The sequence below is a fragment of the Anoplopoma fimbria genome, chromosome 12 (assembly GCF_027596085.1).
Source record: "Anoplopoma fimbria isolate UVic2021 breed Golden Eagle Sablefish chromosome 12, Afim_UVic_2022, whole genome shotgun sequence".
In the NCBI taxonomy this organism is placed as follows: Eukaryota; Metazoa; Chordata; class Actinopteri; order Perciformes; family Anoplopomatidae; genus Anoplopoma; species Anoplopoma fimbria.
The window spans coordinates 10211162-10348274 of NC_072460.1; the positions used below are offsets into that span (position 1 = coordinate 10211162).

General features: G+C 39.4%; 3 protein-coding genes across 6 annotated transcripts; 1 reads left to right on the forward strand and 2 right to left on the reverse strand.

Annotated features, from left to right (window-relative positions):
* Nucleotides 1–2931: 2931 nt before the first annotated feature.
* LOC129099915 (TOX high mobility group box family member 2-like) lies at nucleotides 2932–78752 on the reverse strand. Of its 3 annotated transcripts, none has more exons than XM_054609357.1 (9): nucleotides 78151–78752; nucleotides 50864–50956; nucleotides 42901–42960; nucleotides 26398–26652; nucleotides 11132–11362; nucleotides 8600–8680; nucleotides 6302–6700; nucleotides 5523–5662; nucleotides 2932–4588 (listed from the first exon to the last, which is right to left on the reverse strand). In XM_054609357.1, exons 1-9 carry the CDS (start codon nucleotides 78253–78255, stop codon nucleotides 4549–4551), a joined length of 1404 nt encoding a protein of 467 aa, XP_054465332.1. In that variant the 5' UTR covers nucleotides 78256–78752; the 3' UTR covers nucleotides 2932–4548. The 3 variants fall into 3 exon arrangements, with proteins under 3 accessions (XP_054465332.1, XP_054465331.1, XP_054465333.1); XM_054609356.1 differs by having other exon boundaries at nucleotides 2932–4591; XM_054609358.1 differs by lacking the exon at nucleotides 50864–50956 and having other exon boundaries at nucleotides 2932–4591.
* Nucleotides 78753–112315: 33563 nt separating this feature from the next.
* wfdc2 (WAP four-disulfide core domain 2) lies at nucleotides 112316–113866 on the forward strand. 2 transcript variants are annotated; one of them, XM_054609608.1, is made up of 4 exons: nucleotides 112316–112525; nucleotides 112710–112853; nucleotides 113017–113154; nucleotides 113231–113866. In XM_054609608.1, exons 1-4 carry the CDS (start codon nucleotides 112381–112383, stop codon nucleotides 113362–113364), a joined length of 561 nt encoding a protein of 186 aa, XP_054465583.1. In that variant the 5' UTR covers nucleotides 112316–112380; the 3' UTR covers nucleotides 113365–113866. The 2 variants fall into 2 exon arrangements, with proteins under 2 accessions (XP_054465583.1, XP_054465582.1); XM_054609607.1 differs by lacking the exon at nucleotides 112710–112853 and having other exon boundaries at nucleotides 112325–112525.
* A 700-nt stretch (nucleotides 113867–114566) lies between these two features.
* pigt (phosphatidylinositol glycan anchor biosynthesis, class T) lies at nucleotides 114567–121051 on the reverse strand. The gene is made up of 11 exons (XM_054609120.1): nucleotides 120592–121051; nucleotides 119982–120159; nucleotides 119719–119846; nucleotides 119373–119473; nucleotides 118984–119164; nucleotides 118758–118855; nucleotides 118276–118432; nucleotides 117469–117669; nucleotides 116411–116576; nucleotides 116184–116267; nucleotides 114567–116059 (listed from the first exon to the last, which is right to left on the reverse strand). The coding sequence occupies exons 1-11, from the start codon at nucleotides 121019–121021 to the stop codon at nucleotides 115810–115812; spliced, it is 1974 nt and encodes a 657-aa protein (XP_054465095.1). The 5' UTR covers nucleotides 121022–121051; the 3' UTR covers nucleotides 114567–115809.
* Between the last annotated feature and the right edge of the window lie 16062 nt (nucleotides 121052–137113).

The window sequence follows — 137113 nt, forward strand, 5'->3', positions numbered from 1 at the left end:
CATATACTGAATCATGTAAAAACATCACATAAAAATGCAGGTTTTACTGATACAATAAGAAGTTATTTGCCTTATTGGGTTATTTGTGTATATCATCACATCACCACTGGAGAAAAATAAATGAGTGGGCTTTACTTATTCAACAGCCAGATAGATACAAGCACAACAATAAACAGCACATTAGTGAAAGAAAGAATTCTGATTACATTTAAACACAGGGTGTCTAAAAACACACATTTTATCATTGATTGTTTAAACCGCATCATATATTTCATGTTATGCATAACATACTGTATCTCTGTGAACAAAGTGCTACTGTGTGTATGAATTGATAAGGTATTTTGCTTTATAAAAGTGTTATGGAGAAAACAATATATAATATATGATATAGTATTTTTAATTTAAAAAATTGAAGGTACCTGTGTCAATTATTGTAACTGTTGTATTTCGGTGAACATGGAGGGTACATGTAACAATAAACATATTTTTGTTTAAAGTTGGCCTGGTTGTTTGTGTTTTGTAAAGCACACAAAAGAAGTGTTCCTCAGTGGGTGTAAATCTGATTCCTCACTGCTGCATAAATGCAGCGTCCTAATATACTTGCATCAGTTAACAAAAGGCCAACCCAAGCCTCTCTGCAGATAACAGCCTCTAATAGAACAAGCAATCCCAAAACACAAGATAGCTTCTATTCAAATGAGGATGTTTCCCCAGCGCGGTTTTCTCAAAATGTCGACCAATGGTGGTATCATATCAGCCATCAAGTGTTTAGGTAGTGATCTGTATGAAATGCTCTGTCCTCTCTTGTTTGTCTTGTCTTGTTTGTTGGCTGTCAGACAATGGTGCTGCCGATGCCTCTGATGTCAGGAGAGTTCATATCCGTTTGAAGAGGAAATGAGAGGGTCTAATGGCTACTGAAGGAACCAGTATCAGAGCTGCTGGAGACAATATTAGTGATGGGAGATTGGACAGGCAAGGAGCCAATATTGCACAAGTGACGTGTAGACTATTCTGATACCTTCTGCAATCAGGGACTTGATCAGTTCATTTGATTTGTAAAACAGGTACATAGGGAATTGTTAAGTCCAGCAGTGGAGTGAAATCTAATATTTTAAAGGTCTCCAGGAACTTTGTTATTCACATAGAAAGTAAAATCTATGGGATTAAATATACCTAAATTTGTTTATTATTAGCAATCTTTAACATGAATGAAATGCTTTCATTATTTGTTATTAAAGTTTAAAATGTATGTTGTTATGTTTCCTGGCCAGTTATCTGTGTTGTTAAATAACCCCTGGGCAAAAACTAAATCTGCATCAATTCAATAATGTATATAACTAGCTGAGATGAGATCGACTCAACTTCACAGCAGACATTCATCACCAACATCAATCTTTATACATAATTTAGTTGTTTGTATTGAGCCTTCAAGATCTATTTTTCATAAAATAAGAAACATTTTGTCAGTGAAATAAATCCAATTTGTCCCCTGAGCATGGTGACTTGTTTCACGAATGGTGTTATATTAAAACAATAAATATAAAGCCAAAATAAAATGACTAAAAGGTTTTTGAGCAACATTTAAAAATCTTATATCATGGTTACATTTTTGGGCTTTGTTCACTACAAACTTATTATTAAAGTGGAGGTCTTAGACAAAATCATTTTTTGCACTATTGAGCAGCCATATAATGAAAATAAAAGTTAGGATCCTACAGATTGGGATATTCTTCATGACATGTTGGGAATAGGTTTAATAGTTTTTGATGTTGGAACCAGAGACTGTAAACCGACTGTAAACACTAGATGTTGCCAGCAGATGGCGATAGAGGAGCATTAATCAGAGATGGTAAAACAGGGTAAAATTCAGTCCAACACCATCTTGCCATCACGCAGTTGTAACAAGGTATACCTGTATTTATATATATAACATCTGCTTTTAAAGCTTTATGAAGTGTGAAATCTTTAATTTTTTCCTCCTTTGTTGGCATCCAAAGTATATTCTGCTCTCATCTACTCACAACTGTAACTTCTTTTTGTACTTTTGCTGAGTGCAATGCCTTCTTTTTTTTTACATGTCAGGCTCACACAGTTACACACATTCACATCTGGAAGCTGCCCAGTAAAACCACAGTTGTGGGATAAAGGTAATGATGGTTGGGTTAAGGTCTTCCTTCATTTTCATTAAATTTCACCAACAGTTGAGCTAAAGCCATTCAGCTGTAATAAACTGATTCTTGAAAATGAAGTGAAAAGAAATATGGTAAGTTTTATGAATCAGCTCTAGGGGGCACTGCGTCATCATCATCATCATCATCAACAGTGAGCAAGACATAGAGAAAGACTGTGAAAGAGAGAGAGAGCACGAAAGAAGGACAGAGAGGGGCAAAGAGAGAGAGAGAGAGAGAGAGAGAGAGAGATGATAGATTCCATTTCTATTCTACCTTTAATCCAACTGTGAAATTCATAAGTAAAAGGCAGTCCTATTTTTCTTCTCAGGTAGTTCTCTGAAAGACCGTGTACTGCTGCATCAGCTCTAAGTTTTCATCATCACATCATTATCACACCCAGAAAACGCGACCAGCGGGCAGAAAAATGCTTTATATACTATATTGATCATGTCTGGTTTTATGAAAAAAAAAAAGAGCGGAAAGGTTAAAATTTTGTAAAGGGACATGGTGGTGCCTCAACTCCTCACTTAATGAGCCACGTGACAGCAGTCACATCAACTTTCCTACAACATCAAAGATTATTCTCCTTATTAACCTCAGACACATGCAGGCGAAAGCAAAGGTATGTTCACACGGTGCCGCAGGTATCAGGTGCTTCTCATCAAATTACTAATGAATGTGTTGAGACTCAGAAATGTAAACCAAATGATAAAATAAGTAGAGACATGAACATCAATCCACTTTAAACATTTTATTACAGACAAAAGAAAACAAAAGAAGCATTTGTGACACAAAATGAATCTAATGCTGGTACACTGGTATTGCACCAACAACAATTTCTGAAAAAATATTTAATATTCTAATAATAATGTTGTTTGATCAATAATAATAATAATAATAATGATAATAATAATAATAATAATAATAATAATAATGCACCCTGATGAATATAAGCCAAAATGTTACTTCATATCATTCATAAATAGATGTGAAACCTGCAACCAAATTAAATAGAATGACCATATCGTAAAACATATGATATTCAACAAAACTAAATGGGTTCTCTCATCACTGGCTTTACAAATTAAAGAGGTACATTTGGCAGGTTTATACACAAACTTAAAATATTTACCCCCATGACTCTTCCTCCAAAACGCAAAAAATATCCTGCTACAGTGAAAAAACAAAATATCTTTAGAATTTTTTTTCTTCACAAAAAATGATAAAGATGAGTTCAACACAATTCTAAAACACCTAATAAAACTAGTCAAAAACTTTAAAACCCACTGTTATGTTTTTTTTTTCTTTAGTAACATTTCACATTTAGCAACTTTTTTTTAATTCACCTGTACAAGTGGTGTCAGGACTAAGGAAAGGTGAGCGGGGTTACAGGTGGGGGCGGTCCTTATTGACCAAAAGGAGGAGGAGCTAAAAGGAGAGGTATCAACCTTTGACCTCTACAGTTCTGTAACGTCCTGAGGCCATGTAAAGAGAGTGACACTCTCTATCAGAGCTCTGCCAGTTAAGGAGGAGCATTTTACAGTCTTTGCATTTCTCTCTCACTTGGAGAGAAACAAGACCAGTGAACACAGTTTCAACACAGCTTTTAGTGTGTGTATACCCTCACTGAATCCGCCAGCATGAAAATCACATAACCAAACAAAAAAATGTTTAAAAAAAAAAGAAGAAGAAAGTAAGGGACTGCAGCTAAATACACACATAAGAGGGATCCATTGTGGTGATATTTACAATCACTCTGTGAGAAAGAAAAGGAGAAGAGGGAGTCCTTTACTAGGGGCGAGGATGATTTACAAACGTCTAAAGTGTATGTGACTATCGTCTTTATAATTTCACTTTGCTTTTACTCAGTTGGGGTGTTCCAGTATGTCCTGAAGTACATCCACCCTGCTGAGGTGACTATATTCTAGTTTCCTGCATTAGTTTTCCTACCCATGACCCCTACACTTTGAGTATGCTTAGAGCATTTCTTCTACCCGATGAGGGCAATCCATGGCAAACACAGAATAATGGAGTGAAGAGGAGAGGGAGCATCTTCAAAAAATTAAAAAAAGAATAAGAAGACTTTTTTTGGGGTCCTCATTTCCAGTATGTTGGCACGAGCTTAAAGCTCACTGCCCCCACAGAAAAGTGAAAAGTTCACTGATAAAGAAAAAAGCAAGAGAAGTGCCTTGGGCTTCTGGCCGATCTAAGTGCTTGGCAAATAGGTGAAGTAACTGTAGCAGTCTTTGGGATTTTGGGAATCCGTCACAAAAAATAAAACAAAAACAAACCTAATGGTGTAGAAGCAGATACATCGATGACGTTGTTGTTATGGTGGAAAGCTCCCTGGAGTCTGACATTTGGAGGTCTTTCAACTTCAAGTGAGGTAGAGAGGCTTGTCCCGAGCTCCCATGCCACTGCTGAGGAAGAATAGGCTGTATTACACTAATGTAAGTCTGGATACATGTGAATACAATAACTGACTACATGTATTTCTGTTTATCCTATATTTCACCAGGAAATCCCAGCGAGATGATAAAATCTATTTCAAGTAAGACCTGGCTAAGATAGCAGCTCTGAAACATAAAAGCTGCTGAAAAACAACAGACATCAATCAGTTTAAATAAAAAGTCAGAATTTGCAGATCACTTGGTACTCGAAACGTCAAATACAAAGTCTGTTCTCCAGTTCTCTTTACTGACACACTGGAAATTATTTAGCATGCTCCAAAACTCCAAACTACCATGATCTGACACTGAGGGAAAAGGTTTACGCAGAGACTCAATGTACTTCAAAGAGCATCAAACATGATTCGACCCAAGCGTGATCCCATTTGACATAAAGATGAATCAGCTCTAAATACAGGAGATACTGACTTCCAGCTCTGCTGCCTCTCGGAATAGCAACACCAAGTTTCAGGTGTGAGACAACACAGCATTCCTCTTGTACCTGCTTGAATAGCTTGATTGAATAAGGTAATGTGTGCTGAGCGAAACACAGGGAAACTTAATTGGATGTCACGCTTCTTCCAAGCTCGGTAATAGCGTTGTTCTACTGCTGCATTACTCATTTCAATTTCAAGGAGATACTTTGCTTTAGAAAAGGAATCGCAATTTATGATTAATACTGTCTGAGTCTCTGAGTGTGAAAGTGAAGTGGTTTAGAGCAACTCATTTAGAAAATGAGTAACTGCCAGACAAATACTTTTCTCAGCAATCAAATGTCCTGGATTGGATCTAAAGAGGCAAAGACATTTTTTTATTCTGGACCTTCTTTTCCTGGCTAACTCTGTGATTACTTCTTGTTAACCATTATTCACTACTACCATAACAAAATGTGTGACGAGCTCACCTGCAGTGGTTAGGTCCGCAGTCCCTGTTGCAGTACTCGCCGTCCCAGTCAGGGTTCTGGCCATGCACTGGGTTAGGGGCCCCTGGAGACTGTGAGCCCCCGACACTGTTCTGGTAATCAGCCTGAATATGGGAGAATCCCTGTGGATCGGAGAGGAGGGAGAGGAGATGGGTTATATCTTTGTAGCTTTGCAATGGCCAGCCAAAAGAGTTTGCTGAGCCATGATACTTTATGAAGCCAAATGCTGTCAGTGGTCTTGAGCACTTTTTATTCTCTCTTATTTCATTGCTTGGTTAAATTGGGTTTTAAAATCACACTTCTTACACCACCATGAAAAACCCCTGCTGGATTGGAGAAATGTAACTTTAGGAAAGTAAATTCGCAGCTAAATTTGGGAAATTTTAAACATATTTTTGCAGCCTGTGTTTTGTTCTTCTTGATATATATGCTAAAATGCGACTGAGGCTTGTTAAACAATACAATGAGATTGAATAGAGAGTAGTCCCATTTTTATCAGCAACTGATATAATCATTGGATATTATTTGAATTTGAATCATAGGCAGAAAAGGCATTACAGACCCTTGGTTCTGTAATGCTCAAACAATGCTTTGAAGTGTTATATATCAGTATTTTTCAATAGTTAGAAATTGTAAAAGGTGATAAAAAATAAGAAATAATGAGACATTTTATAAGGTGATTATATGAGGAGATTTACCAGATGTACATGTTTCATCATATTCATGATTCATTTTTTAATCTCAATAATGGCCGGACCAACCTGTTGGCTGAGAGGGGGGGAATGCAGAGGCGCCTGGAGCCCCATTTGGTGTGAGATGATTGGCTGCGACTGCTGCATGCGGATTGGCTGGTTGAGCAGGGAGCTCTGATGCAGGGAGAGTTGGGCGTGGGGGTGCAGGGGTGGGCTGATCTGGAAGGGAGCTGGGGGAGAGGCACTCATGCTGGGCGGCAGCATCTGGGATTGGCTAAGGGTCTGGGCCAGGGTGTGGCGGGTCGGCCCTGCGTAGCTCTGGAGGTCTGAGAGGGGGAAGGAGCCAGGTGGGCCCAGGTAGGGTGAGGAGGGCTGGGGGGGCACGCTGTACAGGGGCTGCTTCGGGGGCAGCATGTGAGAGGACTGGCTGGTCTGCTGGGCACTTTTTGGTTCAGGGTCATTGTATGTCTGTGGATGAATAAAACTGAAATTTAATGACATAACTTACTTTCAATTAATTACATGTAAATCATCCTTCATCAATCATCTCTTTTTCAATGGCAGCATCCATTACTCTTAAAAAAACCCTGCAGAATTGACCTTTATCTTAAAGGGAAATCCCGGTACTTGTCAACCTGGTTCTTATTATACTGATGTATGTCAGGCAAGTTGAATAGGAAGTGTAGTTTGCTACAACAGCTGCAAGGATTTCTAAGGGACTACTTTCTGTCCTTACTTTTTGTTGGACTGGTTTAAAGGAATAGTCAGGGAAATAAATGATTCGCTTTCTAGCTCACAGTTAGATTACAAGACAGACATGAGGTGTTATTTTACTCTTGCCTAGAAAGTTAATTACCCACAATGTTCAACTATTCTTTTAAGATTATGTTACATTTACACTTGGGTGATGAATGAAAAGTTATTATGGCAAATACCCTTTATAGAAAAATATATGTCAATAACACCCTGGTGGCAAAATACCAGAATTTCCCTTTAAACATTTCCCTACTGCTTTCTTCAGTTCTAACAGAATGAACGTGTGTGTCTTGCTTGCATGATGCAGCTGTTCAATACAGTTTTAGGAGAGTTGACACTCAAACACCCAACAGCAAATCTTTTTCAGCATATTGACGCTCACTGTGTAACAAGACTGTATGTATTTAAATTTCAGTCGATCTTCGGCCTGACAGCTTTCACTTAACGCACACATGTAGACAAACTGACAGATGGGGAAACAAGGAAAACACAAAAATTACCCAAAGTTGAACTTTCTCATTTTTGGTATTATCTGACCAGGTGCACCACCAACAAAATGCCCCCACCTCCACCCTGCCCCACCCTCCCCAGGCCCCTATGATAAGATGTCAGATTGCTCATCTCCAACCATCAGTGTTGATTAGAAGGTAATGGAGCCCATTTGTATGAATAGAGCAAGGGCCGGGGTAATGATCAATAGACACCTTGACAGATAGATGGGAAAACACACACACACACACACACACACACACACACACACACACACACACACACACACACACACACACACACACACACACACACACACACACACACACACACACACACACACACACACACACACACACACACACACACACACACACACACACACACATATATATGCAGGAGCCCGGGCAGAGAAATGAGGCCGTGTTTGCCTGCAGAACAAATGGAATGACAAAAGAAATCTTCTCCACACTACATTGTGTGTTGTTAATACAAGACGGCACTAAACAATGCAAACCACAGCCCTCCTCCTTGCCTTTCTTTATTCCCAGTGCTACTATGCTGGTGCATACAAGACGGCATCATTCACTTGGCAAAAAGGATGTCATAGATTTAAATTAGCAGGAAGGTGTCAGAGGTGGAAAAGCAACAGAAAAGCCCATGATTGCTTCTGTTGATTAGGATGTACTTCCTGTTGTAAACGATGAGATGGTGGAAATCGATGAGCTAATGCATGGCACAGGTGTCTATTGGGGTAAGATACATTAGGGTTTGTATTTTCTAGTGATACATATAAAACATTAACCTGATTGTATGTATAGCACATGAGGTAGCAATCATTTTCTCTCCTCCATCCCTCATAGATGTTTTGGCCATATGCTTGTGCTGACCCCTCCCCCAACTATATCACCATACCAACTACAATCCCCAACCCCCAACATCTGCACCCTATGGAAATCAGGTATTGTTCCTAATACGGACTGCTCTTTTGCATCAGACACACCCGCCCTCCCCACCACCACACCACCTCATCCCAAGGAAGCCCCACCCAGCCCATTAACAGGGATTTTCCATCCAATCAATCATCAGTCTTAGCCAGGGCCTGTGTGTCATAAGCGTTACCTTGGAAACCAGACTGGCTCGGTACGCGGCCAAGGCTTTCAGGTACTCTTTCTTAGCCGCCTCGGTTTTCCTCTTGTACGCCTGTGAAGAGAGAGAAAAAAAATAAAAACGAGAAACTTCGGAGAGATTGACAAGCTCATAAATGTGATGACACACATGTCTGTCTTTAAATACACACACACACAGACACACACACACACACAAATACTTTTTATCTAACACTTTCTTAAACACATCATTCACACACACATATACACACACACATATACACACACACACACACACACACACACACACACACACACACACACACACACACACACACACACACACACACACACACACACACCTCCTTAATGTTTCTTTCCATCAGAACCAATGGTACAGAACACCTCTATTTCCTCATCACAGCACTAAAACTCCCACATCTCAATGTGTCTCCATCTATCGTAGCAACACATCATTTCCATTCCAATCCACCTAGAGAAATGAACTGGAACTTCTCTCTCTCTCTCTCTCTCTCCTTTTAGCTCCACAATAACACTCCTATCAGCATACCAACTGACATTAGTGATTCACCAGAATGGTTGTTGTCATTTAGCACATTAGGATGCGATCCCTGCCTGTATATGAGTTTTGTTTGAAACGGTCTTCCATATTGTTAGTGTGATATACAAACCTCTGTTAGTATACAACTAACTGCTGCTGCAGTGTTTGAATGATCTTAGTGTGTTTCCATAAAGAATGTGGGCTTATGTGGATGTGTTTTTGCATGTAGGTAATTTTTCCAGGCATCGTCTGTGTGGGATGTAGATAGTGTGAAATGGGGCTATTAGCTATAAGAGCTATAGGCAAAATTATGTCTATTATGCAAAACAAAAAGGAGAAAGAAGTATGTTTTTTCAGAAAAAATCCAAAGTTTGCATGCATTGTACTTTTTATGCAGTGCTAGATAGTAACTTATTTTATAGTTGTGCTAATGCATGCACTGGTGCTGATACCAAAATAATTTAATTGATCGATACCTTACCTTTGGAATAAACATTTTTTTCTACAAACCCCTTTTTTACATTTTGCAAAGACAGCAAAGCTTCTCAAATGTTAAATGTTGTCCAAACACAACCAGCTGTTCAAGAACTTTGCCTTATCAAAATACTGTAAAATTGGCAAAATGTTCATTTAAATCAGTGAATATCTAATCAACAAAATAAATTACTAATTTGATCATGCCAGCCTTTGTTTCTTAACAATGTTCCACACTTGGTGCTACAGATACATTTGGTCTTTCCTAAAAGCACTTGAATATTGCCTTCACAAAGTAACCTTTCTGAAAAGAAAACCTTCCTCATCCCAAGAGAATTGCTAATTGCAAAAGAAGCTAACAAATGTAGTTTCTCTTGGAGTTGATTACCCATAACACAAAACACCATGACCCCCTATAACTCTGTCATCATTAGCATATTACTGTTGCGTTGAAGTTTACGTTAAACAGCTACAAAAACAATAGACCACTCATCCTGGATAGCCAAGATGCCCTTGAGCTAAATCCAAGGACAGGGGGGGTTTACTAATTCTGTATTCTAGGCAGGATCAAAATAGCAAGCGAGAGATATAAATAAGGAGAGTGGAAATGAGAAGTTCACATATCCCTGCTTGTCAGGCGGCCAATGAAGATGCATGAAGCGGAGGTATCAGCTATGGAGACTGGAGGGACACAGGAAGTGTGGACTGTACCTAGGCCTGGAGCTTTGTGTGAGTTTTGTTTTGGCAAAGAAGATGAATTTCACTTTGTCTACTATATTTTTGTAAAATCCTTTTTAGCTACACGGCTGAGAAAAACTCAGAAGAAACCTTTGCATAATGAAATTTGGAAGTGAATCTACCCACTGCATAAAAAAACATTACTAGACTCATGAAATCTCCCCAGGTGCGTTTCTATTAGCCCATATTTACCCTTTTTTGCGTGTAAAACGCCCAACTTTGTTAGTCTCAGACTGTTTTACAGCTGCTGTTGCACAGACTACTCCCCAAACCGTCTCCTCCTTCCCTTTGCTTGAATTAAATTTAGAAAGAAAATCATTGTTATGAGAGTCAGGGGACCAGGGATAAACGGATGGATTATCTTTAGAAAGAGAAGAACTAGCTCATTAAGGTGAGTTGTATCTCACAGCAATGTTCTGGTAATTACAACAGCACATAATGCCAAGGAAAGGCTGCCAGCCTGCTGCAGCACACATGCCATCTACTGGTTAAACCAGAATGTGTGCATGGGACTGTATATGTGCGAGTGTATGTGCATGCATGTATATGTGCACTTGTTCCTTTTGATCGTAAAAAACGTTCTGTGCAAGCATAGAAAATGTATGTACATTTTTTCATTCAGTACTAAATTTGTGTACATGTGGAGGTGATAGTTGTTCCTTCCGGCTAAAACTTATTTTTTCTAGTCTATAACGTGTATGTTGACTGTGTTTGCAATAATTTTCACCCCACTTTATTGTTTCAGATATTCCAGGTCTGCATGTTTTGTACCTGCTTCTGTTCCTCTCCTAGGCTGTCCCACATGGAGGCCACAATCTTGGAGACGTCCCCGAAGGTGGCATTGGGGTTTTGTCCCTTGATGGCTGCCTGGGTGTCTCTGAAGAAGAGAGCATAGGCAGACACAGGTTTCTGCGGCTCGTTGGGGTCTTTCTTCTTCTTCTTCTTTTGAGGTTTGGGTTTGGGCTTCATCATTTCTGCGGAGGCCCGCTTCTCACTGCTTATCTGGAGTCAGAAAGAGGGATGGAAAGGGAGGGAGATGAGATAAAAAAAGACAAAGACATTGCTGGTCATAAATCAGTCTTTTCAGTGTATTTATGGGCACGGAGCATTGACTGGATAAGATACTCTTGATTTTTGCAAAGTTAATATATACTTAAAAAAAACATCAACATTAAGTAATGACGCCAATCATCGTTGAAAATAGCCGACTAGAAAATTAAATTAACGCTGAAAAGAGGGTAAAAACAGCAGAGTTCTGCGAAGGGCAGCTGCAGCTTGTTCTGAGAAGAGAAAACAGATCAATTTACGGACATGGGTGAATGAAGACTAACAGGACGTCAGTGAGACAGGTTAGCCTCTGGGGTGTTTGAGGGGGGTAGGGAGGTGGGGTTAAGGAGAAACTGGCCAAACATGGGATAGGTGGAAGATGGTTCAGGGCAAATTCAATTATTGGTATCAATTGCTGATTTTATGGGTATTTTCAGATTTGATCTAAATCTATATTTTTATTTTTTCATGTAGATCACAAACAATTCAACTTTCTGAGAAAACCATAAAGAAAAAAAATATTAAATCTATATTTTCATAGGTTGTACCCAGTTGGTTTGTCAACAATAACATACTGCAATCTCACTACATTTTCAGGAGGCAAAAACGGCTCACATCTGTGTGATGTACTCGATCAAATACACATGAATACATTTTCATTTTCTGTGCAGGGTTTTGACGGGGAGTCAAATCCAGGTCACCTGATCTTGGTTGTGATTCTATATGGAAATTTCCTTCTTTGCTGAGGAGAGAACACATCAAGCACGGGAGAAGGAGGGAGAAAGAGGGAGAGGAAGGGCAGGGGGAGTGAGAGAGAAGGTGCAGCTGAGTGAGGATGGCGAGGAAGAAGTGACGGCTTGATGTTGCCATTAGTATCAGTGGAACATCAGCTAAATTTCTTGGTAGCTATAAACGCAGGAAATAACAATCCAATTTCCTCCCATATAATAGAAGATATAATGACATACTGAATATATAATGATAAACATTGGTATTATATCAAATGAAGGATGTTTATGTGCACTATTTAGGGGTGAGGGGTTATTGAGAGTTATTCAAATATTGCTTTGACTGAAGTGAGAGTGAACTCCCATATCCAAGGCCAAGTTCCTATTTCATCAGGTTGCATTTTAGAAATTTTAAACAGCTTTGAACATTCTCTTTTATAATCCGCTGATCCTGGGTTTCGGTGTTAAAACTCAGCAGGGAGGGAGAACAAACCATAAAAAAGATTTGTCCCTGCGCACGTATCAAACAGCAACTTGAGGACATTTAAAGACGTTCACATCCATCTAATGCATACTTATCACAGGATTAAGCAACAGCCATGTTTTCTCCTTAACTGTCAATTGGAAAGCAGGAAACGACTGCCTTTGAAAATTGCATTGTTTCAGTAAAGCATTTGCAGCCAAACAACACACTGTATTCTACACAGCATGAAATTAACTAATCAAAATTCAAGGTCCAGGAGCACATTTGGCAGCTAAAGAAAAACTTCAAAATGGCTTTTGTGATGTGTGGAAATGAATGGATGTTCTCATTCAGGGTGATGCGAAAGTATTGCTTGTCTATTTCACAGCTTACAGGTAATATTCATTTTTTTGTGTGACTACGCCTGGTTTCATTAAAAAATAATCATCCGTCACTTTTAGGCAATGAGGCAGAAGACAGGCATTTGAAACGACATCTGTTACACTCAAGCCTTTGAAGTAGAAAATAGAATAAACTGAAGGTAGAGCTAATGGAATGACAAAATAGAAAAAAAGACGGCTAAATCATCTGCAGGAAAATTCACATGTACTCATACAGAGGAAAGAGCAAAGGCACACAACATCTTGCAGCTACATGCAATCAACCAGGAGGGCAAGGAGCATATTATTCCATTTCTTTATTTTCCTCTCTTATTGTGTCTCTCATTGTTCATGTTTGTGAACTTATAGGAGGACAGAAGAAATTTCAATAAACCCTGAAAGACTAAATAAAACAGATGGCTATACATACGGTGCATCTGAAAAGAGTACAATAAACAGAAACTCCACTCCCTTTGGTATTACAGTTACAGGACAAATCCAGCCTTAAACACTGTTAGATACATAATCAATCTGGGATTTTCAATTTACTTTCAATTTCTGTCAGCCTGTCTAATCAACATTTACTCAGTGGTTTCCTACATTTCCCAGAAGACCTTCAGAACCCCCCACTCCAAGGGTGGGTTGTGAATTTCTCAGCATAAAAGGCCAATGGAAAAAAATCTAAGAAAATCTTGATTTTACTTAGTAAAATATGCAATCTACCTTTGGACTAGAGCTGACTAAATACAAGAGTGAAAAATGAATTGCCTAACTGTCACGCTTGAATCCCAAACATCTATGTTTCCGTGATATTCCCCAACCTCTGATTAGAGGCTATTAACTTTTTTTTTCAAATATAAATGTAATGACATAGATTGGCCTGGTAAGGTTCAGGGATGATTTAAAACAGTGGATGCCGTTTTGAGCCATTTCCAAGCCATGCAATTCTGATATTTAACAATTTGGAAAGAAATCTTATAGTTAACACATGCATTGTTGTGTTTCATCACAATACCGTCATATAATTTAGTTTACAACTCAAAATACTGAGCTAACGTTACCATGGAGCTCACACTATAACTAACTGGACACCCTGAAAAATATTGTCAAACTTTTTGAAAAGCGAAGAGAGAATCTTAAGCCTACAGATCGAATGAACCATCACATAACCTGGCGATCGAAAGAGATTATGAAAAGATTATGAAATTAAGGAACAACACTGTTTGTTAAAATGACCTATATATTGGAACCATTGGTTATTTTACTATCTACTGTTTTAATCACAAACATATTCATAAGAGTGGTCTTTACAAATTATTGCTAGTGAATAAACAAGTACCCAGCAAATATCCACTAAATCAAGCTAATTTTCTTTGATTTTCTCATGCCTGTGTAGAGAACTATAATGATTATGACAGCTGTTGTTGTCATTTGAGAAAAAAAGAGATTCACATCTCATATTCACAACGCAACATTTTGTGGCAGCACTGCATTCTGGTCTACTGTCTGATCTGTCAGTGGAGAGATTGTTTATCTGGTCCTCTTCGACGATGGAATTCTACCTGTGTGACTGTTGATGCAAAATGATGAGTCTGTAAAGTAGCTTTTTGATTTTGATGTTCTGACACTGGATCCTGACGTCTACCATTTGTAATCTGGACTTTTGGACATTTATCTCCTGTCCTGCATCAGTGTAGTTGTGCTGGAGATATCATCATGTGACATGATGTCACATTTCATTTCAGTAACATAAACTGCAGCAAACATGTGCCGAAGTCTGCTTTAGGTCATTGTCTTCTTCTGCTTCTCTTGCTCTCCTTTGACTGTTTTTTTTTATTTTCAGATGAAAAAACAAACAAAATTTCGTTTGCAAAAGGGGAATTCAGAAAAAAAAAAAAAAGTGAACGTGAACAGACAAAAGGCCCATTTACAGACCATGTACTCAATACCTTTCTTCCAAAAAATTTATTTTAAAAAAGATGCCAGAATGTTAAATCTAACAAAAGCAGTCAACAAGAACTCTGTGAAAATTAGCAAAACTTTCATTTAAAGAGGCATATCTCTATTATCCAATGATAAATTTAACAATATTGTGAATCTCAGCAACATATTAAATGCCAGCTTTTAGCACATTGCAGTATACAAAACGTAGTGCTTTGTACACATTATGGTCCGTGCAATGACACAGGAATATATTTAGTTAATTTTTTCTTGATGGCCAAAAACAGCACACCATTGTTGCTAGGTAAGACCACCATGTCCTGTACAGAGCAGTACGATCTAAATTTATTTTGTAAACATGTTACTAATTTACTAGCAAAAGACTGAACTATAGAGTAAGCCTTAGCTAGCTCATCCTATCAGCGTTTCTGTTGTCTGAAGGGTGGTGGATGTGGGGAGACAGATAGGGAGGAGGAGGGTAGCAGTAATTCTGAATGGACAGCACTGCACTGGCAAGACAAGATTAGAATTGACAGCCTGATAACCGCGTCACTATCAAAACAGCAGAGAGAGAGATGGAGAGAGAGAGGGTGGAAGAATAAGGAAGTGAGAGAGGAGTGTGAGATGCAAAGGAAAAGAGAGAGAGGCTTGATTTAGAGAGAGCAGATAAAAGGAGGAGGGGAGGTGGAGTGATGTAGAGAGGGTTGATAACAAAAAGAAGGACGGGCTCAGACGCAGAGACTGACAGAGTTTAAGATACATTAAATTATACAATAAAATAAGGTAATAGTATGGGAGAATATAAAAGTGTTTGTCCAATCACAGCCTTCTGAATATATGCATCATCATCATCATCATCATCATCTTCATATACACTGAGCAGCAAAGTGGAGAGTGCTGCATTGTGCATCGATTTCAAAAGGCCATAAAAACAAACAGGAACTACTCAGAGGTGATGAACGGATACACTTTCTCTTTTCTAGTGATGGTCATTACGTCAACGCATGATGCAGAGCACATCTCTAAGTCAAATTTGAATTCCATCCACTACAAAAGTCTATAACCCTTCTGTGGATTTCAAGCCAAACATCTGTGTTATACAGTTTGTGGTACAGAGTAAGTGTGCAAGCATCAACAAAGAAAACAAAATAAACCCATTTTTACATGCTATTTTTTTCAGGGAAATGTTGTTTGAATGTGCACAGGCCTGAACAATGAGACAATGTACAAGAACTACTCAGCAGCCAAATGTGATACGGAAAAGGCTCTTTAAAACAGCAGTTCAAGAACATCCATCAAAGATTGGCAGTGTAATAATCTTTGATCAAAGACCAAGCCAGTAAAAGTAGTTTAAACTAGGGGACTTTCTCCGAAATGGAAGGCACATATTGCATTGCCGTGTTCAGTATTTAGCTTCCTAAATGTTAAATCTTTTAAAGTATGCTTTTTAAGAGGCATGAAAGAGGCTTATGCCATGCAGTATGTTGTGAATTAAAATTTTCACTTCGCTTTGGTTAAAGGTGTTAATATTAAAATTTATAGAGAAAGAAAATGAATGTCCTTGGTATGTACATTCATTTCTGCAAACAAGCCTGTCACCTGTCAGTGATAACACAAGATGATGGTTCATGAAAAAGCTCACTATAGTATAAAAAGCTGATTATAATTAGTATTATTAAACAGGGAGGAGGCAACGATTGATCGATGGACTGATTGCAGACACATAGTTTTTTGCTAAACAGTGACAGCTGTGGTCAAAAGGGGCAATTACAGATTTATAGCAGCTTGCTTTCAGTAACGCCAATTTGGTCATACCAGACCATGAGGAACTGGCAGCGAAACCCTGTTTCAGTGTATTGAAATTAACAAGCATGATTTTTATTGGTCATCCCTAAACCTGCAATAACTGATTTTATTTTACCACTGTTTTTGTCCACCTGATAAATCTAAATTCCAATATTCACACTCCTTTTATTGAGAGGGAATTTTTACATTTGTAAAAAATTGTATGCGTGGCACATTGTAATAAATCCCAGTAGAAGCACGGACCTTTCCCCACCCACATACTGAAGAGAAGCACAGCTTAGTGCAGCTGTTACAGACTCTAAGCCTTTGTGGGTTTATAAATAGATAAATGGCCGTGGTTAGAGAAGCAGCAGTGAGAATAATGCAATTTTAAGATGCCATATATACTTTTTTTGCAATTTCCACCACAAGTATAACTCGCAGCCTTAAAGAATAAGTGGGTTCCTGAAGGTTGTGTAGTGCAACAAAAACATCAGGGCATGAAGTTATTGTAGCACACGTCTTTCATACAAAGTCAGCAGGTTTAAAAATGTAAAAGCACGTTTGCCACCTGAAACATCCATCCAGTTGTTAGCTGCAGCTTGTGAGGATGCAGGCAGTACAGGAATGTATGATAAATGATGAATACAATACAACGTTTTTCCAACATCATGTATTTAAAATGAATTACAACATCAAGTCTTCTCTACTTGACTGCATGATCTGATGATTTGGAGCGGAAGAGAATAAATGTTGGAATGGATTTTGAGAAGGAGTTAGTAAGTCTTTGTTGAGTTTCCCTAATAAGGGTAGGGGATCATGTGGGCTTACATTTTTGTTTTGATTACATGCATTTCTTTGAATTTAGATATCGGTTTCACCTCACATTTCAAAGTGCCCCTGTGTGTAATGCTGTCAAGAATGTGGCCTTACAACATGTTGGCAGGCAAGATGAGAATGTAAACAAAGCTGTTTGAGATCTGAATGATTCAACTTTCTCTACACTAAGACTGCCTGTAAACGTCATGGTTGGAATCCCAAAAACAGGATGCTTGTTAAAATTGTTTAAATATAACACAATGTGTGATCGTCAACTTAAACAGCATGTTCCTATTTTATATTCATATCTTATACTACCTGTCAATTATTTTACAGTCACTCTGTTAGTTTAGTCTTTGTGTATTCCCAACATCTAGTTCACCACCGCATGATAGATTAGAATATGTCTTAAAATATATACTCATCTGGTAGCGATTACAGCTCCATGTCAGACTGCCCATCTGTAAGCAATGAGCAGGACTGCATGTCAAAGCCGCTGCACAGATCTCTGAGTAGAACCAGGCACTTGTCCAGAGAGCAGCACTCATCAAATAAAAACACAGCCCGGCCCAAACAATAATGAACCGGAAGTGCAGATTCATGATCGTGATCTAAAAGACATCAAAGGACATCCGTGGGCATCGTATAGACCTGATCTATAAAGAGCCCATTATGGAATTTGTATCCAGTTCTGGTACCATGCCATTACAAATAAACAAGGTCTTTATGATGTGGAGTATTTCATTAGTGTTTTCAAACATGTGGGCTTGAACTACAGAGCAGGCAATGTGGATTTTGATTTCCACCAATACTCCAATATTGCAGATATTTTAATTCAAACTCAAGCCCAAAGCCACTGCTGAACTAAGCTGCATGATTTATCCGACTCTGGAAAATGACTGGCAGCTCTGAGGAGCTCCTTCCTACCAGCTCTGCCTAAGAGCTCTGGACCTACTTAATCAGCCTAAAATTGCAAAGTCAAGGCCCTTAGTATTTGGTAATGTGGTGAAAACAGTGGCAAGTGAGAGCTAATTAGATTAACGGTAGTTTACGAGCTGTTGGAGGGGCCCCCGCAGATTGGATTTTAATAAATAGTGGCAAAAGCATCTGCTATGCACTTCCTGGCTCTGCTGGCATCCTAATTGGCCCCAGTGGGTTGCTGTAGCTCAGCACTGCACTACACAGTGCAAATTAGTAGGGGGAAAAAGCAAAATGCTTGTCCTCAGTCCAGGTAAATGGTCTTTATGATTGTATGGCCTCACAGGCATTGCTTTATTAACATTAATACAACACTAATACAATTTCTAAGACTTTTATCACCACAGAACATCCACAAAATGTCCACACAGCAGGAGGAGAGAATATTTCAAAGTCCAAATAAAACTGATTACGACATATTCATCCTTTTCTATTGCTTGTTTTCAAGTTGAAATGCTCCCATGATGAGGTCTTTGTAGAGGCAACAGCACAGAAAAACAATTAATCAAACATGAATGAGCGACCATAGCAGGGTTATTTCCATAGCAACAGCCCGAGGGGACAACTTGAACCCTTTAATGTGAGCTGGTGATGTCTCTTTGTAAACATCTGCGCAGCGGGGGGAGAAAGCCAATGAGAGAGCCTGGCAACAGAGGCATCACAGGGCACCAACCTCTTGGTAACAATCGAAGTTTCCATTATCTAGTGTTGAAAGGACCTAAAAGTGCTCTGAAATATCGTATGCGGGAGCATTTGGAGTTGATAAGCATCTTTGTACTACTACTGTTAAGTGTCCAAAAACATTGAGGTAGTTTACAGTGAAGCCTGCAGCTGCTTAAAACAATATGCAAATGGTCATGGAAGAGGGATGTTTGAAAAAAGAAGTTCATTGTTGGAGACACAATGTTTTTTGCTGCTTGAAGAATCACTGAAGAACTGACATCAAAGCCATTTATACAAATGCTATTTCTTGACGTTATGCCTCTTACATCAGGAAACAAATCACAGTCATAATCTCTCTCATACTCATGTCTTATGCAACCTGCAACCAGTAGGCTCGTTCAGCTTCCAGCTGTGACCAACAGAAAGCAGTACGCAAGTGCACAAACAGTACAAACAGCTATTACCAAGGTCGCTTGTTGGTGGCCATAAAGGCTCTAGACTAATTGTCATTTCGCAAGTATCGAATAGGGGAGAAATGCTGTCAAAGCAATTTGTTTTCTTTGTCTACTGATGTGATTGAAATAGATTAGTCAATCTCCTCAAATCTAGGATTTAAGAGTTACAAGAGTAATGTATGAGCTGAGTAGAAAGCCAGAGAGCTCAGGAAGTAACATCACTGCAGTCTAAAAATGACTGGAGTAGCATGTAGTATGCAATATAGAGTAAGTATACAGTAGTAGAATAGTAGTTCAGCACACCACAATGGTCTCAGCATGTAAAAGAGAACAGCCTATAGCTTAAGTCTACAATCCCTCTTATTAACTTTCAATCTGTTCTCAATGAAGTGCACACAAACAAAAAATTCATAATTACAGAAACAAAACTAGTCTTTAAAATCTAAAAAAGGAGAAGAAATAAACCAGGACTTTTTAGCTTTTTAGCACCACCATGACTGGCAGTAAATGGAGCCTGGCAGCCCCAACGCTGGCAGGAGCAGGTATCCGTAAAACCTTCTTACAAACACTTTTGTCCCATACCTCAGTGGTTCCTTGGGCGAGAGTAATGGCTTCTTTGCACTGGGCCGCACCATGCTATTGTAAAATCACAGAGCGGTTAATTGAAACAAATGACTCTAATAATGGGACATTATCCCCACAGGCTGGCTTTGCGGTGGGCCTAATTAGCGTTGCGGTGGTGGCGAGGAGGACGAGTCCCCACGCTGATCTCTCAAAGGAAGCAGCAGAGGCCCCCTTTTAAGAGGGCAGTGCAGGATTCTCCTATTTGCAGCGCTTAAGGATATCGGGCTTTTTTCAAAACCAGCGTGGTAAATGTAAACATATCTAATCAGCCCCGGGTCACCCGACTCCGAGGGTGAGTCCCGCTCTGTTCGGCGCTGTAGCTTGCTGTAGCTTGCTGTAGCTTGCTGTAGCTTCCTGACTGTGCCAGCTTAGAAGGTTTGAGGACAGTACAGATTGACTCACCAGGTTTTAACAAAATTTCATTAGGGCTGCAATTTAAGATTACATTATTTATTGATGCGACAGTGGACTCTTCTTTTCAATTTATCAATTATTGATGTTATCTTCAAAATAATGACAAATGCACATCACAGTAACCCAAAGTTACAGTTTTAAATTGCTTGTTTTGACCGATCAGGTGTTTAAATCTGAAAGGTATTCCATTTAAAATCATATAAAACAGAGAAAGAGCAGCACATTCTTACATTTCAGTTGCTGGAACCAGTTGATATTTAACATTTTTGCTTTACAAATGATTAATATTTCAAAATAGCTTTCAAATAATATTCCGTTGACTGACTTATTGGTTAATCAACTAATAGTTATGATTATTGCCAACTCTTCACCTCATTGTCCTCTCGCATGTCATCACGTCCCCCTTTGGAGCGGCAATGGCCCGTAACTAATGTGACAACATGAGATATTGTTTTTCAGTTGTATTTTGATCATCACTGAAATCTGTTTTTGCCATCCTAATTGTTTACCCTTGTACAAGATGATCGCCGAAAGTCAGCTGTAACGCAATGTTCAAATCTCTGTGACCAAGCTGTTTTAAATATTCATTATTCGTAACAGTCGCCTAAGGTTATTTGAATTAGTGGCATGAATATTCATGAGCAGCAATGAATGTGCATTTGTTTTTAATGCTCAATCTGTTAATACTCCTCTTCATTACTCCACTCCAAAGCCTGCATAATAAGCTGCACAAAACAAAGATTTACTTTTTTAAAGCACAACTCTCTCGGAAGCCTATTTGTTTCGGTTTAAATGAAACGGGAGTGCCCTACCAATTATCTTGTTGTCATTTCTCTTGACAGATACAAGAAACATTGTTCACCCCTGTTCTGGATTGTAGCACTGAAGGGCATCTGTCTTTTTGTGAAATGAAAAGCCAGAAACAGAAAACATTTCTTCTGTTACAAAAAGTGATTTATCTGGGAACGTCACCGAGATGTCATTTCTATCCCTGTAAAAGGCAGTAGAGCAAGCGGGTCATATGAGATATGTCTAAAAACCTACATTGGAAAAAAAGATTGCTGTTTCAATTTAAAAAATAAAATAAACACAAGAAATCCAGCTGCACTGAGCATGTGAAATCAAGTCAAACTGCTATTTTTTTTCTTTCTTCTTTTCTTTTTAGATTAAGTTTATTTTAAGGCAGTCCTTCTCATTAGATAGATGGATAGTAGGCCACTGGATTTCACTGTGTGTATTGTATACACTGTGTACGCTTTCGGTGCATTTTCATTTCTTTATATTATATCAATATTTTCATCTGCATATGACAGGTTTGTGACCAATGTTGATAGGCTTACTCTCAACATTGGATCTTTTTAATGGCTAGATTTCAAACACAGCTGTCAATATCGTTTTTATGTTGCTTCATTAAAATAGTTATGGGCTTTTTTCCCCCAGTCTATGTCCTAAATGCCAAGTGATGCAAAATAAATTTCCTTTCACATATCAAATGAAGTCAAGCTCATATAACCTTGTAGCAATCAGTGACTCTGACAAAGACTGATCCTGGAAATAAAGCACACACATACACACACCGTACTTATGCACTGTGCACTACTGCACAGACATGCACTATTGCACTCAGTGTTTCTGCGTCATACATGTGGAAGGTGCTAAATACGGATCAGTTTTGACCTGAGGGGGAACTGGAGGGGGGGTGCTACGTTTATGCAACGATGCCGACAAAGCCTCTTTAGGCTAATGTTTTGGTTTTACATCTTGATAATGTTTTATCTGGTAAAGTCTAAAACTGTTGTAAACCTGGTTTCCAGCAGCAGTAAAATTCCGAAATCAATCCAAATGTGTCGTACAAGCTCAGCACCAAATGGTAAAAAAACTAATTTAGCAACTTCCCAACTACTAAGTTTAACATTGAGCAGCTAAAGATCAATATATTTTCTTCAGGGCTTAGTTGTAATTTAACTAGATCTAAAAGGAGATAAAATACTACACATATAGTCTAAATGAATGTTGCTCCAATAACAACTTTATAATGTGCTCACATGTCAGGGGAGTGTGTCTGCCATCTTTCTGTGAATTTCTTCTGCCCACAGGTGAACCAAAAATCAACAACAAAAACCCCAACAATCATGTTAATGCAGCCTTAAAATTGAATAACCAAAGTAAATTCAACTGCCAATAGTTCCATGATATCAAAACTATTGGTTGTCACAACTTTGAAAAATCGACTGCCGATGGCTTGTCACACATCACGCATTTTGCCAAAAATATTAATATAGCACCACATGTACTAAACTGAATAAACTCCCCTCCAGGAGTCATCTGACTGAATGTGTGACATAAACTTGTAAAACTGGCAGCTGCTTTTTTGACAGCAGGGGCTTTCCCCCTCCGCTACCAGCCTCATTACGCTGTTAATGAGATAGGGGCTGGTGCTCTGTTTCAATATTTAAACGTGCTGGCACCCCTCAAGGCTCCATGTTGGGGCAGTTCTGCAAACTCCTCACTGACCCCTCATTACCATCTGCTGGTGAGTGTCCCTCCTCCTTATGTTTTCAAAGCGCTAGATCTTGCTCGCATCTCCCCCTGGCTGTAGCCTCAACCAGACCTGAACGATCAGGGGGCTTGTTGAACATGAGACCCCTGGGTGCCACCTTTTCCCCAAGCGCCGGGGTGGCAGAAACGCTGACAGCTAAGGATGAGACACGGAATCTCCCATTGCAATGAGCACTCACATGAAGATGCGTTACATTTCTGCAGTATCCAGCCATCCAAGACTTGGCCCTTTCTTCCTTGAGCTGACAGAGTAGGTCACCGTTGCAGGGAGGAGTTAGAGAATGTAAAAGCATTTCTGATTGTCAGCTCTTTCTTTTATAACGCCAATGATCCTGCTTGTTGGAGTCCTTGTAAATGGTGCAATTTCAAGTCTGAGAAATGGTACAAAACTGGCAGTTAAGACTGTTATGAACAACATGCAACTGCAGCAGGAAGGATCAAACCCTACACCTGAACAAAGTGCCGTTTCTGCCAGTTGAATTTTCTTTGTTGAAAAAAACAAACCTAAATGTACATCAAATGTTCAAGCTCTGGTATTTGCCTAATACTCAAGGCAAGTCTTTGAAAACTATTTTTTTCCACCTGCCATGCTTTTGATTCACCAGTTAATATTTCTGCTGTCGGTGGAGTCATAATTAGATGGAAAAGAGGAGGTTGTCAGGCATAATAAATTTAGCTTAAAAAAAACAGGGCTCTTGTAGAGACATATGCTGTTCTGCTTGCCAGAAATCATTAGATTATTAAATAGTCAGCTATAAATGAGCAGAATTTACAGACTTAAAAACTACCAGGACGATCTGATGCAAATTTGAGTGTGTACAGTATGCAGAATGAAAATGATGGTCAATCCGCTGCTCTCACTGCTGTAATGATTTAACTGTGTTTGCTGCAGGATCGATGTGCGCTGAAAAAGAGAATCCCAAAGCAGGGAGAAGTTTACAGAGCGTTAGCCTCGGGCTAAATGTTGTACAAAAACCAGCAACAACATCCCTTGAGATGAAGTGTATCTGTTGCTCCAGCTGAGCTTATACTTGTAGGAGGTTTACATGTGCTCTGAAGGATAGCTTTTATTAAAGAGGAGTGTATCCTTAAGGTAACGCTGTTGACTTTTCATTTGCTTCTTTAGCAACGGTGAAAGAAGACGGTTGAATGATTAGCGTTTTGGTTTTCCAGCTATCTCCTCCAATTCTGTGGGTTTACTGAAAGGCTTGTGTTAATACAATACAGCAAAGGTAAATGCTTGTATCTCTATTTCCTACCCTGTTTTCACAGAGAGCCTATTTCCACTTCCCTTATTATTCTTTAAACATTCGGCAGGCATAAATTCAATTTTCCTTATTATACCTTTATCAGTATGAAATTAAGGTTGATTGACTTTGTTGGGGCAACATCAAATGAAACATCCCTAATGGAACCAAAATGAAAATAACGTCATCTTCAATTGCTTTAAAATATTTTTCAATATACAGCCTACTTTTCTATTCCGCAGCCTCAGAAATAAGCTCCTCTTGTCCCAGGAGATAATAAATGAATTGAATCCCCCCCCCCCCACACACACACACACACTCCAACCTCCACCAACCCCCTCCTTCTTCCTTATCGGTCATCTATTTTTCCAGAGTAAGCTATTACTTGCGGGGGTTGCTAGGCAACAAGAAATATTAATAGCAGCTATTATTAGCCAGGCTCTGCTAGAGTAGTACTAAAATGTGGAAGTGGGAAACATGAATGTGTTACATAAATCTCTGGACCTTTCACAGTGTGTAAGTCTCTGTTTGTGCAGTGATTTATTGCAATGACGGTTCATTTATGAGAAAAGGGGGTGTGAAATAAGAAAATGGAACATTACCCTGAAGGGCTATTTGAAAATAAATAATTGCAAAGGTGAAACAAAAGCTGTTTAAGAAGCAGGCCCTCCCTCTCCGCTTCCTTACTGAATGCTATTGGCAAGAATGTGCTGCTTTGTAACATACACTGGTACATGGACATAACATTAGTATCAACGTTATACATAAATACGGCATACATGCATCCAGTTTGTATGTTATTTACCTCTTAAATCAAATCATCCAAATTATTGTATAGGATTTGCAAAACCAGCCAACGAAAATGTTCCAGTCAACAAGATATTTCTCCTGCACCAAGCATATTCAGCACAGTAGCCAATGGATTGTGACCTAATCCTGAAGACTGGCTTTAATGGAGGCCTTAGCTACCACCCATGGAAAAAAACATGGAGCTTGCAACTTATGCAGTTTGATTCTGAAAATCACATAAGACCTGATTAACGGAGGATAAATGCCACGGATGCCCACATTAAAGCATAAATATTCATGATGGAGGGCAGAGTGAAGAAAAGTAATATTTATGTCAGATGAAAGTATATAACGTTGAATAATTCACCACACAGGCCATCTATAATTCATCTGGTTCGATCCTATGATTAAAGCATTTGAATCTGTTCGCCAGGGGTGTTTACATGTTCAGTCTGAAGCATGTTTAACACAAGAAAAAAGTCCCTTTACTGGAGGGGGGAGCCGGGGTCCTCAGCATCCTTTTGAAAAGAAAAATCAGCTGACAAGGGATATCCCCCTCTCCTCGTCAAGATTTTCGGTTCAAAATATTGCACCCCTTCATCCCTCCCCGTTCCTTTTTTGCTTTGCCGATCATAACAAATGAAAATATGCAGCGACGAGTTTCTTTTTCCCTTTTTTGGCTTACTTTGAGGCAATGAAATCTTTGAGTTGTGCAGCTGAATAGATATTAAAGAACCATGTTGCAAACGTCTAATATTTATAAATGTTGCATGTATTACACACTCTGGCCAAACTCAGACTGAACAGTGTCAGCTCCCTTGGTCTCTAACTGGGCTAATTATTGCTCTAATAGAAGAACGCTTTGCTATTAAAAGAGAGCGGCACACAGAAGAATTCGTTATTTTACTGTTTTTATATGTCTATAGCTTCAATGGAGTTCCATAACATCAATAACTTTTGGAAACATTTTAAAAAGACAGATTTTTCCATCACACAAACCTCCAGAGAAAATGTTCTCTGCACTGACTCGCTGGCTGACTTCCAGCCCTCTGACCACGGAGACTAATAGCCCACCACAGTGCTTGACTTGCACGATTACAAAGGGCTGCAGCTAAAAGGAGACAGACAAAAAAAGGTGTACTCACCGAGTGCATAGGCCCAGAGAGGAGGTGGGTGTCCTGACCCAGCATGTTGGACATCATGAGGGCGGGCAGCTCGGGGTAGGAGTAGGTGTTGAGCAGGCCGTTGTGGGGCAGGGAGTGGAAAGGGTAACCTGATTCGTGCTCCATGAGGTGCAGCAGAGAAGGGTCGGCGTGGTTGGGGGGTGTGATGGGGGGGATCTCGTAGTCTTCATCCCCTGCTCCTCCGCCACTGCTGCTTCTGCCGTGACTGGAGTAGCTCTGCAAATGCAGAATAAGGATTTTTTTAGAAGAGAATGAAACTGTGATAACAGCAGCCTTTACTTGTATACTTATATTTTTCAGGGTCGCAGGAAGCAAAGTTTTACTAATAAAACAAAGGAAAATGCCAGTGCAGGTCACAGATAGACTTCCATAAGTATTGACAAATTAGAGTCTATAACCCACCGACAGTAATTTGCACATCTTTGAAACGTGGAAGGAAGCACACAGAAGAAAATCCATATGAATAGAACACGACAACATAAGAATGTTGTACCCGTGTCTTAAAACAGTGCAACATTTAGTTACAGCATAAATAAAATAGGGGGCTGGTTTCATCACGCGAATCTTAAAAATAACATGCCCACCAGACAACCGTACGGCTTCACAAAATTTTAATGGCAAGCTGAAGTTCAGTAGCAACGCAGGAGTGGAACTGCTACGAAACAATAGATGTTCCAGAGTAATTAAAAAGCTTCATAATTGGCTTTTAAAATGCACCTGTTGCACTCTGTTGTTCACATTTGTTTTTGCAGCAGACACTAAACTGCATCAGTCTATTCCGACTGTTTTGCTGAAAATAAAAATAATTAGAAATGCAAACTGTTATGCTTACAAAAGTGTAAATAATTAATTCAACACAAACATACACAGCAAATTAATTAGAGTTAGACAACAACAACAGCTGTACAGAATAATTTGCTTTAGAAATCTTGACAGCTTTAAAGCGACAAAACTGTCAGCGTGGACGCCTTTAAAACACAGTTAATCAAATTCATTATGTGGAAAAACATCATTGACACTCAGTGGCTATTTTATAATCTCATTATTAGGACGTCAATCATATTTTTTGGAAACAAAGAATTGGACTAATCAAACCTTGCATTTGTCATTATAAAATGTATCCAGTAAGTCAAAATAACCCCCAGCAGGTAAAAGAGCACCGATTTTATGGTACTAATAAGGTGATACATGAGCGGATCCTGCCCTTGTCTTTTCCAGGGCCTATCTTGACATAATACTACGTGGAGAAATATGGTTTTGTGCTCTCAAAAAACATACTGAGGGTATTCACCAGGGAATGAAAAGCAATTTTGTCAGAGGCAATCTGATGCCAACTTCCCTTTATAATGACTGAAGAAAATTAATCATCACAAATAATATTCCAGTGTCAGCCATTCAAGAGCTTTTTAATAGAATTTTTATTATTCATGTCTCGTGGTACACATCAACTAGGCCGTTCTGCAACATTTCAGAAATCAATTCAATATCATCTTCGTGTAGGCTGTCATCTCGCCTGCCAGTGCAGCAATTCATCTTGCAAACAAATACTTTTAGCAAACAAATGGCAAGAAACGTCTATGAACAGCTACAATGTCCCCAGTAGCAGAATGTGTGCTTGAAGATAGGATAAAAGTCTCATAATGTGCACTATCATTAGGGAGAAAATACTAATAATAAAAAGGGAGTAGTTTACTATCAGGGGGTGGTGTGCCGTTTTCTCTTCCCATAACAGTCCCTCTTTGTGCTTGCTCAGAAATATTATCACTGACAATTCCTTTTCCCACGATAAAGGTTTGGCAAATGTGTCTTTCTTGTTGTTTATTATTATTATTGTTAACAAGCATACGTGCTAGGTTTCATTCAATAAACAAATAAAAACAAATCTCACTTGTTTGTGGATCTGTAGCAAATCTGCTAGTTCCAGCTTCTCAAAAAAAGGATTTCTCTGCTTTTCTTAGTCATCTATGATAATTAACTGAATATCTTTGTGTTTTTAAACAAAACAAATATTCGAAGATGTCACCTTGGACTCTGAGAAAGGGGGATAGTGAGTTATTTAAATTCTATTTTATAAGATAAGAGACTTATCAATTTATTGAGGAAATAATGAGCGGATTAATAGTTAATGACATTTTTTGTCCTCAAGTCTAAAATACAAAATACGTGATTTTCCAGTACCTTTCATAATGTCATTTTCTGATCTTGCACATCATTAAAAATACAATTTGACTGTTTTCTCATCTTCCAGCAGAACCGTGTTAAAGTTTTGGTTAGGCTTCGGAAAAAAAAAAATGCTTGGTTAAGGTAAGGGGATGAACACTATTTGAACAAACAACTAATGAAGCTGTTTTTCTCAGAAAGGTTTACCTTTGCAGGACTCTGAAAACTCTCAAATTTCAACAATCTGATTAGGGGACATGAGTCTTTAGATGAACTGCTCACACCTCATTGACATAGGCATGGTTTCTCTATAAAGCGAGGAAGGGGGGTCAACCCTTTGCAATCGCTATAAAGAGGAAATGAAAGAGAAGGAGAGCGTTAACACGTTGACGTATATACCAAGATTTAAATGCTGTCAGAGGTTATTTTACGACCGTGCCTTTCATCGCTTTGGTGAATTCTTATTTTCTTTACAGCTTCTTATGATGCCCTTGAAGATAAGACACAGGACAAGGACATCACAAGTTTAATATTTTCAAAAATAGATAAATAATTCATAAATATACTGTCTTTCAGGACATGGAGGAGAGTGGATAAAAGAGAGAGGGGTCAGGAAGAGACGCCAAATGTTGATTCAGCCTTCTCGGTCTAACCTTCCCCCTCTCCCTTCTAGAGGTGAAATTTAAGCAAATCTGTCAAGGACGTTCCTTTGGACCTTTGAAGAATCTACAAATCAATTCTTTCCTTATTTTCTTTCTGTAACTTCAACACAATAACACCAAGCTTCTTTTTTTACATCAGTTGTGATAAGTCATCAAAACACCATATTGCTTTAACTTAGGTTATAAATGTGAGATGTTGCTCTGAGGCATATTGACAATCATACAGAAAGCAGACCCTGGTTCTCTGGGAAAAATAGGACGGCGATAATTCCCCCCAGTGTTACGGTTCATGGAGGATCCAGACTGACAAAACGTTCAAAACTTCTGATGTTCTGCAAACGAAAAATCTGAAACAAACTTGTAACTTAACTTGCTGTTTGCCTTGAACCTACAATGACTTACAAATGTTTCTTCAATACATCACGTTGTATTGGGGAAAAGTTGACACTAGCGACAGATACCATCAACTTATGTTTACAGTGTTTACTGAGGTAATAAATCAAGTGAGAAGTAGGGTCATTTTCTCATAGACTTCTGTACAATCTGACACTGTACAGCCGCCCCTGCTGGCATTAGAAATAATTGCACTATCGCATTGGCCTAACCTTACGGAAATGGAGGTTGCAGCCCGAGTTGTACATCTACTTGCTTTAAAGAACAATAGCTGAAAATCTCACTCTTGCTGACCTTGACTTGTTTAACTTCTTACCTTACTGCAGTGGTGTACAAGTCTACACCAGGGTGTGTCAGTGCACAGTGACAAGATAGATAGATAGACGTAGATGACATAGATAGATAGACGAGATTTGGGAAGTTCTGTTAATAAGGGCGCCGAAATCTTCAGACAATTTCAAGGATGGCATGACCAAATAATGAACCGGCTACGTACTGCTATGTAATCCGCGCCATGTCCTGCCACCTCCATGCTCTACCCAGCCTCCATCCTTCACCTGAACCAAACGTATATCCAGTAGGTGAGAACGTGTCTGACACAGACAAATGTCGTGTGCTACATGTGTGAAGGGGAAACTCCAGACATTTTTAGGAGTTTATATCAGAGAACAGCTCATAGTTTCTAGTTCCTTTCTCGTAATCTTTTCCTGGTTTGTCACTATCTTTTGCTTGGTTTGTGGAAACAGCACAAACATGTTAACATCCTCATGGCATTTTTAAATTCACAAAAGATTGGGGTACATGCCTTTTTAGGAAGGCAAAGCTACAGCTGAAATTTCACCTTGACATGTAAGCTTTAAGGATGAAAAGTCTCTTTAACCAAACAGTTCCACCTTGTCAAGTTATCTTAAGTAATTAAGGCAATTTAAGTGTAAACAAATCAATCAGCTCAGCTAAAAGTTTTCTTGACACAAATGGCTGAGAAGATGAGATGAAGTCATTAGCTTGGTGATTGGAGTCATTCGTGTCCTATGAGGTGTTTAGTCGAAGACAGCTCATCTGGGAACAATGATGTGTTCGTCAAAGGGAGCAGAATGAAAATGTTGCACAGTACAGCAGAGAGCCTGTCATGGCTGATGGGGGGCTGGGGGGATTGTCCAAAGACAAGAGCTGTCTGTCTTTGATAGACTTTTTTATTACAGCTTCAGTGACTGACACACATTTAAAGTGTTTCCTGTAATACGAAACACTGAAACGCTTGAAAATAATTAATCAGAAAAAAAACAGCTCTTTTTGTGTCATAAAACTGTAAAACTTTGAATGAGCATACAGTGTCCTATGGAAAGTCATCCAGCCATATGCTACTTTGTGATAAAAAAAAAATGACAGCAGCATGATTTTGGCGACAAACAACAGCTGGCCATGCATACATAAAGGTCTTCATGTCCACTCTGTGTATTTCAGATAGACGAATGGCAACAGTAAATCATTAAAAAATCTTATGGGGAATTTCAAAATTCACCTTCAAAGATCAACCTTGCAGAGCCGAGAAAGGTTAGAAATCAAACTAAAGTGTGCGGCACAAGTGACCATTACAGCGACGGTCTGCAGGGTCTACAAAGGCTATCTGACCTGGCTTTGAAACGACAAGGAACTCCATTTGGGTGATGTATCAAGGGAAGCAGACAGAGTACTACAATAGAAGGAGAATGGAATAGCAGACCCACCGGTCTGACTGACAGCAAGACAGAACTGGGATATGTGAAGTGTGCAAGGAGGGGGATTTGGGGGCGTTTCACCATGACTGATAGTAGCTCAGGGTCATTCGCAGCATACGTTGCTAAAGGTGGGCTGTGGTGCGCTTCAACCAATAGCAAAGGAGTGAGCTAACCTCTTCCATGCTACCCCATGCACTGGTAATTCTCTCAAATGTCACATCAAAATGGATCTCATTTAGGTGGGTAAAAAGAACCTGACTCTCCATTGCAGATGTGGGTGGACCTGTGCTGAATTGTACCTGAACTCTAAAAAACACGGCCGCAAAGGAAGTGTTTTGAAAAGGTGTGGAAAAAGGGCCAAGTGCTGCACATTTAAGTGTGTTCAATTTAAAAATAAAATAAAAAAATAACTCACAGTTATAGTTCAAAGATGAAGGGTGAAAAAATATCGCTGATCCTTTAACCGGAACAGAGAGAAATAAAAAATTCTTTAATGTTTGAACCAAAGGCTGCATTTTCTTTCTTTTTTTTTGGAATGGGGAGCAATACTGTGGTCTCACACATCTCCTATTCTTATTCATTAGAGAGAATCATATAAATAAATAAAATATGTTGTCTCGTAGTCACTCATCCCCCCCAAGGGAACATGGAAGCCCCAGTAATCACATATGGCACAATAGCTCGCCTATAATCCCCTTTATTTTTATTTTCATGATGTCACTCTCTTTAAGCCCCTTGCTTTATGAGTCGCAAACGGAGTGGAGAGGGGAGGAGAGGAGGAGCAGAGAGGAGAGGGAAAAGCAAGGGAGGGGTGAAAACAAATGATGTGGATCCCTCATTGTTCTTTCTCTATGCCCTCATTCCAGTCAGGGTAATAAGAGAACATTGTGATTTACTGTCAGTGAAGCGCAAGAGTGCATCAGAGAGAATCCACTGCGGCAGGGGCCATTAAAATAGATTTAACTTCCCACAGTATTAGGCCAGATGTCTACACTTCTATTATATTTCAATCAGCCATGACCTTGGTCTCCATATGATGAGAAAGATCACTGGGAGAAAGGGAAAGAGAGAGTGAAAATACACAGAGAAAACCAATAGAAATATCAAACTACTTAGTCCCACTAAATCCATCTGCTCCACTGTGCAGCAAATACAGAGAGAGGCTGGGACAGAAATAGAGCCAAGGTTTTGAGTTCTCTTAAAAGAGTGTATGAATCATTGAGTGCACTCTCCCTGATAAGTTGCTGTTTTTTTTGGGGGGGAGTGCTGCTTTTCTGCGGGGTATGCATTTGAGGAGGGACCGAGGGAGTACGCCAACAAGAGTGGGACAGTGGGTTGTTTTGATGTTCTTCAAAACCTCATTGTGAAAGAAAAATCTGTTCATATTCCTCGAACAAGGGAAAATGTTGACATCTCACATTACCATGGATCCCTAATGTTGAACCTCTTAAACTCCTCTTAAACTCTAAACTCTCTCAATCTCAATGAAAACATTGTGTGTACATTTTTAAATAAAATCCTTACTCCGCGGCAATGAAAGCAGAGCAGCGGTCATAGCATGATCTAGTTCAGAGGCTGATGGTAATTGGACTTATTGGCTGACATGGACTGACCTACATAAAGAACTACCAATCCTTGGTTACAACTGTAACTTACAATCCCTCCTAGCATGGGAGTGTGGGTTTTGGTGATGTTTTCTGATGTCCCTCCAGCATTGTTTTCAGATATTGTGCCCCAGTGCTGGTTTAGAGTTGAAAACCTATTTCAGCCTGAATTCATGCTACTGAAATTGTATGCTCTCTTGAAATCTAAATAGACACCGTACAATATGAATCTCTTCTTCATTCTTGCAACCTTGCCAGCGGCTCCGTACGGCTTCAAAGAGGGAGTGAGATGTGTGTTGGTGTTTTTCAGACCCTCAATTTAAAAATGTTCATCCTTTGTTTCAAATGTCCCCATAACTTTTTCTCGCAGGAAAACGATGCACTGAAGTTGGGGGGTTGTGAAGTGAGGAGAGTTTTGCAGTTGTAGTGGTGGGGTATAATGGTGCACTGTGAGTCACTGTTAAGTAACGGTGTCTTTTCACATCAGCATCGCCCACATTAGGTGTGCGGAGCCAGGGTGTACTGAGGTACAGAGAGAGAGAGAGAGAGAGAGAGAGAGAGAGAGAGAGAGAGAGAGAGAGAGAGAGAGAGAGAGAGAGAGAGAGAGAGAGAGAGAGAGAGAGGCCCTCCCCTGATAATGGTGGCTGGGGGGACATCAGATGGTTGTACAAGCCAACCAACATCTGGATTTCTATAAATGGCTAATTGACACCATCAACAGAATTATCCATCTGTATTTCATTTGATTGATATGTAAATAGTTAGACATTTTGGGAATAAATAATTAAAATATCAAAGATTTATACCACCTTCATATCTGTACGCTTAATATTAGATTAATTAGAGCGGTATCAATCCTCTCATCTAGAGAAAGTGAATTACTGCATTTCACTCAGCTTATTAGCATACTTCCCAACATGCATTGTATTTCAGATAAAATTTCAGAGTCTGCATTTTTTGTGATTTGAAGGAAGTTGCTTATTGTTGTTAAATGTATTTTTACAGATAGGTCACATGGTCTTCTCTCTAATCAAAATGAACATGCCCAATGCAACCACTTCTCATACTCTGTGTTTGTAAGTACATCCAACAAAAAATGTGAGATCCATTGATCAGCAGCACAGATCCTCAATGTGAATGTGGTTTCAGCAGAACAGAAAAAGCTGCCATGAATAATATGTACATATATTTTGTCACTACCAATACAAATCAGACATGCTGTTTATAAACTATATAGATATCTACATACATGCACAAACTGTACATAATCCTCCAGTTCATGTATTTTCAGTATTTATCTATTTGCACTATTTATGTTATTTGTTTAAAGCTGTCAGAACAACTTAACATTGTTCATTGTTGCTTTTCAAATGTACAAGTATGTAATGTACACATACTTGTGTACAGTAGATAATAGTCCTGTCTATTTTTTACTTCTATAAGTCCAGCTTTGTTGTCCTTGTTCCTAGATGTTAAGTATTTTTCTCTCAGTCAACACTGAGAGCAATGCAAAAAAAGTTGTTAGCTGAACTTAAATTCATATGTTGACTATGGGAGTTTTGTCAACAACTATTAAACAAATTGGACAAATTAGTCACCATACCTTTGTGGTGTGTATATTTGTGTATACATTTTCAGGTGTAAGAAGTCAGCTGGGTAAACAAGGGTGAAAAACCAGATACAGTGGGTACGGAAAGTATTCAGACCCCTTTAAAATTTTCACTCTTTGTTTCATTGCAGCCATTTGCTAAAATCGAAAAAGTTCATTTTTTTTCGCATTAATGTACACTCAGCAACCCATCTTGACAGAAAAAAACAGAAATGTAGAAATTTTTGCAAATTTATTAAAAAAGAAAAACTGAAATATCACATGGTCATAAGTATTCAGACCCTTTGCTGTGACACTCACATGCTGTCCATTTCTTCTGATCCTCCTTGAGATGGTTCTACTCCTTCATTGGAGTCCAGCTGTGTTTAATTAAACTGATTGGACTTGATTAGGAAAGGCACACACCTGTCTATATAAGACCTTACAGCTCACAGTGCATGTCAGAACAAATGAGAATCATGAGGTCGAAGGAACTGCCCAAGGAGCTCAGAGACAGAATTGTGGCAAGGCACAGATCTGGCCAAGGTTACAAAAGAATTTCTGCAGCACTCAAGGTTCCTAAGAGCACAGTGGCCTCCATAATCCTTAAATGGAAGAAGTATGGGATGACCAGAACTCTTCCTAGACCTGGCCGTCCAGCCAAACTGAGCAATCGTGGGAGAAGAGCCTTGGTGAGAGAGGTAAAGAAGAACCCAAAGATCACTGTGGCTGAGCTCCAGAGATGCAGTAGGGAGATGGGAGAAAGTTCCACAAAGTCAACTATCACTGCAGCCCTCCACCAGTCGGGGCTTTATGGCAGAGTGGCCCGACGGAAGCCTCTCCTCAGTGCAAGACATATGAAAGCCTGCATAGAGTTTGCCAAAAAACACATGGAGGACTCCCAAACTATGAGAAATAAGATTCTCTGGTCTGATGAGACCAAGATTGAACTTTTGGCGTTAATTCTAAGCGGTATGTGTGGAGAAAACCAGGCACTGCTCATCACCTGCCCAATACAATCCCAACAGTGAAACATGGTGGTGGCAGCATCATGCTATGGGGGTGTTTTTCAGCTGCAGGGACAGGACGACTGGTTGCAATTGAAGGAAAGATGAATGCGGCCAAGTACAGAGATATCCTGGAAGAAAACCTCCTCCAGAGTGCTCAGGACCTCAGACTGGGCCGAAGGTTCACCTTCCAACAAGACAATGACCCGAAGCACACAGCTAAAATAACAAAGGAGTGGCTTCGGAACAAGTCTGTGACCATTCTTGACTGGCCCAGCCAGAGCCCTGACCTAAACCCAATTGAGCATCTCTGGAGAGACCTGAAAATGGCTGTCCACCAACGTTCACCATCCAACCTGACAGAACTGGAGAGGATCTGCAAGGAAGAATGGCAGAGGATCCCCAAATCCAGGTGTGAGAAACTTGTTGCATCATTCCCAAGAAGACTCATGGCTGTACTAGCTCAAAAGGGTGCTTCTACTCAATACTGAGCAAAGGGTCTGAATACTTATGACCATGTGATATTTCAGTTTTTCTTTTTTAATAAATTTGCAAAAAATTCTACATTTCTGTTTTTTTCTGTCAAGATGGGTTGCTGAGTGTACATTAATGCGAAAAAAAATGAACTTTTCGATTTTAGCAAATGGCTGCAATGAAACAGAGTGAAAAATTTAAAGGGGTCTGAATACTTTCCGTACCCACTGTAAACAAAGAGAAAGAAAGATTATGAGAGAAAGTAAGGGCGTGTCAGACTAAAGAAATGCACAAAAATAAACAGGCACAGAGAGAAAGAGAGTGAGAGAGAGACTATATCCAACAATTGAGGTTTCTATTCTAATCTCAACCATCAGCTACTGTTCTCTTGCAGCTGGCCAAATCAATAGAGACGCACGGCTCAGCAAGACTACTGGAACAGAAAACACACAGGCACAAACAGGCTGAAACCTGTGGTTTCTCTGAAGACCAGTGGCCCCTGAGTTTCCTCTCCTGCACAGGAACACAATGCAACAAGTTAAACACACGAGTTGAAGAGACGCTCAAAATGACTATTCCTCTTCCTGCCACTGGCTTGTTTTTTCTATCTCAAAATTCCCTAACCAGCTATTTCTCTAAATCTGCCCCTTTTTTGTCTCTAATTTTCCCTATTCTATCGTATGCACGTATATACACATGGACATGCTTCCACATAGACTGATTATAGGGTGAGAAGCCAGCCAAAACACACAGAAATATACATGGAGGAACAAGTCTGCACAATCACTCAAACAGATCAGGCCAGATATGAATCTTAATGAAGAAAGCCAATTGTCCTTTATTCAAAATTATAATATGTGTGGCCGTGGTTGAAGGCAGCCATTTTGGTTTGGCTGTGATCGTTCTCATGCAGCTATTTTAGTGCTGCAAAAATACTACCTGCAGTCGCATTATTTTGCATGCCTGTACGTGATTACCTAATAATTAGAATCAATTGACATTTTCCCCTTGTTATTCAGTCTGATGTCATGTTCAAGTTTTGTGTTTGGGAAGGGTTATTTTGCCCTCATTAGCAACAAATTTGTCTGCAATGCTATTAGAACACTTTATTTTACATTTTTTGGAAGACATTCTAACACAAACACATAACGTCTCCATTTTTAATAGAAAGCTCTGATTGGCTCGGTTGTTTTCATAATCGGGGAATCGGCTTCTGGAGCAAGACTATGTGAGTTATTCATACTCTGTATGGCTCACAAGAACCTTCTCAGTCAATCAGGATAATGGAGAGATTTAATAATCTTTAATTCAACAAACTATCCCATTTGTAGCTCTATGTGTGGGTAGATATAAAAAAAAAAAATGCTGGCTAATCAATGAAATAATACGCCCACACTTTTGCATATAGGCTCAAACCTTTATTATTATTATTATTAATTATTAAACCTCAACAGATGAACCGAATGAAAAACATCAATATCAAAACGTTGGGGAGCTCCATATGTGCAGCATATCTTGTACAGAAACTGTAGAGTATTCAAAGCCTTGAAAACATCTTGTTTGAATGGACAGATTGTGTCCAAGCATACAGTAAACGGACCCTTTAAAGCTGTTTCTGATTAGCGGTTTTCTCTTTTTAAAAGCCCAGAGATGTTATGTGTAATGCAATCTCCTGGCTGTGTCAAACTGCTACCTCAGTGCGTACGCTGTGGAAGACCCCAGACATGCAAACAAAGGAGTCTCTGTTCTGGCTTCATGCACCTTATTCACAGGCACACATCATGTAAAGGCTCGGGTGGGCATCTCGACGTAGTGTTAAAACGTGTATTAAGAAATACAGGCTCCTTCTTTCACAATATGTTTGACCATAGTGAAGATACTGTATGTGAGTAAAAGTCTTGCTGCAGTGCTGGTTACACACAATAAACAGAGGAGAAATAGTGAGAATGCTACTACCTTGCATCTTAGTATGTTTGTAGCATTTACAAACATAGCTAATCTTAATAAAAATGACAAAGGCATACACATAATAATAAACAAACAGACCAGAATGTAGGCATTTATTCAGCATATTCATTAGACATCACAATTTCAAATGGATGCAGAAAATTATTCCATATTTGCAACTTGAAATTTGTCTGATTTAACTTCAAAAGCAAGCTATATGTGACATACCACTGCACAGCTAATGCATACAATTAAGCATCAGTTAAGAAATGATTGACTTACATGTACAGCGAGGAGTCACAGTGATGCATTTTGTATGACACATGAATAAAATGGAGACATTTGGATGTAGTTGCTTAGAAGATATTTAGGTTAATCATTGCAAATACATGGCTCGTACCCAAGTACTGCTGAAATCTACAGAAATGATTAATTCTAGTCCAGATCCCAACACCAGAGGACATGCTAAATTACAAGGAAATATGCCTAAACTTATGCAGAAGACAACTAGACTGTAATGATTTGGCAAGCTCGAACAATAAAGGGGGATTTAGGGTGTCTAGGTGGTCAAAATCGGCTTCCAAACAGTGAACTCTGTGTTTGGAGGGCTATTCAGAACCTTCTGGGTAAGCCTCTATTTGACGGCACTGACAGAGCATCAACTGCAACTGGCATGTTTTGAAAAGCCCAAATTGCCTTAACCACTAAGAAGGTATTTGTTGACACAACACTGCAAACCTGGAATGGGTGTCTATGATTGACACATGACCACTGCAGCAGAGAAACTACAAAGCTGGACATTTATCCCAATTAGCTCACACCCATGTATGCACGCAAAGTGACATAATTAGGGCAAACAAGGAAATGTGGCCAACAACGATGGACCTCATAGTCTGTGATATGTGCTTTAAGCAGACAATAAGCTCCTAAAGCTTCCACTCGACCCCTCATTATAGTCAGTCAATCCCAACATCAAAGGAAAGACAACCTTTTGGCTATAGGATGACGTGTGTGTGTGTGTGTGTGTGTGTGTGTGTGTGTGTGTGTGTGTGTGTGTGTGTGTGTGTGTGTGTGTGTGTGTGTGTGTGTGTGTGTGTGTGTGTGTGAGAGAGAGAGAGAGAGAGAGAGTTTATTACAGAATGTGCGTGTGTATGGGTTTATGAGAGCGTATATGTGGGTGGTGTTTACGTGCACATCCATGCGTTCTTGTTCCTCAATCTTTGCACGGACCAATTTAAGTTTTACACCCTGAGAGTAAGCACATTTTTGGAAAGTGAGAACCTTTTGGTTGGTCTTTGCATCTTCAAAGGGCTGTTTAAGAGTTTACTAGATGAATTTAGGGCTAATGTTATAATTATAATTTTAAAAGTTCAGTTAATATAAATACAAAAAAGTAGAAAGTAGCTCCAATAAAAACAGTTTAGGGCAAGGTTTGTGAATTATCCCAAGTAAGCAGAAAAGTGTTTCTGGAGAAGGAAGTGGCTGTTGATTTTCTTTAGACATCATTTTTTATGCTTAGGGGACAACATATAAATTATCAAATTGAACTCATTCCCATTGTATTGGGTTGGTAGCAGGAATTTCTGATGCAGTGACTCAAACTCTCAACTAGAGGTTGTTCAGTTTGGCCGATTAATCAGCAACGATATCTGAGGGGGGGGTTGCACATTAGTCTTCAAGTTATGTTTTGAATATTTATTATTTAGATAGTTTGAGAATTTTTTCATAAAGCAATTCTTCACTCTTCACACACAGCAGATTTTGCTGATTCAATTGGCTATCTGCTTTTTCCTGCTCCAAACTATTGTTATTTTATTGGCCTGTATCCACTGTCAACCTTTACTCCCGACACCAAAGATATATGAATGGCACTTAGATAAGTAAATTTGGTCAAGTGACTCTTCAGGGATTGGGGATAGGTATTGGTGATGGTTACATTTAAGGCTATGGACAAGGGAATGAATTATGTCAATGTGGGTCCTATGAAGAAGTATGAACATACTGTATGTGTGTGTGCGCAGTTTGTACAGTATGCGAGTGAAACAACATCAAATTGAGGATGTCTTCATGCGCATATGCTTATGACTAATGAATAACTTTGTGTCAGAGAATGTGTCACTTCCTATTACAGTATGTGTGTGTTTTTGTGTGATAGTGTGTTTGTGTGTGTGCCCCGGCGTCCTTTTGCCTTGTCCCGTGGCTCGATGACAGTTTATGGTGAGGCGCTAATTGACAAGGAGCCTCCACCTCGTCTCGTTTGTCAGAACATGAAGGCCTCGCTGCTGGATCAACAAATCCTGGAGCTGCAAAATTCTGCCATATGTCCGGCCATGTGTTCCCATCCACCAGCATGGAGCACTCAGTGCTGCGCTTGTCTAACTCGCTGACTGTGTGACTGGGACTGTGCAGCTCCTGACTGGGTAACACAATTCTGACACCAATACGTCAAAAAAAGAACTTGTTCGGGGATCCTAACATTTAAACAATGACGCTCTTCGTACCCCTTTAGCGCTAGTTTTGCACGTGTCAGTGACAACGTGTGATTATATACAGTGGGTAAAATAAGTATTGAACACGTCACCTTTTTTCACAGTAAATATATTTCTAAAGGTGTTATTGACATGACATGTTCACCAGATGATGGTAACAACCCAAGTAATCCATACATAAAAAGAAAACCAAACAAATAAGTTCAGAAATTAAGTTATGTGTAATAAAATGGAATGACACAGGGAAAAAGTATTGAACACATGAAGAAAGGGAGGTGCAAAAAGGCATGGAAAGCCAAGACACCAGCTGAAATCTATCAGTAATTAGAAAGCAATCCTGCCCCTTGTCAGTGCAAATTAATATCAGCTGGTTCAGTCCCAACTGATGGCCTATAAAAAGGTGTCTCATTACCAAGGTGTCACACAAGAAGCATCTCATGATGGGTAAAAGCAAAGAGCTCTCTTAAGACCTTTGCAACCTTATTGTTGCAAAACATACTGATGGCATTGGTTACAGAAGGATTTCTAAACTTCTGAATGTTCCAGTGAGCACTGTTGGGGCCATAATCCGGAAGTGGAAAGAACATCATTTCACCATAAACCAGCCATGATCAGGTGCTCCTCGCAAGATTTCTGACAGAGGAGTGAAAAGAATTATCAGAAGAGTTGTCCAAGAGCCAAGGACCACTTGTGGAGAGCTTCAGAAAGACCTGGAATTAGCAGGTACAATTGTTTTAAAGAAAACAATAAGTAATGCACTCAACCGCCGTGGCCTGTATGCACGCTCACCACGCAAGACTCCATTGCTGAAGAAAAAGCATGTTGAAGCTCGTTTAAAGTTTGCTGCACAACATTTAGACAAGCCTGTGAAATACTGGGAGAATATAGTCTGGTCAGATGAGACCAAAATTGAACTCTTTGGACGCCATAATACACACCATGTTTGGAGGTCAAATGGCACTGCACATCACCCCAAAAACACCATACCAACAGTGAAGTTTGGAGGTAGGAACATCATGTGTGGGACTGTTTTTCAGCATACGGCACTGGCAAACTTCATATAATTGAAGGAAGGATGAATGGAAAAATGTACCGAGACATTCTTGTTAAAAATCTGCTGCCATCTACCAGGATGATGAAGATGAAACGAGGGTGGACATTTCAGCAAGACAATGATCCCAAACACATAGCCAAGGAAACTCTCAATAATGCTGCTAAAAATGGCCCAGCCAATCACCTGACTTGAATCCAATAGAAAATCTATGGAAAGAACTAGAGTTCATAGAAGAGGCCCACAGAACCTTCAAGATTTGAAGACTGTTTGTGTGGATGAATGGGCCAAAATCACACCTGAGCAATGCATGCGACTAGTTTCTCCACAGGAGGCGTCTTGAAGCTGTCATTACCAACAAAGGCTTTTGTACCAAGTATTAAATAAATTTCAGTAAGCGTGCTCAATACTTTTTCCCTGTGTCATTCCATTTTATTACACATAACTTAATTTCTGAACTTATTTGTTTTGTTTTATTTGTATGTATGGATTACTTGGGTTGTTACCGACATCTGGTGAAAATGTCATGTCAATAGCACCTTTAGAAATCTATTTACAGAGAAAAATGGTGAATTGTTCAATACTTATTTTACCCGCTGTACTTATTACATGCATAATGTATTTTCAAAATAAACTTCTGTTTTTACAGGACATTTAGATTTAGTCACATCAGAGACAACTGAGCAAGCTGTATTACTTGACGCGTTGGAAGTGTAAACGGGTTGGACTGAAACAAGACCTTCAATTAATGGTGACATATTAGAGCTGGTGACTGTTAGCGTCTGTCACTGTTGTAGTTTAATCCCTGTGATGTTATAGATTTATGTTAAAGTGCTTTGGATAAAATCGTCTATCAACCTGCACATATTTTTGTGGACTTAAAGGGATACTTTGGCTCACTTTGGAGGAATTAAGTGTTTTTCCTACTTAGCAAGAGAGAGTCAAAATCAAGGAAGTCTTTTTTTAGAGTGATGCTCTGATTTCAAAGCTTAATAATGTTGAATCAAATGAGAACTTGAGAGATCAAATTATCTGACAAACTGCGACTTTTTAATACATTTCAGACACCTGGTAAAACTTCCAACCATGAGGCCAGATTACAGTTGATATTTTAACTGAGTTCATCTGTAGACTGTGTGATTGTGTTTTTTCCACGGTCTCAATTTAAAACCAACCTCTTCTTCAGTTAATGAGCTCCTTAACTGGAGAACTTTTATTATTTTCCAACACTTACCAAAACATAGAATTCTATCAACTCTTCTTGTTAAATGCTGACAGCTGCAAAAGGGAAGCTAGTAACACGACAGCTTCTGCAGATATTTATTTATACAAGGCTGTTGGGTTGATAGAAGAACATGTGGGCTGTCTTACCTGGTTTGGTGACCGAAACTCTTGGTTATTGTCATTCATGTACATGTTGTCACCATCAAACTGTGGAAAGAAGCAGAAAGGAGAAATGAACATGGTATGCAAGAGGAGGTTTGAGGAAAAAAAAAATTAGGGGCTGCGGAGTTGGTGCGAAGAGGGAAAAAAAGCTCTTTACGGGTGGCCTGAAGTGTGAGACTAATGACTTTGTCACTTTGGTTAAACCTCGTGGTGGCATGGCAGCGTGGGTAATTACTGCTCGTCAGCGGGCCGGTAATTAGGCTACATGAGCACAGTGACGGGAGATGGGCTTTTCCCTGTGGGCTCTGCTGTGTGTCAGAGAGAGAATGAGTGTGAATGAAACTGTGAGTCCATACTGTAGTAAAGTGTGTGTGTGTCTCTGAGAATGTGGACCCAGTGTTAATGTGTGTGCGTGTGTGTGTCGCTCAGTGGGAACATGCTGTGTCTTCAAGATCGAGCTAACAAGGCATTGAAAGATCACTTGCTGCAGGTGCCAAAACACAATTTGACACAACAAATGACCCTTGACCCCCAAGGGTGCTGTGAAACAACACCAGGTCACCCGATGAGTGCTACTGATATATAGTGTGCTGGTAAGCTAAAGGCCTGAAGAATTCACTGCTGAAATCACCTTTGAGTAAGCTATAAATGAAGGCAAGAAACAACAGATTCTGTTTTTAGCTACAGAGAAAATTAGATTCTGCCACACAAATGGCTCAGCTACTGAACCTGAGCAGTTTCAAGGTGACAGAGAAACTGCTACCATGTTTAGAAGAGCTGTATTGTGAAATGCCCTTGGTTTTCAAAGACATCAAGCTTTTTCATACCACGCTAGCAGCAAATGGAAGAAACCTTGACTGGACTGGCTAATAACGTTCATGAACACAAACACACACAGAAAGCCTACTTTTTGTTAGTTGGCTGAGGTCATTCTTTGTGATATCAATGCAAGGACTCAGGAAAAGACAGCAGAAACAACATGATCAAACTAGACTGCATTCCACGTTCCTCAGATGTGAAGATAAGGGGAGTGGGGGGGCTTTTTGGTTTGGGGTGATCCACTTTGTGCCTATGGAGTAAGGGACCGAAGGCTTGAAAGATAAACACACACGCTAGATATGAGTGACCATAAATGGATCATGAGATATATACCTGCTCAAAACAATAGCTATGTAGACTAATGGACATAAATGGGCAGAATTCCTGGGGGTGATATCTAATATCTACACTGGTAGACAGGAAAAAGTCGAAGTAGCTAAATGAGCATGAGAGTGGTGAGAAAGAGAAATTACTGTACATTATTGCAGGAGAACGGCCGGGGAAATGAGTTCCTGCCTCAGGGCAATGGTTGGTTAACGATGCATATTATGGAAGCCCTTGTGAGGATTCACTTGGTTATTCTAATGATTACATTTACATTCAACCACAAACGCAAACACGAAGCTGAGACTAAGCACAGCATTTAAATCTCATTCTCACTTCTCATGACTAATCCAAAAGCAGGAAACTAGAAGGAAAAACTACATTATATTTTAAGTGAATCTGAATGCTGCAGACTAATTGTTCAATGCATCCTGAAGTTACAGATGCTAATTTGCTTAATGAAGCATGGCGCCATCTATCAAAACTGCAGTAAAAAAGTACTATTAGCTCACTAAGAGGGCCAAAGTGATGTTGACCTTGATGACATCTGCAATAAACTCTTCGCTCTTCACATGAAAGCCTCTTGTCCTCGCCTTACTGAGCAATTTCATTCCATTGAAATCCAATTTGATATCACTGGTGACGTGAAGCCATTTTGAGAACATCTTTAGGATAAGATTCTCTCGGGTGAAAAGAGCACAGTCGCTGAATAAAGTCATTTTTTAACCACAAAACGCTGCCTGATCTTGTTTTTTAGCTTATTTTTCAAACTGAATTCTCCCACAAAGCCTTATTGCTGTTTCCTTCATCTCTAACGGAAGCAATGAAGTCAGACTGCTCATTTCCACCAATTACATTTGTAATATAATATCCTCCAAAAAAGGCAAAAGACAGCCTGGAAAGGTCTGCCATTTTGTGCTTCAACATGGCTGCCCATATATTGCAATGTAAAGCTATTTTCCCCTGCTCCTCTCTCAATAGATCTCCTTTGCACAGCCTCGCTCTCCCACTTAAAATGCCAATTTATCCTCGGCTCAATGCTATCAGCTCTGCCATTACTCAACATTTACTGCAGAAATCATCTTCTCTTTCTTTGTTGTTCCCTTTCTCTCTCATTTTCTCCCTCTTGCTCATTTTCTCTCCATCTTTCTCTTTCCACTCTGTGTTACAACCTCCTTCTACTTCTCCATCTCCCTCCCTACCTCCCCCCCTCCTCTGTTTCTTCAGTGGGCCTTGGCATCGCTTTCTCATCGGCAGTCTAATTGGGCATTCTGCCTGAGACAAGGGCCTCATTAAGCAGTAATTACACACATGTTGTTTTCGGCAAACATCTCTATTTGGATTGCTTTGCATGGTAATTGTTCAGCAGGGACCACTGCTCGCGATGTTTCCCTCCGTGACACACGTGGTGCTGGGAGAGAGGAATAAAAACATGGTGAAGAAGGATAGAGCGGCAGAGAGGGCTATGTGAGAATAGAGAAAAATAATAATAGGTTGTGGAAGGGAGACAAATTGAGAAATAAAGAATGCATACATGAGAGAGAGGGACGATGAGAGTCACAGAGAGACAGAAAAGAGACAGACTACAAGGAAGAAAGCACTGCTGAGGCAGTAAATGGAGAAAGACAATGAATAAATGACAAAGAAAGAGGTAGACAGATTCAGTGTGAGAAGAAAATGAGGTGGAGCGGTAGAGAGAGAATGAAAAAGGCATAGAGAAGGAGTAAATGATGAAGAAGACAGAGAGAAAGAGAGAAAGAGATAGAGAGAGAGAGAAAGAGAGAGATTCCCAGAACTAGGTCATGCCTTGCATCATCGACAAAGCTGAGCATTTCAAAAATAATGAAGCCACAAGGTGGAAGTAATGCTAACTAGCATATCCAGGGAAAACATGTAATATTTACACAGTGCTAATGGTGCGATGCAAAGCTGGGATCTTTTCATCTTGGAATGCACTGGTGAGACAGTTGATGGCAGTATTGGAGGCCAAATTACAGACTGCTCTGAAGATTGTTGTTGATTGATGGACAATTCAAATAAGCTCCTCATAAAGCTTTCTAGGCAACATCTGTTTGTGAAGGGGGGTTGGGTGGCGATGAACCGCTTGTATGCCTGTGTAATGCCACGAATGTCCGGTCATTAGAGAGAAAAATGATCTCGCAATGATGAAAAAAAAATCTTTCATTTTGATATCGAGGAAGCAAAGTAGAAATAATATTTGCCATAACTTACATAACTGGACCTAATGTATTGAAATATATCAATACCACAGTAACCTAAAAAGGCTTTTTGATTAATGGAAAGTATGTTGAAAGTATGATGTCACATGTGCTCTAGTACTGTGTTTAAGTAAGGGTTTGAGGCGTCAATTGAGTATTTCCATTTCATGCTGCTTACTTCTTCTTTTCCCTAATAGTTACTACTTACTTTTAATCGCTTGTAAAATACGATGCGTTATTAAAGATATATCAATTTAAAAATATATATTCAGTTTATATTCTACTTCGGCAAGTCAATGCTGCTTACAAGTTACTGCATTAACATTAATAATCCAATTATATAAATAATACACACTCTTAAAGAGGCAAATTATCTTACTTAAGACATTTTCTTTACATTGTGACTGTACTACTGTTACTTAAGTAACATGTTACAGGAAATGAGAGTAGAGGAATTTTACTTTTACACAATCAACATTCAAGTAGACCATCGCAACATCTGTAAAAGTGCAACAAATAAAAAACATACAGCAACACACTAAAGAACAACCACAACAAACTTTTAGAACTTTTCAAAATATAAAAGGGAATCTATAAGCAGAATGTGTAATACTTGTGACTTTAAAAGCCTTTGCCAGTGCACCAAGTCTCTAAAAATAATTCTCTCACCGAGCGGAATTAATAAGCCCAGAACAGTACACAGCCATTCTGTGAAGAAAGGGGTGTGGTGGTGGTGGTGGGGGGCTCATGCAATATGTATGCCTGTTTGAGCACCCTTCTTCATCATCTTCCCCCTCTTCTCTTTATTTCTCTTTTTACATCTCTCTCTCTCTCTCTCTCTCTCGCTAGTCCTCTGTTCAATTAAGCAGTAGGAAAGACCTAACAAACCTCAACCTGAGACAATGTGCCACTGAATTTTGATGATGCCCAACTTGTCACTGAGGGTTCAAAGCCAGACGAGAGACAGATCGACAGACAGACACAGTTGTGTGCACGCAAACATGTATACACACACACACACACACACACACACGTACACACACTTAAAAACAGAGGAAGAGTGAAAGACAAAGAGGTGGAGAGGCAAAAAGAGACAGAATGGAAAGACAGAAGGAAAAGAAAGAATGGAAAGAAAGAATGAGCAAAAAATAAATAAAGGAAGAAATTACTAAAGAAAGAAAAAATGAAATAAAGAAAGCAAGCAAGAAAGAAAAGCAAGCTATGGTAGATATATTTTAGAGTTGCCTGGCAAAAGGAGAGAGAAAGAGGGAGAGAGGAGAGACTATAGTAACAGTTCTGGTGTTGCACCACGCCCCAAGCAAACAATGAACATGGGCAAACAATGAACATAGCACACACGCACACACATACACAATCACACACACACAAAGCCCATAAAAAGCGCAGCCTGTGGCCATGGCGACACATGCTCTGTTGTCGTTAGATAAGGGAAACAGGGGCCTCTTCCTGGGTGTGAGAGTTTGATCCTGCACACACACATACACACATACACACAAACTAGTTGTGCACTCTTTGCAGCAGCACTGGGGTCACATCCACCAAAACCTAGCATCCTACGTACTCTCACCTCTATCTGCTCCATAGTTCATTTTCATATGCAAAACCCCGGCAATGTTTATCTGGAAACACTGAGCTCCGGTCAGCAGCATGATCAGATACCGACAAGATACACGGAGCAGCTCCTTGTTTGTCTCAGAGGGATTTCGATAGAATTCTGTTTGGAATTTCCTGGCCTTGTGCCATCCAAGAAAATACTTAGTTAGAGGAATTGGAAACATGAAACGGCGTTGTGTTGCATTTCCATTATTTCAGACTATCTGCTTGACCTCTCCAGCTGATTATGCTGTAGAAATATTTTGTTTTATTTTCAGTGATGGTGCAATCGGTTCACAACTAATGAGCATCAACTCTGTTTGTTATGATAAGGTCTTTAAAGCATTCCAGACACACACAAACACACAGTGCCAGAAACGGCTTGGAAAAAACTAAAAGAAAAAAAAAAACGTTTTCACAAAAGACATGATACAGGTTCCAACCGCTTCCGGCTCCACCTATACCTTGTGATGTGTAAAAATAAAACAGCAGGCTGAAGCGCTCATTCATCCACTTTCTGTTGCACTGGAGCAACCACAAAACAGAAGTAACAGTCAACAGCAGAGATGGAAGGAGAGATTGAGGAGAAAGGCTGTGTGTGTGTGTGTGTGTGTGTGTGTGTGTGTGTGTGTGTGTGTGTGTGTGTGTGTGTGTGTGTGTGTGTGTGTGAGTGTGTGGGTATATGTATGTGTGTGTGTGCGTGTGTGTGTGTGTGTGTGTGTGTGTGTGTGTGTGTGTGTGTGTGTGTGTGTGTGTGTGTGTGTGTGTGTGTGTGAGAGTGTATATGTATGTGTGTGTGTGTGTGTGCTGTGTGTGTGTGTGTGTGTGTGTGTGTGTGTGTGTGTGTGTGTAGAGCGAGAGGCCAGGTGGGGTGGTGCTATATAAGGTTTGTTTCCACATCAAGACAAAACTCTAATTTGATGATGCTATCTCACACTCTGTCAAGAGCAATCACAGTTCAATGGCTTAAAAATGTTTTTTATTTAAATCTCTTTTTCTGATTTAACTTTTGAATTATTTAAATAATATATATATATATATTTTTTTTTTTGTTAAATGAAACATATAATATTCATAAAGAAATAATTTCAAATAATGGTATGAATTATGTTACAGCAAAAACAAACAAAAAACAATAATAATACAGTTTTCATCTCAGGATGGTGTGTGAAACTTACAATAAGTAACTTTTTTGTGTGGTCAGAATAGTGCAGATCTCAACTAAGCCTGTCTTCAATGACAAAAACAGAGCTAAACGGAGAATATTAGACTTAACATTCATCAGGTGTCCAGAAACACAAAAAAATATTTATACGTGCCACATACGAGTGTACAAAGGTATAACAGAAAAAATATGTCAGACCAAAGTGCTACCCACACTGCCTCCCTCATCCTGCCTCAGTGAACTTCAACGGCCGGCCTGCTAAACAGTGCTGGGAAACGCCTTATTAGCATGTAGCACAGCGGCATCACATGCAATAAGCAACTAGCCCCAGCAGGTGCAGTATAGTACCAAACTTAAATTTGGATGCTAGGAAGAAAGTGGTTATCCCACCAGTCTACGTGACACTCACACTGTCTGAAGTGAAAACGTGCAGGTTTGTGTGTCTGTTTACAATATGTGTGTCCGTACAGTAAGAGAAAGTCTCTACGTGAGTCTATGTCGGTGAGGTTTCACTGGCAGCAGGAGCGGATGCAGAGCACAAGCCACTTTTAACTGACTGGGGTAAACAGCTATGAGAGAAGATAAAGGGCTGAGTGAATGTCACATTACCCCAGCCTTTTGCCTCTGTACACCGCAGCATCAGATAACTGCAGCAGGAAAAAAAAAAGTCTGGTTTCCTCTAACATATAATTGGTTATCTTATTGCAATCTACCGCTCTCTTGCCTCTGCACAGAATAGTATGAAAGTGCAATGGCAGAAGAAGAGGAGAAAAGGCTGAAGTTTGACTGTTATGGCAGTAACTAAAATAAATCATAATGAGCATAGGAAACACATCAGTCTATTGCTATAGGTGTCCTTGTTCTATGTGTTGGACTGGGTCTCCTACAAACAGCAACACGGCATGGACTTTAACATGCAGCATAGAACATACAGCTATAAAAGGTGGGAAGGAAGTGTTGTAATTGTACTGTTAATGACAATCAGGTTGTGGTGTGTTCACTTTGAAACACAAACTAATTATAGAACCTGTAATACATGAATTAATATAAACACACTCAACAGTTTTACAATTTACTGAACAGGGAAGTTTGCTATATTATTACCAACAATATCAGACAATAGATTATCAGTGTATTTTTAACAAATTATTTGAAATTCACAGGAAGTAACAAGCAACATATTATTCTGATAGATCTTCCTTCAGGAAGACTGCTATTTGTTAACTTTGAAGCACTACTTACAACTTCTCTGTCAAATAATTCAATTCTGTATTACAGTAATTTCCTAATCATTAAATAAAAGCTGTTAAAGATTAACTCTAAAGATGTCAATGCTGCACTTAGTTTCAGACTCAATTGGTTTCTATGGAGGCACACACCCAACTGTGACTATAACAACTACAGGGGCGTATTTTGCACCTTTGCATGTTTTCACACTTATGTTGCTGCATTAAGAAACATAACTCCTGACATCATCTGTCAATTCCTGTAAGTGTGCTTGTTTTTGAATGCAAATATATGCAATATTTGCGTTGTTTTGGTAGAGAATATAAAATAATGAGTTTTTTGTTTTTTGTTCACTCATGTATGTGGACAATATGGACAGCATGGGTGTGTTCTAATAAGGATTTTAATTAGTATAAGTAAATATTGAGCGATTTCATCATAACTCTAGTTATCTTCTCAGTTTGAGGTCTCCAAAATACCACCGAGCCCTGGTCGGTAGCTTGAGGTAGACCTTTCCAAATTAATTGGCTGACAAACAGAAGAGGTTTCAGAAATTGGGTGATTGGCTACTGTATCTCACCACAGCAGTGGGCAGTCTTTTCCTAGCTGGATTGATGCCTGGAGGGTGGGCAGTGTGGAGCCTAACCCCTCGTTCACCCACAGTGTACCGGGCCTGTGGTTAGAGAGAGAGAGACGGCAGGGAGAGAAAGAGAAGAGACAGAGAAGACAAAAGTGGGGAAGGAAACGAGATGGCGGGGCTTTAGTTTGCAAGATACAAGCAGGGCATTTGTAAAGGAACATGTCAAGACCCCCCCCCCCCTTCCCTCCTTCTCCCTTTCTCCAGTTGCTCTGCTCTTCCCAACATGCCCAGGACACGCGCACAGGGGGAGGAGAAATGACATGAGACCTACACTGTGACTCTACGCAGCGCCGTGCAAGTGGAAGAATGGAGGTTAATGAGCTGACAACCCCTCCACCCCGAACACGCCTCCTCCCCATGCCCACCTCCCTGCTCTTTTGAACACACTGACAAGCATATACACAAACCCCCTACAAAACAGTGAGGCTGAACGCTGGCACTGAGCCATGGATTTGGAGAGTTTAGGAGTATCATGAAGCAACGAGTGGATTTACACTGCATCCACATTAATAATTGGTAATCTAATACAACCTACATTATAAATATGACCTGCAAACATCAGCTCATATTATCTAAAGCACATAACAGACAAAACGAGCAACAAAAGCATTAGCAACAAAATTGTTGGTTTGAAAAGAGGGTGGGATAGAAAGTGCGTGGCGCCAAATGGTTATCCTATTGAAAAGGATTCATTCTGTGAACACTACCGTTTCTGGACTATTTTATCCGACTGAAATTTCCTCATTTGGTGTCAATTTAAGTCGAACTTTTGACCTGCTGGCACGGATGATAAGTGAGGCTAAAACCAACGTCATTAGGATTCATCCTCTGGGGAAGAAGAAAGTCTGTCACAAATACATTCAACATTTCACTTTAAAAAAGACGAATGGAGTCAGATGGATGGACCACCTAACACTCTCCCCCTAGAGTCACACCGCAAGTGCCAGCATCTTACAAAACATCAGGCAACTATACACAACAGTTGTCCTGTTGAGAACAAACTAATCTTGCACCTAGACCACAAACCGGGCTAAACATATAATGACATTATGCTGCATGCAGTGCTGTGAATAACCAATCAGACCCTCAGATGCGCCCCCATTTCTTGGTTGTCACGTGGTGGTGTGTGGGTGTGCAAGATGTTAAATAAAACCTCAGTGGCCTTTAAGTTTCATCACCGGAAAACCGACAAGTAAAGGTGACAATTTTCAACTGAGCTGAAGCATGCACAGACGCAAATAAAAAGTCACAGAGAAGTAAAACAACATTATGGTTCAATGGAAAGCTTTATAAAACCATTTAGTAGATAAAAACTAGAAAAAAAGTTGTAATGTAATGTAAAGAAATGACATTTGAATAAAGCTATTTGAGGTTGAATAAACAGATGCAGGTGCACTCAACACTGAGATTGCTGGTTTTTAATCTATGTTTAATACAAGCCCTTATTCATATGGCTCCATACTGGCCTGCTGCCCGCCTGGTTGAGAGCTCCATCACAATCTCGACAACCTGCCTTGAGCCTCTAAGCTACAAGCTTTAAAAAAGTTGGAGATATTTCATTTATTTTTAATAAAATGGATATCCTACTGTAATAGCTGTTGTGCCTTAATTGTCTCAAACAAAACGAATAAAAAATGTAAAAACCATGAGGAAAAAATATCATCCTTCATCACATAAGAGAACATTACCAAAAGTAGAAATAGAATTGATAATGGTGCAGCAAAGCACTTTTACAGAGCTTGAAAACAATGGAAGATGGATGATTAGTCATTAGCCCCCATTGTGAATCTTTCCAGTGAGTAATTTGTGGGAAGGCTTGTGCATTTTTAATATTCTTTAACTGAAGAGCCCTAAGAACACAAACTCCATAAAATAATAACAGGCATTTCACCTTAGCACTATCCGAGCCTCTCAATTATTCACTACTAATGAATTGCCTAGGGCAATATTCTTCCTAAGTACAATATCAACCATCCCAGAGAGGCTGAATCAGCTCGCTCAAATACTTAAATACATTTACTCAATTATGCTCACTGTCCCCAATATGAAAGAGACAAGGATGTACAAGCTTTCTTCTCTGTACTGCTTCATACACTCTGTTTCAGCCTTGATATTTCAAGAAAATCCTCACATACACAACTCTTATAATGATTAATTGATACAACGTTTTCATATTAAAAGCAATAACGAGGTTCCTGTATTTTCCTCTGTTTTTGCATCTGTGGCGCGGGAGGATACAATAAAAGGATGTTTGCTGTTGTTGTTGTGTCTTGCCTCAGTAATATAACAGTACTGCAGGCCAGATGCCAGGCATCCACCAGGTTTTGCACTTTGCAGCCAAACTTGCCACCTTGAATATCTTGTTGCTGCCACATCAATGATAAGCCTTCAGGGGCATGAGACCAGCTCCTAACAGGTAGGAAAAGGATGGGCGTGAGAAGTAAAAGTATATAAAAGGTTCACAATATCAGTGTGGCCTAATTGTGCCAATGATCAAGCCATCAAACACAAACAGTGTGAGTGCACCCTGCAGTCGCCTACAGTTTATATTTCAGAACAAAATCTCTGCTAAGTGCAGGAAAGTGTAGAATAACCTTCAGTATATAAACGCATCATCTAAGTGAATGTAAATAGATTTTGCCATCTGTTAGCTTCTTCTATAGGGGACATCTTCATACTGGGGAAAAGTGTGTGTATCTCTATGCTTGTGTGCTTTCCACTGCTTATTATACTCCTATTCATCCCTTCCAAAAGCAAAAAACACATACTCAGACAAACTCTTGTTCTCTGTACTCCATCTTTTAACCTTTTCCTCTCCAAGAAAAAATAAAATATGTGAATTTATCACGTGTGAACCCCTCAGTATTTCACATGGGAAAATTCTAAATATCGAATTTCATTATAACATTGCATGCGGCAACAATTTATAGAATTAGAAATGTGATTTCTTTTGACATTTCACATTTTGCATGTGATGTTGCATGACAAAAAACTGGTTAGTTGAGAGAATGATTTGGACATTCATTATTGTTTAGACACATTAAAAACAATAGATAAACTATAGATATTTGTCCTGTGATTTTGTGCCTCATTTTTTATCAAGCGTGCTTGCACATTTGAAAGTGTTTATAAATGAAGCATATTTCATATCTGGTAGTCCACTCTAAGAGGCAAACTGAGCATTCTGCTCTGTTTCTATGATCGACACTGTTATCACTTTTCAATCAGAAAAAAATCCCCAACCATGATCTTCCAATGCGTAACAGAGCAGTTCAGGCCTGAATAACATTTGTCAATTCCATGCTATCCGGCTTTAATCATCAGTCTTTGGCTGTAACTACACCAGAGAGAAATTTAAGCGCAAAGGTTCCCGTTCCTAGACAGCTGGTGGTTGTAAATTCCTATCAGGGAATAAAAAAACAGGGAGGGAGGGAGAGAGTTTGAAAGAAAACATATACTATTTTCATTTCAACTGCTTTAGGGATTAAGGCTCAGGGCTCTAGAAAAAACTGCATTAAAATAATCCACCATTTGCATGTTTTATCTCACAAAGGAGGCTCACATAGACACACATACACACCATCCCCCACTCTCCCTCCCTCCCCCTCCCATCTTCTCCTGCGTCCCATCCCCCATTCTGGGTGACACACACACACACACACACACACACACACACACACACACACACACACACACACACACACACACGCTCATACGCACGTCACACATATACACACACTGTCATCATAAAACACACAACACACACACACACACACACACACACACACACACACACACACACACACACACACACACACACACACACACACACACACACACATTGAGATCAACCTGCTGCCATCTGCTCTACGCGCTCTGTACAATCCTCACAGAATACATTATTCACTACAATACATCACATCACATTCCCTCAATGTCACAGCCTTGTGCTGGAGAAGAGTGAGAGAGAGAATAGAGGAGAGAAGAGAGCAAAACAGCTATTGTACTCTGAAGAGAGAGAGAGAGAGAGAGAGAGAGAGAGAGAGTGAGAGAATGGGGACATTTCGCCTGTTACATGGTACAGTGGTAGAGAAAATTAAAGACAGTTTGATTTGGCTTTTAGTTGAAACAAGGTTGTCAGCGATACTTGTTCCAGTTACAGCTAACAGGCTCGATTAAAAATCCAAAGGTGGTCAATGTTTGAAATTGAGAGAGAGAGAGAGAGAGAGAGAGAGAGAGAGAGAGAGAGAGAGAGAGAGAGAGAGAGAGAACTGGTAGGACTATTTATGTTAGTTTTTTGTTTTCAAGTTAGAGTATTAGAGGATAAGTCTGATATATTTCAATGAAATGACCAAAACCAACAATGTGAGGGCAACACAGAGCTAAAAGGAAAGTGATTGTTGGGGTTACAATTGCCAGGTGGACAGAATCACAACTTCAAAAGAATGTTAATGCTGCTCCATGTCTTCTGAAGGTGAACATGTGCAACGGTTTACTTGAAAGAAACAAACAAATGTATATATTTTGGGTTTACCATTACTCTAACAGGAGATAAGTGATTTTTTTGGGGACTATTTTCAGCTGTGGATTAATACAAATTTGGTGTGTTGGTGAGTTATAACAGTAAGAACTTTTTCCTTATAATTGAATGTTATCAGTTGGCAATGTACTGTAGATAGTTTTTAATGCATCATTTCAACTACTATTTGCTTTATTCTGTTTATATATTCATAGACATATGCAGCCTGTGTCAGGCAGACATATCTATATATTTAGGGGTTACAAACCAAAACGTTTGAGAAAACTGGCATGCAAACACTTCTAGATTCCTGTGATGGTTAGTAACTTATTGTGTACTGAACTCCTGGTTTTGTGTGAACAAAGACCAATAAAGTCTCTTAAATAAGAGAAATACATAAAAAACAATTGTTTTCTCCTTGTTTACATGTTTAACTCTGTCCCTGTAATTTCTTGTTTGCAAAGCATGATGCACACATGATCTCTGTCTGTGTGTGTGTGTGTGTGTGTGTGTGTGTGTGTGTGTGTGTGTGTGTGTGTGTGTGTGTGTGTGTGTGTGTGTGTGTGTGTGTGTGTGTCACTGTGCGGTGGCAGAGCAGAGCAGAGGGAGTGAACAGCTGGCAGGCCCACACTTGACTACGTATTGACCTGCTTTGCATTCACCTGTTATTCAGCCGAACCTAATGTTTCCACTTGCCTCTACTGCAGCTGAGCTGCAATTAACCTCACTGTGTGAGCAACGTAAGCAAGCCTTAAGTAATTTGTCAAAGTAGTTTGTTGAACTTTGCTAAATGTCATTCTACCTAATCCCGTAAACTTAATAGCTTTTCACTTTAATTATCAAACTTTGACAAAACTAAGAAGATGCTTTCTAACCCTGCTCACACATTACATTAGCTGTAAATACAGTCTACATTCAATACATTGCTAACATACTGCTTTTTTACACTCTTAAGGTTCTCGACTGGGTACATGTGATCTCCTGACTGCAGATAATTAGCCTTTCAAAGTGTCATATTCCTGTCTAAACACCATATGAATGACAGAAAACGTTGCAGCGTCACACGCTTCCCTTCTCTCTACTCCTCCTCTTCGCCTCCTCTCGTTTTTTTCCCACCCTCCATCCCCCCTCCCTCCTCTTTTTTGCAGATGCTCTCTCGCCTCTTGTCTGTGTTTGGGCTGCAACTGCGAGGGGTCACCGCCTGCCTTGTTCTCACACGTGGAGCACTGAGCGAGCGTGTGTGTTTGTACATGTGTGTGAAAGGGAGAGCGAAACAGCAGACACTCATCTATGAATGATTATATGAATGAGTGTGTGCGTGAGCAAGAACATCCCCCCCAGAAAAAGGAGGTGTGTGAGTGTGTGAATTTATCCCAATGTCTGCACAGTTGAGCCTGAGTGCCTTTCCCACTGTGTGTGTTTCAAAGTGTTTGAGTGCGTATCTTACTCTTTGTGTGTGTGTGTGTGTGTGTGTGTGTGTGTGTGTGTGTGTGTGTGTGTGTGTGTGTGTGTGTGTGTGTGTGTGTGTGTGTGTGTGTGTGTGCCTTGCAAGCTCAGTGCCAGGTCTCTCTAATGAGTCTGTCAGGCGCTGTTAGCGACGGCGTGCTCCCCTGGCTCAGCGCACTCCTACAGACACACTGTGATTAGCCGGGCCAACGGCACGCCACCGGGCCAGATTAAACACTCACCACGCCGCCAGGGAACACACACACACACACACACACACACACACACACACACACACACACACACACACACACACACAAACTCAGCACAGCACACATTAGAGCATTACACTAGCCCCTGCGAAAGCACCACAGACGTACTTAAACACACATGGCTTCTTCATCATCGTGCCCATTAGCCTGCTCTGATACTTGCCCTCCAGAGCCAGGTGTTGACGGAAATAAAATTGAAAATGAAAGTGAAATATAAACAATATACAAGCCACCTATGGCATCCGCAAAATGCTAATATTTCATTAATCTGTCTGTGTTTATTGAATTCCTGTCTGCCGCTAATCTTGAACATCACTCAGAATTAAGGCCAGCCCTTCTGGCTCCAACAGCTTTCAACATCTTCATTAAAGCGACATGAATCACTAATTACAGGTAATTACCCTTTAATGAGCGGCCCAGATGAATGAGCAGATATGCAGAGGAGGGGCAGGCGTTGAGGACGAATCGTTTTTCATTCCTCAAGGGCCAAAAGCGAACTCTAACTGGGTGTTATAGCTTGACCGTTAGCTGAGACATGGTGGTCTGGTTAGAAAAAGGCTGGCTTGACTGTCGCTTACACACGTGTCGGACATGAACCTGGTGTATGACACGAGACACTGAATATTAGCTATTTTACCTTTTAAACCACATGATGGGTTGTCTCTGTTCACACAAATCCAGTAGTTCAGTACACTATATGCTAATTGCAATCACAGGAATATCGAAGTGTTTGCATGCCAGTTTTCTCAAACATTTAGTTTTTTTAAACCCGAAATTTAAAGCAATGTCTGCCTGACACAGGCTCCATCCGTCTATGAATTATGAGCACTACAACTTTACGTTTGTACGTTCTTGCACAGAACGAGGACTGTCGATTTTGTCCGGCATCATACCGTTAGCACATTAGGAAAGGAATCTCTTTATGTCCCGTATGAAAAAGAGGAATATTTATAGGAAACAAAACCAGTTTCAATGCTCATATGGGTTCATGACTGTTAACCTAAAAACACACATGAACAAAAATGTGAACCTATCATTTAATATGCGAGAAAAAAGAAAAAGTCTTGTTTGTATACCATTAATCCCTTTTTGACTCATCAAAGAAGTTAATTCAATAGGGAAGTGTCTTAATTCAATTCAATTCAATTCAGTTTATTTTGTATAGCCCAGAATCACAAATTACAAATTTGCCTCAGAGGGCTTTACAATCTGTACACATGCGACATCCTCTGTCCCGGAACCCTCACACTTAAACGTACATTCTTTATAATGGCCAAGGGCAACTCCTCTGGTTTCAAAAAGAAGTCTGATTGTGTAGAAGTCTTTGAGAAAATTACTTTTATGAAATTAACAGGATTGTTGTATTTCCATGTCATGGTAATAGTGTTCATTTAATGTTATTTATATACATTCAACACCTCCAAAGCTGCAGTTTGGTGAACTTATGAGAATTGCATGTGGCTTATACTTCACGGTCATATTAAAGCATCTTTGGGTTCAGGAAGTCATGTCTAGTATCCAATCCTATAGCGTCTGCTGTAGGGAGCCTATGCTAGTGTTTGACACAAGAAGCCACAGCATGATCTTAACCAGAATTGAGTGACTGGTTCAGACAAACTGTGATCACCCTTCACACCAACACAAAATGTGGGGTTTTCCTGGGTCAGCATTGAGAGGGCATATTACCGGCACTGTTAAGAAGTGAGATGTGTAACACATTTAAGGTGGTAATGGTTTAAATTGGGCAGCTTTTCTAACTGTAAAGGTGTAGGAGGTGCAGACTGTAAAGACTGTTTCTTTGTTGTTAAACTAGAGGGGAAAAAAAAACGTTTTTCCTCCTACCGCTGTCGCCCTCTGAGAAAACCGACAAGTGAAAATGAGATTGATCTGAACAACTTGGCAACATTAAAGAGTGAATTTTCCTATCTTTTCTAGTGAAGTCCCCTCACACGACACTGTCACCCATTTTCCCCTTCTTTGTTTTTTTTTCTCCTCCCGCTTACTTGCTGACTCTCATGCCAAAAAGCTTATTTTTACCCCTCCATGTGGCATCTCAGGGTTTCACCACCACCTTCCTGTCACAAGTGGGTACGTCTGACTAGTGCAGTTACTGAAAAGGCCCTGACACTGTAACTGTCTCTCTCTCAGATGTGGTCAGAGATGTTTGTCTCCATATCTAAGGTAGTGTGGCTTTGACATATTTTTTTCCTTTTAACAAATTGTATTTCCTCTACATAGTATGTAAGATACATTAACATACTCAAGCGGAAATATTAGGCCAATTGGAAACATTTCTTGGTTCATTTTCTTCTGTTTGTTCGCCTTTAATCCAGGCCCCTGGGATTAGGATATTTACAGAAATAACCCTTTGTTTACTATACACTAATCCAATCACCGAGCTAAAGTTCATTCAATTTGTGCCCTGACAGTGAACCCCCCCCTTCTCTAAAGCATATTCATCATGATGCCATATGCCCCGACACAACACTGCATCTTTTCTCTTGCTAAAATGTGCAGAATTTGACATACTGTACTATGTGGCACAATGGGGTAATTGTGTTTTGTCCCTTGAGGGAAAGTATGAGTTGGAAGAGGAGGAATATCAGTGCAGGATGTATGCTTTCCAGCCTCCTCTGACTATCCAGTTGTAAGAGAGGGCATCTCATAGAAATTTAAATGGGCAACTTGACTTCTAGGATGTAACTGTCTTCCCTGACCTCCATTACAGCAGGCTTTAATAGCCTTCTGAGCTTTTTAAAGTAGAGCCGTATCATATTTTTGCAGCACTTTAACACAATATACTTTCATAAATTATTTTCCTGCAGGGCAAAACAGCATATTAGGCATAGGCCTATATATTTCAAACTATTGAAAATCTGTTCCAGATGTATGTGAGGGTAAAATACTTTGATGAAAGACAAATATAAGTTGGGACTTAAAATGATAAACAATGAAATGCCAAAAGACTGCACAAAGTTAACTGTCCTCTTTGTACTTCACTTCTCCTCCAGCGTGACACACAGTGCCTCTTTTGTTCTGCCACTCATTGCTTATGTTACTGTAGAGCACTAATGCACACAGATCGATAGCATACTTTCCATTTCAACACATTGAGCTGATGTACGGACACACAGTTGGAATTGATCCTGTCCTGTCAACACAACATTTTATTTCTGTAAGTCTTTTTCCTGCTGCAAAATAAATGGTCTTTAAATAAAAAGCCTTTTTTCACAGCGTGTTCCCAAAACTCTACCCTTTATAGTTTAACATCGACATCTCCGTATTACACATTGAATAACTGCATTGCTGCTGATGATGTAAAGCAAGGTGGGTGGGAAATGGTGTAACGGAGGCATAGACACAGCGCATCGAGATCAAAACAGAACATCTGGCCCATTCATGTGAATCAAATTTAAAAAGGTTCTGTCACTTCCAAATGACTTCTCTTGCACATTGTCGACCTTTCATGATTGGGAAATACAGGCTCACATAAAACTATTTTGAAACAGCTGTAAAGTCATGACAGCCATTAAATATTTTAATACACCAATATAACGATAAGTCAGAAATGTAAGAAAAAAATAAAAAGCTAAACAAAGCATGTCGCCTGTTGGTCTAGAACAAACAAACCCAGCCAAATCAATTTCCTCCCCCACAGGATGTCCACCGCATGCTAGCAGGTTTTTACGACCACGGCTGAAAGGTGCAAAACACCAAGCATGTTTCAAGTAAGCAAAACTATCAATCTGCACTTTTAACGAGCTCGCAGTACAAGGTGCACACAGTCTGAATATAGTCTGAAACCTTTAATGGCATCAAGGCTGAAAACAGGAACTGGCTGGTCTCATTCAAACAGGTCATTGTGTGTGATATGACAATAGAAAAAGAGATGACCGATTTAAGGGACTTTTCTATCTTGAGCTTGCAGCATCATGCACATAAATATTTTGGTATCTTTTAATGTGATGCGACAAAATTTCTGTCAAGGGAGAACCACCTTCCTGCAGTCAAACTGAAAATTGTCAACGCATGTCGTGTACATTGACAACTTGCTGCAGGCTACACAGCAGCATGTCATTACACTTAAGATAATTAAATCTGTCTCTTAAGACCTCTGATCCTTCCCATACATGGCTGTTTGAGTATGAAAAACAACACCAGGATGAATCAGTTTTTCTTGTTATAAATCATATAGTGGTCTTTTAAAATCATACATTGTAAAAGGGAACTCTTTCAATTTTGTGAAGCTCTCAGCGCGCACAATACAGATAAAATGTTTTCAATGATAACAATAAAACAGCTCTTCTTGGTTGGATGAACCAAACCATCAGCCTCTGAAAGGCAGAGATGGAGAGAGAAACAGAGAGAGGGAGAGAACTAATCTCATTACCTTCTCTTCCTGGCACGAGAGTATATTCATTTCTCAGTGGCAAACGACAGGACGGTGAACACCAAAACAAAATAAAAAATTCAACATCCAACCATTTAATTTTCCATGTAATTAAATCAGTTAAATGTTATAAAAACATGTAAACTCCGTCAATGACTTTGAGCCATTTGCATTTTTAATTAGGCCAGATTAATTCTAATAAGCGAGCTGGGCTAAGGCGATGACAGAGCAGGCCTATTGTGTGTCTGTCACACTCATTTAATTATGTCATTATGTCCCATATCCTATTATGATAATTGGCTTTTTATTCTCAATCAACAACCAACCAAAGCTATTAAGTAATAATCTCTGGCTTGTGCACTTTTAACCTTAAACATCATAGAAGTTTGCCACATTTTAAAACAACAACTAGCTGAGAAAATAATGAGAAAAGCAGAAACAGTGCAATGCCCTGGCTCATTCTGCCTAGCTATTTGCTCCAAATGAAAAATGACTGTCAAGAAGCTGCATGTTGACACTGGGTATAGGGTGTAAAGCAAACACATTAGACGGAGGAAATGGGTATCACCATCTTCCCCCTGCAAGGTAACTAAGCAGAGAAGACGAATGTGTCTGATGTGTTCAGCCATTTCCTCTGCTGCCTCTCTGGGGAGCCACTGGAAAACAAAATCTCTGAAGAAACTGACCCTGCTGTTTAATTGAAAGACACTGCAGCAAACAAATATGGGAAGTGCTAACTGATTACAGCCTGGGGGACATGCAGCAAGCCAAATGTCTATTGGCAAAAAGATGATGATATTATGGGTGAAAATAGCAGACATAAAACCTTTCACAGTGGCAAGAATAACTGCAGAAATTACAATTCGTCATAATGGTACATTAATTGGAAATGGATTTAGGTTTAATCATACTGGCATTTCTTGGTAGTATGTAACCTAGTAGTTAAATCTCAAAGTATAAGTGCAATCAAGCTACTGTTGTAACTGTATGTTACTCATAAAACTGAACAGTAAAGTAGTAAATCTTAATTAAAAAATGCAAAAAATTCTACCATTAAAAGAAATATATCAACATGACATTTGACTTTACTCAAGCTCAGCAGGCAGTCAGATAAGTTCACAGCTAAGATTGCCGTCTTTCAATTTACAACACTAAGCTTCATTACTTCACCGGGCCTGAGTGATTACTTATCTCCACCCAATTAGGTTTAAATTAACCCAAACATCATTTCTGTCTCTGAGAATTTTTTGTATACTCCATTTTACACATCTATTCCTGGACTTTCTAATTTCTTGATATAATTAATTATATTATCATCTGGGTGACAAAGAAGGTAAAAACATCCAAATGCTTCCTTGCATAACAGATAAACAACCAGTTGTACCCCTAGATGGCTGCCTCAGCAGCATTAACAAAGAGGAGCAGTCACATGCTGGTGGTGTTACAGTAATGCAAAGATGTAGGACAGAGAATGCCAACCAGTCATATCACTAATCACCATGCACCATGACCTTTGTTGTCAAACATGTGGTCAGGTGCATTTTGAACCCGTTCACACTACTGCAGCGGTTAAGTTATGTGGCATTTCTTTTAAATGTTCAAACAGGAAACGTGCATTGAGCTTTTACAGCACCACAGTGACAGTTATCTAACAACCACAATTTAATTGTAATGTTAATGTTTTTCCTCACAAGATAATAAAAAAAGTGTAAAGTCAATGCTGTCAAAAACTAGATAAAAAAAGAATATATCACACAAGCTTTTTTTTTGTTTGAATAAGATTCCCATGTTCTTCTTCAAACATAATCTAAGACTTGCATAAATGATGTGGAGCGGTTAATTCCTGATTCAAGATCCTGATTTACAGTCGTTAAGAAACTTAAGTGGCAAAGTCAATCTTAACCAATCAAACATTAAAGACATAGAGTAAAAGCAATCTCTGTATGATCTAAAATGTCACAATTTCTCACACTAAAAATCGTCCGTCAGGCTGGACTAAACAACAAACATGCTTCTTTCATGAAGGGTACATGTCTTCATACGCATTTTCTTTTTATAATCAAGTGAGCTATTTCTCAGTTATTGTCTATCCTCTGTTAAATGTATATGTACCTAAAGGTTGACTAACAGGCTTGTCTGACAGAAAGAGAAGTCCACAGCACATACAATATGAACTATATCTGATATTGTCTGTCCTTTTGTCAGAACAAAGCCTGTATAATAATGGAAGAAAATGTAATCTATTCAATAGCTCGAAATGTACTGTAAACAATGGCAGGAAAGAGGTGGGAGCTGGGAGGGCTTTGTTTCAACAGAAGCCACCCCAATGCAATTGACGGTTGGACCTTTAATGTTTGCCGTTTCTTACTGGCCGCTCTCCTCTCAACAAAATGCTTGTGCAGTCATCTCACTCATATGTTTCACTCTAAAATTAGCCTTGGAGTGCAGCAAGCTGTCAGTGCTGATTCAGTTGGACAGGCACAGCTCAGATGTATTAATTTTCTCATACAGAAAAAAAGTGCCTTTTCAGGTTTCACTAAACCCCACTTTGCCTATATTCCTGTTTATTAGGGTCCTTTTGAGAAGCCAGTTTTTTATTTACCAGATAAGATTTTAAACGAATGTATCTCCATTGCCAAGAGATGGATGCAAAAAGTAAGTATGGCCCCTCAAAAAGTCAGATAACATCTTGTTTAGTGCTCTAAAGACAAGACTTTCTTAATAAACCTTTTTTTCCATGGTTGGACCTTATGAAAGTGCTGTATGGCCTCACAATTTACATTTTACTTAGTAATTATCTGTAAAGAGGACTTAATAAGTTCCCCCTTGAGTACACACAAGGTGAGCGTTACTATGGAGACGCAGAGTGCTCCTCTATGCTCCGTGGCACTGCAGCCTGCTCCATTGTGGCGAGAGACAACAGCTGTCTTTACCTTTGGCAGGCAAACAGGCTCATTAAGGGCGGCCATGTTTGTTTTTGTGCCCGATACCTAGCCCTAAGCAAACACTGCCATATCTCCACTCCACAGCCCTCGCAGTCTCAACATTTCCTTCCCTATTGTGGAGTTAGGCCCTGGCACGTTGAGCCTGCTGTATGCTTTTTCTTTTTTCCCGAAAGCTCTGGCCGAGTTGCCAGTAGCTCCCAAAGAATGCATGCTTAATTGAGAAATTTAGTCGAGGTTGGAGCTGATGAAATGCTGAAATTCAGCTTGCACACAGCTGAGATGCTATGAATGTTGCGTATGTGTTATATACATAATGTAAGACATTATAATGCCGGATATCACTTCTTGTGGTATGGCACAAGAAAGCCCTCTTTGTTTGTTGTGCCGTGGATGTGATAAAGGCATCATTATTTGGTCTGCTCACAGCTAACAGTAAAGTCTGCAGTGAAAGGTTTCATTGGCATATTTTCTCCTCTCTCAGTACTGTCTGGGGCTTGAGCGACAAGGCAGGTTGGATTCATAACGCTTTGACAAAAATCCCATTTAAAAGGGAAAATGGCATTGAATGTCATTCCATTACTGCAGACAGCAAACATGGGAACACTCAAACCCAGAAGGCATTCACATTAACTTATACAAAATAGCATAAAGGACTATTTTTTGGCTCTCCTTTAATATATGTACAGCACTTGGAGTGTTTTCAGCCAGAGCATTTCATGAGTAGCCTTCCAAAATGTACTGACTTATTTGATTTCATCCCTTTTCACTATTTGTCAAGCCCAAAGTCACAATGCATTGTAAAATGAGTTCTTAATGTGGAGTAATGAGGCTGTCATGGCAAAGCAGTCTCTGCTTGTTCGAATTTGACTCATGTCGTAGATTCAATTAAATCAGCTGAAGTCAAGCTGGCCCCAGGCCAGATCGGTAATGGGTGACCTCATTCAAACAATGCTCTGACATACTGAAACAATAAGAGGAAGGGCCTTGAGTCAGTTGCAAAAACAAACTCCACTCAAAAGCGATAAGGTAGAAAAATTACAGTGAAGTCACCATAGTGTTTGAAAGATTCATGTAGTCATGTGGCTTCAGGGATGCTCATGTAGTTTTTTTTTTTTTATAATTTTGCTCCCTAAGTTGTTGTTTTGTTAACATGGTATTGGACAAGCTTATTGTGTCATTAAAACCAAAGTCCTAATGGAGTGCAATAAAACTCAGAATGCAATTTTTTACCATAAATAAAAGGTAAACATCCCTATTGCAAATACACTGAAGCACATATGATGTGTGAACTTTGACCCCACTACCTTTGCATATAATAACTGGAAACAAAATTGCTCGCACTTTAGAGATAAAACTACCTAACAGATTTTAAACACAGCTGGCTCATCTCTTCTTATGGAGGTTTACTTGTCCTCAGAAGTCTAAACTGATTTATTTGGATGTTGAAATGCCTGGAATCTAAATCATGACACAAACACTCCCAAGGCTATGTAAACAACCTTTCCACTTCTAGTCTACAACCATGCTGTCTGAGCAATAACTTCAGTGCCAAGGGCAAAAGCACTTCTCACTTTTGGAAGGGTTTCCAATGTCACAAAGTTATTAAGCGAAGGCGCTCCCCAGTTTGTATAAAAGTGCATAGGTATCGCTAAAAGGCCTATTCTACTTCTACTGTCAATATACAATCAATTATGTTACTTATTTTAAGGTACATTTACCATTTATTATGTGTAAATTTACAGTTTGGAAAGACAGAGACATCCTGAGTGCTTTGTAGAATAAACAGAAACGAGGTAACACAATCAAAATGGAACATCTTGTTTTACTCACTCTTGTTTCTCTATTCACCAGGGCCAATAGCGGTTACAGTAAACAGATAAAAGAACACACACACACACACACACACACACACACACACACACACACACACACACACACACACACACACACACACACACACACACACACACACACACACACACAGTAACTGCATCTCATTAGGCTGCATTCCCCCTGGCCCTTATTCCATTAGAAATTAAAACTCGGGACAATTAGTGGCAGATTGGTCTCAGCTCAGTGCGCTATAGTCGCACTCTCAAGGCACCGAGATGACTTAATTACAGGCTCATCTGAAAACAGTGAGATTGTACTGTGCTGCAAAACAGTGAATAACTGTAGTGAGGGTCAGCCACAACAACGGTAGCGCATGTAGATTTAATGGCAGGTAGCTCCCATGAACTTTGCTACATTTTTTGTTTTAATTTGTTGTCTTTTGTGTTTGTTACTGGAGCGCGTATGGCATATGACAGAGATACAGTCATCAGTATCGGAGAGGGAAGCATTTGGAGTGGATAAAGTACAGAAGACCTTGAGACCCTCACCACCCAGGGCTTCTGCCAACCACCAACCCAGACCACCCGGACTAAAACGCCACTGACCACCCAAGAGCCGAGATGGAAGCTAAGCTAACCTAGCTAGGACCTAATATTCCACTAGGCTACTCAGCCTACTCCTAGCGATCTGATGTCTGGTTGCAGAAAAATTTGATGGATGAAATAAGACTTCAGGCTAACCCAGCAATGGGAGGTCGGTGATTGGTGTGCCGACATCTTTACAGACCTGGCTCCGTCCTTGCATCTCGGATCAGGCTGCACTTGGCGGGCGAACCCCAGGACAGAGCGCAGGAGTCCAATGGGACGAGCGGAGGCGGACTCTGTGTTTGCATCAATGATGCTTGGTGCTCAAACATAGTCAAAGTCGATATGATGTTTACATTCCTCCCGATGCCAATCCAAAAAAGGAATGCATGAATGTTTTTGATTTGTGTTGTAATGTTTTCTTGGGTAGTAAAGGGGCTAGAACTGCATTTCGGTATTCAACCTTGTGTTGCATAATGACAATAAATTAGCCTCGAATCCTTAACAATGGATGTCAGCCAGCCACCAGGGGGCAATCAAGATGTTTTGGCTCTACTTTTGGGGAACTCTCGTGATGCTGCTCTATGCGCATCCTGCAGCACCAGCCTGTGGAAAAACTTTCCTGTTGTGGCTGCAGTTCAGAGTAGAACAGTAATATACTGTATATAACTAGTTTTGCCAGATGCATTAAAACCAGGTGAAGAAGAATCAATTTTAAGTCAAATTTTGATGTCAACACTTGTTAATTAGCATAAGTGTAGCCTAGCACAACATGGAAGGGAAAGCAGTGCTCGGTTGATATCATTTTGCCTTCAAAGTTTTGGTAAAATGTTATTATGCTTCTAGGAGATGCACTGTGAATAAGAACCAGTCTCTTTTTGATGCAAAGATTTGTACATGGATTCAGGTATGTGGCACAACATGAAGTGAAAGCCGTACCCTGTTTATTTAAATGTAAAAGTGCCCCAAAAATATTTTGCACCTTGAATATATAAAAAATTGCAATAAATAATACAAAATTAGGCTAATGTTCACATGATAAGTTCAGATTTCTATGGAGAGAGCACTTGTTTCCTTGTTTTGGGAAAATGTTTGGTAATTTACTCTTTTAGACTTCTGTTGTCACTTACTACAGTGCACATATAACAACTCTATAGCATCTCCAGTGGTCAGGATGGTATACGCTCTTTGATAGTGTCCCCAATTCTGCGACAAACATGAAGGAAGTTCCATGGACAGAGGGGGCACAGAAAGCAAGATATTTATCAAAATCCTTAAGGAACACAGATGACTAACTTGTTTTTTTATCTGCTTTATCACTCTGCTCATGACAAGGACACAAAGCACATTTTAATGTAATTGAACAAACTCTAGTTTATGTAACGACTGACCGTTCTGCCCTTCAAGCTAGAGAGAGAGAGCAATTTGATTGCTCAATGTACTTGCTCTTGTCACGTGACACCATGTCACATTATATTGTAATGTTGTCATAGGAGGAGAGGAAATTAAATGCCTTGAAAGCTAGATGGGAAGTTTGCCTGTGTGTGTGTGTGTGTGTGTTTTGTTGGTGGGGGATTTAGAGGTGTAAAAGTGAGTGTATATGATCCTGTGTGTGTGTGTGCAGGGTTCAAATTTTGTTTAAAACGTGTGCAGCGCTAATTGGGCAACTTGGGATTTTTGTGATATCACTTGCATCCAATCATAGCACCTTTTTGGCCCACAATGATGTCTAGTGTGTGTGGTTACAGTTTGCACAGTTTCATCAATCTGAGAAAATGACTAACAGAACAAAAATAAACATATCGCCACAAAATGACAGTAATGTGCAATTTTATAATGATTATTGCAATATCAGCGGGAATAGAGGAGGGTATCCAGATGCAAAAAATTGAAGCACCTTCAACATGTATTGTCTGGGTCTGTAACACAGGTTTTTAAAAATCGGTTGACCTCGCCAATTAAACAGGAAACAATACAGTATATGTCAACAGGACCCTGAATTCATACTGACACTAGCAGCTTAACAACTTCACTGTCGTTCTCTTGTTTAGTTTTTTGTCTCTAGTTCCTAACCTGACCATACCCCCCCCAAAAAAAAAACCACTGAGCTAAAGAGCCACTGGTAGCCATTAGCTGCCTCAACTCTTAAAAGCTTCTAGTTCTGCTGATAATCATAATTCTACTTGAACGCTTTGAATATAGCTTAGTTTTGCATTTTGCTACATTCTTTATGCAAATGTAATGCCTGATGGTATATGAGCTGTTTGAAAGCTTGTTATATGTCCCTATGCCTTTATCTCCTCTGTCTGAATATTAATAACTAAAGACCTACACGAATACTGTTTATTATTTGTGGCTTGTGTCTATGATAATACTGTTATCATGTGTACTCATAGCATAAGAATCAAATAGTTCCATAATACACTTTCTTCAATGACTCATAAAGCGCAGACTGTAGGATGAGCATTTATGAGTGGCACTAAAGATGCAGAGGAGATAAATGCATACAGCTTATATGGTTGGTTTGATGATTTCTTTCATGTCTTCTTTTTTTGTAATGGGGATTTTTTTAGCTTAAACCACCGGGCATGACAAAAATAGTAGGGGAAACACTGCATTCAACTAAATGAGTTAGAATCTAAACCTGCTTTTCATTCAGTCTTCGAACCCGTACAGTTTCTTGAGTTTATGTTGGGAGGCAGCTGATGCGTTTGCTCTAAAACTGTACCGGATTGCATCATTATTTTCCACCTGATATTTAGATTCTTTAATGGAGTTTCTGTCATAATCTGAGTAATTATATAACTGTGTGTATGTAAACACATGGACTGTTTTACACCTGGTGATAGCTGAAACTAGATCCTTATAAGGGGAAACATTTCTCAGTTATCAATAATGAACAAATTGGGGACAGTGAGCTATGAAAGAAGCAATTGTTGTTTCTATTTTTTTAACAAGTCACCGTGTCAGTTGAGGATTTACTTTGTGTGTGTCTCTGTGTTAACGGGATGTTGCATGAATGGGCAGTGAGCATTTAGGGTTTACAAGAAAAGCAGCCTGAGCTCCTGTCTGTGTGAAAACCAAGGCTACGGTGCTCTGTATCAAGTGCCATTGTTTTGGTAATAGTAAACCTGGGGCACTTGCCAGGGGGCATTAGTCATTCATCTAACAAGTTCCACAATGCAAACCACAAAGTGCTCCACTGTCAACTTCCTCTTATTGAATTCTGAGCACATAAGCACATTTCCAAGTATCTTACAGCGAGGTATGAACTTTCTGATGACTAGCTACCTGAAGTATGGCTGCCATGTTTGTTTACTTGTTCGTTCCCCTGACAGGAAGCCAGCTCATTTGGAAGCATGCTGTATTTTTTGGGTGAGTGAGGGAGAGAATGAAGAGAGAGAAGAAGGGAGGTGGCGGGTGAGAGGCGGATAGGAGGGGATTAGGGCGGAGTGCAAATTTTCAGCAGGCCAGGCATACGACATGATCTCTAATTACCCACAAAGCACTGTGTAACCCGAGCCACAGATTAGGCTGCATTATCAGGCTTAATAAAACATGACCATCTCTCAGTTTTCATTCTCTTTCCTTGCCCGGCTGCTGCAAACATTTGTTCCTAGTTATGACATTCCCAATGCCTTTACTAAGTAACTGGCCTATCTGTACCCATTGCTGCAGATTAACTGCAACAGTTACAGATTTGCTGCTTTTCTCTGATAGTAAACTGAGTATCATTGTGATTTGGGCTTCTGGTTAGCCCCTTGGGCTTTTTTACATTTCTGCGTTCTATGGATTATACAGAGAGTAACAGGGACATTTTCTGAAAAGACATGTTGCAGTGTAATAATTCTTTAATTGCCATATTTTTAAAGCAAAATTCCATACATCTCAACTGAATTTTTCTGGCAGCAGAAATCTTAGAGATGGATTTCATGAACACCTTGGTAAATAAAACCATACATATAAGAACTTTTTTTGTAACTTTTGTGTAAGAAGTCACCCCTCTGCTAAAAAAAAAGTCGAGAGCAAGCCCTCTTTTGCTTTCACCTACACTACACTCTGATCTGATTCTGAACTCTCTCACACACACAGCTATTTGATGACTTGCACCTGTAGCTCTAAAGTGTGAAACTGTTACTTTTGCTAACATAAGATCTGCATTCTTCTTCCACCACTGTTAAGGTGCCAGCAACACATATCAAGCACACGCACACGCACACACACACGCACACATAAACACATACACGCACATACGCATATACTTGCTTGGTTCAAGTGGGTTGTGCCAGTAAGTGCTGCTTTAGGCTATGGTTTTTCACTACTGTCTACTGTGTTATTAACAATTCTATATAAAGATCCGCTCAAGTTTTCCTTTCCTGTGTGTTAACAACCCTACAGAGCTGCTATGAGGTTGTTGAAGCCTAGTTGAGAGAGACATAGTCCCCGACAGCATAACACCATTGACCGTATGTCATAATTTCCAAAATCCTACTTTTCTTCCCTATGTTTGTTTTTCTTATCGACATCACTCATTGTCATGGCTCGTGGCCAGTTTGAGACTAAATAGGTCGACAACACGAATAGAAGGCCTAGTTCTCTTGATTTCCCTCCCTTTTCTTAAATCAAAAGTCTCCTCTAACCTCTATACCTTTTCTTTAGCAACATTTATCTCAATTTTTTCTCTTTTTCTATAACTCCGCAGCATACACTACTCTTTTTTTCTCTGGGCGATTCTTAAACCATAGATAATAGCATTGCAAGACCTAAAGCCATGGTATTACCACTGTACTTTCTGTCACACTTCTCTCTCGGCCCATTGTAAACGATCATGGAGCTCATCATTAGCTCTCAAAGAGGAATAATGAGCCACAGTTTGATTACCTTGCTGGCTCTGTGGGCTACCGCAGTCTCTGCTGACTGAATTGGACGCAGACGATTACAGCATTGCACAAGCAATTATATCTGCCTGCTAAATATGTCACACATAATAAACACATGCTCCTGACAGACAAGGGACAAGTGGAGACAGTCACAGCTGGGGAAATGGAAAGAGAGCATATGCAGGTTCAAATGGATTTATCAACCCTGTCTTCCTCAAGTGGAAACCTCTCACTGTCCAAATTAACACATGTAAGTGAATTAATGACAGACACCAGTGCTCAAGTGAAAAGTCAAAGATCTGCTAATGAATGGAAACCCTAAAAAAAGTATTCTGATTGATAATCTATCTTCCGAAAGAATTAGATTGATCCGTAGGCAGACTCAGAGAAATACTCTATATTCATGCTTTGCACGCTGGGAGCTTTCTGATCATTCTATATGTACTGTCCATGTGTTAGTCTGGGCTTGGACCATTAATTGAACTTTCATTTGGGCTCTGTCCCATCAGGCCGCAGTGCAAACATGGCACTGACCCAAGGCCGATAATATTTGTAAAGGATATTCAGTGAAAACAAGGGAGGGAAAGAGCCTTAAATCCCTGGCAAGGAGCTTATACCATGGGCCATGGTGTTTGCACAGGACATACCTCAGGAAACTGGGACAACTGGGAATGTTTGTCCAGCTTCCAGCCCCTTCCATGCATGTATACTTACATACAGTACATATACAGCACAGTGCATACATACACACAGTACATATGTACATTCATACATACATCAAGTAAAGTAGGGCTATGTAGGCATGCTGTATTTATATACTAGGGCTGGGTAATTTATTATTTTAATTAGAGCATAATCTGATCATTATTTTTAGTCAATAAAATGTGATGAAATAGGAAAAAAAAGTTTTTGACTAACAGTCAAAGCTCAAAGATTCCCATTATATAAAACAGAGAAACATTTTGTCTGAACCTGAATCAACTTATCATCTCCACTCTTATACATACAATGTATATATACATAGAACTTATAATATACACTCCTTACTATTTGTCTACATTTGCACCTCCAGCACTGAAACTGGGCTGGGCTCTGTACGAGCTTAGATGCACTATATAGCTGTGGTGTATTGTATATTGTAGCTTTCCCTATCATGCTCTGGAAGTGGTTTCCTTTGTTTTCCACTGCTTACAGAAAGAAAAATTGGGAGTTACTTTGAGGTCTCATGTTAAATACCCATGATTGGACAGCTCAAAGATCCAATAACCTTGTCAGTGCAATTGAGTTTAAACCAATAAAGAGACAGACAGACTGACAGATAGATATTCTGCATTATTTGCACATCAACTTCACCATGCTGTCACGCGTCTTTCCTTCTGAGTGTTTACAGCCATTAATAAACATAATCAACATTTAACTAAACACCCAGGGGCCTACTCTGGAGCAGGTGCTGATGTTGTTTCTTTTTCTTTCTTCTTCTGCAGTAAGAATGAGAATGCCATCGCATTGCCCCATGGGAAGGCCCTGGCTGACTAATGTAAGCACACTACACTGGGGCTGCTGGTCTTAATTATGGTAACAGACGCTGAGGGGGACGCACTGGTACCCACCAATGAGGAAGTAGCTTAGCAGTGCCAGGGCCAATAATTAGCACGTGGGTAGCCCCCCACCACCGCCACTACCACACACATACATTCATACCGACACTCTCATATCCTACATCAAACACAAACAATGCATTTAAAGGCCAAACAACAAGACACAGAGAATTTAAATGGTGAAAAAGCCATTTATGATCCTGTGTGTGGTATTACAGCATCTCGTGTCTTATTGCCTTTCATCAATATTAATTCTGTCTTCATCTATTAGAACAAAAAAATCCTTTAAAAAAGTCACAAAAATAGAGAACCTTTTGGTTGGTTGGGGAAATTACTTTTTACACAGAGTCACCTAGGTTAAATAAATATATATCTCTGTGCCATATGCAGGCTATGTGACTCAGCCAATGTCAGAGCCAATTCCAGTTTTATTGAAATGATTTCAAATGGTCGGACTCCCTATTAAAAATCTCCTCCGTGTGTCGGGGCAGGGAGAATATGATTTAGTGGCTGTTTTTGCTCTGCCCCTGCTTGCTGTGTGTCACAGGCCCTTACTGTGGTATGCATGGCCTTCCTCTGCACTGGGCTATGAAAGCAATTGTGATTGTGATTCTGTAGTCAGCAAAACGCTTGAATGGCCCCGAGTTAGCCTGCACAGACACACACACATGCACACGCACACACACACACACACACACACACACACACACACACACACACACACACACACACACACACACACACACACACACACACACACACACACACACACACACACATACACTGTCCCCACACTGGGCCACTGATTACTTCAACCCATTTGACTCTCACTCATCCTTTGATTCTCTCTTTCTGTCTCTCTGTCACAAACCACAGAGTTTGTCATTAGCTAATAGCGACAGCGCTACTCGACATGAACATTAGGTATAGTCAGCATTACGGCGACTGGTTAATTTGTCAGCCATGTGTAAGTACTCGAGGGATTAAAAATACCCCTTACATTTAGCAAACACTAACAATAAATATGTCTGTGTTTATTCAAGAGCTTATTTCACTTGACGATGATCAGTTGATGGAAACCGACGCAGCATACAGTACACAAGGCAGTCCTGTAATAAAAAATAAAACTGAGATAAGGCGTTCAAATTAAGTACATCATACCCCATCTTATCTGAGGCAGAGGAGACCACCGACTTACAAAGCCAGCTCTTCAGTCATGTCCTATCTAAGCAGATATCAGTTGTTGGGAGGATATATGAGCTGGGTGGGGCCTGGGTGTATAAACACAGGGCCTACTCTCTCTGCACTCTATGCTATTGCTATACTGTATGCAGCACCTCACCTCAGCAGCAGTCAGCACTGTTTGAATAAGGTATTCAAATAAAGGAACAGACACTGTGTTCCCATTTCCCAGAGCAAACTAAAAGTGCCAGACAAACAACAATTACAGTTGTACATGTTGTGTAGGACAAAATGCATCTTTATACTTTGGATGCTTTCCACAATAGAGAAAGTATGAATTTACGTAGAATTTGCACAGTATTTATGAGTGTATATATGTGTACCATGCATTAAAACATGGCACAGTTGAATATTACCATCAGAGCACGGAGCTGTTCTAATGGTATTATTCTCTGTCATTTCTCCTCAGCTGTGGGAGAGCAACACAGTAATAAAAGACACGTTACTCACAGTGACATAAAATGAGTATTGAAAGTATTGAAGTAGAAATCTTCAGGGTTATTTTTGGATCTTTATGAATCATCTTATCCTTGAAGTACCGTCTCTGCGCATCTCTTTGTTTGCGTTCTTCACCTTTTTCTATTTTACAGTGCTGGACTTCCCAGTGATTAAAGTCTTAACACAAACTAGTTTGGTCAGCAGAATGATTCATGTCACCAGTCAATGACACATTTTGGCTAGGAAAGGGTTCACATTTCCTCATGCAAAATGTTTATGTTGATCACAGACAACACTGCCAAAGTAACGGAAATGATTCACAGTGATTAGTGTTCACAGTAATTATCAGCACATTAAATTAGGTGACAAAACAAGTACATACAGAAGCATGCATGCACAAAAACTAAAATGAGCAGTGTGACAAAGGCTGAAGCATGAGCAGCACACATGTTCTTTGTACTCTCATAAACTTGATAATTGCTCAAACTAGGGTTGTGTTGGTGCAGAGTAGACACAAAGCAGCTCAAATAAACAGATTGTAAAACTAAAACACCAGCACATGCTCATTTTATCCAATTAAGCGTGTGTGTAGTGAGATTAACACTGTTAATATCACAGCGATAAAAGGAGAGAGGCTTTCACAGGCTCTGAATTACTCCTTTTTTTCTTTTCTTTTTTTTTAAACAGGGATACTGAATCAGCCGGAAAGGAATAATAGTGCTGAATCTCAACACAGTTGCCAAATTGCAACCATCTCGCCAAAAGGTTCTTCTTATTTTTACTCTTTTCAAATAATATTATCTCAAAATAAATGTATCAAGATAAACTAGAAGGCAACAAACTCCCCGACAAATTAAGCTCCAAAACTAAATATACACTTGCATATGCAAAGAAAGCCCATACAAACATGTGACCTTAATGCTCTGATAAGCCTTTTGCCTCCATGCTACTTCAGAAAGAGACCTGGGCAGAATGTGACCAACCAGCGCTGTCAGAGATGATTAGCAGCAGGCAGATTTGATCCGTAGATACAGAACCTACATAACAAATCAGATGTCTCTTTGGTGCCACAGTCACTTTGACAAGCGTTTGAGGAGAGGAACTTGACCCTGTGCACGGTGTTAACAGGACACCAAGTGATCCCTGCTGCTCCCGGGCCTCATTTGCATTGCTAGTGAAGGTAGTTAGTGTTACACATGTGATGATAGCAAATTATACCTCCCCTTGTGGAAAGAGTCCCCTCTCCCTCAAGCAAAGGGAGTGGAGGGATTTCAATAATTCAAATGAACACTTGTCATTTTGAGGGGCGCCACACTTTTGTATCGGTGAGAGTAGTTGTTGTCACTTCCCCCCCCTTTGAAAGCACTTTATACCATTTTATTTCTACAGGCTTTGTTTCTAGGATTCGTGCAGTGTGTGTATATCAGCATATTCTTCAGATTATCCGCATGGAGGATGATCCTAATTCGTTTGACCTAAAAAAAAAAAAAAAAAAAAAAAAAAAAAAAAAAAAAAAAAAAGATAGCCTGTGCAGAGGAGACAGTTATATGAGCCCATGTGTGTGTCACAGGTATAAACCTTCCTTATCAGTAAATGTTTTATATAGACTTTATTTCATCTGTGATCGAATGTGAGTCATTCAATAAAAAACTGAGTCCTGATTGCTTTTGTTTCTGTCTTTCGCACTTGAACAAGCTTTCTTCTACCAAACCTGAGCAGAGATTATTTTTGCACCATTCTTTTAAGATCTAAATTGGGAGATGATCTTTTCAGTTGATAACTGGAATGTTCCGTTCAGTTACAGACACTTTCCATTGCCCACACAGAAAAAGACAAACATCCCCAACTGTGCTTCTTTCCCCCTCATATTCATACCTGAAGGCTTTCTCTATCAGAGAAAGCGAGCCAAAGAACTCCAAACCATCTCTATCTACAGCAGCAGGTCAACATCCAGAGCCTTTTGAATTGTAAAATTCCAACCACGGTAAGTGACGGCACCAAAGTCCAATTCAGTGTTTGCAGATGGCTGAGATGTAGCGAACACTCGTGGAAGCTGTAAGTTTCTTAATTTAACAGTTTAAAATAGTTTTCCTAGTGCTGCCTCTTAGTATATATTGTGTTTGTGGAACTCAGTACTACTTTTGCCGTGAGCTTATCTTACTTTGTGGTGGGGTTTTTTCTCTCTTATTGCAATAGATTTATAGATTTATAGTGTTGCCCCATCCTTCGGTTATTTATAACAGGATTACTAAACACTGTTCTGTTTTTTGCAAAGGTATGATGATTTTTTTTTTTTTTTTTTTTTTTTTTAAGGGAAATGTCAAACTACAAAATATTCATAATGCTTTTTTAAATGCCAGCTGCGCACTTGCAAAATAGTCAGTGCAGGTCACACGCCAAAAACTGCGGGGTGTCCAAACTGAGAGAGAGAGAAAAGAGTGATAGTACCAGCCAGACTCAGTGGTTTCTCTTTACAAAGTAATTAACAGTACATTACTGGCACACATCCATTTAATCGTTGAACTCCCAGCGGAAAAGCATGTAAGCTATAAGAAATCATTGAGAGTGAAGATAATGTTGGAGCAGAGAGCAGAGTGGGGCAGTATGGATTCTATACAGCCTCTGGTATTCCACATCGGGTGGGACACTTAATGCCAGCTTTGTGCGAAACACAACTGCGCAATCTCACCGGGGGAAATAACATAATAACCATGTTGGTTAGAGAAAGAAAAAAAAAGTTGGACCACACATTTCCTTTCAACAGCAAAATAGAATGATTGCAGGTTTCAGTCTAAAGTAACAGTGAATACAAATTCTGCGTCCCGTTCCAGATTTAATTAAAACCAGTCCATCCTAGGAGCTCAGGCCACTTTATCTGCTGACACTTGACATGTTTTTTGGGGGTAGCTGTGTGTTTAGGGCAAGTGAGCGCCCGTGGATAAAAAACAAACAAAAAAAACAAAGCGTCCAAAGCATGCTTTTGCATTGCGTAAATGTTGCAAGCTGTATTGGCTCATGTGCAAGAGACAGGTGAGATATGAATCATTTCAATGCAGGAGAAAACACAGTTTGTTATTTACCTTGTTCGAGTGGTAATAGTCCAACGAGCTCAGACAACTTGGATCAGTCGGCAGGGAGCATGAACCCACATTAGCCGGGGGCGCAGGATAAAATCTCACGTCCATCTCAGGCTGTGCGAGACTGAAGGCATGAAATCACTTTCAGCGTCTTTGACTCACTATTGTTTCAGCAAACACAACGCCGAAGCAGGAGAGACAAAAAAAATAAAAAAAAAAAAAAAAAGAAGTGGGGGAGTTTCTCTCGGTACTCTTCCCTCACATCCGTTCGCGGCCGAACTTCGGCACCAACTCTGGTGATGCGCAGTCCTCCTCACAGCCGCGCACCGGGATGCGAAACACTCACTCACTCAAAACGGAGAGCACAAATTTCATGGAAACACACGTGTTGGCAAAACTATCCCGTTGTTCCAGAACAAATTGAAAAGCAAACCTCCAACTTTGGTCCTCTCTGTTTAGATATGTTTTTCTACGGCTGAACAGCAGCCCGTAAACCTGCAGCTTCTGTCTCCCCACTGCTCTCAGGACTCCATACAGGCTTTGTTATGGAGGTGCATATTCTTGCATTGGTTCCAGTACAGAAGTGGTCGGACTTCCCTCTGCCATGCGACCTCTGCCGATAATAAACGGGAAAAGAGGAACGGAGGGAGAAGGGGGAGGGGAGATTGGTGGCTGCCTTGGCAACCGCTCTCCTTTCTGCAACTGCGCGCTTCTGATTAGCTGGAAATGTAGTAGTGTGCACGGCTGTGCATTATAAAGCGCACTCTGCTTCCATCAGTGCTCCATAAAGGCTTCCATTTGGGTTATTGTGCCAAGGCGGATGGGAGGAGGTTGCACAGAGTCTCTCAGTAGTTCAACCAGGTTTTTATGTATTTTTATTTTTCATTTGCAGGACAACAATATGAATATGGACATTACCTTATTATACAAAACCTATCACAGCCTATAGCCTAAGGGTGTAAGCACAATTCACTTTGATGAGCCTCTCATTTTACTTGAATGCCTATAAATAGGTTGAAGCAAAAAGACACAAAGGCCAAATATTTCATTCTTAGTCTGGTCTTTTGTAGAGTTTAACCAGTGCTAGGTTATGATTTCTGAAAAGTACATTAATCAGAGTTGTTTTGTCTCCAGTTGTGCTTGCATTTTGAGTTGTTGTGTTATTTTAATCAAAAGAAGAGCAAAATTACAAGAAAATATCAAATTAAAGCTGTGATATTAACCTCACACAACAATGCAAAGCAGCTAACACTGATAACTCTTAAAATGTGTGCATAATATAGTTTACCAGGATGGAATATGTGATCTGTACAAAAGGAGTTTAATCTTGTATTGCCATACAGTTGCAAATGTAGGTGGTGAGAAGCTGGGGCTGTGAGAGCTGCCTCTGACAGCTCACTGAATGTGATGGATAGCACACCCTTGCCCTGTGATGTGCATGCACATTTGATGTTGAAATGGCCTATCCATGGGACCATTGTCTTTCAATCATGTCAAGGCAAAGTACAGAACAGGGCACATTTTCTGCTGCCTGGCGTTATTACTATGCCACAGTTTACAGTACAATCCACCCTGCCTGCACAGAAATATGTTTTATCCTCCTGATGCCGATCTGTTTAAAGATACCTAATTTGATCTGTTTTTGGGATGCATCAGCATTAAAATGGTAATAATATATCCTCTTTATCAGTCCTAAACAGTGCTGCAGACAGGCTTTCATTAGGTGAACCTGGATGTGAATAGAGGAGAATGAAACACCAAGAAGGGTGCAATTGTTTTTACACAACATGTGACAGCAGCATCTGCCCACTGCTGCAGCTCTTATGTTCCCTTTTCAGAGATGTAAAAAGCTGGTCATTATTTCAGCAGGTCTATTATGTTACATGGTAACCTCTTTATTTTACAGTGGGGTACTTCGCTGTTAGGCACAGCCTGGCAGTCCCAGGCCCGGCACACGGAGGGTTAACCCCATGGCCCGGTGCCATGGCTTCATGGGAATGGAATGTGGAGTGCTGTGTGTGCAGGGCTCCTTTCCCAGCATCCCTCACTGCCCAGGCGCATGCTAATGATCAGTATTATTGAGGCACAATTGATGGGCTAGCAACCAAACAAGAGAAACTAATTACTACTAAGGCTTTATTGTCCTTTAATTACTGAAGCTCTATGGCAATTAGTGCTGCACAAAGACACAGCCCTACTTTAATCTCAAATAAAATGTGATGCAGATGAAAAAATTTGGAAGATGAAAGGTAGATAAGATAATTTGGCTTTCGGTTCGTTCTGCAGAAACGATGACTGATTTGAGGAAAGCGTGGGAGAACAAAAGAACTGCTGAGGGTTGTGCTAATTTCAACCGAAAATCATCTCAAAACAGAATCTGCACGTGATACCTCTGTGACCTTGGACAGCTAAATCAAACATAAAAGAGTGAATGCTGAACATATCTTTCCCAAAGTTACAGTAGAGAACAGTAAAGCAAGCCTCCAGTTTTGGGATGTCATTAAATTATGACTACTATTACAAATAAGAACTTTGTAGAGTCACATTGATTGTTTTACACCCACATGAGGTTCATTTCATCCTACAGAGCAAACTGTGCAGAGCTGGTATGAGCAGCTAAGACTGGCTGTGTACAGGCTTTAAAAAAATACAGTGTATGTTATACATCATCTCAGGTTTCTAAACTGACTGTATTTACTTGAACATTACTGTGATTTTTAACCAACTAAAACCATGATCTTAGGGTAAAAGCGGAAGTAAAACCACTATCTGTAGCACTGTTTAACTTTATTTTTAATTCTGTCCGTCTTTTTCCAAGGAGCAGTTTAATCGCTCATTCGGAGAATTCAGCACAGTCTCACATTATTAGAGTCCTGCTGGTATGAGCAGTGGCTTGAACACCTTTTTAAACATCATAAGTCCTGATTTATGCCTCATTAAAGCAGTTTAAAACACTGAGTAATCACTGCACAATGTAGCGTAATATATAAACAATATACACATACACACTATTTATTAATTGCATATACATAATTGCTGATCAATTTGGCAAACCACTCAAAGACAAAGTGGACTGCATTGGCTAGCTAGTTTAAAAGCCTCTTAAGGAAAACTAGAAACACTTACTTTAAGCTGACCTCATTTAAACGGCTGAGACAATTTCAAGGTTTAATAGTTATCTTATTGATCTTAACTCGTTGCTTTATTTTTGCTCTAATTGGTATAGCCATGTCTTCTTCTTTCTATTTGATTTTAGTTGTACCTCTGCACCATTGAAAAGGAAAGTTGTCCTTCAATGTTTTTTTCTGAGATATTCAATTCAATTCAATTCAGTTTATTTTGTATAGCCCAGAATCACAAATTACAAATTTGCCTCAGAGGGCTTTACAATCTGTGCACATGCGACATCCTCTGTCCTATATTAAATAAAGTAAAACAAAAAAAACTAACAGCTTCTGATCTGCACGAGCTAACATGTAAATATCAATCTACATGGAGCTGGTCTAACTATTTTCAGACAGTTTCATTGATTGTTTAAGTAATTCAGTTATTTTTCATATCTTTACTCAGGAATGTAAATTAAAAAAAATAAATCTGATTGCCTAACGAATGACAAAGGTCCTCTTATAATAAAATGAATCAATAATATACAGACCAGAAATTAATGGTAGCATCTAAGCAGACAACAGGGAGCATGACAAAGAAAACAATGAAAGGGAGAAACAGTGAAGAAGTCCAAGCAGTAGTTTTGTGTTTCTTTTCACCACTCCACCCTCGCTCATTGACTTTTGGCTGTCTACACAAAAAGTAATTTCACTTTTAGTTTATCTACATTTTCCAGTAATGGAGACTCCAAAAAGAAATCCAGATTCGGAGAGTGTGGATACAGCTTCAATACCTTTTCTAAAAATGAGACGTCTTCATCAACTGACTCGCATGGTGCTACAAAGAAGAAGGAAATGGCATTATTTTTAAGTATCGCAGGAAGTTATGTTGGTGAAAATGCAAGTGTTACAGACATTCAATGTGTTTTCCAACTTTGTCCGATGACGCACACATGATGAAGATATGCCAAATGAACATATTTCAGAAGATTTCGAGTTTGGGTAACACCTTGTTTGAAGAAAAAAAAAGTTTTTCTTATCAGTAGCATTTTGCATTTGTAAATTATATTTGTGATCGCAGATATTCATATTTCTATGATGTGATCTGAAATACAAAAGAAGTAAATAGATGTACAGCATATGCAGTTGTTGGATATATTAACAGTTGATTTAAATAACAACAGATGACAAATATTCTCAGAAACCCTTTTTGTTTCCTGATGTACACGACACAACCACAGAAGTGTAGGACATGTTGTACTTTGCTTTACTATCTCACATTTAGACATTTGATCTGTTCTTGCAAACTATGCCTCAGGGCAGCTATGGGTAAATGCAAAAAAAATTTATTGTGAAAACTCACTCTCAATAAAGTTGCTCTATATTCTAAAAACACATATAAACTAAGAATGTTTAGTCTGCCGTTCATACATTGTATGAATAGATATGATAAAATAGTATGGTACAATTTATGTGATAATATAAGGGCTCAGAACTGCATTTGATTTGACTATTTACTCATTCTAAGATTGATATCCCCATTACATAGTGTTAAGGTGTATAAAAAGTACCCTGAACATCAGGAAACAAAAAGGGTTTCAGAGAATATTTGTCATATAATGCCATCTACAGTCCTGTGGGTTCTGTTTATTACTAACCTGCCTATTGTGCTGTTTGCAATAATGAGCTCTACAGAAAACCTGCAGGGCATTTGGAGCTAAATTTGTCTAAGTGCCATGAGATAATTATCAAAGATTGTTTGTTAACTGAGAATCAACTTTCATGTATTGAGAATAATTCCACTGTTTTCCCCTTTGAATGTAGTTAAGAGTATGAATAGTAAAACATGTCTCTTCTGCTGCAATCATTTTTTTATTTTATTGGGGCAGGGGGGTGGGGGTTAAATAATCTCAGAAACACCTTGGGGAAATTTGAGGATTTTCTTCTGGCCCAGCTTGCTGACCTTTGACCCCTGTGCCAGGTTGCCCTGACCCTGCTTGTCTCAGCAGGGCATGGGAACCAGCAGCGTGTCCTGAGTGTGTCAACAATCTGGCCTGAGAGAACAAACAGCAGTTAAGATAATGATTCTGGGATAATTCATTTCCACAAGAATAAAACGCGTAGTTTCCATCTACAGTGAATGTCACTATAAACTGTGGTAATACAGCGTAAAACATAAGCCAGCCTCTTTTTCCTCCCAGATTCCTATTGGAATAGATGTAACGATCCTTTAATGTCGTCAATGCAGCTCTGCAGACAAATAGGTCATGACCTAGTTTCCTCAGAGGTCAGCACACATACACTGTTGCAGAAGCATCTGACGTCTTAACCGCTAAAATATTATGTCCATAGTTTTTTCTTGATTTTTTTCCATCCATGAAATATGCTGACTCCCTAACAGAAGTGAGATAAAGTACAGTACACCTGTGAATCTCAGCTTGCAGTGAAGATACATGCCTGTGTATTACTTGACTGACATCATGTCCTCATTGTGTCATCCACCTTGCAAATCACCCTGAAGCATAATTAAGGAAAATCACCACAGGGCTTACATGCATTGACTCTTGATTTGGTTAAAGAGACGTGTATACCTTTCCCCCTCTGCATAAGGGGCTGAAGGAGACAGAGAGCTTCAGTGAAAAAGAGAGCAGACTTGTCAGTCTGACCACGTTTCATTTAGCACTTCATTTCAAGGAAATTCTAGAGACTCTTCTAATTGCCTATAACATTTCAGCTCTCATTTGGGGAAGGATGTATTGCAGTCTGCAGGAGCTTAGTTCAGTGTTTTCATATCATTAAAAAAACCCAACATTTGCACATGCTGATAATGTCAAGTGAAGGTTTCATTTTTTGAACATTGTATAAAAAACAGAGTGTTTGTTGTTTGGAAAGCCAGTGTTTGGTGACCAATAAAAGTCAGTGACTTTTGCGCAGTTATTTTTTGGATACAATTTATCTCATGTATATGGCTGAGTGCATGTTTTATGCACATGTCGGAAAACAGGACCTATTCTCATTTCTACTCAAGGAGACACATGGCATCATTTGCCAGTGAAAATTGTTTGTCATTCAAGCGGAGGAATTGTGAGTCATTCCTATATAAAGAAATTCAAGCATCCAATCACTGTCCCTTTCAGATAAGCAATTAGGATTCCTTTTGAGTAGCTCAAATTATAGATGTTTTTACCAAATGGGGAAAAAGAGCAAAGCAAAAATGAGGCCAATTTGAATTCAGTCATCTTCTTAATGTGACCCAACAGCAATAACACGCATTAAATACATTTTATTTTACAGTGACTGCACCTTTTTGGAATTTATTTGGTCAGAAGTCAACATTTTATTTTTGTATCATCCCTTTTCAGGAGTTGTTAACCTTAACAGCCTTGCAGTGAACTGATACTAAAATCCTCAATTAATTCAGATCTGTGGATAACATACAAGCACTATTTCCTGTAAAACATTTTCCATTTTCACTCTCTGTTGAAGTCAAGACATGCAGATCCTGTGTAATTTCTATCATGCATGGTGGTGAAACAATGCTTTTGCTTCTCATGTTCCATCCACTGATTAAATGAAGCATACTTGATCTTTATCTAGGTTGAAGGATGATGCCTGCACTGGCCTCTATCCAGGTCCTGTAGGCTGTGAAATAAGAAGACAACCACGATAGAGATATTGAGAGGGTTTGTATGGCCTCAAATCTGCAGATGAACTGTGAAAGTTTTATTTAATCCAAACATAAAAAATATATAAAATTATATTTCCCCTGATATAGATAATCAGTAGATAATCAATAAAATATATATATAATTTGCTGTATAATAAAGTAAATGTTTCACCAGTATATTAACAATCATCAAATAGTGTATGTTTGATGGTCATCTTCATTACAGGAAGATAATATTAAAACATTCATGTTTTTACTATTAAAGGCCTCAAGTACCATATGAAAAAACATTTTTTTATTTAATTGACTTAATTGAGCGAAGAACGATTGTTAGAACCTCCACAAAGCAAAGTCATCTATAATTCATTGACACAAATTCTCTAATTGTTGAGGGAAATGTTGTATTAATCTGACCTGAGAAAGGCCTCATTCTGGTAACAAGTATTTTTCTGTCCATGTAAAAGTATTGACCCTACACAAAATGAATAAAGTATTTAACTCATTATTCAAGATGCTCCAAATACCTCCTCACCTTGTCTTTATAAAGGGATACATCATATTCTAATCTCACTCAATATGTAGATTCATGTGATGAAAAATGTCGGTGATTACAAGATACAGTATGCTGAAAAATGTGTTTCACGGTCAAATTCCTATAAAAATTTCATGCTTGCGATATATCTGACAAATTATTGCAATTGTCCATAAAGTGAACATCAGTATCATTGTGCAATGACTAAAATCAAACAAGTTTTGTTGCACTGCACACTTCTTGTGCAGCACAATGATGCAGAGCTAAGCTTGACTCCATGTTTTCCCTCAGTGTTGTGAACTTGTTAATCTCCACTTTGCCTCTTTCCTGGCATTAAACAGCTAAATGATTTGAAAGAGATGGTTATGCAATTTTGACCTATTGCACAGAAGATGCCTGTAGGGAGGCCTGAGTGCCTTATAATGTGTAAGCACACTTAGTACTGATGGTTTGGACCTCTGTCAGCCTGGAAGGAGTGGCACTGTTGCACGATGGAAAGCAGGATGCAGAAAATAGTTACTCATCAGATCCCTTGAGAGATTGGAGATTAGAGTTTTATCCACGCTACCTTACAACAGGATAAGGATGGTCTCTCGGAGGCAGATAGAGATGAGCCAAAGTCAGAGTACTGTATGGGTCTCTGTGTTGGTCATGACTGCCTGCATGAATAAAATATGGCCGTTGAACATACTCTTCAACACAACGATATTCTTTTAAGAGTAATTTCACTTAGGCTGTGTGTCCTCGCCAGCCTCACCCCCTCTTTCTTCTCCTTTACAGACACAAACAAACACACACAGACTCACATTTTCAAGGATGAGAGAATGCTACATTGCCATTACCAGTGAACACAGAGGCTAGGGGGAGAGAGAAGAAAGAGGGAGGGGAGGGGGATAAAAATCCATCAGATTTGATGGCATGGTGATGTAGATAATGTTTTCGCTTTTCAGCTCAGCTCAGAGAAAAGAACGCAGAACACAACCACTTTCGCTCTCTCTCTCTCTCTCACACCCTCTGTTTTGAATGAAAGGGAGCACAATGTACCGGGGTTAGTGCGTCTAACATGTCTCTTTGTGCACAAACACTGTGCCCTTTTACCTATCAGAATGATTGGCCCACCATTATGTGATTTAATGGTAAAACACACATACTCTTAATCCGGCTAGCAGAAGAGCTGGGCTTAGAATCGCCGGAAAAAAAAAGAACATAATTATCCAGCTTCTCATCTGTTTGCACAAATACGAAAGAGAAACCCCTCAAAAAACGCTCAACGCTACGGTAATTTGCCGCACAGAAACATTGGAAAACAAATGCGTTCAGGAAATGTAGATGGGTTTTTAAGGTCTGAAAGCCACAGCTGCTTGGCAAGCAGAAGCTGGCTCCTTTTGTCTTTTATCTTCTTCTGTAATGTGCACAGGTGCTGCTTAATTCAATTGGAGAACGTTGCCATGGTTTTACATTAATATATTTCCATGTTACCATTACGACTGTTGTCATGGAGATGATAGGACCTATTTGAACTGAAAGCAGAGATGGTTTTATGGGGGTATTGCTCTCTCTCTCTCTCACACACACACACATTATTTTTCCCTTTCTATCTCTGTCTCTGTCTCTGTCTCTCTCTCTCTCTCTCTCGCTCTCTTTTATTCGGTTGCTCCATGTCAAGTCACATGGTATGCAGCCAGATTTAAGGCTTGACTTCACTGTTCATTTTTCCCCTATTTTTACTCGTTCTAACTCAGTATTGTTGGAACAGAAAATGCATTTAAAAGGTACAAGGCAATAACACATTCAGGGATACAACACAGTTCTTATTTGCTCATAACAGGGCTTTCACTGGGTGTTCAATGCACAAATCAAATCGATCAAATGATTCGACATGTGACATTGAAAATAAATATTTCACTAATGTTCTCATTCACTTTTTCCATTACCATTGAACCCATGTTGATTGAAAGTATTTTGAATCTCCAGAAGAAATGGTTACAGAAGAAAAAGAGCAGGCTAATCAGGTACAAAATTCGGGCTGCACAGGAAATGGAATCAAAAATCAAAAACAACCACGTAAAATGCAAACATTTTTTTTTTTAAATATAGCCTACTACAAACATCTAATCGAGACACGGTTATTCCAATTAAAGTAATTGCACACTTTCATAAAATCAATACCGCTCCCTGGTACCATAATTGCTTCTTTCAATCAATTTGATGCATTTTCTAGAACAAAAAGGCAAAGCAGGGGTATTCAATTTACTCAAGCATACCAAAGTTGATGGAATGCTTGTATTGGCTATTAAGGCATTGCTTGTTTTCTTCTTCTTAAGAATGCCAGTGGAATATCCTCAGAGGCAAGTTCAAAGTCACCTTGTTATCTCTGGATTTTGTCTTCGATACCACGGTAACTCATTATATCCGTACACACAAAAGGGGGGACACATTAGTACCGTGGTATCTTACTAATATGGGATGCAAAATGTTTCACAATATGCAGTAACTTTGTTGAAATCGACCTCAGTTTCTGCTAATGAATGTGCTATTACATACAGACACACACACACACACACACACACACACACACACACACACACACACACACACACACACACACACACACACACACACACACACACACACACACACACACACACACACACACACACACACACGTACACACAGATGCACATACCTTGGTTGAAGGTCCAAACAAATATAGAGATCTAACAAAAGCACCCATGAGAAACTTGACTACTCTGACAGCTTTGATCCATCAGCAAACCATGATGCAAAGCAAAGTCAAATGTGCCCTACTTTTCTTTGCTGAGCTCGAAACATTAAATAATTTTTTTTACACATAATGTATTTTAGGCTGCTCTCTATTTAAATTTAAAATTAAATAACTTGGAATTAGAAATGGGTTACACTCTGTGTCTTTCATCCTCTCAGTCACTCAGTCACTCATTCACTCCGTCACTGTACAGACAGACGGACAAACCCATGTTTAAGCCAGCACCATTTTCTCTTTTTCTGTATTTCATTGCTTTTTTTTCCCCCGGATAATGAAAAATGTCTTAAATGAAACTCTGGACTCGCAGCGCAGCACCCAGCTTTCTGCTATTTTTATACAAACACAAAGTGACAAGATGGTTACTCTCTCTGCACACTGACAGTTCATTCCGGACTAGGAAAAATGTCAAAAATGTTTAGTCACGGCTGAGTGGACTTAATTACCATCCTCTAGGCTGCCTCAGAACTCAGTGCCACTAATGGTCCCGAGCTACAGATAAAATTCCATTTACAAGAATGTTGCAGCCACAAGATCTGATTTAGCCAATATGAAATATTTACATTGATGTAATTAAAGTGACAATGCATCTCACCCATTCTGGCCCCAAAAAAGAAAGAATTGCACAGTTTAAATAAATATGAAAATAATAAAAAACGAAGGCTTTTTAGATCAAGATGAGATGTAAATATAACATTAGTTATGTCTGTAGATAATTGGAATATTGTTATGATAAGTCCATCCATCCATCTTCCGTTACCGCTTATCCAGTTAAGGGTCGCGGGGGTGCTGGAGCCGATCCCAGCTGTCAATGGGCGAAGGCAGGGTACATGATAAGTGCTGATTCTAAACTTTTATGAATATTTGCATACATCGAGAATGTGACGAGGTTACTTACAGTAGGTAAAGCAACCTTTTAAGGTAGAAGCTACATAACTAGATTAATCAATTATTTTAAACTTTTTAACCCATTGAGATCATTCTCTAATTACAATAAACATGATAAAGAAGCAGAGTTTACAGTTTTTTATTTCGTAATCTAATAACAAACAAGTGGGCCCAAAGTGAAAATAAATGACTATAATCCCTGCTTTCACCTCCAGTTGATTGATTGTTATTTCAATACACACAATAATAATAATAATAATAATAATAATAATAATAATAATAATAATAATAATAACAATAATAATAATAAACATCAATCCAACCTAATTACTTTAATATTGTATGCAAATTTAACTGGGATTTATGAGCCTTTATCTTATGACTGTCACACAATGTGTATTTTCAGACATTAATAAAATAAAAGCAATATTTCAATTATGTCATTATGCCCTATGAATTTGATTTATGCCTGGTAACAGGGAAACTCAATCAAACAACATCAAATGTTTATGGAATTATTTTAACAACATCAACTTAACTAGACACTAAGCAGAGTACTATGGCGGTTCATCTCTATACATGCGGATGAGGGCAGTGCCATGGTCGTATAGGAAAATAAGAAATGTGGTGGACACATTTTAATTCAAAGTCCATTTCTGTTGTAAGAAATCTTTAGATCTGGGTTTCACTGGTGGGAGCAAGGTTAATGTTTACATGCTCTGGGCTACTCAAGACTAAAGTGTATGAAAATACTCCTCAAGGACAACTATTCATATATAATATTTCAAATAAGTGCTGCAGAGCAAAAATCAGGTTGCTTGTGAAAGAGTTGGTTCACCCAAAGTACGAAGAAAAAAATGATTTTAACGTACTATGCTATCTAGCAATGAAGATAGTTGAGGTATTCGTTTCTGAGAACTCTGCCACTACCACGATAAAATGTAGGTGAAAGGAATCGCCACTAGTTAAAGTTCCACCAATTAATCATTGTAGCTGAAAAAATGTCTTACAAACTATCGCTGTCAGCAGAACTGGGCTCCGATGGTTTTGCATGGAGGCTCCATACACATAATGATGCCACTTTTGCTGAAAATATCTATGTGCATGTGATTAATTCCTGATAATAATCTAAATAACTGTTAAAGACCCCATTCACACTCGAACTTCGAGACAAGGAGGGGGATTGCTGGCACTCATGCGCTCCAACTTGATAGACTTTAAATTATGTTTTAGATTTATTTATTTTATTCTCCACTCCATGAAAACAACCTTCAACACATTATTCTGTCAATAGGGTTAGCTAATATAGACTTAAAACTTTGCTGTCTGAGGAACAGCAAGCTGTAGTATCTGCTGTCATATCAGACCCGTTTTCAGTGTATTTCACTCCACAAAAGCTCTTGCATATATATATATATAATGCAACACCATCAGCTTTTGATAGACATCGGCCAATTAATTGGCTTTTTCCTTCTCCAAACTATCGTTATTACATCAGGCTTTAAAACCCCTATCAGTCGACCTCTGGCCACTAGCCTAGCCAAAAAAAATCTATCCAATTTGAATAGTATATAAATGTACGGATGACTTGATGTTTCATGGTAAAACCCGCAGGAAACAACTCTTTTCACACGAATAGATGAGCTACTATATGGCCCATTGTGTCTCTCTCTGTCCTTCACATCCATCATGTGAAAATGTGTTCATATGCATCACTGCTCACATAATGTTCTTAAGAGGCTGAGAGAGAGAGACTCACCTTACATGGAGGATGGCACAAGGAAGAAGAAGCCACTGACATTAATGAAAATGTATACCATTTAAAACTAGTCGAAGTAATGGCTAAAAGGAAGACAGAGCATTATTTATTAATAGTAAATGGCTAAGTGACTGGTTGTTGATGGCATGTGCTATTTTCAGTCTCCTTACACTTGATGTTCTTTCTTTGTTGCCAAGTTTTTCGTCAAGGAAGAAAACGACATTGTTACATTCTGTTGCTTATCGGTGTTGTTGGCTCTGTATCCAGTACTTTGGGATAATTACTGTCTTTTTCGGAAATGGTTTAACGTGTGAAAAATTGACTATATAATGCTGTTACATGAAGGCAAGAGCATTGCCAAAAACAATGAGCAGCTTTGATTACACTGATATTTTAAGATTTTGATACAGCGAAGTACCCAGCCCACATGAATGTACAAGCCAAACTCAAGTGTATATTTGGAAAGATTTAAAAGAGAGCAATTAAAGGTTGATAGTTCTTAAGTGATATGTAATTCCAGTCTTGTGTAAGGCCTCTGCAGGAATTGATTAAAAACACTCAGCAACTTATTATGTAAAAATGTGAAAAATGAAGGGTGTAAAACAAGTACCTGTGGCCTGTTATTGCTGCTGCTTTATAACTGTGCCTATTCCTCCTCCTAGACCTAGTTTTACAAGTCCTAATTTACCTCAGTGAGACTAACATGCAAACCCCCCTGCTGTGCATCGTCTCTATTCTCACTCTCCCTCCCTCCTCCCTCCCTGCTCTCTCTCTCTCTCTCTCTCTCTCCTCATCTCCGTCAGCTTGTAACCTGAATTCAGTAGCGCAGTGGACCAATCGATCACAGGGAGTCTTTTTTTTTTATCCCGGCAATTTTCCTCTGAGGAAAGGGGGAATCATGTGAGCTAACAGTGTGGAAAATCAATGCTCCACTGGCATAGAATAACTTGGAGTCTGGCTGGCAGAGAGCACTGGGCTCCATGAGGCCCGTTTGAATGATAAAGCCACCCCACGTCCCGTCTCTCATCCTGCATGATATGCAGCCGCCCCTGCTGAGCTGCACTCACTCTCAACAGTAGGTTAACAGTTTTATTCCCCAAATCCTGTGGATTTATATGCTTGTGCTATGAAGCTCTGTGTGCAATATGGTTGTGTTAGTTTAAATGTGTCTACTGCATACATGTTTGTGTAAATGTCAGTGTTGTAAATGTATCATATACTGTATGTTTACATCAAGAAACCTCCAACATGTAAAGCACTCCAGATGGTCCTTTCAAAAAAAATAAAGGCTTTATTTCAAATTCTGGTGGATTGTGTATAAAATGATGCACAAAATATTTTGAATATGTTAATTTGATAGGATGGTGACGCCATAAAAAACATTTGGTTTGAGGTTTGAAATTACTTCACAAAGCTTGAAGAGTTGGAACAAGCCAGTAGCAAGACAATATTCTTAAAATTTAAATAAACTTGGAGAAAAAAAAGGGGGAAAAAGGGGTTTTAAAGGATTTCCAATTTAATTGAAAGAAATACATTTCTAACCATCTCAGAATCCACCATCAAGTATTTTGAGTGACACACACTTTACAGGGGAGCAAGTGTGTATGTAAAATGTTTGGATGCAACACGGCAGGAAAACAGTGCTTTAGTGTGTGAAATATGTTTTCTAATCGACAAGAAACAGTTTGACACACTGTCATCTTTCATAACAGTACTGTCACAGGAACACCACAAAGTGTGCCTGCGTGTGTGTGTGCGTGTGTGCCCGTGTGTTTCCTTTCAACGGTATGCCATCCCTTTTTCAACACCACCCACACTGACCCAGACAGTCTCAAACCTGCTGTTGTTACTTTCAGTAAGGTGTCTTCTTTCGGATCTGCTCAGAGGCAGAGAAAGAGATGAAACAACTTCAATCCAAGTTTTTGCAAAGCAAGCAAATAAACAAATAGATAGATGAGACATACAGACAGATAGACGTGACGGCTTAAGTTTTTAATCTAGTTTACTTATAGTTTTAGAAAGCTTATGTATATGATTTTATATTACAACACAACATAATCAAGGGAGCTGCCGGTTTCTTCATTAAGAACTCTCTGTTGTAACAAAGCATGGATCCGCTTGGGAGACACCAGTCACATCTCGTCTTGCCAATTACACTTTGCATGATTCCTCCCCCAAATTAGGTTGAGCCAAGATGGAAAATGATTCTTGGCATGTCGTGGGCCCTAATTATCCATTGAACAAATGGAAATATCATTGATGTTGTGTTCTTAATCCACTCGTAGACAGAGAGCAACAAAGCGCGCTGACAGCTTTTTGGCTGGTGAGATATAATGCAAGAGCGTCCAACAGTTTGTTGTGATGAGCAGCCTGAGAGCTTAAACATATACCTGGTCATTAAAGTTTATTTGTGGCTGACGCAGCTCTCTAACTTCGTCGTGTTGCTCTGACAGGATAACATGGTCTGTTACTGATGAATAACATGACAAAGACATCATAAACACTAAGCTCCTTGGTGCTGGGGGAGTGACAAACACCATGAAAAACAAACAGCATTGTATTGCAGGAAGTTTTCAATTGTGTTGTTCTCTTGGAAGAGCAGAACTTGAATCATGAGAACATAGTTACAGTGAATATGGGAAAAAACAATCTCTTAAACACAGATTGGAAGAAGAAAATATCACCAATCCAATCACTTCCATTGTATGTCACAAACAGATCTCAGCACTGCAGAAACCTCCACAAACCTTGCTTGTTATTCACAAACACACACCGCAGTGAGACAAATATTATTTTAAAAGAAACTTTAGATATGTTGCGCATCTGCAAATTTGACTTTATAGGAATAGCAGAGAAATAACATTACCATAAGCTTGGTGCAATGCATGCATAATAGATTGTTGTTTTCACTCTGCATATGGTAGGAGCTGGATTCGCTTCAAAGTGCACCAAATTTGCATGATTCGATGTGAGGGATTCTGGGATTAGAGAACACCACTTCCTCCCCCACCACTCACTCAGCTATAGAAAGGTATCACATTCCCACAGATGGTGGGGAACATTGTGAAAATATTGCCATTAAGATACAAAAGAGTAAGCACAGGAAACTGAGAAAATAAACACAGCAAGATTTTTTTCTTTCTCTCTAAATTAACAGTTTTATGCGTTTTCACGCTAAGCAGTATTTACAAATTTAAATTGATGTGGTCAAAGATGTATCCTTTCTGTCTTTGTGTTTTAACACTGAAGATGTTGTGATTGAGAGGAAAAGTGACAGCTCTCACATGTGCCAGGAGAGACCAGCACCAACACACTCCTGTACAGCTGCTTGTTGCAGACATCCCTCACCCTTGTCTTCTATCACTTAAAACTGACAGAAAACAGAGAAAGAGAAGAGGAAAGCCTGTTTAACTGCAGACAAGCCCCAGAGGCTGTTGCTGAACACTGTCTGGCAAACAAGAACAAACTGATACACAAAGTATCAACAACACTCAGAGCTGCTGTATTTATGATAAAAACAAATATAACAAGGAGAAGTGAACTGTTTCTCTACAATGCTCGTGAATCTTTTTTTTTTAACGCCTGTTGTCTTGGTGCTGTGCATTCCTAGATAAAGTGAATATGTCACAGGCAATGGGGATTTTCACAGCAGTGTGTACTTTTATGCAAATGACATGCCCATCAATGATGAGCTGTCCCTCTTCGCACTGGATAAACCTGATTATAATTTAGATCAGGGTGTCCATCTGTTAGGTGAACACCCACGCGCCTTTCAAGCGCACATAGGATAAAAGAAACCACCTCATGGTTTTCCCCATTTCTTAGCGAGAAACTATGTCAGCCGAGGCAGTCAAAGAGAAGGTATTGTTAATGCTGGTCTTAATGCTGTTTGTTTGTGGCGTTTCGGCCTAAACTGGATGGATTAGCACTGAGATGACACAAGGTGAGTATAGCACAGGCCCGTCATGGTACTGTCTAGAAAACCATAACAAGCCAAATCCCAAGTGTTTCTGATCGTGAAACCAACATCTGGTTGTGGATTTTGTGGAGATGAACACAGAATATTCAATTGAAAACTTTACTCACTTTAATTAACATGATCTCAACAACACCAAGACTAAGAGTCTAAAACCATGGTACCGGCTGTGTAAGGCTGTACTTCAGCAAGGTCGTGCTTTGAGCTAAATGCTAATATGACCACAATAATGTCTCAATTTCTTAACTATGTTTATCATTTTCAACAACTTTGTTTAGCATTCTAGCATGCTGACATTTTCTGATTTGTGCAAGACACAAAGTTTAGTTGAGGTTGATGGAATTGTCATTTGTTTTGCTGGTTTTCAATCATAACCAATTCAAACTTTTTACTTGATGATGAAGCTAGATGACAAGGGAACACCAAAGTTATTACAATTCATCCTGATCCAAATTCCATGGCAAACCACCCAATAGCTGTCGAGACCATTCGCTCAAGTCTGCAAGTGTCAACCTCATTGTGGTGCCAGAGGAAAAGCTAGGGGATCATTTAAATCAGTAGGATTCATCCTCTGATGACCATTAACTTATGTACAAGATTTCATGGAAATTCATCCAATAGATGCATTTCAAAATATTTCAGTCCAGACTTAAGTGGACCGACAAACAGAACAACATTGCCATCTCTAGAGCCATGTCATTTGCGCAGCTAATAGTACAGCTGTTCGGCATGAGCCCATTGATTTTTAGGGTTGGGTCATCTTCTCAAGTAGCCCTGCTGCTCTCAAGCCACGTTGATCACTTCACATCTATTTGCACAGGTTTTGAAATATTTGTGTTTGAGATTATCACCTCCAACCCAATACTATTAAGGTGCATTGCATTTTGTTTGTGGGATGTAAAACATTGAAAACTTTACATTTTAAAAATTCAACAACAATGTGCCTTTCCAGAAACAGTGTTCGAGTTATTTGAGTTTCTCCATACAACACACTCAACAGTGTTTTGGGATTATTTCTGCTGTAGAGAGAAGATTCCGGAAAGACATGTTGCTTGTTTCCTAGAAACATACCGTACATTTCAAAATGATTGACAGAGATATAAGAAGAGGCGCTACAAGTACTTTAGTAAAGGTTTCTGATTGATTACATCTGTTAAAGTGTGTATGTGTTTAACGAGTATCTGTTATCAATTATTATCTATTTAGTTTTCTTGTGTAAAACGTAAATATTCTATATGTCATTTATCTTTAGCAAAAATGGAATTTGAACATTCACGGCGTTAAAGCCTATCTGAAGTTGAATGTGGGTATGGGAGAAAAATGTGTTTTTATGTTATTTGGTTTACCCGACCCTATAAAATCTAAAAATAATTTGTTACATAAGTGCCTTCTCCTAACGTTCAAACCCAAACTAGCTTTATTTATTGTTGTAGGCAAACAAGACTGAGTGCTTCTTCCTGCTTTGCTGATGGACAGAAATTCTCCATAACAGTTATAATCTGTCCTCATATTTTGGATTAAAAATGTGTTTGATCAGCAAAGCAAAGATTTTTACAAATCCACAGGTGACATATCTTCCATCAGTTTCAAGGATAATCTGGCTCACTGCAAAATCATTTCCTCCTTGCAGGTGAACCAGAGAATCTGACGGAGAAAGAGACAAGATGTTGATGTGCGGCCTTCTGGCAGGTGGTGGAGGATCAGGTCTTGTGATGTTCCTGACCTAATATGGCCATGTCTGGACAATCAGCTGAGAATCAGGTGCTTGCTAAATATTTAGGAGGATGAAGACTTCCTGCTGGGCAAAGGCACTAAGGCTTAGCTCAGAGCTTCATTTCTGTGTCTTATATTGGAGAAGTCAGTAAATTTACTCAAGTACTGTTTGAGTATTTTGATATACTTTTACTTTACTGCAGTATTTATATTTTCTGCAACTTTATACTTTTTTTCTATGACATTTTTACTTTTTACTCTCCTACATGTATTTAGGAGCTTTAGTTAACAGTTATTTGGCTGTTAACTGACTGATTTCCCATGTAAAACACATCAATATATTAATAAAATAAAAAATAAATATAATAGATTGTTATAAATTGAACTACCCATCAATATATTAAGTTGTTAAAATTAGCCTCATCCTGAGAGCCCTAAATGTTACATATAAATACATCATAAAAAATTGTCAATAACGTATAAATGATATAGATAACACTATACACTGAATTGTGCCACTTTTAGTACTTTTAGCTACTGTACATTTAGCTGGTGTTACTTGTGTAATTTTAGGTAAGAATGGAGGACTTTTACTTGTTATTGCTTAACCTATTACTTCTTCCACTACTGGTGTCTTAGGCGACATGCACACTAATCCTTTTTTTTGTTAAACGCATAACTTTTGCTACGTTTGCACCTAGCGTCCACACTTCACCAGGGTTTTTGAACTCCTGAAACAGAAACGTTTGAGAACGCTGCTGATGCCGTTTTAGTAACCCACGTTCCCTCCCTTGCTCTCTGTCTTCCTTGCATTCGTCTCTGTTGTCCTCTTTTCTGTAAATTATCTTATCTACAGCACAGTAGGACTCCTAGAGATTTTGTGTAGGAGGAAAGTATTTCATGTTGTAAGAAAACATTTTAAAAATGAAAAAGGGGTTTCAGTTCTCTGAAGGGATTGCAAGTAAACCTTTTAAAACATTAGCGCTGAGAGACATGTTTATCACTTCTACTGTTCATTTTTCAGCGTTCACTCAGTAATTCTGTGTTCATAACACAGCTGTTTGCCCCTTACTGTGCTGATGTCTTTGACCTGCATGTAAACAATACAAAAATGTTGAATTAAGTGGTATGAATCTAATTAAACACCAACATATTGTTAATGATAAAACCTCTCATACTTTAATTAAATGTATTCTGCTGTCTGTTTGCCTTCCACACAGTGTGTCGCTGAATCAACACTGATTAAATTCTACCATAAATGATTATACTTAATTAAATGCAGGCAATTAAAATAAAAGCCTGATCAAATGATGGCTGACAGTCAGTCAAATTTGCTGACATGTAATTGAAAAAGTCCCCTTTCTCTTGCTCTCCACTGTCCCTGTAATATGAATCCGCTTAAAAACAGATCAGGTTTCCGTCAGCAACAGGGGGAGTAGATGATACTTAATCAACTAATTGACAAAACAAAGACCTTTTCTAATGTGTGTTCAATAACATCTGGCCCCTCTCATGTTTAACACTAAATTATTCACCATGTCGACCTTTTGCTTCCAAACTAACCGCAACTTCACGTTTCAGCGGATGATGAACAAGGAGCAAAGGTTAAAAGTAAAACTAAAGTAAACCAGAGTAAATGTAACAACTTTCTGGCAATAAAACCGGTGTGAATCACATTTCTCTTCTCTTTGTGAATATGATAATAAACAAGCTGGCACTTTCTGACAAACTGTCTCATAGGACATAAAGAGTTTCAGTTTCATTGATCAGCTATAGCATTAAATGTTATTACTTGTCAGGCTCTCTGGATCAAAGGCAATTATTCATAATTTACCTTTCCAAAATCCTGTGGTGTCGCTCTACAATACAAAAGCAACAGAGAACACTGAGTACAATTTAATGGATTACCATTTCCCCCTGTGCTTTATGACACAATGACACAATTACCTTAAAGCTTATTTTCGAGGCGGGAAAAAGAGGATTGGGTGACAGAAAAATAAGGCGGATAATATGCTCTCTTGTATATTACTCTGACAAACTTACAGGCTCAAGGCGTAACCGTTTCGTAGTCCTTTCCATCATTCTTCGGAGAGTGGGAAGGGCCCTGTGTACTGTAGCTACAGGTCATTGTTGCCGTATAGATGAACTAAGTGACAATAATTGAGTTAAGAGGGGAAACAAATGATGTCATGAGTGCATGAAGTGGAAAGAGTCGACTGATTTATTTTCCAAAACAATACATGCCAGAGCAAATCAGTTTTATAAGGAGGGTTTGGGGGTGGGGGGGTTCAATCTGTAGCTTTGGTTCACTGAGCTTCACCACACTACAACGGAGAGTGACTGTGCATAAAAGACAAGTCAGTACGTCACTTTAAGTTGTGACTTTAAGTGAAAAGTCAAGAAGTGATCAGGGAAGTATTCACACGTTTTACTTACAGTTACAGTAAAAGCAGCAACGTGAAAGCAGTATGAATACTTCTTAACAATATATGGTATTTTTCAGCAAAATAATTTCCAGTATTACAAACAAAAGCATTATGCAAAGACCCTATCAGACATTTTTTAACATGCATTATCTATATTGCTGGTCAAGGTTGAGCCTATTTATTCATAATTTGAAAAACTCTATACAAGTAGGGTAGTTTAAAATATAACAATGAGTACTATTTTGATGATCAATAAGTTCCATACATAAAATCTTAATCTTCAAAGGATTTGAAGCTGTCAAGTTTAAAGAGGTAATTATCAAGTAAAATTCAGATTATTGTCCTTAAATAGAGAGATTAATAATTTTATTGATAAAACTATGTTGTAGGCAACGGCATTTGATGACTCATATATGTAACTATAATAACTAATCGTGAATCTATGTTAATAGTTGTATACTTAATTTTTATACGCAATGCTAATAACGCATTTTGTGTTGAAATGTAACTGCTGTCACAAGCAGGAAATGTGATGGAGATAACATAGACATAGAACACTCTGCTTCTGATGCCCCTCAACATACAGCACGGGTTGGAAGTGTCACAGAATCAACACACAGACAAGCACTAATGATGTGAAATAGGCCTTAAGGACACATCGAGTTGTTGACATTCAGCTGTAGGGAACTCATTCCAATCCAGTGTTGAAAAAAAACATAGGAATGATTAAAGTGACAAAAGGTTCTGTCTGCTCTTGTCCTTTATCTGACTGACAACTTCACATCAGAGACTAATTGCGCGGGGGATGAAAGTGGCCACAATTATTTCCCTATAATGGCGTAGATGCATCCATTTCAAAGAGAGTTTGCAACTTCAGTTGTAGTTTACTTAATTATGCCTGAGTCGAAGATCTTTGTTCATGCATGTTTATGTTTAAGTGTTTGTGCATTTGTGATTCTGCAAGCAACAATTTCAAATTTTAATTAAGTTATATATGGCCAACAAGGGCAAACGCGCTACAGCCGCCCATAACATTTCCATTAAGAGAAACCTGATGCAGCTTCAGAAACTATGCCAATGCAAATGACACACAAACCTCAAAAACAAAAAAATGCTGCAAATCCAGTCAACACAATAGAATGTTCTCCAGGCCTCTAGGGGGAGTGCTGAATGGAACAGCTTGATTTCTGACCCGAGAGAGAGATAGACCAGATGAGAGAGCTTGATTGTTTTTTAAGCAAGAAGAAAAGTGAATGAAAGGAGCCTCAAAAAGGCACATTGCTGACGAGCTTCATTCCGAACATTAATTTTCCTGTCTTTTTCTGTCCATCCTGGGAGAAGGATCCCTCCTCTGTCGTTCTCCCATAGGTTTCTTCCTTTTTTCTCCCTGTTAAAGGGGTTTTTAGGGGAGTTTTTCCTGTGCCGATGTGAGGGAAGGACAGAGGATGTCGCATGTGCACAGATTGTAAAGCCCTCTGAGGCAAATTTGTAATTTGTGATTTTGGGCTATACAAAATAAACTGAATTGAATTAATTTAGCAGCAAACAACTATTATTTATGCAAAGATATAGTGGAGTAATGTTTACCTAGGCAGAGAATTATTTCACTATCCCTCTGTGTGTGTTCTTACCCAAGCTTCTCCTTGCTTTGTTGACATAGCCAGGCCGGCTGCGCATGGTTTTAGTGCATGTTAGTGCACGTGAGTGGCCTCACTGGTTGGCTCACAGACGCTGCTCTGCACTGCTCTTACAGACGCCATCCCAAATGAAAGCATCGTCATGGATGCATAGCATCCAACGTCCGATTCCCCCTCAGGTTGAATTTTTTATCCGTCAACAATTTGGCCGTAGTTAAACTGTTAGCACTGTTAGCAGCATTGGCTGTGAACGGCCGACTCGTCATCAACATATTTAGAGTTGTTGAGAGGCTATCGAAATGCTCTCAATCTCAGAACTTGCACTTTTGAGGAGGTGACCCAAAAAAAAGGCACATTCTTTTTTTTTTCAATATTAAGAAATAAAAATATAAACCCTAGCTAAGTAAATCCATTGTGTTGACTGGATATGCAGCATTTACGGTTTACGGTTACATTTGTTTTCCGGGTTTGTGTGTTTTTTGACAATATATATATTTTTCTGGGGCATTTTTTAGTTTCCATTTGCATCAAGTTTCCGTCGTTGTTTTGGTTTTGGATTTTCGCTTTTTTTTTTTTATTGGCATAGTTACAGAAGCTGCAGCGCGTTTTATTTTAAGGAAATTATTTGGGCTATCCATCCATCTATCTGATCTGAATCTTGATCACAAATAATCTGAGGTTTTGAAGCTCATTCTATCTTGAAAGCCAGACCTACAGTAGTAGCTTTAAATGCAATACAAAAGGAATATTTAAAAGCAATGCAAAGTTTGAAAGGTCAAACGCTTCCTATCAGTCACCATTTCCTCACGGCTGTGGAAATTGTTTAACCTCTGAAGTCAGTTTAAACGTGATCCAGTCACATCTGTTGAACATTTGGGCTGCATTACAGAAAAAGCCATTGTCCCACTTTAAGTGCCTTCGACAGACGCAGAGCATGCTGAGGTGGTAACTTCAGTCTGTGAAAAGTTTCCCTGTCTATAGGTATGCGGTAAAGCTGGGGCTCTTGTTGTATTGAGGTAGAATATGACTCATAATCCCAGATGACTCATGTGGTGCGTTAAAGTCACACTGAGGTTCTCAATATAAACTGATTTCCATGCTGATACCGGATGGGTACAGTGTTGACATGGTTGGAGCATTCTCTTTTTGTTCAACTTTTTAACTCTATCTTTCTGGGGATTTAAATTCTTTATATGTGCTCTGACACTGGCTTATCTCTAAAAAGCTTCATATGAGTGTGTAGGAAAAAATCTAGAAAGTCTGACAAGAAGAAGAACAAGAACTACACTTGGTAAAACTAGCTTGAAGGGATATGGTAGCTTTAGATATCACAGCAAATGATGCGCTGTGAAAACAGTCCTTCCCTTGGGGCAACACAGTGACTAATGCATTTAGAGGCGATTAAACAGCCTATATATATTTAATGTGAAAACTGGTCATGTTTTACAAGAAAGAAAAGGGAGAGATTCAAAGTTGTTTTGGTCAAAAACCTGCTTATTTCACATTATTTTAGCAGGTCCCAGCTAAAAAGAGAAATTTAAAGTCATAAATTACTCATTTTAATAGAGCTTTTTCTTAAGTTTTCAATAGAAAGCAGTGCATTGTTGGAAGAGGATGATGCATTCATTTACTGTTTACTTGTTATTGTGGGCTAAGCTTTTTCCATTGTTCATCACAATCAAATCAGTAGAACAAGAGGATGTCTACTTAAAGAGGTTTGAGCTCAGGAAAATGTATGGCCACGAGGAATACCACTAATGTGTGCTCAGTGTTACGCACGCACACCACAATTTAAATAAGTATAACTGCATACTGCACTTTTCAAATACTGCTGGGAAAATGCAACTTTCTGGGTCATAGCATGGGAACAAAGCCTTAGAGAAATGCATTTAACACATTTGACTTTCCAATAATGCATGGACACATGCATACTGTACTGTATATGATGCATGATGACATTAAAAAAAACAATTTGAATGGAAAGCAGTCGTTGATGTTCTCTCACTTATAAAGACAGCCCTGCATGTGGTCTTTAGTCTAAATTTCTGGATTATTCAAACCTTTTATCACATCTCAGAGTTAAATATTGTTCATCTTGCCTTGAAACATTCAATTACAATCCACAGATGCCTTAAATATGCACTTTAAATATTATATATTATATTTGAGGTAAGGTTCCAGTGCTTCCTTCAAATATAAGATATCTGTGTAGAAACCTGGTGGGTGTCAAATTCCCATTTGGACGAACTGAAACGACATCAGATCCCAGTGCTGTCATTGGACTCATATTGATGTTTGCTGGCAACATATACGGGCTGGACGTAGACAAAGTTAACGCCATACTTGAGGGAGCTCATTCCCTCTGTATTTTCAGGTCAGTGGCTTTCATCAGATGTAATGGGGGTGGTTGTAAATTATGAATGAAGAACCACTCTGTGGACGATGAGGATGATGCAGATTATTCATCTCCGCTTCCCTTGCATCCACTTCTCAGCAGAGGGATTTCACAGCAGAGGGATGAGGACTGTATTTCTCACAAGTGTAAAGTAAGTAGATTACAGGCCGCAGCCAGCGACAGCTATCACCATCTGGATTAAGGGGCTGGATCAGGGGTTGCCAAATTTTTTAATGTCAAAGGCTTCCACATTTTTATACATTCAGCCACAGGCCCCTGTATGATAAGGTTGTATCTGCTTAGGGGAAGTTTTTTCTTTTTTTGCAGTAGGTGTTGATGTTGCCTGAGATCTGAATCCTGGCCAAGATAATAGTACAGTGTAAATGTTAAAATTAACGTAATAGAAAACATCAAAGATTCAATATTGTGTGTGGAATGACAAAAGGACAAAATACAGTGACAGATGAGGAGAAGTGAATACTGTCAGTGGCAATGACAGTATTATTTAAATAAAATGAATTGGTGCATAGCTTTGATGATGTTGAATTATAACATTTACGGTGAGAAATTAAATAATCCATCGATGACATTTGTCCCAGTGTCCCGGGACCTGGTGAACATCCAGCCAAAACAAAAAAAGGCAAAAACGTTACTGCCGGTACGGTTAGGAGTGGGGAGGGAAATATTATTGCTGCCCTACGAGATCCAAAATAAGAGTTTTTCAAAGTCAGCAGGAAAGAATAATACTATTATTACTACAGTTTGTTGACACTGAATGTAATGTACTGGAGGCTGTGCCCACTGCGGCCATGCACACCTTTAACTCCCCTTGCCTGTAATTTTCCCAATTGTTACTAGGTCACCATATTTGGGGACATTGCTGAGATTTTTGTGGTAAATTCAGATCATGGTGTAATATCACTATCAACGTAAATCACTTTTTAAATTAATTTGACAGATATTCTACCAGGATAGTCTCTTGAGAAACAGAGATTTAGAGAGTCCTGGCAGGAGAGTTTATAGAAAAAATAACAATAAAATCTTTTTTTAGAAGAACAATACTACAAAGACACAATCTCAACCAGTTGAGTAGATAAACACAGAAAAAGAGCCAAAAGACAACGACCGATGATGACAGGTCAATACAGTCAGTGGAATGATAACTAAATATTTGGCTGTGGAAAATCTCCAGAGAGTAAAATAAAAGAATAGAAATAAGGTATTTAAAAATTTTCTGAGGTCCTTCTAAACCACAAACAACAAAACATGTATCCTGGCTTGGAAAATACCAGCCTGAAGATGATGAGGATATTGATGATGAGTAGATGGAGCAGCACAAACCGCATGAAAATGATGATGACCAGATGGTCAGAGAGCCCTGAACTTTGTTCTCCGTCCACAGTTCCTCCGTTTGTCATGACTACAAGCAAGCTATTAAGCAGCAGAATAAATGTTTTTAATTTACTTTAGAAACACAGCTGTGTCTGGCTTGTGGTTTGTGGGCCCTGGGCCAAACATCAGCAACATGGCGGGGAAGAATGATTGCTGCTGATCATGCAGTGTGCCGGCTGCTGATGACTTTATCGGAACAGATCAAGTTATTAATGATTAATTTAGACAGTGAATCAATACGCGCCGTTGGCTTCATCAGGGCCTTGCTGACCCAGGCCTTAATTACGTGGTGTAGAGCGGCATATGTAAAAGTCTTCACTTCTTTTTAAAAGGGTTTATTCACATTCAAAATAAAACGTCACCCTCAACGTCTTTACCTTTAAATCAAGTTAAAACCAGTCTTCGTTCACATTCCTTTGTTGTCACCTTATAACAGAACATAAGCTCCTAGTAAATAAATAGGTAAGCAAGTAAGTCAAAAATATATCGTCTGTCACTGTCCCATTTCTTATCTTATGATTATAAAAATGTGTCAGTGAGCAGCCACATGAGTGAGACCCGGATAATAAACACTGATACCGTAGATCTTCAGTTCTGAAAGCTTGAGTCTCATCCTGTACCGCTTCCTCTCTGTAGCCTGATGGAGGTGTAGGAGGAGGAGAGAGGAGGAAAAGGTGAAAAGGAGGGAGGGGCAAGGAGGGAGAAATGAAGTTAGTGAGCCCAGATGAGGATGAATAGTGAAATAAGGAAGAGGAAGAAGAGGAGGAGGGTGGGGTAAAGAGGACTAGGGGGTAGGGACCAAGGGGTGGGGAGAAAAGGGGGAACCAATGGGAGAAAAAGAAGAGATAGGGAGGGAGCGAAAGGGTGCTGAGAGGGGTCTAACTCCAGCATAAAAGTAAATTCAAATGCATTATTCATGGCTCTGTGTCAAAATATCATTTACGTGTGCTGTGTTGACTCATGGCTCGTAAAATGAGAAGGACATGAAAAGAAAGAACAAAGAGGAAATAAACAACTCAGGAGGCTTTCTCTATTCTTGGCCCGAAAATAAAAAAAGGATCCCTGGTACGCTCTACCTCAACTTATTAGGCATCAATTATTTATTGTATTCTCGGTTTACTATTCTTTATCTGTGTAATAAGCAGCAACCTTGTCGGAGAAAGTCTCAAATCCTTCTTCAAAGTTTGCCAGGACTGAAGAAGATTCTAGTGTTCTTCACAATGCATAAGTATGCTACAGAAAGAAAAAAAAAATCACCTCTCGTTATTGACCTTAAAACGAACACACCACCACTGTATGAGGGTGAAAATGTTCAAATCAACCCCATTTCCCCGTCAATAAATGTATGAGTCTTCAGTTGTCTGCTTCAAATAATGGGCCAAGATAACCAGCTGTTTTTGAGATTTTTCTTTCCATTTTAATTTTTTGGGGATTTTTTTGTATAATGAGTTCTGCCAATGCGTGCATCATCAGCAACCTCCAGTCTCTCTGTTTGGGAACGTTGGCTTCATACAGTAAGTACACTGACACCACAGCAGCCCCTACAGGTGGGCGGCAGTACAGCCACTGCCATCAGCTTCAGTCGCGTTTAATTACAGTAATGTTGGTTTCCAAACTGGGCCTGGAGACCACCAAAGAGACTCGCTAAATGAAACATCAGATGATTAAAAGAGCAGGAAAGCAGAAAGTCCACAAGGTTACATATATTTTTTCAGATGTTCTTCTAATCTTTGCTTTTTCTTTTGAATGGATAGATTATTTCACCTCCTCAAGCATCTAAAGGCACACATGTAAGGACTTGATTGACCTGGTTATGAGCCATCGACAAATGCAACCGTGATGATGGACAACAGGAAGACATTCCTGTTATCCATCATCACATTTTACCAGAAGTTAGGTGGTAAAAAAAAAGTCAGGAAAATAGGTTTTCTGAGCTGCATAAACAGCATAAACATTTTTGAAAGTCAGGATACTAGCATGTATGAAGTTTAAGTCTAAGGTATCAATTGGACATGTTATAATCACTGGTCACTTTCTTGATTGCTCTTGTAGAGATTTTTGTTGCAGGTGTATAGCCTAATGAAATGACTGATATGCATGAAAATATACATAAGGTGAATGGCTGGCCAAGATGAAGCAATTATTCATTCATTATACACACACATACATACATACATACATACATACATACATACATATATATATATATATATATATATATATATATATATATATATATATATATATATATATATATATATGTGTGTGTGTGTATTTCCAGTGAGGGCAGCAGCACATATGACCTGCTCCACTTTTATTTTGATTTATAAGGCTGGTGGAGAGCATCATCACAGAATCGCTTCATCTTCTCTCCTTTATTACACCACATTTGTTTTCATTTTACTCCCAAGGCTTGGCTGAATACATTACAGATTTCCCATGGGGCCGTGGGGGCCAGCTCCTCCGCCACGGGAGACAATGGGATGACGGGGAAGGATTTCTGAGCATGCTTCATCATTAGAGTCATTAGCATTATTTTGACTTCAAACCATTTTCACGGGATTATCATTATTCTGGGTATTAGTAGGCTAAGTAGACACATTTGTGGCAGCATCGGTCAAGAGTATTGGTCGTAATAACAAAAGTAATAATGGCTCAAGCCAGTTAGTGATAATTAGAGACATTGCAAGTGTCAGGTGTCAGATGGGGCTTTTTGAACAAGCTACATTTTGAAAAAATATTAGTTATTTATAATGAAAAAAAAAATAAGCAATTTGTTTAACGCCCCGATCTTAAATTCTCCTCGTCAGCAGCAGAATAAAATATCGTCTCCCCTCTATTTAATGCTGCTTCTACCTCAGATCTAAATTTTGGTGATCTCGACAAGACAACCCCCCCACCCCCACATCCATCCAGTACTAGCAGTCATTAGAGACATTTTTTATGCCTGAGGGTAAAGAGGACCACAAAATCTGATTCAGTCCTGGGAAGATAAGTAAGAGTAGAACATTACGATGGAGATAATATGGCTATTGGGTTTAGCATACAGAGGTCAATGGCAGGTTAATGCACAATGTAATACATGATTGAAAATGGGTGCTCAGGGGGGAGGTGCATTGAGGTCAAGGGGTTGGGTTGAGACTTGCTTTGGGTCAGTCTGGAAACAATATGAGCACGAGGAGGGGAATTATGCCCATTTGTCATGTTTGTCATATGACTTTGGCACTCAAAAATTATGTTCTAACTGCAAATATACCTACACAAACAATGAAAAGTATCCAAAACACTAAATTCAACTGATGTTTAGCAGACATTTAACATCTCTAAAATACTTGTAGCAATTTTCTCATACCCTGAAAAGAATAATTTGCTTTAATATTTATTGTTTGATATTTAAAGATTCTTATAAGAGGTAGATATTAAATTTAAGAATGTAAGTCAGTCATACTGGAAAAACTGCAGACAACTATTAATACTTGCTGGCACGTCTTCATTTTACCTCTTGTCAGCCATATTTCCCTTTCCTTGGTTCCATTATGCAAGCATATCAATTTGCTATTGTTCATCGCCATCTTCCATCTACAATCCTGTCTTTGGCGACAATAGAAAAAGGCACCAGGAGGCCATAAAAAAGGGCAGATTTCCCACAACTCCAGTCGTCACCATACCCGCTCCCACTTTCACCTACAGTCACACAGAACCATTTTTTTTCTCCACCTCGTTCACATGTTCAGCATTCACAGCCGGCAGTGAAACTGATAGCATCTACATCATTTCAAGGACATACAATAACACCCACTAGCCAAGCCTTGTTACATGAATACATAGGGGAAAGGTTTCCAAGCACATTATTCCATGATTGAATTTCCAAGGACAAAAGGGGAAAAAGTGTATATATATATATATATATATATATATATATATATATATATATATATATATTGTGTAGACATTTTGAAATTCACACTCAGCAAATGACCGTTATAAATATAAAAGAGTGTACCTAGTTGGTAGGGACTGAATATGTATATTTATATATATTGTGTGAAAGTAAATGAGAATGACAACCAATATTAAATCTTGAAAAAAGATAACAGCTAAAAAGAAAAAAGATACCATTTGCTACTGCACTTGCTACAAGCAATGCAGTTGAACATGTAAATTGCATGGCCTCTCCACTCCTGGGAGTAAAAGAACTGCTCACTGCTCACTGCACCCTGTATATAATAACCCTTTGGATTCTCCCTGTTTCAGGGTTTGGTCTGGTACCTGTCAATCAAATCAAAGCTAGACAGAATACATTTACATAGTTACACTACATTGCAACATCTGAGAGACACTGGAAAAAAAGATTTTAAAAAATGTTATAATTTTAACTAAAACATCCATATAATCACGGTGATTCCGAACCATTTATATTGTTAAGAGATTTCTGTTTAGCTGTAATCATGTTTCATTATAAAACGTATTTGACCTCAGTAATAATGTAGCCTACAGATGGGTGGAAGATTAAAAACACAGGCTAAGGCTGGTGAAATCTCAAAGTGGAGACCCCCACCCAGAGGTTATAAATGGTACTGCACTTTGAGGAACACTTGTTTCAGTAGAGACAATAAGGATAAAGAAAAATGAATACGATATGATGCTATATGTAAGACATATTCAATCAAGAGAACACTTGGGCACTTGACCAGTAAAGAGGACATAATTCAACAATTGAGTTGTTGATCATTGACCAACAATTAGGAGCTATGGACACCACGGCGGGTGCAACAAGCATTATTAAGCCACATAAATGAAATACAATGTCACTTCTTATAGAATCAACAGCCGAATTAAATCACCGAAGCAACACAGAGACTTTCCACAGCGGTTTCCCCCCTTGTTGTACGTCTGAACGTCATTTGGCCAGTCTTGTGTACCTCGGTCCTCCTCAATCATCTCCAGGTTAAACTCCCATGCTCCTTTAATCTGAAACCACTCAGCCTCTCTGTCCCAGTATAATTTGTCCGACAGAGCTCCTAAAAGTTCACACACCCTGCTGAGCTGAATGAGACTCTGCTGTCACACCAGGGACTATTGTCACGCACAGCGGGAGGCCTCACACACATCATTGCAGGTAAAAGTTCCTGCAGTCACCTGGAGGATCTATCATTGCGGTTCACTGTTTCCAATTTCCAATGTTTCGTCCTCAGCATATATGCTAAATAAGACCTGAATTTCGTCGTCGGTCCGTATGATTTCTTGTAACTCCATGTTGATGGGTTGGAGCCATGCACAATCAATACAATTAAACAACCGCCATATTTTAAAATATGGCGGTTGGTGCTGTCCTGTGTATCGCTATTACCCGTTATTGACCAATCAGAAATGCACAGTGCTGCAAGCCACACCCCTAAAGTACAGGTGTGTTTTCAGAAAGTAGTAAGCTGTGACTATGGCCTTTTTGAGAGGTGAAATCATAGGTTTTAATGGCTCCGGAAGTTCATTTAGACCCTGATCTCGAAACGCAAAGAATTCTTCAAAAAGGTTCCTAGTTCAGGGGGAAAGTTTCTCTTAAAGGGACGCATGCTCATGAGTCCCTTAGGCATTAGGCATGTGAGCCAGTATAAACCAGTATTATGGTATGATATTGGTCACTTAGTCTGCAGTGGAACATTAAATCAATGATTAATTAACGCACATGCAACCTTTTTTGTAATTACATTGTTCAATAACACTAACCATAATCGTAAACCATAATGACGCCATTCTCTTTTTCAATGCGTCAATGTGAAAAATGTGCCAATCATCACAAGCCCCTGTTGAGTTGAGCCTATGCACCAATACCTGACAATTGGTAAGTGAAGTGCACATTCGCCTTGTATTCCTAGAGTATCAACTAAGTTCAGAGTGTGCAGAGTGTCAGACATCACAACGGCAAGTATGAACCACGCTTCAGAATGGCTCGGTTACGCTGCCCTCCTGCTGCCACAGGCACACCAGCAACTTCTGCTCTGCAAAATGTAAATTTCTTATGCTACTTCCACCTCTGGCCTCTACAGCACATATCAGGGGGACATATTATACATTTTCCTCCACCAGGCCAACGTCAATTTAACAGCTTCAGTTACTTTACAAACGTACAGGGCCAATTAGCTGCATACACTTTAAGTTGGCCTACTCTCACTATTACTACTAATATCGCTCTACTTTTACTGAGATACAATTTTGCATTCAGGACTTTTCCCTGTAATGGTGTGTTTTCAAATGTGGTATTACTATTTTTAATTAAATAGCAAATCTGAAACCTCCCCTTTACAATACAATGGAGGTGAATGGTTTGTTGTTGCTCACAGCATTGAAAGATTACAATAATAAAATAAAAAATACAACTCTCTCCAGAATTAGAAATAGTCATTATGAAAACAGTTTTGGTTATCTTTTGTGACTGTGTTTGTTTCTTCCTGTGCTTGACCCACAAAGGTAATGCTTACATATTGTGTTTCCGGCTGGTACACCATGACACAGCACACTATACTGAGTGCATTGGCACCATCACCATATCTGCATCATAAGATTGGATCAGATATAGACAGTCCAGTCCCACAACAAAGGAAGCTCAGCCAGACATCTGAAATGTAATACATGCAAAACGGTAGGCTGTTTCATTACCAAACAAAATGTAATTGTGCAGACTATCTCATTATTGTACCACTATCATGGCTCATGGATGCAGTGTTGTTTTTCATGCTCTTAAGGACAAAAGTCAGATTTCATCTACAGGGTAAAATAAATCCCAGTTACAGTAGCTGGTACAACAGAGACAAGAAAGAATACAGTGAGAGTTCTCTGTAGTCATGAAGGTAATAAAACAAGAAAAGAGAAACATTAACCTTTGAATGAAACTTTCTGTTCCTTTTAATTTATATTTTGGGGCGAATAGCTCAAGTGTTTAATCATCTCCCTCTCTTCAAACTGGCCAACATATTTTAACTACACTTAGAAAGAGACCACATTTTTATTGCACATTAACCTCAATGATGAGTAGTCCGCAGTGTGATACAGATAGAATCTTTGCTATTTCTTGTGGGCAGTAAAAAGAAAATGATTAAGACACTGACATTGTTTTTTGTGTCAGTTAGAACATGACGAAACAAGTTTTTGTCTAACAGCTGTGGTGTAACTCCTGATTATGCCAATAGATGGCAACACAGGGTTAGACTGAGGGCCTCCATGCTTTGTCAGATACATAACGACATTAGGATACTATTGTTGATTGTTATCTTGTGTATTTCAAGTGAGATCTTGCATAAAAAGGACAACTGAAGCCACAGCACAAGAAATAAGATGACAAAGACAAAAACACTTTATGAAATGCTGCTAAAGTGCAGCCAAGTTAAATGTTACAACACAAAGTTCAAATCTTAAAAGAACATTATGATCAAGTCGTAATTGAAGTTCAGATACATGACAGCTACAGCCAATAATTTATTCATAACATTATTGACATAATCTACTATTGTGCTCAAGAATACGATTGTTTTAATCATGTTATATTAAACATGAATTGTCTCCTCAACCCTTGAAATCGGGCTACAGTCAAACTTTAGGGATGAATGTGTGCAGGTTTAATTCATCCAGAGACTATGAATTCTATTAAAAAAAATATTCTTAATAAAAACAAAATCAGCTATTTCATACAAGGCAAAAACAAACAAAAAAACAGATAACTATTTGGCAAAAAAGACAACTTTTACCAATACAAACTATGACATAAACATAATTTCCCCCCAAAAGATAAACACACTCCATCATTAAGACATAAACAAAGTCGATGAGAAGCAGCTGATTGGGGGAAGGGTGTCTGCTGTCAGATCTCATCAAATAACTAGACCCCTAAAGTGCAGCGATGGGAATGTAAATCTACAGACACAAGGACCCAGCATCCTGGGGCTGGGCTGCTCAGCCTGCAGGTTGTGTATGGGGATATCTGTCCATACAGGAGCACATTCTTGTGAGAAAGAAGTTAACATGGAGCAAAACTGGTCGGCAGTTTGTGCACTGATTTTAGCACTCAGTGCTTTAGTGCACCATGACATGGCAGAAGCTGATGGCAATTTAACAGGTACGTTTTTTTTGTTTAATGTATAATCTGCAAATGTATTTGTTTAAATCTGAAAAAAAGTGCATGTTTGTGTGTTTCATTCCACAACCATGTTTGGCACCTAGACATCTTCATTCATGTTATCCAGCTGACCTGTCCCCTCTGATCCCATGTCCTCTTCTGCTTCACTGCCTCTTTCTCTCAGTGACTCTTCAAAAACCAGGCCACTGCCCACGTCTCCTTAATGTTGTCCCATCACATAAGGGGTGTGTGTGTGATGAAGACTGTCCTGCTGACCACAAATGCTGTGTGTTTGACTGTGGGGCCGTCTGTGTCCCTCCTGCTTTCAGTACGAGCCACAATGTTTAGCTTTATTCTCAAGTGGGCAGCTGTTGAATCTTTGGTTGAATCTTCTCAGTGACTTAACTGACTTGGGAGATCAAATACGGACAGTCTTTAAATGTTCTGTTAAAGCTCTCTTTGTATATATTCATTTCTCTTTTCCCCTTCAGCCAAGCCCGGAGTGTGTCCTCGCAGGCATTGGGGCTCAGGACTGTGTGCTGAATTTTGCTCCAATGACAGTGACTGCCCCAATGATGAGAAGTGCTGCCACAATGGATGTGGACATGAGTGCATTGCACCATACACAGGTGAGTTATGATCTACAGTGGCAAAATACTCCTCCAGTGGTGTTTGTGTGACCAAATAATTGTTTTGTCTTGTCAGTGAAGCCAGGTCGCTGTGCCTTCCCCCAGGGGACCCCCATGTGTGCCGAGTACTGCTATCATGACGGGCAGTGTCCAGGAGAGCAGAAGTGCTGCAAGACAACCTGTGGCCATGCCTGCAGTGAGCCCTGCTGATTGGACAGCTCAGCAACTTTGCTACAACATAAATGTATCATGTTCACTCTTTTTACAATTTCCAATTGCGTGGTGGCACACTTTGGTACAATATTTGAGCACTGGTTTGCACAAAGTTGGATTATTTGGGGGAATAAAGCAAATTGTTCTCCTTTGATATTAAGATGCAATTTTATGTGCCTGTACTTTATTACGTATTAACAATGAAATAATGTTCTACTCTAACTGTGGAAGAGCAAGAGCTATAGAATAACCTGCAGGAGGGAAATGGTAGTGTACCATTCCTAGTCTTTAAAAGACCTACAGTTTGTTTTGTGTTTTTCTTTATAAGTTTAAACTTGATAGATCTTACTTTGATGCCAATAACATTTTGGTCAGTATTTCTGTAGGAGCATTGATATTCTATCTCCTAGTATATTCTAAATGGATGAAAATTCACTGTACTTGCAGCTCGTACTTATATGGAGAAATTTGTTTTTCAACCAATAAACATGTTTCCAGAACCTAGAAATGTCTTATGTATTCATGACCTTGCTGCTTATAGGGTATATTTTACAGGCTTCTTTTAAAGGCTTTTTAGGCGAGAGCTTGGCTGAATAAACAAGTGATAAAATATGTCAGGAATGGAAAATGCTTACTGGCAGAAAAACAAGACTATTTACAGAGGTGGCCAAGAACGTCTGGTGCTCGAAAATTTCCACACTGTTGCATCACAACCTCACATATCATAAAATGCAGCTCAAATTGAATTTTTATATGAAACGACCAAATAGATTGTTGTAGTTTGTGTTCTTGTCTAGCCAATCACAAACATATGTCCGAAATAAAGTGAAGGCTAAGTCACTGAGAGCTGTGATGGGCCACTTATCTTTGAGGATATTCATCTTATGTTCTCTGGCTGTGTAATTCTTGCTTGGAGAGATAACACAGCATACAAGATATGAACAAATATGTGGAATGCTGCTTTTTCTTTTGTTTTTGTTCCATGCTGTTGCCAGACGTGCAGGGGTGAGATTCGAGTGACCGGCCAAACACAGACACGTCTGTGTTTGTTTTCTCTGAGCCTGCCAGAAGTGAGGCCAAGTTTGTTTTCACAAAAATGTGGGCACTCAGTGGGAAGTAATACAGCTCCGGTGCAGTTTAGAGCAAAGTACCTTCTTGCACAGCTAGAAATTTGAAGAAAAAAAAAAAATGACGGAAAAATGTTTGAGTTTATTGAAAAGGCAATAAAAACCACTAGTTATGTAACACCCACACAATACCTCTTCACACTTTTTCCCAGCAAATGACGCATCATTGACTTCTAGGCAGACAAACACAACAAAATGCTAAACATACAAATACAAGGTTGTATGTAATGTTAGAGTAAAGTAATTTCCTCAATGACAGACTTCTATTCGCTATAAGACACCATGAAACTGCATTGAGCGAATTAGTAAACACCCCAGAAAACTACCGTCACTTACTTATGAAGAGATCCTCAGACAATCGCATTTACATTCAGGCATGCATCCAACAACCAAGTGCAAAATAAATGTTTAGTAAGAGGGCTGTGCATTTTCTATAGACCAAATAGTTCCTGGCAAATAATACTATTGCTCAGAAAATAATTAAAAATATGTTTTTTGGTAACTTTTAAGTATTTTTGTGGCCATGTCTTCTTTTCTCATATATTAAAGCTACTATAAAACATATTAGATAAGACAAATAAATCAGAACTATTAAACATATGGGACACACCACTGGATGTCCCATAGTTAGACTTTGATGCGGTGTTCATTTCTGGTTGGACAAAGGGAAGTTATTCGATGCCCTGTCATCACTGTCATACGGTTTCAAGGAAATATGACATTCTGACTGAGTAACTCTGACTTAAAAAGTAACATTATTTGATCTTTCCAAGCAGGGAGATGGCAATCAACAGGTCAGGAACACAGTATGAGAACAAAGGCTTTTTCTATCGGAGTTCTGAGGCTCTGTAATGTGTAATGCCATTAGTCTCATATTTGAAGAAACATCATTTTAGCACTAATAGGAACTAAATGTCTCAGGGACATTGTGGCTACATTATGATGTATTGGAGTTATGGTTTCACACATAAAAAAATAAATTAAAAAAATCAAACCAAAACACTTTGATGCAGTTACCATAGCAGCAAACTGCACAGCTTTGGTTCCTTGTTAAACAATAACAAAGCTCTTGCTTTCCATCCAAGTAGAGAAATGTCTGTTTTTTTCTTGTCCTTAGCCAGCAGGAAATGATCCTGAATTCATTTATGTTATTCGTTTTCTTCCATTTGAAAAGAAAACCTTCAAATTGACCGTTTGAAAAACATTCATACCAGTGTTTGACTCAGTTCTTCCCTGAATATCACATGTTGGCCAGTGGTTTCACCAGAAGGAAAAACTTCCATTTCTAAAAGTAGAGCCAGTTGGCATCTACGTTTCAGAGTGGCGGCACGCCCCTCATCTTGCGAATGATGTTGGCTAGCCGCTTGGCCAATCCCGCGCTGGGCTCTTCTATCTGGAAGCTCCGGGTCAGCAGGTTGTAGAGGGAGCCGTAGCCCACAGCCACCACAGTGCAGGTCAGGCAGATGACATTATAAGGCATGCTGAAGTCTGGAGTTGGCAGGTTGACCAGCAGAGGCTCTGTGTAGACGCGCATAAAGAAGCTGGACTCCTCTTTACAGGGAAAACTGGAAGGAGATAGGAAATCTGATCATTCAACTTTAATGTGTTTCTCTACAGGAATTCAAACAACACGTGATTGAGTAGCAACAACAGGCATTTTCCTCGGGAAAAGAACAACCATATACTTACAAGCTGCTGAAAAGAGGCTGTTCCCGAGTGCTGTTTGTATCCATGGCGACAATGCTTGGTACAAGAGAGCTGATTACTGAAGACCTGAATGTTGAAGAAACAGAACAATAAATAAAAACCATCCACTCTTACACCACTCAAAGTCAAACAACATCTACTACTTGTGAAGGAATATGAGAAGCAACATCTGTGCTGCCTCTGCTTCTTCAACTCTACATGCTGCATACCCGACATAGAAGCCGTGGTTGGGATCAGGGGTGTATTCAGTCCACTTAAGCAGAGCCCTCTCAAACTGCACTGTGACCTCAGTGACCGAGTTGGGAGGAAGCTGGACCAGCATCTCCAGCAGGTGGGGCCTCACACGGTCCTTAGACGGCTGGTAGTGGATGTAGCCTGGCGGAGGAAGAAAATCATGAGTGAGCATTGCCACACTTTTGTAATGTTTATCCATAGCCCTTTGAAGCATACTCCATATACATATAAACATACATACATATATACATACACAGATAGATATATACATACACAGATAGATAGATAGATAGATAGATAGATAGATAGATAGATAGATAGATAGATAGATAGATAGATAGATAGATAGATAGATAGATAGATAGATAGATAGATAGATAGATCAAAAAAAGAAAAATGTCTTCTACTACAGCTTTCATTACAGAAAATATGACTCAAGTTCTCCTCCTTCTGGTGAAAAGACGCAACTGCATGGAATTACATGAAACCTTTAGGGAAACTAAGAACTTACAGTATGTAGCTAATTCAATGATTTGACATCTGTTTAGTGTTAATACCTTTAAGCAAAAACACGTAAAGACTCTTGAATGTCAAAAACAATGAAAGCAGTAGATATGATCTTGTAGAAGTACATTAGTAGTACATTGGTTTTCTTTCCTAAAAATGTCAATAGTTATTTTTACCTTATCAGCAGCTCCACTTTACACTTCATTTTGAATGCAAACAATGAAAATTAGGTTCTTCTTGTTTTTACAGCAGCATTTGCCAACAAATTACCAATATTGCAAGACAACACGTATCATGGGATTGTCAATGTTGTTTTGAACAAATTTTGAAGGAAAGTGAGTTTTTGTGCATATAATTATTCTGTGAATGTACAGTGAAGGTAGTATCTAAAACGTATTTTTTGGGTGGGTAACTCAAGTACATTTGCACAAAAATGTTACATTGTCTCATCGGATGTATGCTCTTTGTGTAAGGCTGATCTGATTCCTATAATCTCAAAATCTATAATCTTTCTATAGTGACTCACTGGGCTTGTTGTCTTTTCCCTTGCTGGTGACAGTGAGGGTGTGGATGTAGAGACGGAGGTACCAGGGCACAGAGTCCAGCAGCAGGACAGGAAAAGACCTGTAGGGGTGGTTGTTGTACATCAGCGTGTGGATCTCTCCTGTCTGCAGCCCGTAACCAGCCACGTAACGCTCAGCATGGAGCAGGGGACGGAGCATGTCTCCTGCAGACAGGAATTATGAGACAAGGAGATTTAATGGTCGACCATGCGGGAAACATTGCAGCAGAGGCAATAAATATTAGATTAAAAACACTGCTTGTGTTTAGATTTGAAAAAAGGCAGAGTATTATTTATGAATATACTTCATTTGAAAATCAAGACTCCAGTCTGTTTTTCTGGTTGACTTTGTCAAAAACATGTTAATAAACAAGTTTCCTTCATGTTTGACAAACTAACGGAGAAACAACAAGGAACAATGTTGCTTCAGTAGAAAACTCAACAATCTCGGAGATGAGTAGCGTTTTCTTCTATATTTTTTTGGCTTCAAATGTATTTTTGGGAAACAGACACAAGTTGAAATCTAGTTACTTCAGCTGCTGCTTGTTGGGACTTTCTGTCCCAAAACAGAAAACATGTTGCAAAGGAACAGATGCAAACAAAGGCAACACTGACAATAGTGTTTACAAGACGCAACCAAGAGAGAGAGGACAAACAGATGCAGTTGACACATTTTTTAACTCCTTTATAGTCCTTTTTGTTGCATTGATAATTATCCTACTGTATGTCCAGCTTCTTACACAAAGCTGTGTGTCATGCTTTGTCACTCACCCTCACTGGATTTCCAGCGGATCAGCAGGTTGAGGGAGCGCACAGTGCCAAAGGTGATTTGTTGGGTCAGATCGTAGACGGAGAAGGTTCGTCTGTCCCCGAGCACCATCGCCTGGCTCAGCAAGTGAGTGGCTGGGCTCACCTCAAACTGTTCGCCCTGCAAATTGACAAATAATTTCTCTTGCGTTGCACATCTACATGACATTTGCAAAGCCAATTTTAAAGTATTTTAATTTCCTGCAATGTTTATTTCCATGGTAACTTGCTAGCTGTCGTCTTCTTCTTCACTGCCTTTGTTTGCGCATTGCAGCGTAGCGCTACTGGATGTAAAAACTCCAAGGGGAACCTTTATATATCTGTTCCTTCATGCTGCTTTGATAGTTAAGTAAAACCAATCTTCTTTTGCTTTCTGTGAAGTTTGCATTGAGGAAAATAACTTATCATATAGAGTGGATGAATAAAAAATTATGTGGGAGTCAAACCTGCGGGTCGTCTGTGATGTCGATGTAGATTTTACTGGAGGAGGCCAATGGACAAGCTTCTGTCAGGGTCCGAGAGAACATCTTGAAAAGAGACCACTCTGAGGGAACAAACAGCTGACGTTAACTAAGGGTGTCATTATTCATTTTTCTACTACCAAACACAACATAGCTCAGGAACTCTAAACCTTAATGTGGGATAGTGCAGGAAGAAAATGCCTTTGCACACCTCGTTTTCCCTGTCCAGGGGTAGAAGTGTGCAGGTCAAAGACCACATTAAGCGTCTGTCTCAGCTCCCAGGATGTAGTTTTGCACTGCCAGTCCTGACACACAGGTCTGATGTGCACTGCTTGGGAATGAAAACTGCTGTGGAAGAGTTTCTCTGACTTCAACAGGACAGCAAGACCAGCCTACAACATGGCAACATAAAGAAACAGAAGAACAAACTGAATGCAAGTTGGCAAATATGATCCTGAGAATTTTTTTGCCTTATATGAGGTGTTCCAGACATAAGATCATGGATCAGTATGTGTATCATACAAAGGAGCGCACATGTCATTGGCATTTATTTTAGAAATACATAAATATAGAGACACACACACACACACAGTTACTCACCTTGGATCCACATGGCAAAAGTTTCTTCCAGGGTGTCAAATTCTCAGTGCAAACAATCTCTCGTGGGAGGGTGGCATAGCGAAGGAAGCGGTGGTCTGTCACTTCAAGATCAACACGTAAAACAAAATCAGTCAATAAGTAACGCACCTTGGACAGTATTTACAAAATAATGAATATAACATTGGTGGAAGGTTGGTAGGGATGATGATTTCAACTCAGATGTGGATGTTTTCACAACGATGGCACCAAAAAGGTCTTGTTGTATAGCTGTATGAGCTTATATTCAGTGTGATCACTAGAAAGCTTTACAGAATGCAAAGAGGAGATAGAAGAAGGCCCTTTGTACCGTTGCCTATTCCCAGCGGTTTGAAAGACGCACTGGGCTGAACAGTGTTGGTGGAGTCAATAAAGTTAAGTGAAGCGCAGAAGATCCCAGACAAAACATTCGTCAGCTCCTTCCATGTGCCATCAACACTAAAAAGGTCAAAAGGGCACAGAATTGTTGAAATTACATGATGTTTTAGGAGGAACTTTTGTCATATAAATCCACAAAGAGAGGATACATATTTCACCTTTGATGCTCTGCAGCAACCAGAAGGGCATACTCACTCTGTCACAGAGTCCTGGAACCAGACCCAGAGTTCTGCCCCGGGAGGGGACGGCAGAAAGGGCTGCCCCCACTGCATGGTCCTCCAGTAGCCCTGCGTGAAGGAGATGTGTAGCTCTCGCACTGAGAACTTGGAGATGACCTGACCCAGAGACTTGGGAAACAGCCGGTAGTGAGACACTGAGAAACATAAAATAACATTATGGAGTTTAGGATTACGGCAAGCAGGATGAATAGTACTTTCTCATCAATTGACTTTACTAAATGCTGAAATGACTGGGACCGGATATTTCCTGTTGTGACGAACAAGGTAGAATTTTAAGATTTATTATTATCTTATTGAATAAGAAGAGGAAAATAAAGCCAAATTCACAACTTAAAAGTAAAAACTAAAGACTGTTTTAGAAGGTAGGCTAATCCTTTCACTGCCCCTGTGCATTAAAGAGCCACTCAGAAACCTGGGCATTGAACGTCAAAAGCTCCACTACCATCATTATCGCCATCTTTCAAATGGAGGGTGAGGCTATTCCATATGCATTCAAAATGCACGTCTATTTCTGACTTTAAACGAGTAATATGTCTAATAACCGCCGCCAGATGACGTTAGCTTACCTTTGTTTCCTCTCATGAAGTCAGTCTCCCACAGGGTGCGGAACTGGAAGCTGGCATAAATATCTCCGGAGTGAAGCGGCCTGATGACCAGCTCCTCCTGAAAGTCGTCTTTCGGCTGCGGCACCGGGGAGGGGACCACGGTTTCGGGGGCAGAAGTGTCCTGTTTGTCGGTTGCCTCATCGTCCGGAGTCGCCTCTTCAACCTGAGTTGCTTCCCACCGCCTCTCCTCCACCGCAGGCTGCTCGGCCGTTTGTTCCGCTGTTTGTGTGGCTGTTTGTGAATCATCAACCGTAGTGCCATGATGATCGCCAGTCAGTGTCGTTCCTTGACTGCCTGCAATAACAAACACCCACAAACTACAGAGAATAAGCAGCAGAGCCGAGTGGCTGCACCTGTGGGCTGCCATCTTTCTCCTAGGGTGGTGATTCATTTCCGCATTGACGCGTCATCCGTGGAATCAGCCAATGGGCTGCAGCCATACGTATTCCTGTGTCACTGATGTGAACCTTCTTTGTTTTAAGCAAAAATATCGTAATTGTTTACGATATCTCACGAGTAAATACTAATATAAAAGCTCTATCTGTTTTATTTCAGCATTTTTTTCTTAACAATGATATTGTAATACATTTTAGAAGTATGTGTTTTTACGTGGAAAATAAGATCTTTTTAATTCATGTCTTGGATTTTACATTAGAGGTTTTCATATACATTGTGCTTCAAACAATAAACCGGCTGCATAAATTACGTGATCAAGTTGTATTATAGTTTAAAAACAGATAAACAGATCGGTGCATTCTTGGAGGAACATACATGAAGAAACATGTTAAACCCTACGAAAATGACACCACATAATTAATATCCCCATATATATATCTAAGAATACGAAAATATACATCATCAGTTGACCAGTACCATCTGTCCATTGGTGCATTCTAACTAACTAACCAATTACAGGCATATGCTCTAGTATGGCCCATAAATGAACTGATATTACATAGCGTTGGGCTGCTTTAAACCTATAACGCTAAAAACCTAAATAAACGTTGCGGTTTGGTTTGGGTTGGTTGTGGAAGGGTAAAAGGATTATCTGTTTGCCAATAGATTGTCATCATGAAATACACACATATTAATTATAAGCTCCAAAAAGTAGGTGTGTTTGATATTTTTTATCGTGTTGCTGGACAGGGACGGGCATCATCGGGGGCATATCACCCCTCCCACATCCATCCATACACACCATTGCGCGCACAGCCCCAGCACACACACACACACACACACACACACACACACACACACACACACACACACATACTGAATTTCTGCTCAGCCATGGCTCCATGGTAGATGCTCAAAGCGGCTGTTGTCAGAGCGAATTAAATCTGCGCTCGCTCGCTGCTTTCCTCCTGACCTTGTCTGCCTCTGGTTGGGCTTTTCAATATTTTATTCAGGATTCCTGTGCTCTCTCCCCATGGCTACATCGGATGGACTAGACGGCTGTCTGCAACGAGGCAGATCTCAAAGTGACCCGAACATACTCATCGAACCGGACATCGATTTGGCTCATGGCACAGGTAAGATAGAAGCATTATTGTCTGGATATGTCTTTGCTATACATGCAAGTGTTTCTAGGTTTCCGCTTGGTTGGCGATGCAGCGGTTTCCAGAAGGCATCATTGCTTGCCCAGTGGGATATCGCAACACATAAGGGATAATTAGTGCATATGCTTCCAACCTTGGACGTAAAATACGGGCTGTAACACCGAATCGCGGAGCTGCAAATTGAAAATGAATGTGCCATATCAGCGTCTGTGAATGGCTGCATGCCCCTCCAGATTTGCGCGTTACAAAGACGCCTGTAGCCCCTACTGGGCTGTTATGGCTGCAAGTACTATTTAGGAATCAGCGTGTAGGCCGTTTAATATGATATTGCATGCGTGCAACATTTACAGTATATTGCCTTCTGCATGATGCCAACCTCCCTGTGGAGCGCGTGCATTTGTCGTCTCGAAATCCGCATGCATGTGTAGTCCATGATGCTGTGGCTGAGCGTATTTGTTGTCTTATCTAAGCCATCATTACAGCCGGAGACACATGGGGGGTTTGGCGAGTTGCATTTTCAAAAGGCACATGAACATTTCTTCTTTTTTTCTATTTTTTTTTTTTACCAAGCCTATAGCTCTGACCCTGCGCACTGACAACTCTGTCACCCCCACCCCCTTCCCTCTTCCCCATACTGAAATGACCACTGTTGTGATCAATGGCCGGCCGTCCACGTGATGTAGGCTATGGGTGGAAATGCCTCCAATTCTGCACAGCCATGCACTCACAAACTATCGATTCACCAATTCATGCATTCTGCAGGTGTGCTTTTCAACGTAGAGCCTGTGTGTAGCTCTCTGTGGTCTGTTAGTCATCCCCTCTGCATAAGGAATAATTAATTGATCTTTCATTAATACGAGGAGAACACCAGGGAGTAGTCATGTCCTGCACTTCTCTGATGAACTCCTGCAATTAGACTTCACATGGCTCTTGTTTGTGCTGTAAATTAATCTTGCTCTCAATATATACCTTCATTGCAGGTACATGTTTAGGTTTTTTGGTTGTTTTTTTACACAAGTGAAGCTATTTATGGTCATATTGCGTGGGCTTGGAAAGACTCATCGCCTTAATTCCCACGCATGGTGAGTTTTACGCACATGAAGAATGCTTGACAGAATGATTCAGAAAAAAACAGCGTCATACACCTTTCAACTGCTCACTAATGAGAGCCATGTTTTAAACATCCCTCAAATCACACCTGTCTGCAATCGTCAACTGCCGGTAGCCAATATTAATGGACCCTTGCTGAATTCAACCCTCCTATGGACGATTTAATTCACACATAGGCGGATGTGATAATGTCACACTGGGTCTTTGACACACCTGAATAAACAACATAGCAGCTTGGCAGAACAGTCACTGCTAGTGATGAGAGCTAAAGCTATCAGGGAACACTGAATATCAGCCTCTTGCACTGGAATATGCACAACCGCAATACTGTCAAAGATTTTGAATACAGTTGTCAATACACTGCAAGGACAATGTAAGTGTCTGGTGACCCAAAGTACACAGCACTGCCTACCCCATCTCTATGTGGATCATTACTGCGGTAGCGGCTGGGACACCAGTCTTTGCCAAAGGATTACTTTGGCAAAGACTGCCTTTTTTCTCCCAACACAGTAGCCCTTGCAGCTGCAGAGGCTGACACTGTATTCATCCACTTACTCAACACTAGGGAGACGAGTCAACAGAGACAGCAGTCACAGTTGCCCATCACAGAGAATCCTAGCTATGTTTTTCTCTTGAATGAAGGTGCAGTGATGATACAGCAGGGCAAGTCTTACAGCTGTCCAACAATCAAATCCTACTTCTTATTAAGTGTATGGAATTACAGTTCAAAGTGTTCAGGCTTGACTCTGAATATTTTCTCTAATTGTTCCAATAATCTTTTATTCTGGGAGTTTGTCTTGTGGAAACTGAATGGAGGCATCCTCTTTAAGCATCTGATTTATATTCAGTTATTTAGGAACATAAGTTTGGTTACAGGAGCAGCAATATAAAACTTGTTTAGTCAGTTTGTTCAGACTAGGACCCCTTAGATTCTACTGCTAATAAAATGTCACTTTCACTCCAACTTACACTTGGTCATTGCAGAGTGTCGACCAAGTTAATGGTGTGGAGAGGACACCTTGAAGCTTTGCGGACAGGAAGTTTGTCCAAGCAGGGCTGTCCCTGTGGCTTCATTCTTCTGAGTCATTCCTCTGTCCTATAGGAAGATGGGATTCTTTGCACAGCAAGAGAATCACTGGTGAGGAAGATTTAGGCAGGAAATTAAGAAAGAATTACACAAGACACATGTCAGGAGAGAGTAGAATGGGAATATCAGTTATTCAGTACAAAAAAACGTAAATTTCGAAAAGATACAGCTATAACTAATGACTCATTCCATCATCACTTCACCTGGTTATGCTTTTTGGATTAAACAATTCATATTTTAGTTTAGAAAATGTCATAACAAAGTAGAAATCCATATCACAATTTCCCCGAGCCAGAGTGGATGCCTTTATATTACTTGTTTTATATTTCAAACTAAAGTAAAAAAGGCTTGAAGTGATAAGACTTCAGTTAAATTCTTGAATAATTGTCTTATCATTTTGGCATAAACGTAGGTGCAAATGACCTACCACACACAGAATGCTGTAATCATTCGTAAGGAAAAAACTTTCATGTGCCATCGCTCTTGAGGAGTCAGAATTCTGGGTAAGTGAAAGGACAGTGTACATAGAGCTTGAATTTGTCATCTTGCTTAAGAGAACTTCAACACGGACGATCTTATCTCACATGGCGGCTTAAACCTGTGAACGGTTGGTCGGTTATAGGACAGAGTCTCTTAACACAAGTGCCCACTGAGCAGAGATCTTTTAGGTCTCAAACTCCTTCACCGGTCTGACTGATACCTGGATAATCCTCTCAGATCTGACATCAGAAGGATCTCTGAGGATTGCAGGTATAAGTGGAGCCCCCCTAATGAACAAGGAGACACATCAAACCCTGTGAAAGCTGATATTGAGCTGTGACGATGACTCACCCCAAACCAGAGCAATGTCTTGTACATAATACCTCACTTATGCTCAGGCCTTGATGAGTAAATACGGGAAATTTTGAGTCAGCTGGTATTGTATATAATGTACTCCCGATTAAACAAGGATTTTTAAAAATGTAATAATGGACGCAAAATGGTACAAAAAGGGAACGTTCTTGCTTACGTATTTGGTATTTCTACCAGAACATGTTAATATGCTTTAATGTTAAAAAAACAGGTATTGTCATTTATAGTATCTCTGAATATACATGTATTCACCCCCCAAAAATATGGATATGCTAATTGCAAAGGTAACTCTCGAGAATTTTAACTTTTTTCATCCATCTATGTATCCATCTGTGTATCCATCTATCCATCTTTCTATACATTCATCTACCGGATCTTGTAGATCAGGTAGATGAATGGATAGATCTGGTAATGATTCGCTGTCTGGCTCAAAGACACTTCAGAGAATATTGCAAAGACCACTCTCACTGATAAGAGTGCTACCAATCTTCTTAGCTGATTATCTCCCAAAAATATCTTCCTATTCCATCTATTTTTCTGAATGATTTTCAGACTCCTCTAGAGTCTAGTGGAAGGGTGGGAACTTGTTGCATTCAGCTGTGGATCATGATCATTCAAGTGTTAAGGCGATAAAACAACAGTGAGAGCAACAGTGACTGAGAAGAAAAGTTGGAAGAAATGAGAATCAGACACCAGAAAAGAATTCTTCTATAACTGCACCAGTCTGTAAATATCTCAGTATGGCATCATGCTGTCAATGTTTAGCCAGGTTATTAGCATTACTAAGCAAAAATACACCTTGCCACATTTGACTAAATCATTGTAAACTGAATGACTTTGGGTTCTGGACTGTTGGATGGAGAAAACAAGATATATGAAAACATCACCTTTGACTCTGGAAAGTATATATGGGCATTCTTTATTGTATCATGACATTTTCTAGACTGATAAAATAATGTTAAAATAATTGTTTTTGAATTGTTCTTTAGCTGCCATCAAGGAGAACACATTAAAACAATGCACACAGAGAGATGATCAACACAAGCAAGCTTACAGCATCAGGATGCACTGTAGTAAGAGTTGGTCTTCAGAAGAACCACCTGCTCCAACATGAAGTCCAGCCCCATTAAGTTGTCACTTCCTACTTTCAGTAGCAGAGCTGTAATTCACCCCAGCGTCAAGATTCAATCGTCATGGTCAGTCTTAAGGGACTGTGAGTCAGTCAAGGCCACCTGTTAGTAGTAGCCACTGGAGAGCTATTCATTTCTCTCCTCCATGATGCTATAAAGGTCCTCACAGGGGCCAAGGGGACAAACACTCTGCCATCTAGAGAGAGAGTAGCTTCCTGGTTGCCTATGAAAAAATACACTTTCACCATCATGAAATGTTTTAAAGCTGGCACTTTTGGATAGTGATACATATCCGCCAGTCCAAGACTACAAGCACTGAATCATTCAGTGATTTTATAGTTTACCGTCTTTGTTAAGGATGAGCAATATGAATGATATATTCTATAACATTATACGTTATTTTATACCGTAATAGTCCCCTATATTTATACACAAATCTGAATTATTGATAAAAAAAAACATACTTCCATATGGGGCATGAGGAGTCACTTAATAGTTCAATAAAAAATATGAATCATATGCTTTGGCCTTCATAGTCATCAGACCATGCGTTAACAATTATCTGTTGGAGGAATGGTGTTCATCCCTCCAGTTCAACTCTTGGATAACCAATAATGCCAAGAATAGTTGAAGCTGCTTGATTATTGATACTAGATTAGTCTTCTGGCAATTCAAGGATAATTGTTTAAACCGTCAAAAGTTGGGAAGGTCTTTATTTTGGCTGATCAAGTGTATTAAATACTTGACAATCGAGGCACTTCATCACATTGATAAAAACTTGCCATAAAGCAGACTTACTGATTTGCATCACTGCCCACAACGGCCTAATTCCATTAGAGATATAAACACAATAGAAAACGCATAGCAATATGTCTACTGTGTGACAAATCTCTTCTCCATTGTCTTTCACATAGGGCAGCAACTTACTTTTATTTCATCATCCGTCCATTTTTTATTCATTGTTTAGTCTGTAAAAATTGTCAGCTGTTTTGTTTTGTCCAATCAACTGTCCAAAACCAATTACAATGATATATCTTAGTAAAGCAACACTTAACATTAGAGAAGCAGGAGCCAGCAAACTTCCTTTCTCCTCTCTGCCTGTAACATATCTGCACGTTGTACCAACCGTACTGTCACATTGTGGATCCAGGACCGCTGAGTAGTGACCGGGGATTAGCTACATCTGGACGTTTTGTTGAGCTCTGCTCTCTGTGGAGGCCTTCACTGTCTTTCAGCCGCCCATGAAAATGGAGCACAAAAATGGAGCACAAAAATGACGACAACAACAAAAGCTCTACATCATGCCTGCTCCCTGTGGATGTGGGAGAAGATTAGGCATTTGACAGCGTCTGAGCCATGTGTGGCTGCGCCTGTTGTTTGCTTGCAAACACCTGCACGTCTGCATGATTTTTGGGGGCGTGTGCATTCAAGCGTGCATTGATCTGCAGGAGAACTGGCAGGTCTGTGCAGAGTTGTGCAATGAAAACAATCACAAAATCACAGCCTGAATGTGCCAGAGTGAGAAAGTCAGGCAGTTTAACAGACAGCCCTTGGAAAACCAAGAATGAAGACCCAAGTAGCCCTCAAATACTGTCAAGAGAAAGGGGAGAAAAGCCAGCATGAAATGGAGCTATTTAGCCTTTAAATGCTGAGGTTAAATGGAGTTCAGGAAGTTGCATGCACAATACTGAGAAGAGTAAAGAGCAGAGAGATGAAACTCCTCTGGGTATCGAGTCTGTAGAACAGTGGAGACATTTTTTGGGAGGAAAAGGAGAAGAAAAGGAAATGAGACTGAATTAGTGAGGCAGAGAGGAGGTAGAGGAGAGGGAAACAGAGCAAGGAGAGAAAGAGATGAGGAAGATGCGGCCAGAAATGATCCCTATTGCTAACTGGCCACGGTGAGATGATGGATAGTCTACACGAGACCATTAACAAAGAGGCAGTAGCTTCATGTGTCTCATTTGAAAAGCATCTGCATGGGCTCCAGTACTGGACAGTTTTCCATGGATCCTACACCAAGAATACTAAATTCCTCTTTTTACCTAAAACTGTATGAATTTCTCGTCAGTGAATTTTTCCCATTGACTCACCTTTGGATGTGCATTTCTTCACTATCCTACATCTTTTTAAATTATTCCTTTCTTTCAGGCAGCCAATAATAGCAATAAACATATGAGAATCAACTTGTAGATACTTCAAGTTGTTTGCTTTAGATGGATAAGTAATCATGGGGAACATTTGGTTGTATTTGGTCATTCAATGAAACTCTGACATCCGAAATTTACATGACTGATCTGCTAACATCCTGATGTCTGATGAATTACTTACTTTACTAACTTCCATTGAACAGGTTTCTTCTATCCTGAAAGGCTGTACAATAGAATGTATGTGATTTATCATTATTATAAAGAATTACATACATTTCATTTACAAATATTATATGTATATGTATGATTAATTTGTACCTCCTGGGAACCTAAAACCTGCAATAGCTGCTTGGGGCCAAATTAAGGAGTTTGGTCTCTACCAACTCCTGCAAAAAATAACTGCTGCTTTAGCTGCTTAATGCTCCACTATGTTAACCAGCTAGTGGCCAACTTTGTCTGTTTGCTATTTAGTGCTGGGCAGGTAGCTTACAGTGGGTTTTAAGAGTTTGTTTGCTTAAAGGAGCTGCCAATAACAACGCTATGAGAGCGGTGGGAGTGACCAAAATAGTAAAATTGCAAGCCATAAAACAGAAAGGATTAGCTAAAAGACACTATTAAGCTCCAGCTGAGGAGAAAAGCAGTATTGGATGGTAATTATCTGTGGGTTCATCAATTTAAACAATTCTTCTGTCATTCAAGTATTGAATTACCATCTACTTGAAAAAATTATGATTATAGTCACTTCAAGTAAGGCTGTATAACAATAAAGAAAAAGAGTCCCATTCATCTTCTTGCTCCTAGTCAGTACGTTTGTAACATCCACAGCACGACTCCCAGTGTCTCTCTCTCTTTCTCTCTCTCTTCCTCTCTCACACACAGGCACACACATAAATCCATGTATTGTATCCTCACACCTGCTCATAGCCGCTGTGTCCCTCTCTCCTAACAAACCTGCCGGATTCAGACAGAGATAGATGAAGAGGGCAGAGGGGAGTCCTGGGCCCCATCACGATAAACGCTCCTGTCTGGGATGGAGAAACATAGGGGACAGGCAGGAAGAAGGCATACATGAAGGATGGAGTGAGAAATAAAGAAGAAAAACCAGAGGCAGGCAAAGCTTTTGAAAGTTGGTGAGGTATGAGGAGGCAGACTTTAGTCTGCCAAAGAGATGAGAGAAAATGGTGTGAGGCCTTCCATAGAGTGACTGTTTGATGGGCACTTACGCTACAGTATTATTGAACATCTCCCCCAGGGCCTCTCAGGAGATGGTAAATTAAATACATAGCCAGATCAGATAACTGTACTAGAAGTAATACAGTCATAAAAAGGAAATGAATCAAAGCTTTTCATTGTGTTGTTGGACTGACTGTGTGTGAGGTAAAGAGATTAGCTGGGAGGAAAGTGAGTGCAGGGTTAGAGAGTCTTGGCTGTGTTCAAAATCACTTTGTTCCCTACATAATACTTTAACACTCAGTAGTTTACTCTATACTTCGCAAAGGGATTTTAAAAGTATAAAGTATCGACTAAAGTTCCACAGCATTTAAAGCCATTTTGAGTTTCACATATCGATCACCCAAGACATCTGTCCAACGGAGAAATAAATTCATGTTTTGGACACCCGTTAATCATCATTTTGTGCAACCACTGATTGTTGTTTGGCCACATCACTGTAATTTTGACATTGATCAAAAGGTGAAGCATTGAATTACCTGATTTTTTCTTTAGGCAAAAGTAGTACATATGCTTTGGAGACAAAGTCATAGAAAAATATTTCATAAACTATAAATGTCAGCTTCCTTTCATCTGACAGCCGTTTTAAAAATACCTGTTTTTCCGGTTTACACAATTCATGATGATATATATATCCTGATTAGTGAATGTGACTTGGACATTACCTTTTGGGTTGCATTGTGGGATGATTTAAATCCACTATAACTGCCCCTAGACATTCAGAGAGCACCACACTACTATTTGCATTATTGATCTTTGTCAATTAAGTCATTTTTTGGATTATATTTATGATTCATTGATTACATATTGCCAAAAACATATTATAGAAAAGTAAAAAATGGCCTTTACTTTTTTCCAAGAGCCTATGGTGAGGTATTTAAATGGCCTGTTTTGTCTGACAAAGATACCAAAAAAAAACAAATAGTCAGTTAAATTCACACAAAGGGATAATTAGCAGTCGTAGCGAGTCACACTTCATGACACTTTATGGATCATAATCATTTTTGCATGACTGTTATGATCCTGAATAGTTAATCACTTCTTTCATTTGCCAGGCAAAATGTCAAACATTCTCCTGTTTCAGCTTCTCCAATGTGAGGATTTGCTGCTTTTCTCTTTTTCTTTATTATTGTAGATTGAGTTGGGTTTTGGACCTTTAGGCTCTGGGAACTTTACATTTAGTTTTTCATCACAGTTATTTTGAAATTCACAGTCTATGATTAGTCAAGAAAGTAATCAGCATATTAATCCATTAAATTAATAAGCTGCAGCTCCACTATGGTGGATATTGACAGGTGACAATTGCAGACACAGCCTTCCGACAGCAATAACGTTAAAGAAATTAGAAATTTGTTGAAAAGGAAATATATTGCACTAGGTTGCTGATAGGGAGGGATGTTGGACTTGAGTTTTTATGGTATTATAGCAGAGTGAGTTTCAGCACCATAGACAGCACCAGCCTTTGCATTGCAGCAGTCTACTGAACCGAGCAGAGCCGTGTTCTGTGTGCTGATAAGTCAGCCGGCTCTTGATCTGCTGGGAACGAGACCCGGCTTTTTTTATTTTTTTTCCACCGATGACACATTAATGAGTAAAGCACATTGTGCAGATCCAGGCACAAATTTCATTTAATTCAATCATCCCATACATTCATGTAAGCCAAAAGCTCAAATCCAATCCCATTAAAACTGCTATTAGAACCGTGGCCAAGTCTGTAGTACAGAGTTTGTGGTTATTATTGATGAGTGAGTGGCTTCTAGCAACTTCTCCATCAACACCGATTCATCATATGGCCCAAACCTGTTTGACTATCAGATAGCATATTTTTCTTTCACCACCGCAGCCTCTCTCTTGCATTAAGCGACTGCAGGGAAGCTTGTGTGGTCACACAAGTGAATGTGTTTGTGTTAATGGGCAAAATCTTTTGTGGACAGTTTCCTGTCTGCCATCATTCACAGACATCTCTCACAACAGATTCTACTGTAGGACTGACTCATTTTTGCTCCAAACCAAAACAAATTTTCAAAACAGCAACTTTTTTTTTTCTGTTGAGATCATTTCAGGCAATATAGACATTTGTTCATTTAATTTCATGGGTCTACTTGCAGGTGTGATGCATAAAGCAATACTTTACTTAAAGAAATTAAGCCTTAAATCAATGTAGGGGCAGAAACATAGCTTTAAGTAGCATGGCTATAATTGTAACTGCAGTCATGACTGTTGACATGTACTGTATATTACACACACTCACATCACATTCACTATCTCTGATCTCTCAATAAAACCAGCAGGCAGCGTGTTTGTTTGACCCGAGGTCTTCCATGATATGCATGAGATGACTATTGACATGGTTATTACATGATATAATGACAAATACAACCATGCATGTAATGCCTGGCCTGTTTAAATATATCAGTATGTCCATGACGAATGAGGTAAATGGGCAGTTAGTGGTCTGGCATCCCAAAATTAGCTGTTGGCCACTGTTTATCCTTGCACAAATGATCCATTTGAGATCCAGCATATGGCTGAAACACAGCTTTTCAGACTTAAACATGATGAATAATGCTATTTTTACTCACTTTTGTGTTCCCCTTAGGAAGTTGCCGTTTTGCACACTCCACCGTACGTTATGGTTCACTGTTTCCAGCTTCAGCCACTGCTTGGGCTGATACATCAAGTTGTTTTAGTAGTCCCACACCGTCCCCACACATTTGCAAACTTGCTATATGTGAGTAGCATCCTTGTTGTGGGAACTTGCTTGGAGACTACAGTGCTAACAGTGGTGAGTCGTACTGTTCCTCTGCGCATCTCCCATAGTCTTTCCTGTCTGGAGACCATGATGTGCTCTCCACCCAGCAGAGCGATGGGAGCCCAGTGGAACTGAGCTATCAGCTTTTGTGTCAAGTGTAGACACAAAAACATGTATACATACTCATGTAGTCACACAGATCATGGATGCAGTGAATATTTACTCTAACTTGCTCTCCCTCTCTGTCTCATGCACACACTCTGTATGCTTTATATAAATGTTTCAGGCACTGACCTAAATCATGGGGAAATAACAGGTACAAATTACACACCATCGCTCACCCACCTGACTCTGATACGGCAGTCTATAACAAACCTCATTGGCTGAAAGCGCCCACGTTCACGGCTAACTCACCTGAGCATAAACTATGAGAGTACCATCCGCTCACATTTACATTCGCTGTCATTTCGAGGAATTAAAAAAGGCTGTTCAGAATATTGTTCAAGGACACTTATAATCCTGTTGCTGGATAAACGTGATGTATTTGTTGCAGGGAAAGTCCTTCGAAACACAACACCGCCCGCCACCTTTTGCCACCAGGGTGTAAAAGTGTAATTTTATAATTAAAGCATCTCTGTGACAAGGCTAAACTTTTTCAAGCAGGACTTTTTAAGACATACAAAGGAGCTGAATGAGTCAATGTGAATCTTGCAGTTTGTTGGATTAATGTGATGGACTGCAGATACAGTTATGACGGGTGGACCAAGACTTCCATTACCTGATTGGAGGGAGCTTTTAGATGGAACAGGATGAGATTTCTTGAAATGGGAGCATGGCCAAAACTTAGCTATGGACTGGAAGTCTTACCGGACTCATTCAGGGTCTTCTTCTTCTTCTGGGGTTTGTTGTTGGAAGAGCAGGTTGGAGTGACATTTTTCTAGGCTCCCCTATTGTGTGGGTGACAGGAAAAGCACTTTTAGCAGGAACATTTTCGGCCCACTGGGTGGTGATGGTTGCAGCGATGCTTTCACAGTTGGTCAAAGATAGCTTGTCTTTTTTGGTTGAAATGCAGAGGCGTGTCTGTGTGTAAATGCGTCATGTGTGTAAGTCATCAACATTGTGAGTAGTTCTGTATAAGCGTTAGTAACAGTTTCCTTAAACTTGCTTTTATTCAGTCCCATTACAGTTAACAATTTTTTGAAATAACATTTATTATTGCTTAACCAAACAAACAAAAACGAATGATATTAACTTAAAAAGTTATGGCTATTTTACTTAAGATCTTTTTTTTGTTTTTGTCTGTGCCCTTCTTACTTGGTTTGAGGTGGAAAAAGATTCTTCTTCTTCTGTGCAGCAATCACACATAAGAAACATTTAAATACTAAAACTTTTAGAGGGCTACTATTCATGAACATTACAGGATTCCATGAACATTTATAATACTTATCAGAAATTGAGATTTGAAGTTTTGGCATAATTTACTGTAAACTAGATGAAGAGGCATAATGGCACTTAAGTTGGTGAAGTTGTGAGAGAACATCCTGAAACATCCTGGCTATTAGTTCCCGGTATGAGTCAAGCTCCAAAAGCACATTAAAAACGGCATGTTGCGGATGAAAAGTTTGAAGGTCTCGCAGCTCAACCCACATTACCTTGATGACATCAGGGGTCATTTTTATCTGGTTTGACAAAGCTCCTCCAGAGCCACAGAAGACATTAAACAGTACACAGTCTGACTATTACTACTGTACTTCCACGAGGAGTCAATGTCCCTTAAAGCTGTGGTAGGCAACTTTGGATAAACAGGCAAGACTAAGCTAGATTTTGAAAATATCCAACAGAAAATATCTCAGGCCACTCCCAGAAAAACACATGAATGCAAACTGCTTGACTACAGATAGGTGACAAGTCGATTTGAGAGTATTGGGAAAGGGAGCACGGCGCCTCGCTCATGTCTCATTCACATGTAAGAAAACATCTAACGTTATCATAAACGTAAACAAAGAACATGGCTGTTGTTAGTACTCATAGCTGTCAAGCTGGCAGCTTAGGTAGGCCGGCAGGTTAGCCGTCCAATCATTTTCAGGCCAAATTACATGATTTAAGGTGCTTATTACAGTACTCAGATGGGCACAGATATCAATATTTTTTTGAGAATTTTGTCAGAGAATTGGATTATTGATTGCATTCGGGATGTCAATACAATTTCAACAAATATAACAACATTTTATTATAAAGTAATTTGACTACCCTAGGTTTTAAATAACGTTTCAAAAATATTAATAATAAGCACTCACAGATAACCTATGAGGCTAATTCAGTTTGGACAAAACAGTTATAACAACCTTCTATTGATAACCACCATTATCTAATCACTTTGTACAAGGCCAAACATCTATCCATCCACCATATTTCTTGAAGACTGATGAGTGAAACCAGAAAAAAAACAGCCTTTCATCAGAAACTGAGAATGAACTAGATTCTTAGTTCTCCTTGTTGATGCTGCAGCAAAGGCTTACACTACAAGCCACCCACTAGTCCTCATTCTCAACACCAACATATGGTAAAAAAAACAAGGGCCTCCGGCATTTCCTATTGGCTGCTGGCTTCACTGACATCATTTCACTCTTTTGATGCCAGTAGCCCACATGCTGGAGTTTTGGGCTGTAATCACTCGGCTGATCTGGAGAGTTGACGTTTGCATGTAGCGTCACACCATGACACCCTTTTTTTTCCCAGAAATGAGTTTCATTCCTAAACAGGTTAAAGTATGCGGAAAAACATGGATGAGTCACTAAAACGCATTTCCATGAAGAGCATAGCTAGCTTGGTTTGTTTATACCATAATTTATTTATTATGGTTAGAATGGGCCACTCAGAGGTTACACAGTTTGTTTTTATTCTTTTTCCTTCTAATGAAGTACATTATTGTTGTAATGCACATAAGGCACAACATGACTTTCATCAATCACCATCAGTGGTGGTTATGGTCCTCTGCCTAGTGAATTTACGGTTGCAGAATTGTCCAAAATGCATTATATAATAAAACTATTCAGAAGACAAGACTCATTAGTCATTTTTTATTTATGTATCGTTGAAGCGTAGTTCGATGGGATGAATATTGGTGATTGGGTATGCAAATTCTACATCTCATAGAAGAAAGAAAGCTTTAGGAGGCAAGGCTTTCAGATGTTATTAATCTCCATGTTGAGTGGACTCAAAAGAAGGCATTCTTTTATTCTCTCTGCTTCTCCTTTTAATAAATCACGTTACACTTGAGCACTACCCTTCTTGAGCTCAGCTTTTGTCTCTCATTCATGCTCTTCTCTCTTTACCTTAATTCAGCCCTTTTGCACTTCACTCTCTTTTCCTGCGAGTTGTTAGCTGTGTGCCCTGACTGTGCCTGGGCCCCCGAGGCAGCGGGGCTACAGACAGATGGCAGCACAGTTGTAAAGCCAGGGGGTAAAGTGAGGAGGTTAGCTGGCATGGCAGCGGGTAAGGAGTCGGTCTGTTCAAGGGCACACTGTCAGTTGCCCGGGTGGAAGGAGCAGGGTGGCTTTAGTGCGGAACAGAGGCACTTTTAGGCCCTGCAGAAACGGTGGGACCAAGGGTCGGCCCGTTATTTATAGCTATGATAATATGTGTTTAACAGGAAAGGTTGCACAGTGAGATTTATTATTTGTTATGAGCCACAGGTTTGGTTCAGAGGTGCCTGCAGCAGGTACAGTATAGTAACATGAGTCTTCAGCCATGCTAGTCTTCAGCTGTGCTTTGGGCAAAATGCTAACGCTAGTCGGGCAACATGCCGCTGGAATGGCTTCAAAATTAAACAAAAATTAAAGGTAAACCAGACTGTACTCATTTTAAGCTGTGTATTATGTAATATTAATAGTAATAAAATACTATTTTCTGACTTTACAACCCTCCAAGGCCTTCTCAGCTTTGCTATTCCAGAGATCTGAGCCCTGATTGTGTTTAAGAGTTTCAAAGACCTGCTTTCAAAAAATGCGATAATAAACAAATGTTCAATGTACTTGTAATGCAGTTGAATGCTGCAAACATTATTGACATAGTTTGTGTCCCACTACTAGATCAATACTGTTTTCTTCTGATGTTTCTTTTAATACTACAGAAAGAGCTGTAAAAACACAAACCCACTTATTAGATTGGTCTCTCTGGTTTGTCACAGAGCAAAGCTATGCCATTAATATTGCCCTATCTCTCAAAGTGAAACCCTTTCACTCTGTTGTATTGTTGTCTTAATTCTTTAACTTTGTGACTGTCAGGGTTGCAAAAAGCAAGAAAATCGGGTGTTTGGCATATCCTCATTGACATTGAGCACTTTTTTTAAAAGTTACCTTTAATTTTAGTATCCTAATTTAATTATAACATATTCATCTTGATCTTCTAACCATAGGCACGGGGGAAGGGGATGATGGGAGAGATCTTATGATGCTGAATGTGCTGACAAGCTGGTTAAGTAGGGTGTGGTCCCTGGTGGCACACTAACACACTCTGATGTAGATTTCCTGCCAAGTCACATTTTCATATTGCCTACTTCATTCCACTCTTAAATCATTTTGGAGTTCCCACTGCACTAAGGCAGTATATAGTAC

Coding starts and splice junctions, on each gene's coding strand:
- LOC129099915 (XM_054609356.1), bottom strand. CDS start 78,255: ATGGACGTGAGATTTTATCCTGCGCCCCCGGCTAATGTGGGTTCATGC. Junction 42,961..50,863: donor AAAGACTGCCCACTGCTGTG/GTGAGATACAGT, acceptor TTCTTTCCACAG/TTTGATGGTGACAACATGTA. Junction 26,653..42,900: donor AGTTTCGGTCACCAAACCAG/GTAAGACAGCCC, acceptor CTGCATTTGCAG/AGCTACTCCAGTCACGGCAG.
- pigt (XM_054609120.1), bottom strand. CDS start 121,021: ATGAATCACCACCCTAGGAGAAAGATGGCAGCCCACAGGTGCAGCCAC. Junction 117,670..118,275: donor CCGCTGGAAATCCAGTGAGG/GTGAGTGACAAA, acceptor TCCTGTCTGCAG/GAGACATGCTCCGTCCCCTG. Junction 116,577..117,468: donor GGGAAAAGACAACAAGCCCA/GTGAGTCACTAT, acceptor TTCCTCCGCCAG/GCTACATCCACTACCAGCCG.
- wfdc2 (XM_054609608.1), top strand. CDS start 112,381: ATGGGGATATCTGTCCATACAGGAGCACATTCTTGTGAGAAAGAAGTT. Junction 112,854..113,016: donor CTGTGTCCCTCCTGCTTTCA/GTACGAGCCACA, acceptor TTTCCCCTTCAG/CCAAGCCCGGAGTGTGTCCT. Junction 113,155..113,230: donor GTGCATTGCACCATACACAG/GTGAGTTATGAT, acceptor TTGTCTTGTCAG/TGAAGCCAGGTCGCTGTGCC.